Source organism: Microcaecilia unicolor, chromosome 2 (assembly GCF_901765095.1).
Source record: "Microcaecilia unicolor chromosome 2, aMicUni1.1, whole genome shotgun sequence".
In the NCBI taxonomy this organism is placed as follows: domain Eukaryota; kingdom Metazoa; phylum Chordata; class Amphibia; order Gymnophiona; family Siphonopidae; genus Microcaecilia; species Microcaecilia unicolor.
The window spans coordinates 197,533,052-197,672,353 of NC_044032.1; the positions used below are offsets into that span (position 1 = coordinate 197,533,052).

At 41.8% G+C, this 139,302-nt stretch overlaps 1 protein-coding gene and 1 pseudogene across 1 annotated transcript; both read left to right on the forward strand.

The window, feature by feature from the left end:
- The first annotated feature begins 381 nt into the window (after positions 1-381).
- Positions 382-85,621, forward strand: LOC115463258 (semaphorin-4D-like). The gene is made up of 15 exons (XM_030193612.1): positions 382-472; positions 6,852-6,997; positions 9,130-9,192; positions 14,886-14,984; positions 22,932-23,025; positions 29,257-29,370; positions 36,714-36,859; positions 41,528-41,703; positions 42,854-43,010; positions 66,038-66,260; positions 74,542-74,657; positions 77,170-77,342; positions 78,101-78,144; positions 83,339-83,363; positions 85,609-85,621. The coding sequence occupies exons 1-15, from the start codon at positions 382-384 to the stop codon at positions 85,619-85,621; spliced, it is 1,680 nt and encodes a 559-aa protein (XP_030049472.1).
- Positions 49,545-63,782, forward strand: LOC115463260 (annotated as a pseudogene).
- Positions 85,622-139,302: the final 53,681 nt, after the last annotated feature.

The window sequence follows — 139,302 nt, forward strand, 5'->3', positions numbered from 1 at the left end:
TATAAGAAACCTGTAGTAAAACTGTAGTCAGAAGATAGACTATTAAAAATGTTTTGAGTTTGTTTTATGGAAAATCATTTTTGATGTGTGTAACGTACTTCACATACTATTCCCTCTTGTAGTGACACTGCTACATGAGAAAGGAAGATTTACAAAAACAGGTGAAAATCTGTGGTGAATGTGGAAGGCCCCAGTGACGTGCCAGTTTGCCAGCCAGCCAGGAAGGGGCATTCCAATAATCAGAAGCACATGCTTAGAAGACTTCATCACAGGCTTTTTGAAGATCAGAAATGCTTACGTTGTAATTGACCAGTTGAAGTAAATCAATTGTTCTTGCTAAACAAGTTTCGCGTCATTGCTAGAGATCAAGGATATTTTAACATGACTCTGAACATCCTGTATCTGGCATTGGATTTATTTCTCAGGGTAGCAGCATTCAGCCTAGTACCAAGGACGACATGGAAATTTTCAGGTAAGACTTGGGTGAAAAACGGATCATGTGGTCTTCTTTATGCTGTTAATTTTTTTAAGATAGATATGCTGGTTTTACAGGGGGTTTGCCAAGACTTGGGTAACGCCATTATCTTCTGAAACCAGGCAAAATGTGAATACATTGAAAGTTGTAGTGCTTCTTGCGAATCTGAAGCATGTTCTACATATACTCTAGAATTAAAATATTGTTTCTTTAGAAGACGCTTTGTCAGTGTTATACAAAGGCTTAAGAGGAGTAGATCAACTTTGCATTACTGTGGTAGCTCAGTAGAATAAGCCTCGTGTTCAGTACTGGATCGATGGTCAGGGTCAGTACCTCCATTTCTGGAAAAAAGGTTAAAGCACTATAAGAACCCAACTATGGAGTCTTTTTGCTAAGAGGTGCTGTGAGAGTACTTCCAGAGTAGGACAGAACTTCACTAGTGAGTTATTTGCTGGGAAATTGCTTTTAAACTTGGGGAAAGGTATCTCAGTCATCCCCCAATATTCAAAACCATTTTACCGGGCACCTAGCCAGTTAAATGGCATTTATCTGGCTATCTGGCAATATTCAGTGGCGGATAGCCAGCTATCCCCTGCTGAATATTCCCAGTTAGTGGCTAGGAGATAACCGGCTATATCGCATGAAATAGCCGGCTATCCCCATATATTCACCACACAGCCAGATATTGTAAGCGGCCACATCGAGACACTTAAATAGCTGGAATACCTTTGGCTGGTTTAAACTTAATCAGCTACCTCCGAATATCAACTTAGCCGGTTAAGTTTAAGCTACCAAAAATAAACCGGACATTCAATGACGGTCACCAGAATGGCCCGGCATTGAATATCTGGGCTGACTGCAGGAGTTAGCCAGGAACCCTCCTATGGTCTGAATATTGGCTCAAGTGTCTTTATTTTTTATGTTACTCTGCTTATTTAGCAAATGCAGTTTAAGGAATAGGGTTTTTGTTTGTGTAGCATTTAAAGTCTCTTTTACAGTTTCATAGGCTAGCAGTAAATGGACTATTCTAGAGTTTACCATAGCATCAGAGTAGAGTAGAGGAGCCGATAGTCACAGGAGACCTCAACTTAGAGTTTAATTCCCTCCCAGCCACCCCTGGCCTGATCTGATTTATAGGCCCTTGTACCAATTAGAAGGCTAGAAAGTTAATTAGAGCATACGTACCTATTGACCAGTAATTAGCTCTTAGAAATAGGTATATAGAGAAGACCTACAAATAACAATACAAATAATAAAACTATGTATGTATGTATTTTATTTATTTATTGAGAACTTACTATACTGCCTTAACTAACCAAGCAGGGCAAGGCGGTTTACAAACTAAGGGCCCTGTTTACTAAGAAGCATTATATTCACGTTAATGTTTTCAACGTGCATTTTTTGCAAAAACTTCATTGGCTACCAGTACAATACAGGGCTACATTTAAAACTCATGTCTGATCTTCAAGGCCCTGAAAGGAAATGGCCCAGAGTATCTGAAGAATAGGATGATCCTCCTCACACCGCCAAGGACACTAAGGTCCTCTCAAGGACTTTCACTAACCACACCCTCTCCAAAAGACATTACACGATGTGATACCCGCAAGCAAGCCTTCTCCGGAATAGCCCCCACGCCCTGGAATGCACTACTTGAATGGCTCTGCTTAACACAAGACTATTGTTATATCTCTTCTCTCTGGCTTTCCGGATGTAACTTTCTTTTTCTTTGTGTTTGTTCACTGATGCTTTCACTAGCAAACTTCCCGTAACTAGAACTCATTCCTTCACCATCCGCGTGGATATGAAACACTATTCTTCGTCCTGTTGTTCCTCATTATTCCTCGACAAGAACGTCTTGTTTCGCGAATACTCAACATCTAAACAGTTTGTAGATTCAAGGAATAACACACTTTGAAGTGTCTGTATACAAATGCCAGAAGCCTAACAAATAAGATAGGAGAGTTAGAGTATATAGCACTAAATGAAGATGTAGATACAATAGGTATCTAGGAGACTTGGTGGAAGGAGGACAATCAATGGGACACTGCGTTACCAGGGTACTGACAATAAAAAAAAACTTTTCTCCTTAGTCAGATGCCTAACATCCTTTGTAACCGACAACAACATGCACCAAGAACTAGCCGACCATTTCACCAACAAAATCAATCAAATTAGATCGGAACTATCCAAAGCCACTCCATCTGTGTCAAACACTGATATTCATCCAATCCAGGGACTCAGATCAGATCAGATCTGGGAATGGTTTCAACCATTGACACCTGAAGATGTAAGATGAGCCCACTGCTCCCTGGATCACTGTCCAGAATTCTTATTCCAAATCATCCCAACTGAGACTATTAACTGCTTACTAAATGACCTCAATCAGTTGTTAAAATCTAGCTCTCTTCCGCTAGATATGGGCAAAATTTTTCTTACTCCATTACTGAAAGGATTAGGTTTAGAAACAACATCATCTGCAAGTTATCGCCCAGTGGCTAGTATACCCCTCTTCACTAAAATGTTGGGAAACCCACATCAGCAAACAACTATCCTCAGATTCGCTTTCTTACATTGGTTGTAATTTGGCTTCAGACTGGCCCACAGTACTGAAACCCTGCTACTAGTCCTAACTACATACAGTGGGGGAAATAAGTATTTGATCCCTTGCTGATTTTGTAAGTTTGCCCACTGACAAAGACATGAGCAGCCCATAATTGAAGGGTAGGTTATTGGTAACAGTGAGAGATAGCACATCACAAATTAAATCCGGAAAATCACATTGTGGAAAGTATATGAATTTATTTGCATTCTGCAGAGGGAAATAAGTATTTGATCCCCCACCAACCAGTAAGAGATCTGACCCCTACAGACCAGGTAGATGCTCCAAATCAACTCGTTACCTGCATGACAGACAGCTGTCGGCAATGGTCACCTGTATGAAAGACACCTGTCCACAGACTCAGTGAATCAGTCAGACTCTAACCTCTACAAAATGGCCAAGAGCAAGGAGCTGTCTAAGGATGTCAGGGACAAGATCATACACCTGCACAAGGCTGGAATGGGCTACAAAACCATCAGTAAGACGCTGGGCGAGAAGGAGACAACTGTTGGTGCCATAGTAAGAAAATGGAAGAAGTACAAAATGACTGTCAATCGACAAAGATCTGGGGCTCCACGCAAAATCTCACCTCGTGGGGTATCCTTGATCATGAGGAAGGTTAGAAATCAGCCTACAACTACAAGGGGGGAACTTGTCAATGATCTCAAGGCAGCTGGGACCACTGTCACCACGAAAACCATTGGTAACACATTACGACATAACGGATTGCAATCCTGCAGTGCCCGCAAGGTCCCCCTGCTCCGGAAGGCACATGTGACGGCCCGTCTGAAGTTTGCCAGTGAACACCTGGATGATGCCGAGAGTGATTGGGAGAAGGTGCTGTGGTCAGATGAGACAAAAATTGAGCTCTTTGGCATGAACTCAACTCGCCGTGTTTGGAGGAAGAGAAATGCTGCCTATGACCCAAAGAACACCGTCCCCACTGTCAAGCATGGAGGTGGAAATGTTATGTTTTGGGGGTGTTTCTCTGCTAAGGGCACAGGACTACTTCACCGCATCAATGGGAGAATGGATGGGGCCATGTACCGTACAATTCTGAGTGACAACCTCCTTCCCTCCGCCAGGGCCTTAAAAATGGGTCGTGGCTGGGTCTTCCAGCACGACAATGACCCAAAACATACAGCCAAGGCAACAAAGGAGTGGCTCAGGAAGAAGCACATTAGGGTCATGGAGTGGCCTAGCCAGTCACCAGACCTTAATCCCATTGAAAACTTATGGAGGGAGCTGAAGATGCGAGTTGCCAAGCGACAGCCCAGAACTCTTAATGATTTAGAGATGATCTGCAAAGAGGAGTGGACCAAAATTCCTCCTGACATGTGTGCAAACCTCATCATCAACTACAGAAGACGTCTGACCGCTGTGCTTGCCAACAAGGGTTTTGCCACCAAGTATTAGGTCTTGTTTGCCAGAGGGATTAAATACTTATTTCCCTCTGCAGAATGCAAATAAATTCATATACTTTCCACAATGTGATTTTCCGGATTTAATTTGTGATGTGCTATCTCTCACTGTTACCAATAACCTACCCTTCAATTATGGGCTGCTCATGTCTTTGTCAGTGGGCAAACTTACAAAATCAGCAAGGGATCAAATACTTATTTCCCCCACTGTATGTCAAACAATACCTATGCAAGGAGATCAAGTAATACTACTCCAATTTGATATCTTGGCAACGTTTGATGCGGTTGACCACACATTGCTACTACAATGCCTGGATCAAATAGGAATAACAGGCCCAGTCCTCAAATGGTTTCGAGAATTCCTAACAAACTGAAGCTATTCCATTAAACAAAACAATCAACTCTCCAACTATTGGTCCTCAGACTGTGGGGTACAGCAGGGATCACTTCTCTCTCCCCTATACTATTCAATTTCTTCATATCCTCCCTTAGCTCAATATACCTGGGTCCAAACGAGCTACTACTTTCCTATGAGGGTGACATCCTGCTTCTCATATCAATAACTTCTACAACCAAAGATCCTATCCAGGCAATAATGACTGGCATAAATGCTATCAGCGCCTGGGCCCTGACCAATAAATTGAAATTCAATGCACAAAAATCCAAGATCCTGTAGTTCTGAAATCAGGGAGTCTCAGTCCCCCTCTTCAATATCTCTGGCCAATGATGAAAACCTTTCAGTTGAGTCTGAAGCAAAAGTATTAGGGGTCTTGCTCGACTCCTCCCTAACCTTTTCTTCCCACATTAACCAACTATGGAACATAACTCGTTTCAGAATGAGACAGCTTTGTCTAATCAGACCATTTCTTGGTCAAATGTTAGTCTTACCATACCTCAATTACTGTAACATCTTATGTTCCATAGTTGGAACAAAATCCTGGTCATTAGTGCACCGCAACTCACACCAATCAGACAGTAATCTGTATTCTATGCTCAGACAGTCTCGCCCACTACGGGGTCCATTTACTGGAACACTAATGTTCAAAAGCTAATTGAAAGAGGTACGTCTTTAAAGAAGCACCAAAGTGAGTATATGACTTCTCAATACTGTGGGAGGGAATTCCTTAGAGCGGGTGAAACGAAGAAGAAAGCAGAGGATCGCGTTGATTCCCACCTCACCTTGGATGGGTGGGGGAGTCCTAGTCGGTTGTCATTCATTGATCGTAAAGAGCGAGTGGTAGTATATGGCGTGACAAAAGCTAAATACGAAGGGGTAGCAGAAGAAAGAACTTTATGCATTAACATGAGGACCTTGAATTTGATTCTGTACTCTATAGGGTGCCAGTGGAGGCGTTTAAGGAGCAGAGTAACAAGGTCATGGTGGGACACATAGCAAATAGTCAATTATCTCCGCTGAATATTAGCACATATAGGGGTCCTTTTACTAAGGTGTACCGAAAAATGGTCTGCACTGGCATAGACAGGTGTATTGGATACGCGCAGGTCCATTTTTCAGCGCACCTGCAGAAAAGGCCTTTTTTGGCTGAAAATGGATGTGCGGCAAAATAAAAATTGGTGCAGATCCATTTTGGGCCTGAGACCTTACCGCCACCCATTGACCTAGCAGTAAAGTCTCATGCATTAACCTGGTGGTAATGGTCTACGTGCACACAGTGCCGATTACTGCCCTGGGCCGGAGATTGTCCGGTGTGCTTAGTGGATGCACATAAAAAATGAAATTACCACCCTGGCCTCATGGTAGCTGGGCGGTAGATCAAAACTGATGCGAATAGGATGCGCATACGCACCTACGCGGCTTAGTAAAAGGGCCTCAGAGTATAGCAGCTAACTGGCTAGATTGTGTGATATAACAGGCTAGCCTCAAATATTCAGCACTTTACCAGCTAAGTCTAGTGGCTAAATTGGACCGCCTATAAAGCAGTGCTATCTTTGGCTGCTATAAACTTAACAGACCACCACTGAATATTAACTTGGCTGGTTAAGTCTAAGCCGGTCAAAAAACCCCCAACCAAAAACAGATATTCAATACCAGTTACTGGAAACAGCCTACTATTGAATACCCTGGCTTAGCACCAATTGTGGCACTTTGATGGCCTGCTTCCCGCGGGCTGAATATCAGCTGGTCTGTGTTTTGCTGCCACTTACATGCACAAGTGTACACTTATATTCTGTACACTTATGCCCTCAAGTAGCATATAAATTTAGAAACATAGAAGCATGTAGGCAAATGAAGACCATATGGCTTATCCAGTCTGCCCGTCCATGCCATCTACTCTCCTTGTTATAGAATTGCCCTTTGAATGATCATCTACCCTTTTTGTTTTGTGTCTTGCAGAAGTAAATCTAGCCTATTTTCATGCGCCAGAAGTTTTCAACTATTCGATTTTATTACTAAGTGAAGACAAAAAAGTTTTATATGTGGGGGCTCGAGAAGCAATCTTTGCCCTAAATTCATTGAACATTGCAGAAAAACAGAATGTGGTATGAATTTTAATTCAAATACTTTAAGGTGCTCATTTTCAAAGCAGATGGACACTTCAAAATGCCTAAAAAAATTCTATCTGCTAAAAATGTCCATATTTTGATTTTGGAAAGTCAGAATTTGGACGTTTTGCTCTGGTGATTGATATAATAGCAAGAGAGTGTGTTATGAGCATATTTTGGGTGGAACTAGGGAGAGCCCATTATTAGGATGTCCAACATTTTTATCTAGCCCTGTTTCAGTGATGTCCAAGTTACAAAAAGGTGCTCTGATTGAGCAGCTGACCACTAGAGGGACTGAGGCATGACCTCTCCTTAATCCCCCAGTGGTTGCTCTCCCCCACCCTCTCCCCTGAAAGTGAAACTGTAAATGATAACCAGGCTGTATGTTAGCTGCAAGTATTATGACCGTTCTGAACAAATTAGTAAATAGGTCAGAGGATTAGCCTAGTCATTTTGCAGAAGGTTTTAAACCAACGGACTTCGGTTCAAGTGCAACTGTAACTATTAATATTTTTTCCTTGGGGATCCCTCCAGGAACAGAAAAATACTTATTGGACCTAAAGACATAAGACACCTGCAAGCTTGAAAGCTATTGAAGTGGTGTTCATTCTGGTACAGCAGGGATTTTTCTGTTCCTGGAGAGATCACATTTACAAAAAAAACCCAAAATGTTACAGCAGGATTTGAATCTGTCCCCCTTGGTTTACAGTCCACTGTGCTAACCATTAGGCTATGCCTCAGTTTTGCAAGGATGTCTGGGTGGCGATTTTCATAAAAATGCTGCCAGATGGATGTCCCTTTGCCTTGTTTTTCCTGATTATAATTTAAATGTTTCAATTTGTAAAATGGTTGTTCAGGATGGACATCGCCAGCGTAAGGATGTCCTTCTCACATATTTTCGAACAGGAAATCTAAGGGCCCTTTTACTAAACCACGTAAGTGTCTACATGTGCCCAATGCGCACCAAAATAGAGTTACTACCCAGTTACCGCGTGGCTATTGTGGTAATTATATTTTCGGTGCACATCCGATGTGCTCGGCTGAAAAATAATTTTTATTTTTAGACGTGCATATTGGACACACGCCACACGTAGGTTATTACTGCCCGGTTACCGCATGAGACTTTACTGCAAGGTCAATGGCTGGCGGTAAGGTCTCAGGCCCAAAATGGACGTGCGGCAATTTTGATTTTGCCGTACGTCCATTTTCGGCAAAAATTTTAAAAACGCCTTTTTTACAGGTGCACTGAAAAATGGATCAGCGCGCACCCAAAACCCGCGCCTACACTACCGCAAGCCATTTTCAGCGCACCTTAGTAAAAGGACCCCCTAGATAGTTTTCCTGTTCAAAAATTGCTGTGAGATGGACATTTTTTGGACATTGTGAGCAAGATGCCCCAATTCTGACTTGGTTGTTCTTTCGAAAATGCCCGTCCAAGTCTCTCATAAATTTAGAACTAAGAATTGAACCAGTTTAGCTATACAGAAAATAAAGAAAATAGGCAGTTGATATTAAATGGGACGGGGTCCACATAGAGTTAAGGGGATGATCTATATGCTGAGTTCAGCAATATATGCAGACACATTGGTCTCACACAGTATCACGCTTACGCAGCTTAGTAAAAGGGCCCCATAGGGACCCTTTTACTAAGGTGTCTAAAAGTGGCATGCGCTGGTGTAGGCGTGTGTTTTGGATGCGTGCAGGTCAATTTTTCAGTGATCCTGGAAAAAAGGCATTTTTTTTGTGGCCAAAAATGGACGTGGGGCAAAATTACAACCAGCGTGTGTCCATTTTTGGCCTGAGACCTTACCGCCACCCATTGACTTAGCGGTAAGGTCTCACATGCTAACTGGGCGGTAAGCGGCCAGCACGCATAAACTGCGTCAAAATGGAATTACCAACCCGGGGCACGTGGTAGCCGGACGGTAGTTCCAATTTAGCGCACGTTGAATGCACATAGGTGCCTATGCACCTTAGTCAAAGGGCCCCATGGAAATGAAAAAACAAGAACAGCAGCAGCAAAATGGAAAAATGAAACGAACCAGAAGTTTTTCCAAGCACACCCTGGAAATACAAGGAGGTATCAAAAGAGGATTATGAGGAAATGAGCTGGTTTTGCTTTGTTCTAGGAGTACTGGAAGGCCAGTGAAGACCAAAAAAAGGAATGTGCCATGAAAGGCAGATCCATGCAGGTAATAGACCTTAATACGACTTCTGGCTAAGCATTGTGAAGCAAATAATATGCTAAAATGATAGACTAGAAACATGCTCTAGCAAATAGTGGGGTCCTTTTACAAAGGTGCGGGAGGGCTAACGCAGGGTAGCGCATGTCCAATCGGCACTAACACCGGGGTAGCATGTGTGCCTGGTGGTAATTCCGATTTTGGCATGCGCCGAATCCCGCGGTAGAAAATAATTTTCTACTGCTTGGGGCGTTCCCGACGGTAACTGGCAGCGCGCCCACATTGGGGTGCGCTGCATGGTTACCATGTGGGTAGCGCGTGAGCCCTTACCACTAGGTCTATGGGTAGCATAAGGGCTCAGGCTGTAAATAGGCATGCGCTAGTTTTAATATTAGTACAGGCCCATTTCCCAGCCCATTAAAAAATAGCCTGTTTCCCAGCTGCGGTAAAAAAATGGCCCAGTGCGTGCCTAAAAGACATGCCCACACTACCATAGGTCACTTTTTACTGCGGCTTTGTAAAAGGACCCCAGTATTTGCAGATTGCCATCAGAACAGGCAGTATTCTTTAAGGAGATTACATACTGTAATATTATCTACAGAGAAACAGTGGTTTTCAATGATCATACACTGGTCTTCGATGGCTGTTCTAACTGTTTGGTGTCAGGCGTCCATGATCCATTGAACAAGCAGCTTACAGGAGAGGCTTTGAAGTATTTCGAACAATGTGAACATTGTTACACGTCTGTGTGTCTGGATGAGAAATGTGTTGAAAATTCCCAAGAAGCAGTTTGAATTATAATTGCTAATATTACTTACACTACAGTATTCCCATTTAACAAAACCCAGTGGCGTAGCTAGGTGGGGCACCAGGGGAGCGGCTGCTTCCCCAAACGGAGTTCTGCTGGTGTCTATTTTTTTTCGTCCTGTTGCACTGAAAATGTGTGCCGGCACCAGCGGAAGTCCGCTCTCGCTCCCCCCGCGTCATCAACCTGCCTCATCCTGGCTCCGCTTCTAAATTCAGCACCACTGTCTTGATAGTCAGCAGTGCTAAATATATGTTCAGGATGCTTACTGCCACGGGCTCTGTGGCTGGAGGTAATAATCAGCCGCTATCAGTTCAGCTATGTGGTTTACATTAGAATAAATGTACACCAAAAAAAAAGAAAAAGAAAAAGTTTGATTCCCGGCACAGGCACAGGCAGCTCCTTGTGACTCTGGACAAGTCACTTAACCCTCCATTGCCTGCCGCATTGAGCCTGCCATGAGTAGGAAAGCGCGGGGTACAAATGTAACAAAAATAAAATAAATAAAATCAGTCTTAACTTCAATGTTGGATTTGAAGGAAGGAAAAAACTTCTGAAGCTCTGTCCCATAATATAGTAGACAGTAAACAATAAACCATCACTAGTCGGAAAAAACACTCTTGTAACTCTATTCTTTGCATTATTCTGTAATATAGCAATTAATTTGTAATAAATTATTTTTCATTAACACTTATTTATGACAACAGCGGCAGCAGAATGAAAATAACAATGACAATCTGAAAAGACATTGAAATGGCGCTCTCCATTTCACAAAAAAAGATTCCTCAGGAGCTGCTTTCCAGAACTCGTTAAATATCATATCTATTGTCCATCCATGTGGTTATTGATTGCTTTACATTAGAACAGCCCTTTTGCTGTTCTAAATTAAACAGCATAACTATTCCAAGAGTAGCTGAACATCACCAATTCTTCGTAGAGTTAGACGGATTGCTCATGCTCTGCCTTGGTTCCATCCTGGTACTATCCAGAATAGTACAGCAATAATAAGGCAAAAAAAAAGAAAAAAGAATCACACTACAAAGGGGACCCACTGTTCCCTGTAAGCTAAGTGGGAGTCCTCCACCTACCGTCCTGCCAGTGGGGGGGCCACTGTTTCACTATCACATTTCAATACTGAGGGACAGGCAAGCTCTGCAGGACTCCAGGGAACCCACCTGTCCCTAGCAATTGAAAGCACAATATTGAAGCATCACCCCCCACTTGCAGAAGGCAGCTGGAGGACTCAGCTTAAAGGGAACAGTGAGAGGAGGGGACCCATTGAAAAGTGATGCTTCCAAGTGTGAGCTACAGCAACACCACTAAATCACTAAGGTGTGCTAATAGATTTAACATGTGCTAATGATTAGCGTGTGCTAAATGATAAGACGCCCATAGGATTATAATGGACATCTTATCATTTAACGCATACTAATAATTAGCACATGCTAAATCCATTAGCGCATCTTAGTAAAAGGATCCCTTTATCTACGCATATCTATAGAGAAATATAAATATATCCAGAGTATATCAGAAAAGATTTAACAGAGAGTCTCTATAGGTAAAAAAAACTTTTCCAAATTATATCCTTAACTGATTTCAAATAATTTGTCCTCTGATATAGTGCAACCAGGAAAGGCTAAAGCGGCTAGGGCTCTTCAGCTTGGAGAAAAGATGGCTGAAGGAGATGTGAGTATAAAATAATGAATGGAGTGGAACAGGTAGACATGAATCGCTTGTTTACTCTTTCCAAAAATACTAGGACGAGAGAAATATTTCTTCATTCAACGTGTAATTAAACTCTGGAATTCGTTGCCAGAGAATGTGGTAAAAGCAGTTCGCTTAGCGGGGTTTAAAAAAGGGTTTAGATAGCTTCCTAAAAGAAAAGTCCATAAGCCATTATTAAGATGGACTTGGAGAAAATCCACTGCTTAATTCTAGGATAAGCAGCATAAAATGTATTGTACTGTTTTGGGATCTTGCCAGGTAATTGTAACCTGGATTGGCCACTGTAGGAAACAGGAAGCTGGGCTTGATGGACCTTCGGTCTGTCCCAGTATGGCAACGCTTATGTTCTTATATGTTCTAACGTATAACGAACAACTTATCTGAGTTGGTGTTGCAATATTCTTAGGTTTTGTTGACCTGATGCCAACAAAAATCAGATGATTAACTGTGTCTGGAGTATATCCAAATAGACCAATGAGACTCCTGTAAAGCCATGTAGTTGAAAATGGTGTTTTGGCATCAACAGTGCCTGTTTCCAAGGGTTTATGACTGGTATGAAATATGAAATTAGCTCTACAAACAATTAAAATGATTCTTAAAACTAAGAGAATTAAAAAAATTATAAATAAATTAAAAACAAAATAGCACCACAAAATACGCTTACTTTCAAGCTTCAATGGCTATGAACATTTAGATCCTTAAACATTTAGATCCTTAAAATGCTGAGGATACATACCCAAAGGCAATAGCGTCAAAGCGCTGTGAGACGCCACTATATAAGCATTCACATAACGTGATGATGTCATCATTCAAGTAGCTTTATCAAAAATCACAAAGCCATGGCTTAAATCACCAGTCAGTTTCTTTATTCAGACCACAAGATTCAATGCAGTCTAATTTGAAAACCTATTGTTTCTCTTTGAGGCATATTTTCAAAGCAATTACCCCCCTGTTTACTAAGCTGCGCTAGCGGCTGCCGCGCATTAATGCCAACACAGCCCATTCAAGGTGAATGAGCTGTTTTGGCATTAGCACCCGGCAGCCGCTAGCATGACTTAGAAAACAGGGGGGGAGGGGTTAGACTTACAAAGTTACATAGTAACATGGAACTTTGTAAGTCTAAGTGCTTTGAATGAGCCCCTTAGTGTAATAAAATAGCATTGAGATAATACCTGTAGAGGGGGGAACTGCTAGGTCTATCACACAAAATCATAAATCCTTAAAATTGTGAGCATGTGTTCCAAGCAATGTGTAATAATGGGAGCTTTGCAATCTTGATGCTGAAGACAACTGCGATGTTCAATCAGATGAGCTTTCAAAGATCTCATAGTCTTAATGAAGTACTCCAGAGGACATGGGTACCAGATAGCATAAATCACTGAGGTAGACTGACAAGCAGACAAAATATTAAACCAAATCATATCATTATTCAAAATGACTGACATCCCTTGATAAGAAGAGGAATATACACTGCAGTTTATTTATTTATTGGGATTTATTAACCGCCTTTATGAAGAGATTAATCCAAGGTAGTGTAAAGTAGGTACAGTTTAACATAAAATTTTGTTAACAGCATAACAATAGTAAAATGAACAAGTAAAGACAAAGACAGATTGAAAGAGGAAAACTTGAAAGCAGCAAATTGAGACCTAATAATAAGACTACCGTGAAACAGGATAAAAAAATATCCACATTTAACAGCTCTGAAATTCAAATAACAGAGGTATAATACGATGTACACATAATAATGATGGAGTATCTAATAAGCACACAATTAGAACATTCAAATAACATTGCTATGACACTAATACTTTTCTACAATACATATAGCTGAGGGACCAAGAGCAGATATATAGTTGGGGACAAGATGTGTGGTACAGTCAGTTGGGATAACTAGATGGGTGGCCAAACTAAAGGCAAGTTCTTTGTATAGTTAGTCAATATATAAGGACCTGGTCTAAGTTACAGTGTGTTAGCAAGCTAGTCCAGGTGCAGAATGGGTGTATAGTCAACCACCCTGTGTAGTAAAGGCTTGGGGGAAGAGCCAGGTTTTCACCTGCTTTCTGAAGTACATGGGTAATGTACTTCCTGTGTTTCACCATTAGGTACAATCACAATAGGTGTCAAATGAGAAGCCACCTCTAAATCTCTCAGATTTTTTCCCTTTCTTGAACACAAATAAGGAAAATTCCTTACAAGTGGTGTGTAATTGCAGAATATATCAATATTTAAGTACAATGGATCTCACCTCCTGTGCATAAAACATCTCCGAAAATAACTTTAATGTTGAAAAGGGGAATTGGCTAGAAAATTGTTTTAAAAAAACTGTAGGGCGTAGACATGTTTATTCACTCCAGCACAAACCACAGCTAAGTACCCTTAGAGTGATGTATACAGCACAAAATATATTAATAAAAGTATAATGGATTATTTTGATGCTAGAGGAGGTTTTTCAGACTGATGATGATTCTCGCCAGCATGTACTAAAAATAAGTCATGCAGAGCAGAGTGGGCAGCTGATTAGTAAAAGCTCTATCAGCTGTCCGAGTTTCTGAAGTCTGTTCCTCTATATGGGTTAAATTATCAGTAAACTAGAGAATTAAGCTTGCGTGCAGTGGACATTTTAAATTTGAATTGATATAACAGCAAGTGCCAATAGGGTAGTTGATTAAAAAAACAAACCAATGTATAAGTTTGCCACATCTGGAGCTACAGTTGCACTCATAGCGGTGCCTTTTATTTGATAAAAACACATCCTCAAACATGAAGAAATTTTTTTGTCAATACCAACTGTAAAACTTCTACTAAATAAGCGACAGGTGGAAAAACAGAAATGGACTGTGTGATGAAAAAATATTTTACCACATAAAGTGCCCTTTGCTATGGTGTATTAGTATAAAGAACTTCAGTGTCGGCTATAACTAATAAACTCGGTTTGGTCTGTTACACACTAGGCAATTGGAATTGTGTACAGGATTAAAGGTTTTATATCATACCCTTGGAATCTTCATTTTCTGTTGCCTCACTTCTTTTGGTTTGTTATCGCACATTTGTGAGGCTTTGACCTCCCTTTGGTTTTTCAATTGTACATTTGGTGCCACTGACAATTCAGATAAGAGACCCTACGTGATGGCATTCTGTTAATCTTATGTTTCTGCTTATTTCATTCCAGACTGAGTGCTTCAACTATATTCGTGTTTTACAACCACTGAATAAAAATGCTCTGTATGTTTGTGGAACAAATGCATTTCGACCTATTTGCCACCATCTGGTAGGTGTGAGTTTGTAACTGAATATTACAATAAAGGAATATATTAAACAGCAAGGCTCATGGAGAACAAGATGTTAATGACTTGTTCACCGTTTCTGTGAAGAAGTATTTCCTTAAGCAACTTTCACTTACACCATATACCCCCTCATTTTAGATCTTCCTTTCAAATGAAACTTGCCTCCTGTGCATTTATGCCATAGATGTATTTAAATGTCTCTGTCATAAGGTTTCTTCATCTTATTTGTGTGCTGGTATTCAGAATTATGTACCAACTTGAGCTTTGCGTTCTGCAAATACATGTGAACTCATTTTGCCTTCTTATCAACAAGTGTGACTGGAATAGATATGGAAGAGAGTCAGGGGTGTGCTGGTAAATTTTTAACAACAGGCTCTTTTTCCGGATGTAGCCAGCTCTGCAGTTGGAAGGGCTAGGGGTGGCCGGGGTGGGGGGGAGGAACACTTGCCTCTCTCTCCTCCCTCTCTTCGTGCGGGCACACTAGGCATACCTTTGCTGGCAGCCAATAAATGGACTGTCACCACTCCCAATGTCTTGCTCTGAGCAGCACATGCTGGAGAAGTCCCAGCCTGCTGCTCAGAGCTGGAAACAAGGAACGGGGAGCAGCAGCAGTCTATTTACTTGGCTGGCAGGGCTCAGCATCCCCACCAGCAAAGTAAAAGAGAATTTAGCAGGGGGCCCAAGCTCACATTTTGGGAGCCAGTTGTTAAAGTAGCTATGGAGGGCCCTACTTTAACAACCGGCTCCCAAAATTCTTAAAAACTTAAACAACCAGCTCTTGCGAGCCTGCTCCAGCACACCACTGAAGAGAGTCCTACTTGATTGCTGGACCATGTGATTATATTTTGTATGTCTTGATTGTCTTACACTTAATGGCCCTTGGTGCTTTTTCTTCTCATTCTTGTGTGTGTACTTTGATCCTCTCTTCTGCTATTTGTTGTAGAAAGAGACCACATCCACCCTTCTCTAGTCCTCTGGAACCACTTTCAACTCTAAAGAAGCATTGAAAAGGTCAAACAATGCAGCCATCAGAACTTCCTTAAGTTCTTTCAGTATCCTTGGATGCATTGCTTTGTTAGTAATATGTAATTTATCTTTAAAATCAAGCACGGTACTGGAAGATTGAGGGTGGACAATATAACACCGATTTTTAAATAGGGTTTCAGAGGTGATCCGGGAAATTACAGACTGATGAGCCTGAGGTCGGTGCCGGGCAAAATAGACTATTATAAAGAACAAAATTACAGACCATATTCAAAAGCATGGGTTAATGAGACAAAGCCAACATGGATTTAGTGAAAGGAAATCTTGCCTCACCAATCTACTACATTTCTTTAAAGGGGTGAACGAACATGTGGATAAAGGTGAGTCAATCGATATTGTGTATCTGGATTTTCAAAAGGTATTTGACAAAGTACCTCATGAAAGACTCCAGAGGAATTGGAAAGTCATGGGATAGGAGATAGCTTTCTATTGTGGATTAAAAACTGATTAAAGGATAGAAAACAGAAAGTAGAGTTAAATGGTCAGTATTCTCAATGGAGAAGGGTAGACGGTGGGGTTCCACAGGGGTCTGTGTTGGGACCGCTGCTTTTTAACATATTTATAAATGATCTAGCTATGGGAATAGCGAGTGAGGTAATTAAATTTGCAGATGACACAAAGTTATTCAAAGTTGTTAAATCGCAAGAGGATTGTGAAAAATTGCAAGATGACCTTACGAGACTGGGAGACTGGGCATCCAAATGGTAGATGATGTTTAATGTGAGCAAGTGCAAAGTGATGCATGTGGGAAAGAGGAACCTGAACTATAGCTACGTGATGCAAGGTGCAACGTTAGGATTCACTGACCAGGAAAAGGATCTAGGAGACATCGTTGATGATACTTTGAAAGCCTCTGTTTAGTGTGCTGCGGCAGCAAAGAAAGCAAGTAGGATTTTAGGTATGATTAGGAAAAGAATGGAAAATAAAAACGAAGAAGGTATAATGCCTTTGTATCGCTCTATGGTGCAAACACACTTTGAATACTGTGTGCAATTCTGGTCACCGCATCTCAAAAAAGATTTATTGGAATTAGAAAAGGTACAGAGAAGGGTGACGAAAATGATAAAAGGGATGGGACAACTTCCCTATGAGGAAAGGCTGAAATGGCTTGGGCACTTCAGCTTGGAGAAAGGATGGCTGAGGGAAAATATGATAGAGGTCTATAAAATACTGAGTGGAGCGAAACGGATAGACATAAATCGCTTGTTTACTCTTTCCAAAAATATTAGGACTAGGGGGTACACAATGAAGCTGAAAAGTAGTAATTTTAAAACAAAAAATTTTCTTCACTCAACGTGTAATTCAACTCTGGAATTCATTGCCAGAGAATGTGGTAAAGGCGTTTAGCTTATCAGAGTATAAAAAAGGTTTAGTTGACTTCCTAAAGGAAAAGTCCATAGACCATTATTAATTTGGAGTTGGGGAAAATCCACTATTTCTGTGGCATAAGCAGCATAAAATGTTTTGTACTTTTTTGGGGATCTTGCCAGGTATTTGTGACCTGGATTGGCCACAGTTGGAAACAGGATGCAGGGCTTGATGGACCTTTGGTCTGTCCCAGCATGGCAGTACTTATGTACTTATTCTACAAAGTACAATAGGAAAGGGAAAGGGAACAGGACTTGATATATACCACCTTTCTGTAGTTATAATCAAAGCTGTTTACATATTAGATACAGGTACTTAATTGTTGAAGGGTTAAGTGACTTGCCAAGAGTCACAAGAAGTTGCAGTGAGAACTGAACCCCCAGTTCCCTAGGATCAACGTCCACTGCATTAACCACTAGGCTACTCCTCCACAGCATTCCTGTCTATGCTGTCAAGGATATATCACAACTGCCAGCTAGAGACCCTGTAAATTAGCTGAAAACAATTACAATTAACATATTTGTAGTGTCCCATTGAGATCCCTACCAAACTAGTATATGCATGTAAAATACCACTTTTGTTACAGCACCTTCTTGGGAGGTTGCTGCAATGATGAATTCCTGGATCCATATTAGAAAGAGATCCGTAGTGACTGAGTGGACATTTTAGTTGATTGTAGGGATGTACAGTCATTTGAAAATCAACTGAAATCTTATGTAGCAGACTTCAGACCAGGCCTTAAACCATCTAATCGCTTTGGTTTCCTCTCTCCCACCCTCCTCCCCTTTCCTCTCCCTTGCTTCTCAGGTTGATGCTTTCCACTTCTCTCTGTGTCATCTCATTGACACCTTTGCCTATCTCCTACCTCCTCCCAGCACCCGTCGTCTTTCTTCCCCTTGGTTCGCCTCAAAACTTCACCTGCTTCAGTGTTACCTCTGCCAAGCTGAGAGGCATTGATGCAAGCGTCGCACCACTGCCGATGTCTCCTACTATTGTTCATCGATCCGGGAATTTTGCTCAGCGGTTTGGATGGCAAAGTGTGAGTACTTGCCTAAGAGCACCACCATTAATCGACCATAAGCTGCCCGCCATATTCTTTTGGAGCTCACTCCATCCCATACTGTTAACATAGGAACATAAAATAGTCACAGTGGCTTACCAAGGGGGGGGGGGGCGGTGGGGGTTGTCCGCCCCGGGTGCACACCGCTGGGGGGTGCCGCGCACCTGTTGGCCGAGTCCGTTCATTCCCTCCCTGCTGCTCCCTCTGCGCGGAACAGGTTACTTCCTGTTCCGGGGCAGAGGGAGCAGCAGGGAACGAGCGGACTCGGAGCCGACAGGTGCGTGGCACGTCCCCAGCAGGTAAAAATGCACCCGGAGGGGGGATCGCGCTGCACCCGGGGGGGTGTAATTTTGCCAGGGGGCCGCGCTGCACCCGGGGGGGGGGGCGCATCAGCGATCCGCCCCGGGTGCCAGCCAGCCTAGGAACGCCACTGAATAGTCATACTGGGTCAGACCTACATCCAACAGTAGCCAATCCAGATCACAAGTACTTAGCAGAAACTCGATTAGTAGCGCCATTCCATGTTACCAATCCCAGGGCAAGCAGTGGTTTCCTCCATGTCCATCTCAATAACAGACCTTTTTAAAATCCAGATATGCTAACCACTGTTACCACATCCTCCAGCAGCGAGTTCCAGAGTTTAACTATTATATGAGTGAAAAAAATATTTCCTCCTATTTGTTTTAAGAGTATTTCCATGTAATTTCATTGAGTGTCCCCTGGTCTTTGTACTTTTTGAAAGAGTGAAAAAGCGATTCACTTTTACCCGTTCTACACCATTCAGGATTTTGTAGACCTCAATCATATCCTCCTTCAGCCGTCTCTTTTCCAAGCTGAAGAGCCCTAACCTTCCCTTTATCATTTTGGTTGCTTTTCTTTGAACCTTTTCTAATTCTGCTATATATGTTTTGAGAAACAGCAACCAGAATTGAATGCAATACTCAAGCCGAGGTCTCACTATGGAGCGATAGAGAGGCATTATGATATTCTTGGTCTTATTTTGCATCCTATTCCTAATAATTCCTACCATCCTGTTTGCTTTTTTTGGCCTTTGCTGCACACTGGGCAGAAGATTTCAGCGTATTGTCTACAATGACAGCTAGATCATTTTCTTGAATGCTGACTCCTAAGGTGGACCCTATCATCAGGTAACTATGATTCGGATTATTCTTCCCAATTTGCATCTCTTTGCATTTGTCCACAATAAATTTCATCTGCCATTTGGATGCCCAGTCTACCAGTTTCCTAAGGTCTTCCTGTAATTTTTCACAGTCCACATGTGCTATGTGTTTTGACAACTTTGAATAGCTTTGTATCATCTGCAGTTTTAAATTATTTCACTCGTCATTCCAATTTCCAGATCATTTAAAAATATGTTAAATAGTCCCAGTACAGATCCTTACAGCACTCTACTATTCACCCTCTGCCACTGAGAATAATGGCCATTTAACCCTACCTTCTGTTTTCTGTCCAATAACCAATTCCTAATCCACAGAATGACATTACCTCCTATCCCATTACTTGTTAATTTCTCAGGAGTTTCTCATAAGGAAGTCTGTCAAAAGCTTTCTAAAAATTTTGAAATACTATATCAACCAGCTCACCATTATCCACATGCTTATTCACACCTTCAAAGAAATGAAGCAAATTGGTAAGGTAAGACTTCCTTTGGCTGAACCCATGGTGACTGTGTCGCATTAAACCATGCTTGTCTATGTGTTCCATAATTTTATTTTTATAATAGTTTCCACTATTTTGTCCAGCATTGAAGTCAGGCTTAACAATATGTAATTTCCCGGATCACCCCTGGAAACCTTTTTAAAAATTCGCATTACAAAGGCTACCCTCCAATTTTCAGTTACTATGGACGATTTTAACAACAGAGTACAGATCACTAACAGCAGATCTGCAATTTCATGTTTGAGTTCCTTCAGCACCCTAGGGTGTATACCATCTGGTCCAGGTGATTTATCACTCTTTTACTTGTCGATTTGGTTCAGTACATCTTCCAGGTCCACTGAGATTTCTTTCAGTTCCTCCTCATTGTCACCCTTGAAAACCATTTCTGGTACAGGTAGAATTACATCTTCTTCCTCCATCATATGACCCATCTGTTCTTTCTCTCAATGACCTTGCCCCTGCTTGGATGGCTAAAACTGAGGCTCTTTGCCAATCCTTAGCTCCTACATTGCTCACTTCTACTTCTCATCCTGGCATCCCCACCATGCCCCCTTCCTCCCCTGTAACTACCCTTACTATGATCTGGTCTTCATTCAATCTGCAATGCAAAGCTATCGTTCTTTGTGGATAGTCAAGTCCCTTAATCCATCCTCCTCTTCCCTTGATCCCTGACCCACTTGTTTGGTCAACAGCTTGTTTCCCCTTCTCTCCCCACTGCTTCTTCCTCTCCTGCATTCTAGTCTTACTCTTGGTCTTCTTCCATCAATTTGGAAAAAAAAAACCCTTGTTTGGCCCCTACTAAAGAAACCCCTTCTTGTCTCTTTCCTTTCCTCCAATTTCCACCCCATCTCTAATTTCCCTTTCTTTTCAAAGATCCTAGAAAAGATAGCGCTTTGAAGAATACCGTCTAATTGCTTGAACAATAACACATTCCATCTCCTCCAATCTGGCTTTCAGCATAGCACTGAAACTCTCCTCCTGTCTTTTTATGACACCATTCGTACTGGCCTTGACCAACACTATTTTGTTATAGTCAGCTTTCAACATGGTGGATCATTCCCTCCTTCTCTCTCATCTTCAATCCCTAGGGGTTCGTGACATTTTCCTCGCCTGATTCACCAGCTACCTCACAGGGTGCTCCTTCCAACTTTTTCACAGCTCAACTCTGTCTTCTTGCTACTCTTTGGGTTTCTGCCAGGTACTCGTGACCTGGATTGGCCACTGTTTGAAACAGGATACTGGGCTAGATGGACCATTGATCTGACCTAGTATAGCTATTCTTATGTTCTTCTTATCCTGCCACCTTGTGTGTTCCTTATTATTATTATTTGTTGTATTTGTATCCCACATTTTCCCACCTATTTGCAGGCTCAATGTGGCTTGCATTATCCTGTAAAGGCGATCGCCATTTCCAGAATGAGAAATACAAAGTGGTATTGCATTAAAGTTCATAAGTGGCAGAGTAGATAAAGCAGTCAAGTATAGAGAATTCATTTTCGGGATGAGAGATGAAGTGGTATTGGAACTTTAGGGTTCCATTATGGCCCCTTCCTTGTTTAATATCTTCCTTTCTCCTCTTCTTATGTTTATCCAGGAATAGGGCTGTGTACCTTTCTGTTATGCCGACAACATCCAGAATCTTTGCAGAGTTACTGATTCTACCTCTTCTCTCTTTCTATTATTAACAACTGTCTTTGTCTCATCTCCACCTGGCTTAAGAGCAATCGCCTATTCCTCAATTCCACCAAGTACGAAGCCATAGTCTTCTCTGATCCTGGAGTCATCCTACCACCACTCCCTCTCCATTGATGATCATCCCCTCCCATTTTAAAAATCCTAGGGATAACATTTGACTCCAGACTGACTTTTAAGACACAAATCGATTCAGTTCTTCGTTCTTCGTCCTTACTTAGGACCCCCCCCCCCCCATACTTATCCACTTTCTTCTTCTTTCCATTGTCATCTCCTATCTAGACTACTGTAACTCTTTATATGCCAGTCTCCCTTTACATTCCATCAAGCGTCTTCAGCTCATTCAAGCAACTGCAGTCAAACTCCTTCATTCTGCCCATCGCTTCAACCATGTCACTCACCTCCTATGTTCTGAACACTGGATCACAGTTTCAGCAAGGATAGAGTTCAAAATCCACTGTCTTATTTTCAAATCATGTATCCCTCCTACTTCTGCTTATCTTCACTCAGTCCTGCTCCCCTATACTCCCTCACATTTCCTCTGCTCTTCCAACACCAACCTTCTGGTATTGCCCTCTGTCCCAGCATTTTGCCTGTCTCCCATGAATCCTCTGTCAGCTTCCTTGGGCCTTCTCTCTGGAATGCACTCCTCTTTCCTCTTTGCTCAGAAACCTCTTATCAAAGATTTAAGGCATTGCTTAAGACTCATTTGTCTCTAAGGCTTTTAGTTAATCTACATTCTGTTGTCCTTTTTTTTTGTGTCCTCCCCTTAATTTTGTTTTTAGCATTGTAATCCGCACAGTAGCCATGTTGGATCCCATGCAGTATATCAAGCACATGGAAAAAAAAAATAAAAATAAATCTATAATAAAACTTTGTTTTTTGGGGGTGAAGAGGTCATTGGTGCTTTGAATATGATTCCATCATTCCATTCTACTGATGTTAGATGTTAATTAGCCAGCATGAGTATCTCAGTGCATTCATTGCTACAAATTGGCTGACATTGTTATAATGAATTTCTACTGTTTTTGCTAGAATTTTATTTTTCATTTTGACAATATTTGAAAAACTCATCATTTCATCACAGAATCTAATTACATTTAAACTGGAGGGTAGAGATGAAGATGGAAAAGGGAGAAGTCCATTTAATCCCATGGAAAGCTATACATCAGTCATGGTTGGTGAGTGGACATTTTACTGTGTAATCATTTAGAAGTATTTTATGGTTGCTGCTCTCCTACTGCTCTACAGTGTCTTCAGTCTGTGTTCGTAGTGAAAAGATATCTCAGCAATGAAGCTGGAATGCACACAGCCCTTCTCTTGAACTAATCTTAGCTGTAACAAAGATGCTACACTGTACTGGTTCTTACTCAGCACGGCACAAACTTGTAGTTCAGGGTCATGTACTGTATAAGCACTGAGTGCGTAAGGTACCCAGAGGAACTACACCCATCAGAAAAAGGTGACTCTGTCTCTTATTTTTGCTCTTTGTCGTTCCTGAGAGTCTGCCTGAATGTCCCTCCATGTCTCAGCCAGAGTCCATGATTTAGAGAACATCGTATTATATGTAGAACAGTTCTCTGATTGGATGAGCTGGACACACAAAGATTTGTTTGTATCGGTGTGCACATGGACAGTAGATGAGGTAAAACCTTGGCTAATTAGGACCACTGAGCTGACTAGATGGTGACTGTTATCAGTTTGGTCCAGGATGGCTGTCCTGCAGATAATATAATAAAGCTCCTGGCCTTGTAGATGACCCTCTTTATCAGAGCTGATACTGCTGGCACATCTAATGAAGGTCTAACAAAGGTTGTCTCATTTCTATGTCATTACAAATTTCACTCTGTAGGTTTCACACCAGAGAGACAATGCAGTTGTTCCTTGGAATGTCAGTCAGACTAGTGCACAAAGGAAGTCTTGTAGTAGCCATGACAGGATGGTTATGTTACAGAAATAGTTTGGTTCATAGGCCCCAGGCCTTGTGCATACAAAGAGGAATGGGCAGTATATACTCCTACAGTCTCCATCTTCCCCTTGTTCAGTATATCTCTTCTCAGTGTCCCTATCATCTTCCCCTGTGTCCAGCATCACCCCTCTGTACCCCATACCTCCCTCATGTCCAGCATTTCCCTCCTATGCTCCTATTCTCCCCCATGTCTAACATTATTATCATTATTATTATTAAAAAATTTAGCCCATACCTTCCAAGGCTCAAGGGGGGTTATACATGTGCAGGCACAATATTTAAAACAATAGAAAAACATAAATTTCAGCAGTACATATATTAAATACAACACAGTGAACCACCAACAGAGCTCAGTTAATAGTATCAATTCTCATTAGTAAACAACAGCACCAGCATTTTTATCCCCTCTGTTCTCATATACCCCTCCCCCATGTCTAGCATTGCCCCTCTGTATCCATATACCATCTCCATACAGCATCTCCCCTTTGTGACCCTATCCTCATGCTCCTCCCCATGCCCATCATCTCCTATCTGTTTCTGTATACCTCCCTTCTTCCTCCCCACACCAATGTGTCTGTCTCTTCTCCAACCCCATCTCATTTAGCTTAAGAACATAAGAATAGCCATACTGGGTCAGACAAATGGTCCATCCTCTCTAGCCCAGTATTCTGTTTCCAACAGTGGCCAATCCAGGTCACAAGTACCTGGCAGAAACCCAATTAATAGCAACATTCCATGCTACCAATCCTAGGGCAAAAAGTGGCTTTCCCCATGTCCATCTCAATAACAGACCATGGACTTTTCCTCTAGGAACTTGTCCAAACCCTTTTTAAACCCAGATACACTAACTGCTGTTACATCCTCTAGCAGCGAGTTCCAGAGCTTAACTATTCTTAGAGTGAAAAAAATATTTCCTCCTATTTGTTTTAAAAGTATTTCCATGTAATTTCATTGATTGTTGCCTGGTCTTTGTATTTTTGAAAGAGTGAAAAAACCGATTCACTTCTACCTGTTCTACACCACTCCGGATTTTATAGACCTCAATCATATCCTCCCTCAGCTGTCTTGTTTCCAAGCTGACGAGCTCTAACCTCTTTAGTCTTTCCTCATATGGAAGGAGTTCCATCCCTTTTATCATTGTGGTCACTTCCCTCTCTCTTGCTTCCCCCCTCCCCAACCCTCCACCATCTGGCTGGCTCTCCTACCCTCTCTCCCTCCCACTATAGGCTCAGCATTTGACTCCCTCTTTCTTCATCCCTTAGTCTGGCACCTCTCCTTCCTTTCCCTCCCTCCTCCCATGGGTCCAGTATCTTTGCATCTTCCTCCTCCCCCTACCCCCCACTGTGGTGTTTCCACTTTACAATTTCAGTGCCTCCCTTAAGTGATTCATAAGGCTGCCTCTCTAGGTCCTACCCTCTGCTGCTTTCCGCCCTCATACAAACAGGAAGTTGCATCAAAAAGGGCGGGACATGGCACAGGGAAGGCCCCAGAGCCAGCCTGTCTGAATCGCAGCCTTGTAGTGCTGATAATGTAAGGTGGAAAGCACCACAGCGGGGGTGAGGGAAGGAAGGAAGATGCAGAGATGCTGGAAGGACCCACAGGAGGGGAGAGAGCAAGGGATGCTGGCTCATGGGTAGCTGGACTGTGCCACCTCTGGATCCACCCATAGCTGGACTGCGCCACCCAGGCCCATCCATAGCTCTATGCCTCTGAATAGAATACTGTAAGTTACATGGGAATACTTTTAAAACAAATAGGAGGAAATATTAGTTAAGCTCTTGAACTCTTTGCCGGAGGATGTAGTAACAGCGGTTAGCATATCTTGGTTTAAAAAAGGTTTGGACAAATTCCTGGAGGAAAAGTACTATTGAGACAGACATGGGGAAGCAATTGCTTGCCCCAGGATTGGTAGCATGGATGTTGCTGCTAATTGCTGCTGGTTCTTGTGACCTGGCTTGGCCACTGTTTGGAAAACAGGATACTGGGCTAGATGGACCATTGGTCTGACCTAGTACAGCTAGTCTTATGTTAAGGTATCTGCTGCACTTTGGTGCTAACATGTATACCAACTCTATCCCTGGCATAAGTGCTGTCACTTAAATGTTAGGTGCTTATATACCTGGTTAGGCTGCCACAGAATGATACTACAGTGCTGATTCCCTAAGAACAACTGATTAGTGCTGTTGACTGTGCCCTGGTGTGACCTGATCTCCATAGCTAGCAGGTCTCTCTATAAAACAGTACCCTGATTCACAAATATAAGGTCTACAAAAAAAGCACTTTTTAAACCTTCCATTTGTGGGATAATTTTATAAAGTTTATTTGTGGATGAAAAACATGTTTTTAACCATATGAAATGGCTCCTATAAAATACACTTGTACACACATTTGCTTTGGAGCATATGTAAATCTGTGTGAGAGAATTAGTACATTTGTGGGGCTCATTGTTGGAGCCTGTTTATAAAGGCACATAGGCACCTATGCTACCTGTATACAACAGACTTAAAATAAACTAATTTTTGAGAATTGTTTTTGGAATACTGTTATTAAATTATATCTTTAGTACTGCAAATTGATGGAATAGAAGATGGATTGCATGTTAGATAGGAAAAGATAGCCACAGACAAACTAAAACATTCTTGACCATTGAAAATCATGCAGATGAATGCAGTTGTCAAAACGTGTCTTGGACGGAAATTTCTGATAAGCTAAGGAAAACATAACAGTATGGCACACTGCCAAATAAGAAATGACATGCACGATCTCTTTGTTTTGAATAGAGAGGTGTGGTAGCCGTGTTAGTCCACTTTTAGAGGTAATCAATAGATATCAAACAAAATAAAACATGGAAAAGAAAATAAGATGATACCTTTTTTATTGGACATAACTTAATACATTTCTTGATTAGCTTTCGAAGGTTGCCCTTCTTCGTCAGATCGGAAATAAGCAAATGTGGAAGATGACAGAATATATAAGTGAAACATCCAAGCATCCATAGTTTTTCTGATCTTCGGTTTTTAGTTCTCAAAGAGATCAGAGCATTGTGGCAGGGAAGTGACGTGGAGGGGCATAATCGAACGTGAACGCCTATCTCCATGGGCGTCTAAGTCCGAAAACGGGTACGTGAAGAGGCGGGACAGACCGTATTTTTGAAAAAATGGACGTTTTTCAGCTGGGCGTTTGTTTTTTTTAGCAATAATGGAAACTAAAAACGCCCAGCTCAAAAACGTCCTAATCCGAGCCATTTGGTCATGGGAGGGGCCAGGATTCGTAGTACACTGGCCCCCCTGATATGCCAGGACACCAACTAGGCACCCTAGAGGTCAGTGCGGTGGACTTCAGAAAAAGCTCCCACATGCATAGCTCCCTTATCATGGGTGCTGAGCCCCCAACCCCCCTCCCCCAAAACCCACTACCTACTAATGTACGACACTACCATAGCTCTTAGGGGTGAAGGGGGCACCTACATGTGGGTACAGTGGGTTTTGCAGGCCTCCCATTTACCAGCACAAGTGTTACAGGTAGGGGGGGATGGGCTTGGGTCCGCCTGGCTGAAGTGCACTGCAGTACCCACTAAAAGTGCTCCAGGGACCTGCATACACGCAGGCCTCTAGGACTGGTTGCTGCTGTATAACATTGGCACAGCAGTTGACACCTGAAGACTAATCTCTCCGAAAACATCCTTTATTGGAATAAGCACGCTTACTCACAGTTAACTGCAGATCAGAGGTTGTGCCCCACTGGCAATGAGTCTCCCTGGTACTGAGATGAGCAGTAGGTCAGAGCTGGCAGAATGCTGTACAATGCCCTCTTTCAGCCACATTCAAGGCTGAACTAAGTTCTGTAACGTGGCTAACACGTGAAAGGGATCTAAAACTGGCTTACAAAAATGGCCACTACCTCATGGACTACCGGAAACAAAACAGGGCACACTCTGACCCAGTAAGCAGGGGGGAAAGCACCATGGGAGTAGAGCCTACCAACTACCAACATCGTGAGCATTTGCCACAAGCTACTGGAATCACGGAGCCCAATACCCTACACCCACCACAATGCATTGCTGATGTGACTCTGCAGTGCGCATAAGAGAAAAGGTGTCACACTCACCCGAGAGCCACATCAGAACCAGGGAAAGGCTGTCAGAGGACAGAACACATTCTGCTGTCAAGGAGGTGGGTACGGCATTTGAAGCTGGCATAGAGGCTGGAAAAAAAGTTTGTAAAGTGGGGTTTTTTTTTGGTGGGAGGGGGTTAGTGACCACTGGGGGAATCCGGGGAGGTCATCCCCGATTCCCTCCAGTGGTCATCTGGTCAGTTGGGGCACTTTTTTGGGACCTGTTCGTGAAAAAAAAGGGTCCAAAAAGTGACCCAAAATCGCGGTAAAAACACCTTTTTTTTCGATTATCAGCTAAAGACGCCCATCTCTCCTCGGCCGATAACAACGCCCCAGTTCTTGTTTTTTTTTAATTTATTTATTTATTATTTTAGTGATAATACAAAGAATACATCTTTGAAAAGATACACCAGATATAAACACAAATACACTAAAGAATATAATATACATAGAAAACATCTCTACAATCTGGTTACAACAGTCCACCAAAAAGAGAAGGAGTGGAATTCAAGATTGATTAAACCAAAGGAAGTTTGGTACTATTAACTTAAAGTTTAAGGAAAAACAAGCAGTGGTACTCCTTAATTTACAGAACCATAAACCAGAGATGGAATTAGCATTGGTTTTTCTTCATATCAAGGAATGACCTTAATTGTTCAGGTTCAAAGAATATATATTTTTTATCCTTGAATATCAAAATACATTTGCAAAGGAATCGTAATTGGAAAACTGCTCCAACATTTAAAGATTCTTGCCTCATATCCAGGAACTTTTTCCGCCTTTGCCCCAGTTCTTGTTTTGAATTATATTATTCATTTATATTATTTGGTCCTCTTTTGTCCAACATGGGTTTATTTATTGCTTTTAGTTTTAATATATATTTTCTCATTTTTGTAGAATTGGCAATTAATTTGCAACTTTTAAGTACCTAATTTATGGAAATTTTGTTTTTGAGCATATTTATTTATGTATTTTTCTATATTACAAGTTTTTATATATGTAATGTTTTCAATATGTGTTATGTTTGTCCTATTTTACAACTATTTATGATTAATATTTTTATGTGTTTTTGTGTTAGACCCCTGAGGCAGGCGTTTGTACGCCGAAACATGGCCCATGTCGGGTCATTTTCAGAATAAAAAGGATGTCAATTATCTCAATCCTGAAAGCCCAGTGTTGCTTTTTTTTCTGTTTCTGTTTATATTTGTATGCTCTTTTACCCTCTCTTCTGTGACTCTATAAACATAAATAAACATGTTTCCTCTCCCTTTTATTGAGCCTTGGCACAGTCTTTTGATGTAATTACTTTTTTCTCTCTACATTATTGAAGATGGAGAACTTTACTCCGGAACATCCTTTAACTTCCTGGGAAGTGAGTCCATTATTTTTAGACAATCGCAACAAAACCAGCTGAAAAGTGAACTCTATGCACAGTGGCTTAATGGTGAGTAGAGCTGGTAGGTAATGAATCTATGTGAGAGAGAGCTTCCGTTGTCAAAGGCACAGCTGTGTTGTTTTACGTGTAATAAAGTTTTCCGTTTTGGTTTATTTTGTTTTGTCCGGAGCAATAGGTCCTCATCCATAAATATTTATGGGGTAAATTTCAAAAGCATTTCTGTGAGTAAAGCAGCATTTTATGTGTTGAAAATATCCTTTAATAAAATGACCTGGGTTAAATGCAATATGAACTTATGGGCAATGATTTTATGCACATAAGGTCAATCAACTTATGCGGAGGCATTCCTGAGGGTGGGATTCTGGAGGGGGTTAGCATTTTCACGCATAGTTTATAAAATATGTGAATATCTACTTAAAATGTGCTGGAAAATTTGTGCATACTAAATAATATTTGCAAGAGTATGCAGGTACTTTCCATACTGTTTATCATCTATCAGTTCTTACTATACTGCATTCTTGTAGAAAATAGGTTGAAGAAGTTTACATAGGCTAAAATACATAGAAGAATGAAAAAGAAATCCATTATAGATAGGAAAATATAATACTCTTTTAGAGAAACATCACTATAGAAGAATCACAGGCAGCACTGTAGTCATATGAATCCCATACCAGGCTCCTCATATGCCCGCTGAAACATGTACATTTTAAAAGAGGCTCTAAAGAATGCGTAAATTCGTTCAGAATGTACATTTGATGGTAACAAATGCCACAGAGCAGGTTGCAGGCAGGAAAATGCTGCGCGTCTAGTCAATTCTAGGAAAGACCAGGTGATGATTGTTCAACAGGGTCAATTGATGGGCGATCTAAATGACCTATGAACATAAGAACATGTGTTGCCGTACTGGGACAGACCGAAGGTCCATCAAGCCCAGTATGCTGTTTCCAACAGTGGCCAATCCAGGTCACAAATACTAGATCTGAAAGCTAGCATGCTACAGTTTTATCAGGGTTTAATACTAATCTGTGTGAATGTAACCAAGAGGCCACCACTTCCAGGCAGGAATTTAATGGGCTGAAATCTGCATAGTAATAGGCACTCATACCTAAATCCTGTACAAGTGTTGCCAGAGGGTGATTTTCAAAAGGAATGTATACACATCCCTTTCTTTAAAAAGTATAGATTATCCCTCCAATAGTCAGCCGGTGACAGGCAGTATTTTTTAAAATGCTAACCGTCGCAGGCTAAATAAGCCCCAAATATTCAATGCCAGGTCATGTCCAGGTACCCGCACTGAATATTGGGGGCTAATTTTGGGCAGGCTGGTTGCCAGAGCTTATGTGGGCCTAGCCAATGTTCAGCCGGGGCCACATAAGAGAGTTATGCAGGTGCTGGCACTGAATATCCTACAGACCTGTGAATAGAGGGTTAGGTTTGTGGTAGTCAGAGGTGAGCTAGCAAGGATGTCATAGAGGAAACAGTTGATTGAGGAGAGAGAGCCTGGAAGGAAGTTCCACCCCTGGCCGTGATGGCATCGACCTGCTGACTGGAATACATTCAAGTCTCCCTGTGGTGAAGGCATGTGACCAATGGGGAACATGTCCCTTTGGTGCCACTATGGGGACACTGCAGTAGTTTCTAGTACTGACATAGCTTCACCAAAATGAGAAAGAGGAAAACTAAGCTTTCATCTTTAGTGGTTCCAGTATCTAGCCCCATAGATAAACATGTGACTCTGAAGCCTTTTGTGAGTGAACACTCTGATTAGTGTCCCTCAATCAACCTCTTCTGATTTGTGGGCCTCTTTGAATCCTATTTTGAGGATTCCTCGTTTTCCTCGAATCTCTCCATGTTTGACTTGGGGGAGGGTATGGCATTGAATAGCTAAGTGCATGCTGGGGCACTCCTTTCACCTTTGATAACTTCATCTAGAGCTGCTTTAGAAGTTCCTTTACCAAAACCTATTTTTTGGATGACAGAGATGGCAGTAGGTTCTATAGTTTTTGAAAACATATTTCGAGAAATTTCCTTTTGTAAGATACCTGATGTTTATTATCTAAGACTAATTTCATATTGCAGGGATTTGAAGAATACACTGTCAGATTTTCTCAGGAAACTGTTGATAAAATTCTAGAGCATTTTTCAGGGTTGAAGAAGCCTTAAAGTAGCTTGGGGAAATTGGAGTCTTAGTTTAATACAGTTCAGATGGCTGGAGCTGTGCAGATAAGGCACAGGGAAGTCAAGATGCTGAAGAAGGGAAAGGGAAATGGGACTTGTTATACTGCCTTTCTGTTTTTGCAACTACATTCAAAGTGGTTTACATATATTCAGGTACTTATTTTGTACCAGGGGTAATGGAGGGTTAAGTGACTTACCCAGAGTCACAAGGAGCTGCAGTGGGAATCAAACTCAGTTCCCCAGGATCAAAGTCTATTGCACTAACCACTAGGCTACTCCTCCACTCCACTGAACATTGTTCAGCCTTGAATTTGCCTTTGTTCTCCATGATACTATTGCAAAATTATTTTAAGGATGCTTTACAACTAACTGTGAAAGCATTTCTATTTCAGAGTTGCCTGTAACTGATGTGACATATTTTATGGAGTCATTTCAGGATCTGATTTCCTCTAGAGTAGCATTAGTGGTCACTTTTGTTGCTGAGGTGGATGGTTGCTGTACTGAAGTCCTACTTTTCTTAAAAGGGTACCTTGTATTGTGGTTAAAAGGTAGCTATTTTCCCAGATGTATGTAGAATTACTCCATTAAGGACACAGTTTTTGCAGCTTAAACCTCCTGCTTTAGCTATTGGTGTATTTCCCCTGCAGAAGTTTAATTACTTACCAGAATTTTAAGTATATATATTCAGAGCTGTCTCAGCTGGAAGCCTTTTTGCTCAGTAAGTAGGATGAATGAATTGGATTTATGTTAATGTGTTTTTTTCTTTTGCTGTTATCATTTTTTAAAAATATTTGTTTTCCTTATTTCCCTTGGGAGGAAGTAACATTTATATAATCTGCATAACTTTAGCTCAGCTATGAGATAGTGTGGCTATCCTCCATGATGTGGCATATATTGAATTATTTTATTTTTGTTACATTTGTACCCCGCGCTTTCCCACTCATGGCAGGCTCAATGCGGCTATGGAGGGTTAAGTGACTTGCCCAGAGTCACAAGGAGCTGCCTGTGCTGGGAATCAAACTCAGTTCCCCAGGACTCTTCTCCTTTTCTCTTCCCAGACTGGGGTATCAGTTAGACTTTGCCTCCTTTTTGCCTCCTTCTTCCTTTTGGTTTCTTAGCTCCCTTTCTTCCTGTTACCTGCTCTGGTATTCTTCAGTTAGTTACTGCAGGGGCACAAGTTACATCCTTCACCAAGACATCTTCCTTTCTCCAGGGGTCTATGATTGCTGCACTACGATTCCTCACTGGTGGGTTCCGATATTCTTCCTTGAGCCCTGGTCACCCTCCCAACAGTGTTGGCTGCTGAAGCTGGATGCAGACTTTGCTGTGGAATCCTGCATGCAAGGACTTATACCCCCTGATTCGAGGATCCAGGCATCACCCTTGGGTCCTGGCCACCCTCCCAGCGGAACTGGAGCTGCATAAAGGGGTTCTTTTACTAAGGTACGCTAGAAAGTGGCCGACATTGTGACTAGCGCACGCGTTTTCTGTGCGCTACAGTAACTTTCTAGCATAGCTGAAAAATGGGCGCAGCTGGCTTTTTTTTTTTTTTTTAAATGGCCACACGCTAATTTCCCCATTAGTGTATGGCCATTACCTCCAGGAGCCCTTACCGCCACCTATTTAGGTGGGGGTAAGGACTCCCGCGCTACTCGTGCACTAATTGGGTATCGCATGGTAATGTGTCCACACTGCCCTATTGGTGCAGGCATGCCTACTCTCCGCCCCCAAACATGCCTCTCAAGCTGGAAAATAAAAAATATTTTCCAGCACGGGATTAGCATGCAGTAAGCGGAGCATTACCATGGGACGCTGCAGCGTGTCCTGCGGTAATGCTCTTTTAGCACACAGTAGCCCTACTGCGGCTTAGTAAAAGGGCCCCAAAGATATTTAACCCTTCCCTTCAGATGCTTTTATACTCCTCCCTTACATCATACTGGACACATCGGCATTGAACATGTCACACTTAATATTCCTCTGCACATTCAGATCCTGAGAAAGAACAGATGCCACTCAATTTCTTTGGCACCTATCTCTTGAAAGACAAGCTGCAATAGACAATAGGGGGTGGAATAGCAAGCCCCCTACACATTTTGCGTTAGGACATTCCCTCATTGTACCTTAGCAAGCTTGTAATTAAAGGAGTTTCTCTTCAGCTGTATTTATCTTTATAAATGCCACTCCCAGAGGCCAGGCATATGTTTTCAGCAGCATTATCTGGATAATGCACTGAAAATGACCTCTGACCACCCAGGTGCTATCCAAATATAAAATGAAGCCTTTAAAAATACTCGACGTGGCCCATGTTTTGCACATGCATGGTATCCACTGATGTAGCCCATGGATGGGTGAAATGTGGACCACATTGGGCATTTTAAAATAAAGGCCTCATTTTATACATTAGATTTGAATCTGTTCTCTTTTGCGTTTGCTCTGTTGTGGATCTGTGTGGCCTCTTTGTGGGACTCTGCTATCCAGATAGGGTCAGGGCAGTCTAGGGGTGGCGCTAAGGCTCTGGAACTTGCTGCCGGAGGATGTGGTAATGGTGGTTAGCATAGCTGGGTTTAAAAAAGGTTTTGCCAAGTTCCTGGAGGAAAAGTCCTTAATCAGTTATTGAAATGAATATGAAGGAAACCACTGCTTGACCCAGGATTACTAGCATGGAATGTTGCGACTAGTTGGGTTTCTCCTAGGCACTTGTGACCTGGATTGGCCACTGTTGGAAGCAGGATACTGGGCTAGATGGACCATTGGTCTGATCCAATATGGCTATTCTTATGTTCTTATGAGAGTTACTCAGTTAGCAGTAACATTCAGTCTGCTAACCTGGTAACTATTCAAATAAGGTTAGGATAGCAAAAAAGGTTGTCCTGTCTTTATCTAGGCATGTGTACCCTGGAGGAAAGGAGAAACAGGGGTGATATGATACACATATTCAAATATTTGAAAGGTATTAATCCGTAAACAAACCTTTTCCAGAAATGGGAAGGTGGTAGAACTAGAGGACATGAATTGAGATTGAAGGTGGGCAGAGTCAGGAATAATGTCAGGAAGTATTTTTCACAGAGAGGGTGGTAGATAACTGGAATACCCTCCTGCAGGACGTGGTGGAAAAGAAAATGGTAATGGAATTTAAAAATGAATGGGATAAACAAAAAGGAATCCTGTTAAGAAGGAATGGATCCATAGAAGCGTAGCGGAGATTGATTGGCAACACCGGTAATTGGGAAGCAAAGCCAGTGCTGGGCAGATTTCTACGGTCTGTGCCCTGAAAATGGCAAGGACAAATCAAGCAAAAAAATATAAGAATAGATTTGTATTTCTATATCTGAAATTTCTGTTTATTAATGAGATACTGCTATTTTGCTCATATAGATGTTACCAAACACATTCTTATATACATACAAATTATTTTCCACAATACAATGGTTATTAGTAAGCAACTAAATATTGTAAATACTAATAAGTTCTCTGTCCTTTATAGCTTACAATATCCTCTTCAAGTAGTATAAATCATTGTCTCTTGTTTAAGAGTTCATGTGGTGAAGAGTAGTTACAAGTCCCGTTATACCGTGTTTCTTCAGTCCATGTTTATCCTTCATTAACCAAATTTGATGAAAATATTTGGTCAGACTGTAAATAATATCCTCAAGCTTTGTTCAAACAATCTGTATACAAAACTGTTCTTGCAGCTGTACACAGTGCTGTGTTTCGCCATTGGCGTCCTCAGGAGCTGTTTATGAATCACTGTATTTCAGCGACATACCAACACGTTCCATCCGCTATTTGTATGCTCAATCGAATTTGGTTAATGAAGGATAAACATGGACTGAAATTGTTGAAGAATAGTGTAGAATAATTGTTCCTCCTTGTTGTTAATTTCGATTAAAGACAAATCAAGGTCAGGTATACATATGAAGTATCACATACCATGTGTAGTGAGTTTATCTTGTTGGGCAGACTGGATGGACCATACAGGTTTTTATCTGCTGTCATCTACTATCTTACTATGTTACTGGTACTGGTTACTGCCCCATTATATAAGCAGATATTCAGCACTGGTATTCAGGTGGGTCTGGCACTGTATACCTAAGCATAAAAACCCCACTGCAGCTGCATTTTTAAAAAAATGCAACCGCTGTACGCTGAATTTTGGGTGGGGGTCAAGGGAGGGTTACTATTATGGAAGTTTACTGTTTTAACCTTTTCATAGAATGTCTTTCCTTGCGTTCGTTTTCATTTGTTCTTTGTTTTTATCTAACGTTGTGCTAAGAAATATTAAATGCTGTGGGTGAAGAAATTATGCTGCCCTGCAATAGCAGAAAGAAATAAGTCTATTTTGGTTGATTTGTGGGAAAATGGGGAAAAACATGTTTTGCTTGGTTTCTCTGCAATGAGCTTACTGCCTTTTGTCTCTGAAATATTGGGGATCCTGAATGAGCTCTGCAGAATCCAGTATATATAATGATGGGACATACTTCCTAGGCTACAGAGAGGCACTTAATTTATTTTTCAGCATAAAGGGGGAAATTCTATTTATGGCGCCAAAAAATGGCGCAGAAATCAGTGCTAAGCGTATTCTATAATCGGCGCCTAGGGTGCCGGTTATAGAATACGTGTGGTTGATATCTCAGTGCCTAACACAACGTGCATCCATTTACACCAATGAAAATGTGGCATAAATCCCTGTGTGTAGATTTATGTGCACTGGGCTATATTCTATAAGTACCCATGTAAATTTCAGAACACTCACGAAACGTCCATTTCCCTGCCTATAATCATGCCCCTTTTTGCCTGCACGCATTAGAAGTTCAGTGCACTTTGTTACAGAATACGCTTAGCGAGTTGTGCACATAAATTCTAATCAGTGCTCATTATTGCTTGTTTAAGTGCTATTATCAGTTGTTAAGTTTGTTGTTAAGCTCATTGTTATAAAATCCGCTTGGATTTTGGCGCAGATCTCTAGGTGCGCTATATAGAAGCTGGGAGAAAATGGACTTCTTTCCTTCTGCTGTTGCAAGACAGTGTGGTCTCAGTACTCGTGCCTCACATTATCCTTGGTCACATATTTTTATGTTAAACCAATAGAAGATATCAGAACCTGCAAACAAATACATTTTTTTAAAAATCCTGGACCATTATGGCACTTGGAATGCTGTTTTAATATTACTGTATCTGATGTGTGACAGCTCCTTGTTTCTCTTGACACACAGCACCCAGTTTTGTTTCTGCTGATGTGATAAGAGACAATAATACCAAAGGAGATGATGATAAAGTATACTTTTTCTTCACTGAGGTCTCTGTGGAATTTGAGTTTTTTGGCAAAATGATGATTCCAAGGGTAGCCAGAGTGTGCAAGGTGAGAGATACCTAAAATTTCCTTTCAGCTTGTTAAAAGTCTACTTTGATAAAGTTCCAGCAAAAAAAAAAAAAGCTGCTTTCTTCTCGTATGTTCTCTCATCTGTTTCATATCACTTTAACAAAGTTTCTAGAAGAGACAATTTGTTTTGATAATTAGGAGCTGCATGCAGTTTTGACAATCTATCATGTGTGTAGATGCAGGTTAGTGGTTTGTCATGCATCTGTGTGTCTGTGCCCATCAGCTTGCCTGTACTTTGTGTGGACTCGGACATGAGCAGCATGTTTGGCTCTGATCAGTTTAGAATGATTTTTAAGCTTGAGTTCTGGTGTTCTTTGCTTTGTGAAGCAGATGAGCAACTTAAGCACAAGGTTGCACAGTTCTGACCCCCCCCCCCCCCCCCAGTGACGATAAATGCCTATGTAGTTTTTTTTTACATGAGGGCTGAACAATGAAAGTGGTGCAGTATTGTGGCCTGTCCCCTCACCTTCCTACACCTCTTTTTCAGAAAAAAAACAGCTTAGGGGGTCAATTTGCAAGATTTGTTCAGATAACATTAGGCGCTACCTATTCAGATCAAAAGGGTTGAAATTTCCCCCGTGCTGACCAGTTAAATTTTGTCACTGAACTCCTTGACCATACAAAATTTAATGGACAAGTAGTGGTGGAGTTGGAGGCATTCTGGGGTAAGTCTGGCCTCAGAGAGGGTTATCCTAAAGTTACCCAGACAACTTTATGGCAACCTTCTTCTCACTCAATAAATTTTAAAACTTGCCTTGGGGCTGGTCTGTCCCCTTTTCTGCCTCTAAATATAAACTTTTGTCCCTGGATTGCCCTACGCCTTCACTCCCAAATAAATGCAAAACTTTGCTTCCAAAGGCCTACTAGACATCCACACTTCTTTCCCAGCTCTCCAAAAAAAATATCTTGATGCAGGGAGATCTCCTCTCTTCCTCTTCTTCATGAAAGAATTGTGCCCTCTATTGGACAGGATGGAGAGAGCAAGGGATTTTTCCTGTTCTGGGGATAGTTTTCCTAGGATTATTAGCTGGGAGGGAAGGTGGGTATAGGTTGGGCTAACCCTAAGGGAGGGAGGAAAGAGATCAGTCTGGTATTGGGGGGCAAGTTTTTGCAATTATTCAAGAGGAGTGAATGACCCAAGAGATTAGGCAGTCCTAAGGCAAAGTTTTGCATATTTTATTCAGGTGGAGAGAGGAAGGAAAAAGGCTGAATTAAGATTTTGAGCTCTAAGTTGTAACAGTTTTTATTAGGGATCAAAAGAACAGTACAGCACACGGATGAACAGTAATACAAGGCAAAGTCTACAGTAAAGTACCTCATAACAAATAAACAATAATAGAAGAATGAACAAAGCACCAAAATGCATGAAAAACAAAAGGAACTGATGATCCCAATTTTATAAACAATCTATTACCTCCCCATTACTTTTATCCCTTCTTTACAGCTATGATGGCCAGTTGTCTGGACTCTTATGACTCAAGCCACTTTATATTGCATGATTGTACTCAGGATTACCTAACCACCTACCCCAGACCCATCCACCCTCCCTCCCCTTCCCACCCAGGCAGAGGGACTCTAAGTCGGCTCTTCGTGAAGCAATGAACAAATCATGATGTACTTCAGAATTTGTTCAAAACCACACTTCTCACCTTATGGAAGATAGTTTGCAGATAATTCCAAACATACAAAAAGGCCCTTTGTCTTCTTTGGGTATCAAGGGCAGACGTGCCTACCTTAGCATCAAGGCATATAATCTATTTCTCCAATACCAAAAAAAAGGGAGGCACATCTTGCATCCAATGATTAAGTATACAGTTCTTCCCCAAATGCATAGGCCTTGCTAAGAAATAAATATGAAGCTTTATCAAGAATCCCATAAGCCTCCCATTAGGCAACAGAACTCACTTCCAAGAAAAAAATTATACGTTGGCCAAAAATATTCCCCAAGTATCTATGAATCGCCCTCCAAAAGGCCTGAATACCACTGCATCTACAAAACTATGAAATAAGGATTGTCTCCCCTGCTGACACTTGGAACACTATGCAGTAGGCACCCATCCTGCCTTAGAGGCCTGTAGTTGTGATATATATGCTCTATGAAGTATTTGGTATTGACTGTTCTGAGTTCAGTGCTGAAAACCTGCTTTGGGATAGCTTTTATCAATTTAGGAAAGTCCACCCCCTTCAAGCCATACCCAAGGTCTTTTCTCCATGCTTCTTTAAGAGGACCATGCTCCTATGGAGGAAAGAGAGAAACCAAAGCTTTCTGCAGGCCAGATTCTGAGACTTGTATAAATTTGTCCCCTTTTAAAAAGTCCTGGAGCTTCTGACCTAAACCGGTTTACAAAGCCGACCTAAACTTGTGTAATAATTATGCAACTGCAGAAAAAGATTTTGAGCTTTGAGGAAGTTGAGGAGTGCATACTGCAAGTTATGGTATAGCTGGTTTTAGCTAGGGTTATTTTACCACCAGCAGCATCAGGTCTCAAAATTGAGGTCCAATTCTCTAGGGCTGCAGGTTAAAGGGCCGGTCGGATCTGTCAAACCCACCCCCCATGAGTATCTCTATCTCCGATCCTCACCTGACCCCCACCCCAACCTCCCAATCCTTACTCAAACTTCCCCTGATCATCAACCCCGTAAGCACCCAACATCCAAAAGAAACTCCCTGAACCTCTTGGGCCTAGCTTAACAGGACCCTGGTGCTGTAGTGATTCCTCAGGTGGGAGTGATCCCCAATTGTTCCTGCCCTTTCCAGCACCTTCATTCAGTATGGCACCCCTAGTGATAGCCTTGTGGTAGTATTGCTAGGGGTGCCATATAGAATGAGGGTGCTGCCAGAGAAACCACTAGATCACCAGGGACCTGTAGGCCCAAGCATTTGGGGGAGGGGGAGAGATTATTTAATTTATTTACAGAGACTTGATATACTGCAAACACCAACAATATGACTTCTAAGCAGTTTATAAAACAATAATAAACTGCTAGAAGAGAAGTGGAGAGATTAGTGGTGAGCAGAATAGGCAAGACTGAAAAGATGGCTTTTCAAAGCAGATACTTATAGTAAGCGGGTTCAGAGCAAAGGTGGGCAGGCAGCATGTTCCAGAGTTTGGGACAAATATAACTAATAGCAGAGGCATGAGTAGATTCAAGTCTTATGACAGAGGGGGAGGGAGTTGGAGAAAACCAGTGGGAGGTGGAGTGCACATTGGAGGGAGGGGGGGAGTTGATGATCAGGGGGAGTTTGAGTGAGGATTGGAGGATGGGGTCTTGTGCAAGGTTGTGTGTGTGTGGGGGGGGGGGGGGGGGATTGTGTTTCATTGAGAAAGTTGGGGTTTGTGAGGGGATGCTCATGCAGGTAGATATGAGAGCTCCAACCAGCCCTTTAACCTTTAGTCCAGGAACATTGGGCTGAAGCTTTGAGATCCAATGCTGTCAGGCTGCTGGAATAGCAACTGTGATCCTTAGTGAACGTCTCATGTTTGTACCTTAAGGGGTCAAGCTACCATGAAAGAGTGACATTTTGAACCCACAACTTGCAGGAGCAACTGGGGATCACTTACTAGTAGACACCAAGGGCCTTCCTGTAAGAGCCATAATGGGATGGCAGGTGGACACCCTTGTTTAAGAGATCAAAAAGGGGTATTGATGTGTGTGTGGGGGGGGGGGGGGGGGGGGCGGACTGGAAAGAGGATTATTGACGTCTTTGGCTAGGTCTCAGGGGAGTAAGGGTATGGCTGCTATTGGGAGCAGTAAATTTCAAAAATTGCACTTATGTATAAGTAGGATATAAAAGTACTGTGTTTTTTATCCCCCTATGTGAAGCTTTTTATAATTGTTGCTCCTATGGGACATGAGGAGGCATGGACATGCATTCCTACACATCCTTACATGTATTTTATAAGAAGCTTTTCATTTGGCAGAGCCTTTGTAAAATACTGTGGGACTTTTCAACATCCCAACCTGAATGTCTTAATTACCCTCTCTGTATCCTTTCTAAAACAGGGCTATAAATCTAGCTGGTCAAATTTTGACAATTTCTAGGTAGAGAAATATCCAGTTGAATATGCCCCTGAAGATAACGGGCTAAAATTAGCTGGTTATCTTACCTATTCAATGAGTTTTTAAGTGTTCTCCACCAAATTTGTTTATGGCAGGTATATGATAGGTTTTAGTATTTTTATTTAAGTTGGCTAGCTTGTAGGTAGATGTGACACAATTTTGATTTGAAATGGAAGATAGATTTCAGCATAAATGATTGGAATACTGTTATTTTCGTACATACTTGTGCTAAATCAATGCAGCTCCTTATAGAATTATCTCCCATATGTTTAAGTGGTGCAACCCCCAAGAATACCTTAATCTCACCCTCTTTCCAGATGGATAATTTGGGACATATAACCATTTATACATTGCAAATTATCCATTCAGCCCCCAGGATTTTTTTTAAGTTAAAAAATAACCTTATATGCCAGGCACTGCCACTGCTGACTATGAGAGTGGTTTTGAGTACTGACCTCAATATTTTCACAAATTGACAACAAAAAAGAGATAACAAACAAGGGGATACCTTCTTGATTCTTATTTTCACGTGTTTCAGTTGTTTTGCTAGTAAACTGCACCAGCCTTTGGACTCTTGTTTTCTAGGGGGACCAAGGAGGATTAAAGATCTTACAGAACAAGTGGACAACTTTTCTCAAAGCTACATTGTTGTGTCGCATGCCTGAGTGGAATTATGTTTTCAATGTGGTTAATGATGTTTTTATTCTGAAATCACCAGACTTGGAAGAACCCTTGATTTATGGGGTCTTCACCACAAATTTGTAAGTAGTATTTTCACTATTGGGCTCATTTTCGAAAGAGAAGGGCGCCCATCTTTCGACACAAATCAGCAGATGGGTGTCTGTCTCCCAGGGTCGTCCAAATTGGCATAATCGAAAGCTGATTTTGGCCGTCCTCAACTGCTTTCCGTCGTGGGGATGACCAAATTTCCCGGGGGCTTGTCGGAAGCATAGTGAAGGCGGGACTGGGGCATGCTTAACACATAGGCATCCTCGGCCGATAATGGAAAAAAGAAGGGTGTCCCTGACGAGCACTTGGCTGACTTTACTTGGTCCATTTTTTCTTGTGACCAAGCCTCAAAAAGGTGCCCGAACTGACCAGATGACCACAGGAGGGCATCGTGGATGACTTCCCCTTACTCCCCCAATGGTCACTAACCCCCTCCCACCCATAAAAAATGTTAAAATATTTTTTCCAGCCTCTATGCCAGCCTCAAATATCACACCCAGCTCCTGCAGTATGCAGGTCCCTGGAGCAGTTTTAGTGTGTACTGCAGTGCACTTCAGGCAGCCAGGCCCATCCCCCCCTACCTTTTAAACTTGTGGTGGTAAATGTGAGCCCTACAAAACCTACCAGAAAACCACTGTAGGTGCCCCCCTTCATCCCTAAGGGCTATGGTAGTGGGGTACAGTTGTGGGGAGTGGGTTTTGGGGGGCTCAGCACACAAAGTAAGGGAGCTATGCACCTGGGAGCTTTTTCTGAAGTCCACTGCAGTGCCCTCTACGGTGCCCAGTTGGTGTCCTGGCATGTCAGGGGGACCAGTGCACTATGAATGCTGGCTCCTCCCATGACCAAAGGGCTTGGATTTGGTCGTTTCTAAGATGGGCGTCCTCGGGTTCCATTATTGCCGAAAATTGGGGACGACCATCTCTAGGGACGACCATCTCCAAGGTCGGCCTAAATGTGGAGATTTGGGCGTCCCCGACCGTATTATCGAAATGAAAGATGGCCACCCATCTTGTTTCGATAATATGGGTTTCCCCGCCCATTCGCAGGGCATCCTGTGAGGACGCCCTCAGGAAAACTTGGGCGCCCCGTTCGGTTATGCCCCTCTTTGTGTTCATCCAGTTAGCATAAAACAAATAAAAAAATAGTAAACAGAAACATGATTCTTTTATTCCCCTATTAAAGAAATAATATTGGTGTGTCAGCTGTATGTTCATACAGTATGTCGTCAGTGGAAAAAGTTTTTGCTGAAGGACATTACATGAAAGAAGTTGCAGTTGAAGAATGGTACACAAAGTGGGTGCGAGACAATGGAGAGATCCCTAAACCTCGACCTGGAGCGGTAAGTGGAACAGAAATATGAGTTAAGAATTCTATTTGTCCTCTACCATGGGGCTGCGGTATTATCATCATTAGTTTTATCATTGCCATTGTCATTATCACTTATATATAGTGCTACAAGGTGTATGTAATTCTTTATAGAGACACATAACAGACAAGGGGTAAAAGTGATGGAAACTCTTGATAGCAGTGATTTGTGTATTTTATTTATTTGTTTGGTTATGTTTTCTTGATATACCAGTGATTACACAATTGTACTTCTCTGTAGTTTATAATTTTTTTAGAAACAGAAAAAGATATTACAATAATTATATAATATAGTGATGGAAAAGCAGCAGAAAAGCCAGACATAAGACAAGGGATGGGGCAAAAGTACACATACGGGTCAGGGACATAGAAAGAGGGGGAAAGGCCAGGTATATCAGTAGCACATTGTGAGAAATTAAAGACTTACTTTGGTGTATCATCCAAACTAGTAGAGTAGCCACGGGGAGGGGGGGGGGGCTCGGGGGCTTGGGTCCCCCACTTCGTGCTCAGGCCCACTCCAACACTGGTATCCAATACTCAACTGGCAGGGGTGCTAAAGCCCCACCAGCTGAAGAGTTTCCCTGTCGGAGCCCTGTCCATTCTGCCTCAGCAAGAGGAAGTCAGCAAGTTGCTCTAGCGGCTGCTGCCGGCACATCTGTGTGTACTCAGTTCATGTATTTGAACTGAGCATGCACAGAAGTGCTGGCATCAGAGGCTGGAGCAGCGTGCCTACTTCCCCTAGACAGCAGGGCCAGGGCAGGGCTTCTGTGGGTGGTGGCGAAACAGCCAGTGATGGCATTGATGGTAGCAGGGGGAGGGGGCACAGCCATGGCAGTAACAGCAGTGGGGGGAGAATGAGAGGAAATGCTTGGCCCCTCCATGGCTAACTTGAGCTGAAAAAGCCATGTCTTAACAGATTTTCTAAACAGGGGGAAAAAAAAGGTTCTCTGCGAATATTAATATGGGGGATATTTCCAAAGGTGGGGTCCAAGGTAAGAGAAAGCAGTATCATTGGAGTCATCCAAGTCTTAAATGTAATGGGATTGAAGGGTAAGGACTGCAGCTTGGGATGTGAAGGGAGTGAGAAGGTGTGGACAGGATTCAAGATCAGTTATATTGTTAGGGTCATATGGGGAGAGACCCTTATAAACCACACAGGGAATCTTAAACGTAAGCCTAGCAGTGACTGGTAACCAGTGTTCAGAAAGCAGTAACATAATCACAATAACAAGCATACAATAGCATCTTCACAGAAGTAGATTTGACTAGTTGAAGGCATGTAAGTGAACTTAGAGGGAGGCCATTATATAGGGAATTACAATAGTCTAGCCAAGAAATTACTAAGACCAGCATGTGTCCTGAGGTGATGAGGTGACAAAGAAGGCCTGGTCGATTAAATCTGGAGCAGAGCCAAAAAAGAGAATTGGACAGGGGAGGAAGTGACATCACCGACCTGAATGGCAGCTTGAAGATGGAGCTCCCAACTTTCTGCTACCTATTAGCTACCACTGCTAATTCACCAATTTAAGCAGAGGGAGAGAGAAATTGCTTTTGGCGATGGAAGCGCCCTGCTCTAAGGTGGTTGATTTACACACTTATGCATTTCAGCAGAGGTCAGCGACCTGGGCCTGGACCGAGAGTATCCTGGCGGAAATGCAACGGAGAAGCAACAGCCACTGCTGGGAGAACTCCCGCTTGCTGACTCCCGGCACATACCATCCTCACAACAGGATTCAATGGCAACAATTTGCACCTGTCTTCAAGAGATTAAAGTAGATCTTAAAGCTGTTCACCAGGAGCTAGGGGCGCTGGGGGCGGATCTCCACGGTGAAATTGCGGAGTTAGGACAATGTGTGGCTGAAGTGGAAGCAGGCCTGGAGGAGCACATGGAAGTGCTTCACGAGATGGAACAAAGGCTGAATGATCAAAAAAGAGAAACCAGGTACTTATTGGACAAAGTGGAAGACCTTGAAAACAGGAGCCGCTGCTCCAACATACGGATCCGGGGACTGCCAGAGCTTCCGGAATACACGGACTGTGAATCGGTGGTACAGCGTATTGCTGCCACTATATTCTCAGAACCCATCCACCCTCGGCAACCCTTTTCTATTCATATTGAACGAGCGCATCGAGCCTTGGGGACTAGAAGACCTAACGTGCCTAAGGTTATGTGGTGTGCTTCACTGAATTTAAAACAAAAGAAGTAGTGATGACTAAAGTGAGGGCGGCTACACCTCTTGTGTGGGATACTTACCCGATAGAGATTTATCAAGACCTCTCAACCACCACTCTTAAAAGGAGGAGTGAATTACAACCCCTAACTCACCAGTTGTGGGAGGAGGGAATTCGCTACAAGTGACAACACCCTTTTGCACTGGTATTCTATAAGGAGGGTAAGCTGCGTCGAGTTGGCTCGCTAGAGGAGGCACAAGAATTTTTTCCTGTGCACGATGAGGGTGAACTGTCACACAAGACCTCCATGCCTGACTGTAAGAAACCTGAACATCTGAAATGGCAGCGAATATCCCATGGTAAGGGTCGACTCGGGAGACAAACAACTGGGAAGCAGCTACCCTCCCCACAGCGCCCAGGTTGAAGTGCCTGCTCCATTGCACTTTGGATATTTTGGATATTTGGACACTACTCACCAGCGCTGACTCTTGATAGCCAGAGGTTGGATCTGCAGAGGCAATTATCTTGATAAGATTGGCTTGCAGATGGGAGACTCACTTCCTTCTCCTATGGGCATGACATGGTTAGAGATACTGCCATGTCTTAGCTGGCTTTGTGGAGGGACTGGGGAGGGGGATGGTGGGACTTGGGGTTTTGGCTTGGGAATCAGTGGTTGCTGTTCTGGCGTATTCGACATTATAAGATACATATCTGAATTTAAATGTGTTACTCTAAATGTCCACGGTCTCAATATTCCTGTGAAGCATCAACTGATGTTCAAAGAAATGCAGCGCCTGCGGGCTGATTTGATGCTAATTCAGGAAACGCATTTGAAGCCACAACATGAGAAATTGATAAGGTATAAACAATACCTTAATATCATGTTTGCTTCAAATCATTATGACACGAAATCCAGATGGGTTCTTATAGCTCTATCCACTGCTTTCCCATGGCAAGTTCATCAGGTTATCCCAGATAAGGAAGGTCACTATTTGCTAGTTAAATTAACTTTGGGAGGCACACTGTATACCTTACTATCTATATATGTTCCTAATAAAGATCAGGGGGCCTTTCTAGAAGGCTTAGAGCTGATGCTGCAGCGCTATGGGGAGGGATGTGTAGTGGTGGGAGGGGATTTTAATCTTACCATAGATCCACTCCTCAATAACTCAGCACAGAGGGTGCAATATGCAAAATGGAATAGGACTTTACTTAAAAGTTTTATGGCACGATGGGGTTTGGTGGACCTATGGTGCTTTACTCATTGTCGGGAGAGGGATTATACTTGCTTCTCTCCTAAGCATAACACATTCTCTAGGATAGACATGTGGATGGGAGATGGAGAACTTGTAACTGCTTCACAAGCGGTTACCAGTGAGATGCGCACCTGGTCAGATCAGTCCCCAGTGGTGATGATTCTTAAGATACTAGATGTGAAATCGGGCCCCAGATACTGGTGGATGAATGATGCCTTATTGCAAGATCACCAAAATGTGCTGACCTTGGAAAAGCATATTAAGGAATATTTGGAATTTAATGCCGGGAACATTGCACCCTTTACATTATGGGAAGGGCTAAACGTGGTTTTACGGGGACATATCATAGCCTTGTAGGCCCATCTTTACAAATCTAGGACTGCCCAAGAAAACGCCCTCTGAGATCAGATAACAATTTTAGAAAAACTACATGGGTGACCCATCTGATTTAAAGAGGGGTGACACCCTACATGAGCTTCGGGTACAGCTCAATGAAGTTCAGATAGCTGGGTTTTCTGCTCAACTACAACAAGTGCAACAGGAACATTTTGAATCTGGTGACTGGGCCAGTCCATTGAGCTGGCCGTTCATGTTTGCAGTGATGGTACGGATGGGAACCGGGAGGCGATACTTATCATGGATAAAATTGGTCTACAAAAATCCTCTAGCAACCCTGAGGGTTAACGGATCATACACCCGGCTGCTAGAGCTCCATAGGGGTACCCGACAGGGGTGTGCAGTTTCCTCATTACTCTTTGCTATTTCTATAGAGCCCCTGGCATACTTGATTTGGCAGGATCCAGAGATCAGGGGGATCATTAGGGGACACCGGGAACATAAAATTATGCTTTTTGTAGATGATGTCCTCTTGACTCTCATATGACCGGAGACATCTCTAAAACAGGTTATGGAAATTATTACGCAATATGGAGTGATGTCTGGCTTTAAGGTCAATATAACCAAGTCAGAGATCTTCAACTTGTCTCCCAGCAAAGGATAGCTCAGTTGAAGAGGGACCTTCCCTTTACGTGGGTGTCTGGATCCATTAAATACTTGGGGGTCCATGTTACACCCACTGTGGAAGGGCTGTATGCCGCCAACTTCCCCAAGAAGCTCTCACAGTTGTTTGCTGAACTGGATAAGTGGGAAGGACTAACCATATCATGACTGGGTCGTATTCATGTGATAAAGGTAATGCTGTTGTCAAAACTGTTGTACTTATTCTTGGCTCTCCCACTCCCGATCCCTTGCTGACTGTTTGAAAAACTCAATCGGAAACTTTTTGCCTTTATATGGCGAAAATGTCCACCATGGGTGCTGCGATCTGTGCTTTTTCAAATGATCACTAGGGGGGAATAGAATTCCCAGTCTTTATTTGTATTATCAAGCGGCGCAACTTAAGATATTATCAGATTGGACCCCCTTTGCATCCAAAAAATGGCTTTATTGGGAGAGGGCATGGGTGGGCACCCACTCTATTGGGGATGTCTATTGGGGAGTGATCTGTTGTCTATCATTCGAAGGGTGTTGATAGGGATTGGCCACCTGCTGTCCACATGGTACTCCATACAAAAGAAATTTTTTGCAGATTGCAAGTATTATTTACAGACAGCCCTCTGCTGGGCCCCTGGATTCCCCTCTGGATCCAGTGATCCAGTTTATAAAAGATGGGCCTCCAATGGCTTTTGTATAGTTTGGGACAATTTTGGGACGATGGGAGGATATACAATTTCAAGGAACTGCAAGAGGAGTATGGGTTGGAAGGAAAGGAACTCATTCACTATTGGCTGGTGTGGGACTTCATTCACAAAAGAGCTCGGGAGGAATTGGGCATAGTAGAAACAACATTAGAACAGGTGCTCCGGGGTGGGGAAGGAAGGGGTAGCGTTTCTCGCCTTTACTTAGCCTTGCTATCATACAATAACCCCCAACTCTGCTATACTTGTCAATGGGAGGATGCACTACAAACATCCTTTCACCCGGATACCTAGGAAAAGGGCTACCGATACCTGTTGAAGCCTTCAGTGGCTCAATGTATCTCTGAGAATGTCTTTAAAATATTGTATTGGTGGTATTATACCCCAGAGCGCTCACATAAAATATACTCGCAGGTTTCTGCTGACTGCTGTTGAAAATGTGGTGATAGAGGAACTTTTTTGCATATTTGGTGGACTTGTCCAGTAGCTCAGTCCTACTGGACATCAGTGTTGCAGTTGGTACAACAAGGCTTACAACAACAGTACCCATGTAAAGTGGAATATTGCCTACTACACTTCAAGCCTCCGGAGATAACTGTGCTCCAACATAAGCTGGCAATACATTTTTTCACAGCAGCAAAACTAGCCTTGGCCCATTCCTGGAAGCAACAGATGCTACCATCTATGCAACCTATTTTTCATAAAGTGGACTTTCTATTTCAAATGTCTAAACTTACAGCTATTAGATGTAGTCGTTTGATGTCATGTAATAAGCTTTGGCAAAAATATGAACAGTGGAAATCTCAATCACCAACACCACCTTGATTCCAGAGGGAGGGGAGGGAAGGGTGGGGTGAGAAGGAGGATGATGGGAGTAATACCATGTTTATGTATAGTTTTGTATTTGAATGTGATGGCAAATGATGCTAATTGTAATTTGAGGCTTTTACTATTAATAAAAGTTTTTTTGAAACAAAAAAAAAAAGAGAATTGGACTATATTTTAACCCAATATATTTAACTACACATTTACATTTAACTACACATTTACATGGATAGTTGAGGTAGAAAGATGCCCCCTATTGTCAAAGTTTCCATTCTTAGAGCCAAAAAAGCCTTCCTCCTTTCTTGTGTTTTGTAACATCAGGAAACATCCAAATTTTTTTACCATAGAACAAAGTTTGTAGATTTTGAAGGGATAAACGCTTCATCGCTTCCAAGTCTTGCTCGAATACAAATGAGACCAATAAAATCACTCTTTTAGAATCTTCAGACAATGATGCTTCTAATAATTCAGGTATATTCAATAAATATAAATCCCGTTGCCAGAATGCTGTTGCTGTGGAGTTCCTTTTCCTTACGTGGCCTGAGTTAATCTCTAAAAATGGTCCGCTATTCTCTTGATCCAGAGAAACCCACTAAGTCATGTAAAGCAAGGGGTTCTAACCTTCGAGTGCACTTCAAGAACACTTGTGAGACTGCCCAAGCTATCAAGGGCATGCACATTCGCAAAGCTACCAAGTATCTAAAGGATGTGACCTTAAAGAAGCAGTGTTCCCTTTTGATGTTACAATGGAGGCTTTGGCAGGTGTGCCCAGGCCAAAAAGTGGGGCTGGACACAGGGACGCTGGCCTAAAAGAGTGCAGATTTCCTGTGTAAATTGTAAAGGCCCTCTTTCCGCCCCGGGATTACCCTTTTCCAGTGACAAAGGGTCTCCGTTTGCACTATCTGTTGGGCTGTCTGCCTAAATTCTCTTGATATTCCATCCCAGGGATATTTCTGCTGTACAAGTAACTCTAAGATAAGGCCCATGATCATGGTCTTATGTCTATCAGGGTCTAAATGAATCCTTGGTTATCTGTGTACCCAAATGTATGTTATTAAAATGTAACAGTATTTTGTACACAGAATGAGTGTCAGGTGTGTATGTAGATTAGTTTGTAGAATAAATGGGAAATGAAGAATAGATAGAAATTAAGACAAACATAGTTTCAGGAATAGAAGTACATTTTATTTCTTACCCAAAGACAAGTCTTCAAGTTGGTACAAATCACAGAATCAGTTGGACAGCTGTTAGGTACAGAAGTTGGACAGATTCTGGATATAACCGGACAGAGCTTTCGCTGCTTCCAAGGTGTCGGGGAAGGACTCCGAAATTAAGCCAAATTCTCCCTTCTTTTATACCCACAGATCTCAATAGAAGTCTATTGTGAAGTACATTTTTTTCTAATATTTCTCAATTTCTGAGATCATATTTTCCTATCCGGCCACCTGTTCCTCTGTACCCAACTCTTTCCGTTCTAGCTATTGCAAGTTATTTCGCAATTTCCTCTTTTGTCAACATGTTTTTCTCTTCTGCCAGAACATCTTATTTTTAGCATATCAGTTTCACTTCCTCTTTTTCTATTATCTAAGTTTCATCTTATAGAAAGAAAAACTCCATTTTAATAAGTGCTACATTCAATTTGTACCTGATTTTGTTAAGACTCATCTATAAGGCCATTAGTAGGTTATCAGGCCTAGGCAGTGCTTTTCAGCTGTACAAAGCTATTCCAGTGGATATATCTTAACTGGAACGCATATTAACTTGGAGGAAAAGCACGTCCTTGCTCAGCCAGTCATAGATTTTTTAAACCTAGCTGGTATTTTTACAGCCTGAGTCCTAAAATCTGGCCTTCCACCCTTCCGGTGGGCATCCAGTGAGGGCCTCTTGCTGTAGTATAATTATACATTCCCCACTTGTCACCCCCTCTGGAGAGGGGTGACACAAAGCTCGTCAAGCTTGTCATCATCCATTCCAGAAGGTGGTAAGCTATCAAACGAGAGGGGGAGTTTTGGTCTTACCAATTGTTAGAAGGTATGGTGCAAGATAGGAAACTTCATTCTTAGGTGATATATTATTTGGGCATATGGAATTCCCTTTATATTACCCAACCCCTTGGGCCTTAATCTTGATGTTACCCCTCTTGAGGTAATAGCAATTTCAGGTGGATCATACTAATAAACACTTTCAGGTCTTTCTATGGCTTCTGTTGTATCTGTTGCATAGTGCATGGGGAGATAATCTAATGTATGTATCTCAGTGGTCCTCGGAAGGAATAGTGGTTTTGATTAAGCATTGTTATGGGCTCAACAAATATATGGTTAGTACTTTGATTGCAGGCTTTTTTTAGGTTGTAAGTATTCAGAATCCTTAAACAAGTATGAGGTTGTCTTATACAGCAAAAAAGGGTCAATCCTAGGAAAATTTATATTAACAAAGGTCATGCATGGATTTTGACATATGCATAATGACCTGGAAGTATGGGAAGCATTTTATATATCCGTTACCCCTCTTGGAGCTTAGTCAAACCTACAGAAAGACATGCAACTTAAGTAAGCTTAAATAAGCCTACACCAAAGTTAAACAATTGCATAACTGGTTGATACTAACAGGGTTTACACCTACATTATGATATCATAGTCAGTATTAGGGTTTGATGTTACCCTTGTATCTGAGCAATATCAACTTCAATTTAAATTACATAAACAGAAATAACGGGGAAACTCTTAGAAAAACAATTAGAACATTAAAGGAAATAATAGGAAAATAAAAATAAAACCTTTTCAATATATAGACAGGATTACTGCTAAACTAAAAATAAAACAAAATATGAATCTATAATGTCCATAAACAGCAACAGTAATTCTCAAATTAAGTATCAGTTCTAAAGTCTCTTTCATCGATCATGGTTGAGGTGGTGGAAGCGCTGAAGAATCTGGACGGAGATCTGGAAGATCTAACAGGGCTGGATTTTCAGGCTGGCCTGCTGAAGGAAGTGGCCGGTCTTGAGATGGTTAGGCTGGTAACATCTGGTTCTGCGGCTGAGTAAACACGTATATCTTTCACATGGACCCAAGATTTGTGGTCCAGTAGTTTGCAAGGTGTAAAGATTATTGCCACAACCTTGGGGGATCTAACATCATTTGGGCCTGGATAGATCTTGAAGACGTACTTGTGGTGTACAAACTTGGATCTTTCCATGTCTTTATTCTAGGCATGCACAATCATAATCAGGCCATCAAGAGTCAGAGGCTGGCAAAGGAATAAGCAAAATAACTGTATGCCTGAATGATACATTGCTATATCTTGGTGGGCATAATCAGTGTGAATTGATTAAGCAAAAATAATATATAAATGTCAAGAGAAATGAAAGACAATGTAAACATGGAGAAAACAGTGCTAATTAAGTGCAAAAGCAAAAGCGAAACCATAAGGGTTCAATAATGAAAAGTCAATTTACATAAATGGCAATAGTATATATAAAATTATATCTCCTGTTTGGTAGGGATCAGAGCTTCAACTTCAACCCTCTTAATACTAGGAATTGGGATTTGCATAATATATCCCCACTTCTGGCTTGCATAATGTGCGAGACAGATTGGTAATTTTTACATGATCAAATAACAATGGTTAAGTATATGGAACAAAAAAAATACAAAAACTAACAATAAAAATTTAGAGATGATGGTTAATGTTCAAGTTATTGATGTATGGAGGGCAATGTGTTGCAATCTATCGCCAATAGATATGGAATCTTCACCCGCGATGACTACCATTCACCAAGGGTTGGGCCCTCAGCTGCAGGAGGCCAGCAGGACTTACGAGCTAGATGATTTAGAAAGAAGGGTAGAGGCCAAAGCTTCTTGCAACTCCAGTAAGTGGAGAGCCTGTCTCTTTTGCTCATGGACCAATTGATGCATATGTTGAAACTCACGCTCAACAATGTCTCGTATCTCACACCGGGTAATGTTGGGGTCTGTGCATCTGTCCTTTAATTTAGCGATTCTTTGCTGCAACATAGCCTTCAGATCAGATATATTATCGGGTAGCTCTTCTTTGCTAGAAGTCGTCTCCTCGGTGAGGGACGTCAATGGAATTCCTGTATCCATCTGGGGAAAGGCAAAACTAAAACAGACCAGTAGTGCCATTTATGTGGTAAACTTATTGAATGAAGTCATAATGCTAGGAGGCGGGTCGTTGGTATAAATGGGGGCCAGGAAGGAGGCATGGTAAGAAACAAAGCATCGAGAATGAAAAAATTAAAAAAATTAAAAAAATTAAAAAAAAAGCACCCTGAAGGGTGTAAGATAAAAATAGGCTTAATAAAAAAAAATAAAACAAAATATGATACATCTGAATTGCAGCAAGGCATATTCAGATGGCAATGCAAGAAAAAGGTTCCTCGAAAAAGACAAATGGAAGAAAAAAACATTAAAAAGTGCAGCCACTTGATTGACCTTCACATAGAGTTTAAGTAACCCTTTTCAATCAGTCAAAGAAGTAGAGAGAAGCATATCGCTTCAAGACAAAACCACCACGTGGCAAGAGTTAGTTGAAGCAAGGTGTTAGTTAAATACACAAAGCATAAAGTCCAGGACCGCTGCACACAAATAGTTTTATACCAGTTTTTCTCACAATCACTCACAGTGAAAGACAGAGAGATAAAAAGAGCAATAGTTGGCATTCCAGGGGTTATTGTGATAACCTGTTTTAAATAGAAAGGAATCAGAAAGTGGAGCGCATAATTTTCCCTATTTATGTCTGAAAGCGTCACCAATTCTCTGTTCAAGAATACTACAAAATCTATGAGCAACGCAAAATGCTCCCCCAAATGGCCAGTTCAAGGGAACATTTCTCGCATTTATTCCATATAACGGATAATGGTTATTAAATATTTTTTCTTTCTTAGACAAGGAAATAATGAAAAGCTTTCAGATATCACACATACCGTAAAGAGATATCAAAAATGAAGGCTTTATATTCATGAAAAAACTAAAGAAGTGATTGTCACATCAATTTAAACAGCGTAACAGTTAAAGCAGAAAACATTTTAACAATGAGCAATACACAGCTTTTATTTAAAAGGGATCCCGTATAAAGTAAAATGGCATAAATAAGTCAGTTCAGGTATATATAAAAAAACATAAACATAAAATGAACACCCTCTGGGGATCGCTCATCCCTGCAGTTGATAAGAACTCCCCAGGGAAGGTATGCATAAAAGCAAATAAAGAACTTGCTGACTTAGTTAGGTCATTTGTATGGTACCATAAATATACACATGCAATTCAACCTAGAGTAATATAAAATAAAGACATGTTACCTGTAATAGAAACAGAAACATCACACCAATACATATACAGAGAAATGGTTTCTGGATACTAAATGAGGAGCTGAGTAGTATGAGTAACTGAGAGCAACAAAATCAAATCGGGTTCGGGGTAACGCCTAGTCATTATGGGGTGGGTAATATTGATCCCTAGGTCTGTTCCGTGGTGGTTGTGGACATTTACGTGCGTAATGTCCGTATTGGTAACAGCGATAACATTGGACATCTGGGTAGCGATCAGGACTAGGGCCAGAATGGTAGTCTCTAGGTCGTATATTAGTGATGGGTGGGCCTTTTTCAGGTTGAGACCCGGCGGCCCGATTATCAGGGTAATCATTCCTACAGTCTTGGCGATGTGGGTTATCTAGCGAGGGGAGGTCACTCGGTCGCCTGCGGTCTCTCTGTGGCTGTCGTATCTGCATCCGAGAGACACGTAGCGATGGGGAGTCTGAAGGAGGTTGACGGTATTGACTATGAGGACAGTGCCGGCATGGACATTCCAATTGGAAACAACGGTTGCACTGTACTTCAGCTCGGTGGCTGGGAGTAGGCTGAGAGCGATAATCCCGGCGCTGATTATTAGCACTAGGAGCATTAGATTTATGTGGAATGGGTGAATCGGCTCTTGCAGGGGGCCGTCTACTAGGCCGCGGATTAAGATTGACCTCACTAGGTATTACTAACGATGTCAGATCGACAGTGTCTGGGATCACGTAATCAGTGATAGTCGATACCCATCTACTGAGGATCTGATAGTGGAGATGACGGGTGGAATCGGGTGTGTATGTGTAAATAAAGTTTAATAACCTTTGCAGAGTTTTGGTATTGAAGGTGCCCTTACGGGGCCACGAGAGTCCAGGCTGAAACTTATTCCAGGAATGCCATATTTGGCAAAACTTTATAAGATTTATGTGGTCTCCTGGGAAGTGATTTATCACTCTCTCAAGAGGCAGCATAATGAATTGGGTACCAGAACTCTGGTATGGTAGAACACCGATATCTGGGTTGTGTCAAATAGTATTGGCAAATCTAGTCTTATAAAACACCTATATCACTACTATCTGTTACTATTATCTCCACAAAAAAATCCGAATATACAATTGCCAATAGAAATCCGACTATGAATACAACTAAAAATCACCAACTCCGTAGATTATCACAACTAACGTGACAATGAACTACAGATGCACGGAGGAAATCCGAAAGGTCACTCCTACGTCTCGCTGGGTGATACCTTAACGGCACACCCCCACTACTGTGTTACCCTTGCGCTGGGTAGACAGATAGATATAAGGCGGGGGACACCGCACCGCGCAAAATCTATGCTAAAGGACTCAAATGTCTGTTTCGTCATTCCCTAACTACTCTAACCATGCTCGCTAAATTCCCTAATTTATGACGAAATCTGGGTTAGTACCTAAGCTATATCCAAGTATTTACATGTCCCTAAAACTATGTTTGTGTTAGTACCCTAGCTGTATCTAAACCTCTAACAATCCCTAACTAGGCACTGTCACCTACCAAACGGACAACACAAGAATTTGCCCCTCAGCAAGTGGAAGCTTCGCAGAGCATCAGTCCCTGAACTCTATCTAACTGTTTCTACACTATATCAAACATCTTATGTATCTTCTGTAATAACTCCAAAAAACCTCTTATGTATCTTCAGTAATAAATCCAATAACTCTTACGTATCTTTCATAACTCAAATAACTTTTAATGTCTAGACCTTATGTAGTCTGTCCAAAGAAATAAGAACTCACTCCACCATCAAAGTACTTGTACAAGATTTAACTACTCACAAAATGGATGGTAAAGGGATCCCCATAATTCGGAGAGACAGAGAACTAACATTTGCTCACAGCCCAATATAAGCGTTAAAATTAGTAAAAGTATTAAAGAAAAAAAAGTCTGAAGAGTAGGGATTAAACATAGTCAAGAGCCCCATAAACGCATCATTGACCTATACACACCCCCAGTTAACGTTCCTAAGTGTCCTAGACTCAGAAATCCAGGATATACCCTGCCGGATTTAGGACAGGCACCCTCCCGACTAAACTCTAGATCAGTAGTTAAACCCAAGCAACTGATCGACACCAGCTATAAGTATATCCAAGGGGGCCAAATATACCAGTTACGCAAAATCAAACACCTCACTAGAGGACACCTTAAAACAGGTGTATATTCCAAAATCTATATTTTTAGTTACTGTCACCCCAACCACGGTTAACCTGCTTATGGCAGATATTAGTCCCAATATGGGGTGTTTTACCGCAATCCCAGCCAGTACCAGTAATTGTCAATTGTTCTAACTTATTGCAAGATAAAGATATAGAAAGAGAAAAGGTATAGAGTATAGGGAATTGGGGTAAAAATTTCCCAATTTTAAATTACAAAATGTAAACAAGGACCTGGCAATAATCTCCAGCCTGGAACAGCAGAGCCTGGCATCAAGTCTGTATATTTACATATATGAGGGACGAACTGTAGGGCACCTTAAGGGCGGCAGCCGATTCTGAAGACTTTAAGGATCCAGCTGCGAAATAAAAATAAAGTGCACATATTATATGGTAAAAATAGGGCCTACCTAATTTGTAATGTAAGGCAGATAATAAAGTGTAAAGTTATGTTGGGAGCTGTGTATGGAAACAAAATATAGACTTTAAACAAAACATGATACTTCTACATACTATAATAAGAGTAACAGGGGATAACCATATGTGTTACTGAAACACCGATTTAAACAAAAGGCAAGAAAGGTATTGTAACATGTGTAGTCCAGAGCTATACCCCTAGAATAAATGAAATAAAGGTAAATACATATTAAATGCTTTTGGGGCGGGTACCGGATAGGTTGAAAGTAGCATCTAAACAGGAAAATATAAGAGAAGCATATATTATAATAAATTCTCAAACAGGACGCCAAAATCGTGGTGCAAAGATGACAAGTTAATACCCATAAGTATGACAAATTAATACCCATACACTCAGAAAAGGAACTTAGTAAATAAAATAAACCCGAATGCGATGGCAGGAAGCTTTTGTGGCTAAACAGGTGAAAGGGGAAAAAAATCAAATTAAAACATGTGATTCTTACACCAAGAACTTCCAATGATACGGCATAAAACATACATACTAATCAGTGACTGAAATGATATGTCTAAACGATGACAAGCAGGACAGCTGCAGCATTAGAAGGAAAGAGAAGGTTGGGTTATAAAGAACCAACAGGAAATAACTGAAGAAGTTAAGCAACGCTGTATTCTCATGGCACGTAGCCATCATCTTCTCAACCGGAAAGGTAAAACATATTTTATATGCATATCTATTAAGGTAAAAGCAAAGAAATGCTTCTATATAGTACAGAATACTTCCACTATCATATAAGTTATATAAGGGGTTATCTAGCTCTTAATGTAACAATAAACCATTGTAATTTCAAGTAACTTTCTATGTTGGATCCGAGTTCACAATGCTGTCGAGTAAAAACAGAAAACGTGTTATAAAGACTTACACAATTTAATTCTTTATGGAACCATATTATTTAAAAGTGATGGTCATTCTCAGGACGTGGAAATATTCATTAGGAAACATTATAACATAAGTCATTACTGCAAGTGTTAAAAATAAGCCAGTCCAAGTTGTATGCACTCGGAGGATGAAAACCACAATGCAAGCGAGGAAGTGCAGTATTTCCTGTAGATAACGTTATAATATAGTCAGGCTCACCGATGATTAAAAAGTATTAAAAAGCATCCTGAAAAAAAACTAACACGATAGTACGGTGCTGGGGCTGTAACTTATATTTCTAAACTTATATTTCTTTTAAACGAGTACACCATTAAAACAGAGCACAAGAAACCAGAACTATATGAGTATCGGAAATCCAAAGCATACGAGAATCTTATCTAGAGGGTGAATAAGATCCTATCTAACGCAGCATAATACAAACAGTAAAATAGATAGTGCAAGCAATAGAAGCTGATGTGCGGGGACAGCATAGCCCCTAGCTTATAACGGGAGCAGGATATAATCTATATAGCGTCTAAACAGCAAACTGTAAAGGTATGTTTCCTAATTATGTCACAATAAATACCCATTTCAAACTACAAATTCAGGAAAACCTCAGCAATTATATATAAAGATTATGCACAGCTTGGGAGAAAGAAACATTGCCTGGCATCGTCAACAACAGGAAATATTAATATAAAAGTGAATTCAGAACCGATTACACAAGCTAGAAGGGACCAAAAGCAAATGTCAAAAAGGAAAATAAATGACAAACCTTAAGCATTATTAATTGAAAGTATAGCATTGTCCCAAAACAAATTGTAAATTAAAAGGGTGTGATAACAGCTAGTAAGAAAAATTACAACTGTAAAAGGAGAAGAAAAAGCATTAATCAGACCGGAAGATGGCCGTATAGTTTGACAGCCAGCCATAAGTTACAGTATAAAGCACTGACAATACATGAAGGAGAAGAGCATGCTTCTGAAGTCCAAATAGAGTAGAAAAACAAGTCACAGAGCCAGGGGACAGGAGAATACTGTATAATGGACAAGAGACCTTTTGCAAGGAGAAAGTATAGGTGGAAGTGAGATAAATTTAACAGTCTTACAACCGAGACTGTGACAGGAGAGAGTGAGTACAGAAAAAAAGTGGCATATTCACTCAGAGAAGCAGTAACAATGAGAGCTTAAGGCAGACAACTGTCAGGATTAGTGCAGGACTTTTGGGACTTTTAGCAAAGACAAAATACAAAGGTATATAGTGAGTATGACAGAAAGGTTCCGAAAGTGGCAGAGACGGGGTCTATGCAGCATAAATTAAACCCGGAAGCATCAAAAGTGGCTACGGGGAAACTATGCACTTATAAATTGAGAAGGCAAAGATACAATAGAAATTATCTGTGGTTTCCTGTGGTTTCCAGTGGCTATAGAATTATTCAAAGTCAGATCAAGACTAGCAACCATTTGGAAAAAGCACATAAGTTAATGTTTTGTCCGTTTCCAGCTGTACGGCTGAAATGCTTTTACAGCTCTGAATATGGTTCCTTAATAAGGCTGTGTTATAACAACAGTTTTAGTTAGTAATAGAAACTTGCATGTTCCTGTTTGACAGAAAGGCTGTTGCAAAGCAGGTTAGAAAAGCAAATTAAAACGTGTCATTCTTTCATCATAAGCCTCAAGTTTACAGTATATAACATATTGAATCAAGCAGTCCAAATACAATGCTTAATGATTACGAACAGAACAGGCTCAGCATTTGAGGGAAGGGGGGGTGAAAAGTTACCGTTCTATCCATAGGCAGAAAACACATTTCTATGAATAAGATTCCGTTTCAGCATGGCTAGTACAGGAAGTCAGCACAGTCTGAGGAAACATTGTGGTTAAGAGACTGCTTCTGGAAAGTACAGCTTTTAATATGATTTAGCAATAATACTGTAGAGAGTTTAAGAAGAACCAGAACATATTTCAAAAATCAAGGATATATACGGGTTTACAGAAAATTGTTATAAGGATTTAATGTTGATGTAGATGTTATAGGAAAAGGAAAATAAAAACCAGAAGGGAAGTGTGCTTCCTGTGCTTAATTTGAGTTTATTGCTCACTGCAAGCATCGGACATTACGACTACTGAAAATAGGACTATACAGCACATAAAAACTTGATGCTGGTATAATTAATCAGGATAGGATTTTATCTAATCAAACATATTGAAGTTCTTAGAAACTATTATGTAAGGAACCAGGGAGTTAATGTTTGAGGAAGTATGACAATTCTAACTACGTTGCTACTTTACTTGCTCAGATAGACCGCCGTAATCATTCTGTGTTCATATGAAAGCTGAAACTGTCAATTCTACACTTGATACGGCAGCTCCTTCAAAGCAAAAATTTTTAATGTCTTCTACTGTGTCTTTAAAATAACGGCAATCTAAATTTCATTACTACCAGCATATCGCTTGATTCTGTTAAGTAAGGGTTAATTTTTAGTTTCCGGACTAAGGCTTCCTAGACGATTACAACTGAATTTATGTGCTAAGAAGTATTTTGTTTTGGCATTCTCTTGAGCCTCCCTCTGTTATAGAAGCAGAACAATCAAACTTAGCACAATTTAAAACCATTTTTAGAAGGAAAATGCATTAAAAGGACAGACACTATAGCATTATAGAATTCGGTACCTTATCCAAAGGGTTAGAAAGCAAAGGTCTAGGGATGAACGGAAACTGTGACATAATCCTAAAGATATAAGCGAGGAAGTAGAGAGAAAGAGAGGCATTTGAGACAGCTGCATTTCTCTTAAGAGAGGTCTGGCCACCATCAAAATCTAAAAAGGAATTCATTACACGCATTTAGAAAAGGAGAAGCTAAAGATATAGAAAGATGGGACGGCAAATAGCAAACAAAAAATATAGGCAAATAGGGTTTTGTACAGGCGTTGGATAAAGATAGAGCGAGAGATCTCAGTCATAAAAAGCGGAGAACTTTAAAACAGCCGTAGAGAGGAAACAGGCTTTTCCTTCATCTATGGCGTACTGAGAAAAAAGGAAAAGCAGAGATAAAACGGGCATAAGTAACTAGAGAGCTGCACACCATAATCAGTGCTTCCAGCTGACGGTAAAAGCAAGTTATAAAAAGTCAAACAGAGTGAGGAGACATGCAAGAGGGTACAAGGAAATCAGAAAGACTAAATATTGGTGTAAGTTGCCAGAAACAGAATTAGAGAGCGTAAAAGGGGGAGGTTAAGTACCTCTCAGAGGGTTAAGTACGGCATACAGGAAATAGACCCAGATCTCGTGGACAACACTCTCCGTACAAGTTGGTGTCGCAGGAAAAAAGGAAAAAGCAGAAGCAGGGAAGTGGGGGCTGTCAGCTCTGAGGAGTGTGTGAAAAGTCACAAACAAAAATGATTTTAAAGAATAGGCATAGTGTTTCAAGGAATTTTAGAGGTGCAAACCAGGGTAAGACCAGCGAGTCAAAAATGACAATGACAAATGGGCTGCATAGATGCAGACAAAGAACAGATGACAAAACCAAGTACGGAGAAAGGAGCGGAGAAAGCATAGAGTGCACTGCAGGAGATGCGAAGGTTATAGAGTTCACTGACAGTAAGAGAAAAGTATAACGGAAGAGCAAGTGGCGAGGAGATAACCACAGGAAAAAGTGAAATCATAGAGAGTAGGAGCAAAAAAACTTAAATAAGGGACATGAAGGAACAGAAAGTAGATTCTGGGTAAGACGGAACAGAACTGTGTCTGGATCAGACTCAGCCCAAGATCTTCAGACATATAAGTACAGAGAAGACATAACAGAGAGAAAGCACTGCATCCCACGAATACAGGTGTATTGAGGGAAAGACAAAAAAGTTAAGAACAGAAAGGAGGCGGCGAAGGAACCGCACAAGGGAAAAGAACAGAGGAAGTCAGAAGGGCAAGTAGGGGAGGTCATAGGTAGAGACAATAGATGTGAGAGTAAAGGAAAACCGAGGAAAAAATGGGGAGGGAACAGAAACGCATCTGAAGCAGGCAGAACATCTGTAGTGAGCCAGAAAGCATACAGAGAACGAAGGGGTATAAAAGAGGAGAGAAGAGAACAGAAAAGAGAAAAAGAGAACGCGCAACCTCTAAGGATCGTTGAGCCAGAATGCTCGCATCAAGACCAATCCAAAGATTTGAGCGGGAAATAGACAGGCAGCAAACACGAGATCGGAGTCTCCTCGTCTCGTAGTAATGCACCAATCACGCAACAATCACACACTTACACGCATCTCGCAAATCAAAAAGATGGACAGGATAGAAGAAAGAACAGAGGAAGAAGGCAGAAAGATAGAAAGGGAACAGAGGAAGAAGGCAGAAAGATAGAAAAGTATTTGAGGGAGGGGTGAGAAAAAGAACGGACAGAATAATAGTGCCCAATACCCCTCAAGTGGGCAGTGTCCGTGAGAGGCAGACGGAGAGAAAGGAAGAGAAAAATAACGTAGACGGCAAGGAGATTAGGAATAGAAGGACAGTAGGAAAACATTGAACGCACAGATGAACATATCCCCACTTGCGTTCAAAAGGGCCGGCAAAAAGGTCAGCGTTATCAGCGATCGGGAGTCACCAAATGTAAATTGTAAAGGCCCTCTTTCCGCCCCGGGATTACCCTTTTCCAGTGACAAAGGGTCTCCGTTTGCACTATCTGTTGGGCTGTCTGCCTAAATTCTCTTGATATTCCATCCCAGGGATATTTCTGCTGTACAAGTAACTCTAAGATAAGGCCCATGATCATGGTCTTATGTCTATCAGGGTCTAAATGAATCCTTGGTTATCTGTGTACCCAAATGTATGTTATTAAAATGTAACAGTATTTTGTACACAGAATGAGTGTCAGGTGTGTATGTAGATTAGTTTGTAGAATAAATGGGAAATGAAGAATAGATAGAAATTAAGACAAACATAGTTTCAGGAATAGAAGTACATTTTATTTCTTACCCAAGACAAGTCTTCAAGTTGGTACAAATCACAGAATCAGTTGGACAGCTGTTAGGTACAGAAGTTGGACAGATTCTGGATATAACCGGACAGAGCTTTCGCTCCTTCCAAGGTGTCGGGGAAGGACTCCGAAATTAAGCCAAATTCTCCCTTCTTTTATACCCACAGATCTCAATAGAAGTCTATTGTGAAGTACATTTTTTTCTAATATTTCTCAATTTCTGAGATCATATTTTCCTATCCGGCCACCTGTTCCTCTGTACCCAACTCTTTCCGTTCTAGCTATTGCAAGTTATTTCGCAATTTCCTCTTTTGTCAACATGTTTTTCTCTTCTGCCAGAACATCTTATTTTTAGCATATCAGTTTCACTTCCTCTTTTTCTATTATCTAAGTTTCATCTTATAGAAAGAAAAACTCCATTTTAGTAAGTGCTACATTCAATTTGTACCTGATTTTGTTAAGACTCATCTATAAGGCCATTAGTAGGTTATCAGGCCTAGGCAGTGCTTTTCAGCTGTACAAAGCTATTCCAGTGGATATATCTTAACTGGAACGCATATTAACTTGGAGGAAAAGCACGTCCTTGCTCAGCCAGTCATAGATTTTTTAAACCTAGCTGGTATTTTTACAGCCTGAGTCCTAAAATCTGGCCTTCCACCCTTCCGGTGGGCATCCAGTGAGGGCCTCTTGCTGTAGTATAATTATACACCTGCTACACATGCTTTAAAATGCTGAAAGCAATGCTGAACTCAAGGGTCTCGATGTTGACTCCTTGGTCATTGAGCACATCCAGGTCAACAAGGCCCCTAAGATGCGTAGACGGACCTACCGTGCTCATGGCCGCATCAACCCATACATGAGCTCTCCCTGCCACATTGAGATGATTCTCACAGAGAGAGAACAGATTGTTCCCATGCCAGAGGAGGAAGTCACTTCACAAGAAAAAGATATCTCAGAAAACGCTGAAGAAGCAGAAGCTTATGCCCCAGGAGTAAATCCACATGTGTATATAAATAAAAGTAAAAAAACAACCAAAAAAAAAAACAGTGTCAGAACTCACTGTTTATGTGCTTTCATGTTACAATGTGAAACTTTTTTTAAATATCATTTTATTTACCTTATTTACCTAATATTCTTGAACCTTAATTGTAACAGTATGCTGAACCACTTACTTTGTCAATGATGATGATGCCATTGCAACATAATGTAAGCCACATTGAGCCTGCAAATGGGTGGGAAAATGTGGGATACAAATGCAGCAAAATACAAATACTTGGGCCCTAAAAGAGAGATAAGAGTCAAATATGACAGACAGGCAAAAGCCCTGAGGAACCCCTGTAGAAATATCAAAATCTGTGGAACAGTCAGAATATTTTATCTTTTATCTTTTATCACACAGAAACATCTATCTGAAAGAAAAGAGGAAAACCATTTAAAAACAACCCCATTCAAACTAATAGATTTGTCAATAGATCATGATAGAATGATCTACGGTATCAAATATAGATGATATATCTAGTATAACTAGGAGACAGTCAGCCTTATTTTCAAAAGTGATGGGCGCCCATATTTCGACCCAAATCGGGAGATGGGCGCCCATCTCGCAAATGCACCCAAATCGGTATAATCGAAAGCCGATTTTGGGCGTCTTCAACTGCAATCTGTCGCGGAAACAGGCAAAGTTGACGGGGGCGTGTTAGAGGCGTGGTGAAGGCGGGGACTGGGGCGTGTTTATCGGCCGAGGAGAGATGGGCGCCCATGGCCAATAATCGAAAAAAGAAAGGCGTTTTTAGCACGAACTTAGATCACTTTTTTGGACCTTTTTTTTTTCACAAACAAGTCCCAAAAAAGTGCCCTAAATGACCAGATGACCACCAGAGGGAATTGGGGATGACCAGCCCTGACTCCCCCAGTGGTCACTAACCCCCTCCCACCAAAAAAAAAAATAAAAAAACTTTAACAACTTTTTTTCCAGCCTGTACGCCAGCCTCAAATGCCATACCCAGTTCCATCACAGCAGTATACAGGTCCCTGGAGCAGGTGTTACTGGGTGCAGTGGACGTCAGCCAGATGGACCCAGGCCCATCCCTCCTACCTGTTAGACTTGTGGTGGTAAATGGGAGCCCTCCAAACCGCCCCCAAAACCCACTGTACCCACATCTAGGTGCCCCCCTTCTGCCATAAGGGCTATGGTAATGGTGTAGAGTTGTGGGCAGTGGGTTTTGGGGGGATTTGAGGGGTTCAGCACCCAAAGGAAGGGAGCTATGGACTTGGGAGGTATTTTACTTTTTTTTTAATTGTTACAAGTGCCCCCTAGGGTGCCCGGTTGGTGTCCTGGCATGTGAGGGGGACCAGTGCACTATGAATCCTGGCCCCTCCCACGACCAAATGCCTTGGATTTGTTCGTTTTTGAGCTGGGCGTCTTCGGTTTCCATTATCACTGAAAAACGAAACCGCCCAGCTCAAATCCGCACAACTCCGATGCATTTGCCCGGCACAAACCGTATTAGCGAAAAAAAAGATGGGCGCCCATTTTTTTTTGAAAATACGGTCTGTCCCGCCCCTTCACGTACCCATTCTCGGAGATAGACGCCCATGGAGATGGGCGTTCGCGTTCAATTATGCCCCTCAGTGTCTCCCTTTATCAAAACCGGTACTGACAATATCCAAGAGAGAAATTAACAAAGTCTCATATCTGATCAGTTCTAAATCCAAATTGATTTGGATCCAGTGTACTATGTTATTCAAGAAATGCACAAGCTGGTCATATACCACCTTCTCTATTACCTTAATGAGAAAAGGAAGACACTATATATGTCCATAATTTCCCCACACAATTCTACTGCAAAGTCTTATCTTTAATTAGTGGTTGTATCACAGCTTTCTTTGGAGAAGTAGATAAAGAACCTACACTAAAGGATTTATTTATGATACAATTAAAAATATCCAAACTTAATTCTTTCATTGGCTTGGTAGCTATGCCCCTGGGGATGATCTTAATGCAAAATGTTTGTGCAGGAAAAACAGCTATGTGAGTGAAATGTGGAAGCAAACTGTAAGAGGGGTGTCTGCTTGGACAAAGCCAATTAACTCACAGGCTGACCTTCAGAACTTAAAGATCTGAAGTCTAACCAGATTCAGTATTGAATGTCCTCATGAAAGAAAATCAAGTGGGGTAGGTTCTAGAGCTTGAAGGGTGCTTTAAAAGAAGAAACTTAGCTTCATCTTTTCCTTTTTGATGTTGTGACAGTGCATAAATGATGATGACAGAGCAAAGAATTACAAAAGCTCCCTCAATCTGCCAGAGAGAACTGTGCTGTTTGCTAAATACCACCAATTGATGTACGACTTGGTGACCCCTCTTGGGAAAAAACCTCAGTTAATCAAGCAGGATGTGAAGTATACACAGATTGTTGTGGACAGGGTGAAGGCAGTGGACAGCAACACGTACAACATTATGTTCATCAGTACAGGTATGGTGCCGGAAACGTGCTTTTAATATTTCCATATGTGGGTGACTGTATTCAGGTATATAATCTGTGTTTTGGGAAGAGAAGATGGCAAAGGATAGTCATTAAATCATACTCATTATCAAAGCCAGTTAGACCTGGACACAAAATGAAGGTGGTGACTTGAGGAACAAGGGAAGATGGATGTCACTACTGTCTATGTATATCAACTTGTAAAAAAATAAAATAAAAATAATTAATTAATTAACCAGAATTAGATTTAGCTCATTTCTTTTTAACAGTAGCTCAGGGTGAGTTATTTTTAGGCACAGGAGGCATTTCCCTGATAGCTAATAAGCAGTATTCAGGTGATGCCTTGAAGATGGTACCCACTTAGCTCTTGGGGTGGCATGGGCTGTCTCAACTTGCTCTCTAAGAAGCAGAGAATGGCAGAGACCATTGGGGAGAAAACAATGAAAAAAGATTTAAAAAAAAGATTTATTAAAAAAATAGATTCACTTTTAAGTAGCAGAAAAAGGAGGGAGTACAAAAGTACATAAGTATTGCCATACTGGGACAGACCAAAGGTCCATCAAGCCCAGCATCCTGTTTCCAACAGTGTCCAATCCAGGTCACAAATACCTGGCAAGATCCCAAAAACGTTCAATACATTTTATGCTGCTTATCCCAGAAATAAGCAGTGGATTTTCCCCAAGTCATTTTAATAATGGTCTATGGACTTTTCCTTTAGGAAGCCGTCCAAACCTTTTTAAAACTCTGCTAAGCTAACCGCCTTTACCACATTTTCTGGCAACGAATTCCAGAGTTTAATTACATGTTGAGTGAAGAAAAATTTTCTCCGATTTGTTTTAAATTTACTACTGTTATGATTGGGGTCAGAACCCCTCTCAAACTTACCTCTTTCCTGGGGGTCAGCTTCTTAGCTGGCTTCTGTTTCTTTTCTCTGTCCTTTCTGAGCTGGCTCTGTCTCTCTGTGCTGGCAGCTTCCAGCAGCATGGGGCTAATTGTTTCACTTTACTACAGCTGTGTACTGGCTTCAAGTGCTTCACGGTTTTGCATTGGTGTGGGTTGGGCCTCTCTGGGTCAGTGTGCTATTGCCTGGGGCTAGGGAGTGTGACATCATCAGGGAGGGCCTTGATAAGGAAGTGGTGTTGTTTCCTTCAGAGCCTTTGCAACGGTTGTGTTTGCTTTAGGTAGGGTGGTGCAGTGTGCACTTCTGACTTTGTGTCTAGTTTCCCTGCTTGATTTTGCTAAGGTCCAGGTTAGTGTTAGTGCAGTGTGCACTGGTGTTTGTGTGTTTAGCTTTCCTGCTTTTCCCTTTGGTTCCCCTGCTTTTCCCTCTTGGTTTTGGAAGCATTGCTGTGTGTAGGGCTTTGGAAGCTCTGTTGCTGATAGAAGTACTTCAGGGTTTGGTGTTGTTAGGAACACTGCAGAGTTTGCTGTTAGAAGTACTTCTGGTGTTTGTGCTATTGGGAGCATTGCAGTCTTTGCTGTTGATGTTTGGTGCTTTAGAAGCACTTTTGGCTTATGTGTTAGCTTCCCTGCTTTTTCCTTGTGGCTCCCCTGTCTTCCCTTTTAATGCTAGGAGCTCTTCTGGTTGCTTGCCAGAGTAGTGCTTAGGAAGCACCTTGTTAGTTTTGTATCTAGCGTGCTAGAGCAGTGCTTAGGTAGCTTGTTAGTTTTGTGTTTAGCTTGTTAGTGTAGAGCTCTGCTTGTAGCTTGGTGCTTAGTAGCACCCGTGTTAGCTTTGTGTTTAGTTCCCTGCTCTGTTAGTTTAGGGCTTGGGAAGTCCCTTTCTTGAGCAGGGCTTAGGAGCTCCTGTTTAGTATAGGGCTTAGGAAGTCCTTTTGTCAGTTTACTGTTAGGAACACTCCTGCTGGTTTAGGGCTTGGGAGCACGTAGATCAGTTTAGGTTTAGGAGCACTTCTGTTTCCAGTCCTGGTCCCTGTGTCATCCGGTATCCAGTAAGTCCTGCCGGCTACTCGAACCCAGGAGCTCAACTCCTGGGGGGGCTTAGTAGCTAAGTGCAGGTGAAGCTGTGTGGACCAGTCCAGTGTTCCAGTCCTTTGTCCTCCACTCCGGGGAATTCCAGTCCAGTGTTCCAGTCCATGTGTTCCGGCTCGCTGGGCGGTGCCTGCAGTCCCTGCCGGTGTCGGTGTGCTTGCCCAGCGTTGGTTGGTGGGTTTTGCCTGCTGCTGTCGCTCCTCGTCAGCAGCCCAAGGGCTCACGTTTGCTCCAGAGCCCAGCCCCGCGGGCTCTGAACCTGAGAACCTGACAACTACTTTGCAGCTTCATCGCATGCCCCCTAGTCCTAGTATTTTTGGAAAGAGTAAACAAACGATTCACGTCTACCCATTCCAAACAGTTCACTGCAGCACTCAGAGGCACTGATTATGTGAAATACCCCTTGGAACTTCTAAGGCAGCAGCCATCTTCTAATATAATAAAACGCACCCTCAACGTTCTGAGGACAACGTTCTGAAGCCATCTGACGTCACTCCCAGGCTGAAGGGTTCGTGGATTCATGGTGTGAAGCCTTCAAGCCAGCCAGCCGTCTCTGCCCCGCCCTCGCGTGAAACGTCATGACGTCGAGGGCGGAAAAAAAAAAACAACAATTCCGGCAGCGCAGCGTCAGGGAAGGAGGCGGCGCTCCCGACGTCTCTAGCCTTCCCTTCGCTGTGTTCCGCCTTCTTCTGACGTCAAGGATGACATCAGAAGAAGGCGGAACACAGCGAAGGGAAGGCTAGACGTCAGGAGCGCCGCCTCCTTCCCTGACGCTTCGCTGCCGGAACCGCCACGGAGGTAAATTTAAAAAGAAGAAAAAAAAAAAAAGGGATGTTGGGGGGAGAGAAGAGGGTGGCCAGTAAAGTTGAACAATGGGAGCGGAAGGGCAGGGGAGAAACGACAGCATGGATGTGAAGGGGGGGGGGGGCATGGATGCGAAGGGGGGGGGGGAGAAGAGGGCGGGCCAGGCTGGGACATGGGAGAGAGAGGAGCATGGATGCGAGGGGGGGTCATGGAAGGGAGAGAGGGGACTTGCTGGAAAAGGATGAATGGAGGCGGCAGGGGACAGAAGAGCATGGATGGGCATGGATTGGGAGGGCAGGGCTCAGGGAGAGAGGGGAATTGCTGGAAAGGGATGAATGGAGGGGGCAGGGGACAGAGTAGCATGGATGGGCATGGATTGGGAGGGCAGGGCTCAGGGAGAGAGGGGAATTGCTGGATAGGGATGAATGGAGGGGACAGATGGGCATGGATGGATATGGATTGCAGGGCAGGGCTCAGGGAGAGAGGGGAATTGCTGGATAGGGATGAATGGAGGGGCCAGGTGATAGAGGAGCATGGATGGGCATGGATTGGGAGGGCAGGGCTCAGGGAGAGGGGAATTGCTGGATAGGGATGAATGGAGGGGACAGATGGGCATGGATGGATATGGATTGCAGGTCAGGGCTCAGGGAGAGAGGGGAATTGCTGAATAGGGATGAATGGAGGGGACAGGTGACAGAGGAGCATGGATGGGCATGGATTGGGAGGGCAGGGCTCAGGGAGAGAGGGGAATTGCTGGAAAAGGATGAATGGAGGGGGCAGGGGACAGATGGGCATGGATTGGGAGGGCAGGGCTCACACTCTCTCTCTCATATACAATGTCTTTCTGACTCTCACTCTCACACACTCTGTCTCACACTGTATCACATTCACTCTCTATGTGCCACACAGTCACTCACACACTCGCTTGGTCTCATACACTCACTCTCATAGAGAATCTGTGTCTCACACACACTCTCTCTCTCGCCCACACACACACACTCTCTCTCACACTGTGTCTCACATACACACTTGCACACACTCTCATTCTCACACACACACTCTCTCACAAACACACTCACACCCAGACTCACTCTCTCTCTCACACACACACACTCACACTTTCACTCTGACTCTCAAACAGTCACTCTCACATACACTCTCCCAAACATACACACTCCGAGGAAAACCTTGCTAGCGCCCGTTTCATTTGTGTCAGAAATGGGCCTTTTTTACTAGTATTTCATAAAACAATACTGAAATTGACCAATTGTTTGATAAAACAATTGGTCAATTTCAATACTTATGTGGTTGGTGGCAGCAGCTGCAGCAGCCATGTAATTGCTTTAAACAAATCTCCAGCAAGTCTCCAGATAAATTTGGCCATGTTATATGTTGAAGGGCCAAATATATCTGTCCAGAAAAGAGGCATGACTCAAGGAGGGCAGGACATGGGTGGTATAAAAAAAATTATATGCTATGTGGCAAAAATTATCTGCTGAATATATAGGGCCCAATATTCAAGGGATTTATGTTCCTATATTGAAAGTTCTGTTCCAAAATTGGCCTCATAGAAAATTTACTAAAGCTAAGTGCCTGAATGTATGCTCAAAATTTCACTAAGGGGGTCTTTTACTAAAGCTTAGTTTGAATTATCTGCAGCAGGACCCATAGGAATAAAATGGGCCCTGCTGCAGATAACTCAAGGTAAGCTTTAGTAAAAGACCCCCTAAATTCCTAAGACAGTCTTTCACTAAAGTGCATTAAGTTTGGGACTTAGTGCATTTTTAATGCAAGATTTTAATGTTCAACAAGCCCAAAACTAATGCTGCATCAAGAAAGGGCGTTTTCAGTACTTTTTATTGCAGGTAATATATTAATGTTCCCATTAGTGAATGATACCTGCTAAAAGGTAATGTGGGACCACTTACTCCCGGATTCTATATAGCGCACCTAGAGGTCCGTGCCAAAATTCGGGCAGATTTTATAACAACGCGATAACTTAACAAGCTAATTAGCATTGATTACAGCACTCAACAAGCAATAATGAGCACTAATTAGCAATAATTAGAATTCATGTGCACAACGTGCTAAGCGTCTTCTGTAGCACACTGTGCCTAAGTTCTAACGCGCACAGGCAAAAGGGGGTGTGGAAATGAGCTTTTCGTGGGTGTTCTAAAATTTAAGTGCATAGTTATAAAATATGGCCCTCTGTGTCTAAATCTATGCACCAGGATTTACACCATGTTTTCACTGGTGTAAATGGATGCGCCTAGTTTTAGGTGCTGAGATATCAAGTAAGCGTATTCTATATACCGTGCCTACATCTAGGCACTGCTTATAGAATATACTTAGTGCAAAAATGTTTTCTGCGTGGATTTTTTAGGCACCATATATAGAATCTCCCCCCTCAGTGCCTCCTATTTAGGAAGCACTAAGTGTTCCTGTGTTAACTTTGCCTTAGCCGGTTTGCATGTGGTAAGTGTAGCATGTTAACTGGCTAACTCTTCCATGCTCACCCTCCACCCGTGCTACTCCGCGGACAAAATAAAAATCCTGAAAAATTCAAACTACCACAAAACCCTTTAACATGGTCACAGAGCAGCCCGTTTTGGGTGTTAACCATGCATTTTAGTAAAAGGGTCCATAAATCTAAGAGCAATAATGAGGCAACAGGGGCAGATTTAGGGCGGGGAAATTTTTTAGAAGCTTAGCACTGATTTTCAACAGTGGGCTCATAAATCTAGACAAATGAATGGCATGCCTAAATTTATAAGCATAGGGCCCAATATTCAAAGGGGCCCTTTTACTAAGATGTATTTGGTACTAAAGCATGCCTAATGCAGCTTAAGATGGCATACCTGTTGCCTCTTATCCCCTCACTCGCTGCTCCCTCCCTGCTTCCCTATCACATATTGTATTTCCTCTGTCTATTTTTACCAGGGGCTGACTGAGAGTACTCTGGGCCCCCTGCCATGCTGCTGCTGCCCCCCACCATTCTGCTGCCACCCCACCGCCATGCTGCTACTGCCCCTGCCCCTGCCATGCTGCTGCCACCAGTGCCCCCACCCTCGCTGTGCTGCCTCCCTCCACCGTGTTGCTGCTGTCCTCCCCCCTCCATCTTGAAGGGCCCTGGTGGTCTAGTGGCTGTGGCTCCTTCGGGAGCAGGAAATAAATCCCCTCTTTCCTGCCCACCTGCTGCCTCTACTTTGCCCAGCACGGCACCGTATTTACAAAATGGCTGCCGAGACTTCCCACGGTAGTCTTGCCTCTCATAAGACTACAGCGGTGCAACCAGAGAGAATAGCGACAGTGGCTTTCAACTGAACTATTGCAACTCTATTTATATTGGTTGCAAAAAGGTGCAGAAGTCTAAATTACAACAAGTACAGAATGCAGCAGCAAGAATTATTTTTGCAGCGGACAAATACGATCACATTACTCCTTTGTTATTCTGTCTGCATTGGCTATTATTAGAAGCAAGATTTCAATTTAACATATCATCTTTGACCTATCAAGCATTGTATGGACCTACCCCTGTTTATTTAGGCATTCATCTTGCTTTTTAAATGATTTTATTTCTAGATCTACTAGAAATCAATTTGTATTAAAGTTTCCCTCATTTCGCCACGTAAAGGCAAAAAGGATTTTTCAATCCACTTTTCCTTATCAGGCTGCACAGTTTTGGAATCCTCTTCCTTCTTTTCTCTTAAGAATTTGTGGTTATCTTCAGTTTAGGAAACCCTTAAGACATTTCTTTTTAAGAAATATTATTAATTTGAGGCGCTTTAGTTGGAAAGTATTATATAATTTGGTTTAAATATTGTAATTCCTGATGTTCAGTTTTTGTCTGTTGTGATCTGCAGCAAACTGTGTTGTGTTTGCAGGTTATAAGAAAATTGGCCATTTTACAGCTGCAGTCAGTGCATGGGTAAAATACTCGCGTTTAGGCCATTTTTTACTGCAGCTTAGGATCCCTTTGAGAGTTATTTTCATAAACTGGCCTCTCTGAAAATTTACTAGAGCTCAGTGCATACATTTTTACTCAAAATTTCACTAAATGCTTAAATTTAACAGCATAAAAAGTGGGTGGAAACAGGGATGGACTTAGAGCGGGGAAAAAAGAAGTTAGGAGCTTAGCACTAATTTTCAGTACTAGGCTCATAAATCTAGGCAAATGAATGAGAGGCCCAAATTTATAAGCATAACTTTAACATCCTGAATTAAGATGAATTTTCAGCTGAAAAGTTATCCAGCCGATATTCAAAGCGATTTAAGCAGGCAAGAGCCTCTCCTGCATTCTTAAATCGTGTACCGCCACCTAAGTGGGGATGTTCAATGGCACTTAACCAGACCGTGCCATAGAATATTCCCACAGACCACCCAATGAAAAAGTGGGCAGGTCAAAGGCGGCATTAGGGAGGAGCCAGCACCCACATAGCTAAGTGGGTATATTTAGGACACCTCAAAAGTTGTCCTAACTTCACCAGCTTAACTATGGGGACCCTGGCACAGAATATCAGCTGGGATCCACATAACTAAATTTTAACATAAAAGCTCTCCCAATCCCCCTCCTGGCCTCCAAAGTGCTTCCCCTCTCTCCAGCCCTTGGGAATCAGAACCCCTCCCACCAAGGTCAAGGCAGCCCCCCCCCCCCCGGGCCTACCTCCATTACTTGTGGTCTTCATTGGGTCATTAGGCACAGGAGTGAAGCCTCCTTGCTTATGCCCCTTATGGCTGCCTGGCTAAAAGTGCTGCCAAGACCTCTTGTGGCAGCTTGTGGTACTACACAAAATACCAGGAGCTGACGCAAGAGTTCACAGCAGCCATACCCAGGCAGCCGCAAGGGGAGGAGTGAGGGGGCTTTGCTCCTGTCCCCCATGAAGACCACCAGGAATTACAGCAATGTTGTAATGTTTTCTGCCATCAGAACTTCACAGCCAACTATGAGATCAGTAACTGCTTTCAGCTCTTTCTTACAGAATCTACATACGTCTGTTGTACCAATTTTTTAAAATGTCTACTGCAAACCATTTCTTTCATAATTTGATGTCCTGGACTGCAACTATCAATCACTCACCCTTAAGTTTCAAGATTATTTGTATTTGATGTATCACTCTTGAGGAGCCTTTCAGAGTGGTTTACAATAAAAAAAAATCATATTAACAGATAAAGGAAATACAATCTGTAATAAGAAAGGAGGGAGACAGTTCTGCAGATCTCAAGAGGACATTGAAGCCCTAGACTAAATCCCCCTCCCCCCCCCCCCCCAAGCAAGCAGCAAAGGCAGGCGTTTTGAGACTAGATTTAAATCAGATCTTTCAAGGCGAAGAGCAGAGGGAAGGGCATACCAAAGTGTAGGACCCGTTAGTGTGAATGAAATCAAAACATGAAATCATTCAGGCCTGCAAAGTCTAATATTTATGAGTTAGGAGCCTATAGACACAACGAGCAGTAGAACTTATTCTTCTCGTTTCAGATGAAGGAACTCTGCACAAGGCTATTAGTTCTGAGCACGGAATGCATATAATAGAAGAAATAAAGCTTTTCCCAGTTTCTGAGCCCATTCAGACACTGCTACTGTCTTCCAAAGAGGTAAGAAGCACCTGGAGAAATTAAAGATCTCAGCATCCTAATTAGGTACTAGATAACTTGGCTTGGCTGGTGTAACCATGGAAACTGTTGTGTGTGGATCTTATTTCAAGTATGACAGTACTAATGAATACATAGTTAATCAACCTTTTTTTAAAATAAAAAATTAATTGAAACCATGGCATACAAAAGATAAAAATGGATATAAAAAGCTCAGCAAAATACATTTCACCACAGAAAAATGGCTAATTCTAATAATGGGACTTCCATATGTGCAGATTTATTTTGAGGGATGTCTCATAGTCCATTTCCAAGGTGAAGGCCCTTCTGTCCAGAAGGAGAACTGCTCTCTGACTCCAGGAGAAGAAGGGGCAGATTGCACTTCTTTTACCCTGAGTGAGTCAAGTTGCTCTCTCATTTGCTTGGAAGACATGAGGGACTGGTGCTTGGGAAGGCATTTGTCCCAAGTCCCAGGAATAAAAATGGTCTGTCCAGAGACTGAAGGCACTGACCAGGTAATTGTTCAATTTGACAAGGTGGGAGAAGAAGATTTCATAGGTCCCAGCCAGGTTTCTATGGAGAAAGAGACCCAGATGGAGTCAAGAGAAGTTCAGGTTTTCATGCAGCCTTTACTCAAGTGACATGAGAAGATGTATTTTTGTGTTTTGGACTGTTGAACTCTGACTCCTTTATCCTCAGGGGTGGCCCAAGGCAATCTGCCGCCTGAGGCAGAAAATGAGCTGCTGCCCCAGGCCTCCACCGCCGCCCCTCTGCCCTTCCCTCCCCAACCCACTTCCCTGAAATTACCATTTACATTCTTTTCTTATTTTTCAAAAGAAGGTGGCAGCAGCGACTCCAATAGGCTGCCCTGCTGCCAGTCTCGGCTTCTTCTCTCTACTGCGGGTGGCCCACATCTCTGATGTAATTTCCAGTTTCCTCCACAGCCCTTCTTTTAGTGCTGTGGAGTCTTCATGCTACTCTTAAGGGCCCTTTTACAAAGGCGCACTGAAAAATGGCCTGCGGTAGTGTTTTGAGTGCGTGCAGAATCATTTTTCAGCGCACCTGTAAAAAATGCCTTTTTAAAATTTTTGCTGAAAATTGCTGCACATCCATTTGGAGTCTGAGAACTTACCACCAGCCATTGACCTAGTGGTAAAGTCTCATGCGGTAACCGGGCGGTAATGACCTACGCGTGTCAAATGCCACTTGGTGCATGTCCGATATGCGCAAGAGCCACACGGTAGCTGGGCGGTAACTCCATTTTGGCGCATGTTGAGTGCACGTAGACATTTACGCGGCTTAGTAAAAGGGCCCCTTAGAGTGCTGTTGCTTCTTCTGTGGCAGATGCCTGCCAGCAGATTTTAAACCACCTAGATTAAAAGAAGGAACCTCCCCTATTTGCTTAATCCATCCACTCATTTTAATGGACTTGAATGATCCAAATAATTTGGAATTGAAAATAAACCAAACAGGTGATTAAACTGACCACAGAGCTATACCTTTTCCCCCATTCTTTTCAGCATATATTTTTACTTCCCCCTCCCCTCCCCTCCCCTCCCCTCCCCCCAATCTCACTATGGCTAAAAACAATCTGTGTTAATAGAACATGTCCTTTTACCTGTGTTAAAAAAGGGGTATGGTTAGCCCTGCATGTATTTTCAAATCAAGGGCAAGTGCACATGGGTACTAAGTTCACACTGCCCCCCTCTCCAGTCCCTACACCTTAAACCTTGTGCATAGAACTACTATAACAAGTCTGGTATTAGAGGCTCTCATCCTTTTTCAAACAAGCACTACTGAATGTTGACTATTTCTCTAACTAGGATGGGAACATGACATAAAAGATAGTAAACAAGCATAGTTGTGCAAAAAAGAAATAATGATCTAAGGCATTGATTTACCAAACCTTCTAGGCTCAGCAAAAATTGTTTGTTTGAAGTACGTACGAAGTAGGTACAGCAAGGCCAGAAGGATGCTGTGGAACAATTCTTGGTCCAGTGAAGAAGTCATAATCGAAAGAAACCTCAGACTAGTAGACATTTCCTCTTCATTACACTCAGTGTACTAGGTTCCTTCCTCAATCTTCTTCAGCTTCTCCTTAATTTTCTCCCTTGTTGTTTTTTGCTTTCTAGCAGTCATCAGACAGATTTTTTGCTTGGCATCTTTTCCAGACATTTGCACAGATGTCTTCCATGTGACTACATGTAGAACCATATCAAAAACAATTCTGTAAGCAAATTAGAATACCTGTGAGACAAAAAAAAATGGTGTTTTATCTTGAAATCTGTGTATAAAAGCTTCCATCATTTAAAATTTGTGGCCCTTATTGGGTAGGGAAGATCTGAGGTTATTCTGATTGCTTTGCTGTTTGCAGAGTCCTCCAAAGTTTTATGTTAGTATCATTGTATGGATAATGTATCTTATAAAATAAAATACTGTGTTCTTCTTAATTAGCCACTTCCGGATCTGGCTTGAGGTGTAGAAAATAATTACTCTTTTTTTATCATGTTCATAGAACCAGAGATATATCTACGCAGGCGCCAACTCTGGGGTGGTGCAGAGTCCAGTTGCATTCTGTGAGAAGTACTCAACCTGCATAGACTGTGTGTTAGCCAGAGATCCCTACTGTGCATGGAATCCACACAAACTCATCTGTGTTAACATTCTTAAGGAAAAAAACATGGAGTGGTAATGGGACCGTAGTTATCTCATCTTGAACAAAAATAAAATGCTTACCTGTCAATATTCAGCCAGTGGTGGTCAGCATTCCTTAAAATGCTGATCACTGCTGACTAACTTAGACTCAGATATTCAGAACCAGTGAAGGAGTGGTCTAATGAATAGTGCAGTGCGCGTTGATCCTGTCAACCTTAGTTCAATTCCCACTACAGCAACTTGTGAGCCTGGGCAAGTCACTTAACCTTCCATTGCCCCAGGTACAAAAACTTAGATTGTGAGCCCTCTAGGGACAGAGAAAATACCTGCATATAATGTGTACAGTGCTGTGTACATCTAGTAACACTATAGAAATGATTACTAGTAGTAGGATATGGCTCAGCACTGAATATCCAGGTCTTTGATGATGCCTGGAAGTTATGTGGGTATAGCTGATATTCAGTATCAGCAAAGCTAGGACTGATTTTGTGCGGTCCTACGTGCCTGATTAACTCTGGCATCAGGGTTGCCATAACACCAGGCTCCTCACTGACTCTGCCAGCGGACTGTGCCAGCACTATCCAGTGAGTGCCACAGTGGTTACACTGACACTTTTGTGGCATTGTGGGGTTCAGTGCCACTGAAAGTCTGGGGATGGCCCACAATTTAATTGGGAAGGAGCCTTTTCTGCCCAGTTAAATCATTATGAATTTCAACCTCTTAGTTGCTAATATTTTTCAATTTTAAATATTCTTTTTATAAAATCATATGGTTTATACTTTGTTTTGCAGGGATTTGATTCAGAAAATAAATGGTGATGCTTCTCCCTGCATTGGTAAGTTATTATGAATGACATTTATTTATTTTATTTATTGCACTTGTATCCCACATTTTCCCACCTATTTGCAGGCTCAATGTGGCTTACAGAGATCTGTTATGGCATCGCCGTAACAGAGAAGGAATACAATTGGTGTTACAAAGTGATAAAAGAAGACAAGAGTATCGGGTTATGTAGTTATACAGTGAGACAGTCTGAATAAAGGAATGTAGAGTTGTGTTGTAGTCATTATGGATTTTCGTGGTAGGCTTTGTTAAAGAGATAGGTTTTCAAAGCTTTGCAGAAGCTATTTAATTCGTTGATCGTTTTCAAGTGAGTTGGTAGTGCATTCCACATCTTCGGGCTCATGTAGGAGAAGCTGGACGTATGTGTTAGTTTGTATTTGACCCCTTTACAGCTGTGGAAGTGTAGGTTGAGAAAGGTGCGGGAGGATCGTTTGGCATTTCTGGGTGGGAGGTCCACAAGATCTAGAATGTAGGTCGGGGCATCTCAATAAATGATTTTATGAACAATCGTGCATATTTTGAACGTGGTGCGTTCTTTCAGTGGAAGCCAGTGTAGGTTCTTTCTTAGGGGTTTTGCACTTTCATATTTTGTTTTTTCCGAATATGAGTCTGGCTGCAGTGTTCTGGGCTGTCTGGAGTTTCTTGATGGTCTGTTCTTTACAGCCAGCGTAGAGTGAGTTGCAGTAGTCCAGGTGGCGTAGTACCAGGGATTGTATCAGGTTTCGGAAGATGGCCCTTGGGAAGAAAGGTTTTACTCTTTTGAGTTTCCACATGGAGTGGAACATCTTCTTCGTTGTATTCTTCACGTGGTTTTTGAGTGTGAGATTTTGGTCAATGGTGACTCCCAGAATTTTCAAATTGTTTGAGATGGGGAGGGAGAAGTTAGGGGTGGTTATGGTGGTGAATTTATTTGTGTTGTGATGTGAGTATAAGACATTGTGTTTTTTCTGCATTGAGTTTTAGCTAGAATGCATCCGCCCAGGAGTGCATGATTTGGAAGCTTTGGTTGATTTCGTTGGTAATTTCCTTTAGGTCTTGTTTGAATGGGATGTAGATCGTGACATCATCTGCATATATGTATGGGTTAAGGTTTTGATTGTCTAATAGCTTGGCTAGTGGTATCATCATTAGGTTAAAGAGGGTTGGTGAGAGGGGGGATCCTTGGGGGACTCTGCATTCAGGTATCCATGGGTCTGATGTCACCATATTAGTTGTTACTTGGTATGATCTGGTTGTCAAGAAACCTCTAAACCAATTAAGAACATTACCTCCAACTCCAAAGTATTCCAGGATATGTAGTAGTATTCCGTGGTTGACCATGTCGAAGGCAATGGACATATCAAATTGTAGGAGAAGTATGTTATTGCCAGTTGCAATTGTCTGTTTAAATTTATTCATTAGGGTAACTAGTACTGTTTCTGTGCTGTAGTTCGATCGAAATCCTGATTGAGATTCGTGTAAGATTGAGTATTTATTTAGGTGGTTAGTGAGTTGTTTCATCACTGCACCTTCCATAAGTTTGGTTATTAACGGGATAGATGCTACTGGGTGATGGTTGGTTAGGTCATTTGTACTTTTCTTCGTGTCTTTAGGTAGTGGAGTAAGTAAGATATTTCCTTTATCCTTTGGGAAAAGACAATGTTATAGCATGTAATTCAAGTGACTCGTGAGGTCTGCTATAAATTGTTGAGGGGCACTTCTTATCAGGTTACTAGGACAGATGTCTAGTTTGCAGTGTGATATGGCGTATCTTTTGAGTAATTGGGAGATATTTTCGATCGATAGCGCATCAAAGTTGGTCCATGATCGGTCTGCTGGGTATTCCCCATGTATTGGGTCTAGACATTCAAGGAGATTTGCATGATCGATTGTGTTGCTGGGTATAGTAGTTTGTAGTTTTATGATTTTCTCTTTGAAGTAGCAGGCCAGGTTGTTTGCTGATGGGGTGTCTGTGTTGTTGGAGGTAACTGGCGTGGTATTTAGTAGATTGTTTACGAGTTGGAAGAGTTTATGTGTATCCTTGTAGCCTGGACCGATTTTAGTTTTATAATATAATCTTTTGGTCTGTCTGATAGTGTATTTGTATTTTCTATGTAGTTGCTTCCAGGCGTTGAGAGTAGGGTCGTCTTTTTTCTTGTTCCATGCACGTTCAAGTCTTCTGACTTGTGTCTTTAGTTCTTTTAGTTCTTCAGTAAACCATGGTATTGATTTCTTTCTATATGAGGTTCTGGTTTGGAGTGGTGCTATATTGTCTAGTGTGATTCTGCATCTGTTGTCCCAATCATGGAGAAATTGGGTTGAGTCTGTTGTTGTTGTCCATTCGTTATCATAGACTTGTTGCCAAAATAATAGTGGGTCTATTCTGCTTCTTGTGGTGTGGGTGGTTTGTTCTTGTTTATGTTGTGAATCTTTTGGTCGCCAGTGAAGAGAGAGGTTCGCTTTGTAATGATCAGACCATGGTATGCTTGTCCATTTTATATCTTTTACTGTGATACTTAGTTCATGTGTGAATTTGTATGTGATTAAGTCTAGTGTGTGTCCTTTGATATGGGTGGGGTTTGTGTTTGGCCATTGGAGTTCCCATAGTTGAAGGAAGTCTTTGCATTCACACATGTTTGTTAGGTTAGGATGTCCGACTCAGAATAAGGACATCTAAGGGGGTCTTTACTAAGACGTGCTCACTTTTTTAGCATGCTAAAATTGGGTGCATGCTAAACGTTAGAGACACCCATAGGAATGCATTGGCGTCTCTAACGTTTAGTGCATGCCCAATTTTAGCGCACACTAAAAATGTGAATTCACCTTAGTAAAAAGGAGTCTAAGTTAGCACATCACATATGGATGTTCATTTCTCATGTATTTTGGAACAAGAGCTGCTGATATATATCGTGTTCTAAAATATATGAGAAATGGATTTCCAAGTGCTGGCTACATCCAACATGAACATCAATTTTAGAATCTGAAATGTTCAAACTATGAACAGGGCAAAATAAGGACTCATTGTAGCAGCATAGAAATATCCATGTTATAAAATGGCCACATAGATATCCATATGGAGGAGTAGCCTAATGGTTGAAGCAGTGGGTTGCAAACTACTGCAGAGAACCATAGCATCCTTCAAATTCCATTGCAGCTCTTTGTGAATTTCTTATTTTTGCAGTTTTCTTTAAATTGTGAGCCCTCTGGGGATGGAAAAATGCCTACTGTGACTTCCTTATTCCCTGGAGAACTGCTCAGTCGGAGCATCTTTCTGTAATCTAGACCAACATCCATTTTTTTGAACATAGACATCTCTTCACCTTCCGAAATCAGAGTTGGACATCCATATTTTGGTCCTTTCCTAGTCTGGCCCAAAACATGTCGAGACCACATCCCCTTGCTATAAAAAAAAATATCCCTCTCATTTTATCATTAGAGCGAACTTTTGCTCTAATGTTTTGGGGGTGGAGGGTGGATAGTTTACTTACTTTTTCTACTCATGTGAAATCCCTAGTTGAGAAGTCCTTCCACACATTGCGAAAACTGAAAACAATCTGAAATTATTTTGAACTTGATAAATTCAGATTATTGGTTCAAGCCTCCAGAAATCGTCCATTTTCCAGCTTTGGTAAAAATGGCCTCAGCACGTGTGAAAAACCTGTGTAAGGGTGCCTTAAGGCCACTTTTTACCACAGCTTAGTCAAATGACGTCTTAGAGTGCTGTGTATAATTCTGGAGACTGCACCTTCACAAAGATATTAAAAAGTACCATTTTTCTTTACCTGGTTTCTGTTTTTTTTTTTTTTTAATTAAAGTGTGTGTGTGTCTGAGGTGGTTTGTGGTTTGTTTTGATTTACCTGGGGGTTGTGAATTCCTTCTGTTGGCTTTATTTTGTCCCACGGCGGTAGTGTTGGATGTGAGATTTGTGCTTCAGTGGTGTATACTGCACTGCTTTCATGCTTACCTACCACACAGCTGTTGTTGGTATTGGTTTGCTCTACCTCACAATGCCGGTCACGAATGGGGGGGGGGGGGTCCCTTCTAGCAGCGGCACTGATGGGCTGAAGGCATTGGCACCCCAGTTGTCCACAGGGAGCACTTCCCGGCTTGCTCAGCCTCGCAGTGCTGGTCATGAGCGTTGAGTCCCTGCCAGCAGCAGTGTTCATGTTCCCAGTTCGTTGTGTGCTAATGGAAACTTTAGCCCATGACCATTAATAGAAAAAAAAATAGGAAATCATCCATTTTCTGGCTTTAGTAAAAATGGCCTCAGCACATGTGAAAAACCTGCGTAAGGGCACCTTAAGGCCACTTTTTACCACAGCTTAGTCAAAGGACCTCTTAGAGTAGAGACTGCACCTTCACAAAGATATTAAAAAGTGCCATTTTGTTTGCACTTAACTGCATAAGGTGTGCGTAACTGCATATGCCGAGTTAAAAAACTGCCCTCAGATGTGTTTCCCAAACCCTCTGAAGCCTGACAGTCATTTATCAAGGAAGACAGCTATAAAAATGTTATCTTCTGGTGTGTAAACAACCCCCTGCCCCCCCACAAGCACTTTTTAAAATTACTATTTCCAATGAAACATGACAGAATCGTTGTTCAATGGTAGTTTAATAATAGTTATAATTAAACTATATTTACCCCAAATGGCTGCATTTTTAAGAGCATTTTCAAAAATAAGAAAGAATGATCTAATTCGATGGTGTCTTCTCTAATATAATTTTGAAGTATTCAGGAGCATGTCTTTTATCATCCACCTATACAGTATTGTATGTTGGTTTTCTTTCAGGTTTGTATATTTATTTATGACATTTATACCCCACATTTTCCTGTACAATTTTGAGTTCAATGTGGCTAACAAGCTAACAAGAATTTTTGTAATGAAGAATTCATTACAAAATATGAAACAAAATACATAAACCCACACATATCAATAAAGAATCATAAATATATAAAGAATTCAATAATAAAGCATAATGGGGAGAATGGAAGGGGGAGATTAAGCATCAGGATCAATTGACCAAAAAAATTTTGAAAAGGAAAGATTTCAAAAACTTATGAAAACCCAAATAATCATGTTGGGATGTTATATTTTTCGGCAAGGAAATTCATCATTTAGTACCTTGGTATAAAAAAGTAGCTGAATATATAGATTTACAATCTACTTTCTTACAGGTAGGAAAATGAAGGTGTGAATTGCCAGAAGGCAAAGTAACAAGGAGCAATATATAGTCAGGGACAATAACATACAAAATCTGAAACAGAGCATAGAGTTTGAATACAATTCTGGCCCTAATGGAAAGCCAATGCAAATGTATCAGCAAAGGAGTAGCCCTCTCAAAGCATGGTACACGCATTTATTTATTTATTTGCATTTGTATCCCACATTTTCCCACCTATTTGCGGGCTCAGTGTGGCTTACAATACTTTGAGAATGATGGAAGTACAATTGGTTACAGTACGATATGGATTACATTATGATGAGTTATAGAAGACAGAGTAAATACAGGATATCATTTGGGAATAGAACATCAGAAGATAACAGTGGTGAGTTGAGAGGGGGACAAACAATATCGAGGGAACATAAAGGTCTAACATTCTTATTTGTGGGTAGGGTTTTAAGGGTGGTGAGGATACGGGAGAAGAGACTTCAGGATAGAGTGTTTTGGTGCGTATCTATTGGTTTGTATGGACTTCATGTGTTTTGATCCTTGCCGTAGATTTTCTCAAAGAGATAGGTTTTCAGTAGTTTGCGGAAGTCGGTCAATTTATAGATCGTTTTCAGATTGCGTGGTAGTGTATTCCAGACTTGTGTGCTCATGTATGCGAAGGTCGATCCGTGCAATGCTTTGTATTTTATTCCTTTGCAATTAGGGAAATGGAGATTGAGGAAGGTTTGGGAAGATCTTTTAGCGTTTCTGGGTGGTAGGTCTATTAAATCAGACATGTATGCAGGGGCTTCCCCGTGAATGATTTTATGGACTAAAGTGCATACTTTGAAAGTGATGCGTTCCTTGAGTGGTAGCCAGTGTAGTTTCTCCCATAAGGGTTTTGCACTTTCGTATTTTGGTTTTCCGAAGATGAGTCTGGCTGCTGTATTCTGGGCTGTTTGAAGTTTCCTCAGTATTTGTTCCTTGCATCCTGCATATAATGAGTTGCAATAATCCAAGTGACTGAGTACGAGTGATTGCACTAGACTGCGGAAGACAGATCTTGGAAAGAATGGTCTAATTCTTTTCAGTTTCCACATGGAGTAGAACATTTTTTTTGTTGTGTTGTTTGCATGAGTCTCGAGTGTTAGGTGGCGGTCAATAGTGACTCCAAGGATTTTTAATGTTTCTGAGATTGGCAGATTTAGTTTAGGTGTGTTAATGGCAGTAAACTTATTTGTGTTGTATTGGGAGGTCAGTATGAGGCATTGAGTTTTTTCTGCATTCAGTTTCAGTCGGAATGCATCTGCCCAGGTGTTCATGATGTGTAGACTTTGGTTGATTTCGTTAGAGATTTCATTAATGTCTTTTTTGAATGGGATGTATATCGTTACATCATTGGCATATATGTATGGGTTAAGGTTCTGGTTTGTTAGAAGTTTTGCCAGGGGGGGTCATCATTAGATTGAAAATAGTTGGAGAGAGGGGGGATCCTTGCGGTACTCCACAATCAGGTGTCCATGCAGCTGACGTAGTTGAGTTTGATGTGGCTTGATATGAGCGTAAGGTTAAGAACCCCTTGAACCAGTTTAGGACATTGCCTCCGATACCAAAATATTCGAGAATGTGTAATAGGATTCCGTGATCTACCATATCAAAGGCACTTGACATGTCAAATTGTAGGAGGAGTATATTGGTGCCGGTTGCTAGCCACAATACTTTGAGCAGTTTGCAGTTTCCTTAAGATACATTCTTTACATCCTGCATAGATAGAATTACAATAATCAAATTGGGTCACAACAAGAGATTGCACAAGTAATATGAAAATATCAATTGAAAAAAGGGCCTAATGCGCTTCAGCTTCCAATGTAATTTAAAAGATTTAGGGCCCTGTTTACTAAGCCGCATTATAGGCGTGCTAGCGTTTTTAGTGCGTGCTAAAAACACTAGTGCACATTAGTAAACAGAGCCCTTAGTAACCACTGAGGACACCTGAGATTCAAAGGTTAAGTGCCGATCAACAACAGCCCCTAAAAGTTTTACAGTGGACTCCAAAGGCTAAGAAATACCGTCAGTGCTAAAATTGCTGCAGGGATCATGGTCAAACAGATCAGATAGATGTTGATGTTGCACTTCTCCATATCAGCTCCCATTTTTCCCTATGAATATGGCTCCCCAGATCTCTCCCATTGTTTCTCAGATTTTAAACATCACTTTGTCTAGATAGGATAAACTTTCACTGAGTTGGCATTTCTTTACTTTGATACAATTTCATTGACATTTCTCTACTTTGTTATTCCAGGTCAAGATAAAATGCATAATAAAGTTGTGCATCATAAGCTGATCCCTGGAAGTACAGCGGAACTGAAATGTTCTCCAAAATCAAACCTTGCCCGTGTAGTTTGGAAATTTGAAGGCCATGTCCTGCATATGAAGAAATCCAAGTATCGTCCTCTGGAAGATGTGTTGCTCATCTTTAATATCAAGAAGGACGATACTGGGGTTTATCACTGTGTATCAGAGGAGGAAGGGCCAAACAGTAGATTTTCTCAATTGGTAACTCAACATATTGTGGAGCTACAGCCTATAGCAGGTAATAGCTTGAGACAAAGAATGTCAGTGCTAGTAACAGAAGCAGGGCCTGCCCTAGGGTTTCTAGCGCCCTCTTGCAGTCTATTAGTCGGCGCCCCTACCCATCCAGAGGTGGGATCACTATGGCTCTGCCCCCACAGTAGACACACCCCTTTTACCAGCCATGGCATCATTGAAAATATTACACCAGCGCCCTTGAAGGCAGGCGCCCCCCTGCAGTGCTTACCCTGCTTACCAGGTTAGACCGGCCCTGAACAGAAGGTTCTACTGCTGAGACAGCAGCCACCCAAGTTCTAGTGATCACATCCATAGGTGTAGCAGATCGAATCAGTATCACCTTGATGAATATAGCTTTCAGCCCAAAGATCCTTACTGCAGCTCCTGAAATCCATTTGGAAAAGGCTTACTGCTTGACCAGTTGTTCTGTTTGTCTTTAGCTGATACCAAGGCTTTCTCCCAAAGCTGGAAGTTCTGTTCCAGCTTTGGGACATGGACATAAAAGTTCCAATGTCCTGTGTGAGATTAAGGAAGTAATTTTACAACAGGTCACCTGTGTGTTAAGGCCGCACAGGCACCTATTTTTAGACTATTTTATGAAGGCACATGAAGGCCAGTTTTAGATAGGGCATGGAGAAGGAAAGTAAGATGTCCAGGTCATTGTGCTCTGCTCAAACTCTGCCCCTGAACCTGCTTGAATGTAGGTCATATAAAAGTGTATGCCTTCTTGTCACTACATGCACTTGTACTCAAGTAACTCCTGGAGTAATTTATAAAAACCCTTTTATGTGCAGAAAATCTTACATCCTAAATATTCACTTCAGATGCAGAAGGCAACTGAGGTAGGTCTTGGCTCATTTTACTGAATCTGCTTTGACGGATAGAGGAAAATATGAGATGCATGTTGTTTTCTGAGCCTTAATATATAACGAGCTGAAATTCTCATGTGAGTGTATTGTCTTATATCCCGTAGTGTCTATACATTCATGTAGCACAACACTATGTTATAAGAATAGAGGAAAAGTCCGGGCCTCCGTGAATTTTCACGCTGTGGTTAAATTTTTTATATAATTTTTTGATACTCATGTATCTTTTCTCAAATGTTCTGTGATTTACAACAAATTGCTTAAGGCACTTTGCTTAATGTTTATCCAACGGGTCTATTTGTTTCACTCATTCCAGAGCTTCCTCAGGGACTAAGTGCTTCTGTAGCCTGCAACCCAAAAAAGTTGTGTGATCACTTAGTATCAGACAAATAAATACATCCTCACACCGTGTAAAATTTCACAGCAATCCTTGCAAAGATGGCATACGGTAGCTAAAAGTAAGCTGGCCTATTTATACAGACCGGAAGCGGAACCGGTCTACCGCAGTTAATAACCTCGACCAGCTTTTCAGTTTTTTTTGTTTTCATAAAAAAGCAGTCCATTCTATATGTGAATTTAAACCAGAGGGCTCCATTGATCTCATATAGCAATCCATCGTTGCTCCCATCTTACCAGTGTTCCATTTCGGTCACCTCTCCTTTTGTTGTCTGGGACCGGAAAGCTTCAAAGCTGTGTTGCTTTTCTAGGCAGTGTGCCACTAAAGGAGCTCCCTTTTTTTGTGTTCTTATATAAGAACGATGTTCAATCATTCTTGTGTGCAAATTTCTGAGCCTTAGACTTGAACTGCTTTCTGCTCAACTCATGAGATTTTATGAAATCTATTTGAGAGTAGTAACATTTTTGAGAGGGTTTTCCCAAAGCCTCATCATATTTTAGGACTGGATTCAGTAAATGATACCCAGCACTATTCTATAAAGGGCAGTCTGGGATGAGTGATCTTTATAGAAAAGCATTGGTGCCAAATTACTTGCTCAACTATGGGTGCGAGGACTTACGTCAACTGAAACCAGGTGTAAATCCTGGCATGCAAGTTGGGCGTGCATCCACGGTATTCTGTAATACTGCACTCAATTTCCTCCTCCCATGGTAATGCCCCTTTGAAGTATTTCCATAGTAGGGGAGACCGAAGGTCCATCAAGCCCAGTATCCCGTTTCCAATAGTGGCCAATCCAGGTTGCAAATACCTGGCAAGATCCAAAAACAGTAAAATAGATTTTATGCTGCTTATTCAAGAAATAAGCAGTGGCTTTTCCCCAAGTCCATTTTAATAATAGTTTATGGATTTTTCTTTTAGGAAGTTATCCAAACCTTTTTTACACCCTGCTAAGCTAACTGCTTTTACTACATTCTCTGGCAACAAATTCCAGAGTTTAATTACATGTGAACTGACTAAACAAAAACGGTGTATCTTATACAATAATATGCGGGGAAAGCATGGCTCCGGGAAGTATTTCCAATCATACTATATAGATATGTGCAGTGGCATGGAGTTCTGCCCCCATATAAGTGGACGCAGGCTGCATGTTGTTTGTATAGAGTATTCAGTGCTTTTGCCTTTAAGAGATGAAATTGTACTCTTGGACTACAAGTCTGTGTAATTTTGTAGTTCTCTCTAATGGACTCCCTATGGTTTATGGGAGGCTTCCTATTGGTTGCTTGCCTTCAAAGCATGCTGGGCGAGTAGTGCCCCCTCTTTTCTATTCTCCTCTGAGAGCATGGTAGAAGCAGCTTGCTGGCCTAGCAGCAGTGCATGCCTCCAAAATCACTGTAATTCCATCATGTCTTTTTACCAACCCCAACCTACAACCTACTATTTTACTGTATAGCATTGTGTCTCAGCATGTGCTGAAATTATTCTCCCAGTTCCCTGAGTCTAGGGTACACTGGTTGAGAATGGACTTTGGTAGTAGAGACTACAATACTTTTCAAGCAACAAAATGCAAGTTATTTTCACCTTGTTCAAGTTACTACATTAAAGAAGATTTGCTTTAGAACTGAGACCGTCCTGTGATGTACGCTTACAGCACTGGGTTTAAGCTGCATGCTAATCATTCTGGGAGTGAGGTAGTAGAACAGTGCCATCCCTCTTTCTCTCCCCATCCTTCCACCCATCTACCATCTCCCAATGCTACCATTGTCTCCCTCTATCTCCTCTTCCTTCTATGCAGTTCTCTCTCTCTCTCTCTCTACCCTTTTCTATTCAGCATGTTCTCTCTCAATTTCCCATTCTGGGAGCAGAGGACCGGCAGAGCCGACAGCGCATGCCTGAAGGCTGCTGCAGCCCCAATCTTGTTTTTCTTGTTTTGCTGTGGCTGGGGCTGCTCATCAAGACAAGAAAGAAGCAGAGGCAGCAGCAGCAGATCCTCTGGCTACAGTGCGTCTCAGCGGGAGACTTTCCCGCTTCGGCGGGAGTACGGGAGATGACCCGCCAAAGCGGGAGTCTCCTGCTGAATGCAAGAGACTTGGCAGGACTGTCTCCTTCCCTCCCTGCAGTCCCTCTAACTTGATTAGATTGCAGACAATAGCAGCACTATACTAACTAAAACAGCCTGCTTTGGGGCTTCAGTCTTCCTTGTGACATGTCCTGCTGCCACTGATGCAACTTCCTGCTTCCGCAAGGGCAGAACGCACCACAAAGAAGGCCGAAGCTGTGAAGTAGACTGTTTAGTTAGTACAGTGCCACTACCAGCAGCAATCTAATTGAGTTAAAGGGGTCACGGGGAGGGAGAGGGATACAAGCTGCAACGGGGGGGGGGGGGGGGGGGGAAGAAACAAGAGAGACGCTGGACCAGAAGTAATGGAGGGCTGGACCAGAAGTAATAGAGGAAGAAAGAGGTGTTGGACCCAGGGACTGAGAGATGCCAGCACCTGGAGCGGCCCTGATATGGAGAGCCTGGTACTTGGTGTGAATTTCGGGGGCTTGTGGCTCATCAACAACAGCTAAATATTGACCCTCAAATTGCCTAAATTGTGGCAGCCTGTTATTGAATTGCATCCTTGGTGTCTGTGGCTAAAACATTATACTCTCTTCCACCAGTCTCTTCTCATGCACACAGAACAAAATGAAGGGTCCCTGATGTGGCTTAATATTTTCTGAACAGTCTCGAGAGATGCTTGTGTAACCCACCCTTAGAAAAACACTACAGGAAACTGGTAGGGAGTTGTATAAAAATGTAGAAATAAGAAAGATGTATAAAAGCAGGACAATAAAAAAATAAGACATATAGTCCTGTGGTAACTTGAGGGCAGTCAGAAGACAGAACAGTTGCAGGTAAAGGAAAAGAGCATTTATTAAAGCTGTTAGGTCAGGGATCCTGTTCCATTCACAGGTAGGAGAAAAAAAAGGGAACATAGAACTAGTCCATAAATATAACAATGTCCTCGTATGGCTTGCCCCTCGGTAGAGCAGCACACTTTACTTGTTCCTGACTTGGTTCCTCAAAGTTACCAGGGAAGTCTTTAGCAACTATTCAGGTCAAAGTACAAAATCTGCAAGGTTCCAAGTGGAGCTAGACCTACGTGACTGTAGCAGTAGCAGTTCACATATAAGTGGTGGGGCACATGGCATGGGGCATCACTACTTCCCTCTGGGCCTCCTTAACCTAGCTTTGGCCTCAGCTTATACACTTCCTGAACCATGCCCTCCTGGCTCCCCCTCTTTCATGTCATTTCCTCCTTGGGCAAGACTATGGGTTTTAAGGTGGCTCAAACACCGTGTGGGAGTGCTATTAAGGGAGAGGGGCAGCACCCTATAGGCTCCCTCCCAAGTCTATAAAAGCAAAAGATGATGGTAAAAAGTTCCCGGCCTCAACTACACTTTCCATGAAAAAGAATTTCCTGATATTGCTTTTAAGTTTACCTTCTTGCAGGTTTATTTATTTATTTATTGCATTTGCATCCCACATTTTCCCACCTCTTTGCAGGCTCAATGTGGCTTACAATACATCATGAATAGTGGAAATATATAATAAAATAGACATTTAGTATTATGGAAATCTTTGGTAAACATGATAATAAAAAAGCATGAGGTTAGTATCACAAGCTAATATTATAAGACAATACTGGATATATGTGGAGGGGTTCACATTTGTTGATCTTTGTGGTATGCCTTGTTATAGAGATGGGTTCATTTTATGTCCTCTAATTCTATAGCTTCACTGTCTTTGAAAAATATTTCCTTGCTCATTTAAACGTCTGTATCATATCATAATTGAATTTGACCGCTACACATTTGTCAAAGTTTCTATCTTTTAAAACATTTTAACTAACAATAATAAAACAAGTTTTTTTTGTCCTTTGTTTTTTTCATAAGGAAACTGTTAATAAGATGGGAAAAACAAATCAACTTTCAGTCAAGAACCAATGAGAAGAGTCACAATAATCTTGATAGTGCATCCACTGACTTCCCCGTCTCAGATTTGCTACATGATAATCAATAAAAGCTGGATAATTTAATCCAACCTTTTTCTCTAGTCGGTTTTCATTTCTGTGACACTGTTTTCAGGGTTTTGATTTTCCTGAGGACATTTGGCAAAGTTTGTTTACATGCTTACAAAACATCTGAAAAAAGTATTGGACTCTTTCATTATATATAATTTATTTTCAGTGAGATGATGATTAAAATTGTTTTGATACTGTTAAACCATGATAAATAGAGAGTGAGCCACTGTGTTGTTAGCTTCTTTGTGTTCATCTTATCAATACCCAAAGCTCCCAATGAAATAAAACATCCAAATGAACCATAATTTCCACCCCAATTAATTGAGTATTCTGATATCATTGACTAGTAATCTGTTAGCTCTAATAATGTAGATATAGTGTTACCAAAGCTCAATCAGTAGATCTAAATATCATTATCACAGAGGCAGAGAGTTTACAGAAGTATATTCTGCATACAGTTCCAACAAACTGATACCATGCCACTTTGCAGGTTACAATATGCTGGACTGCAGGGGTGGGAAGGAGAGAAAAATAGAGGGGTGATGCTAGGAATGATGTAACCATGTGGGATAGGCCATGGGAAGGGGGACTTGTCAAAGAATATATAGGCAGGAAAGAAAGAAGTAGCATAAAGAGATGAAAAGGAAAGACCAGTACCAAATACAAATGTAAAAGAGGAATGGACAAAGATAGGAGGAGAGAAGAGAAATTGCAAATGGACAACAGACCCCGGAAAGAATTAGGAGAAAACAGACAGGAAACCAGAAATGAGAGGACATGACCAGCATGACTGGAAAAATAAAACACAAAAACAACAAAGATGGAAATTATTCTATTTTTAATTTATTAATTGGAATATGTCAACTTTGGGAAATATGCATCTCTGCTGTATTTTGCACAATACAAGAAGAAATGCATTTTGTTGCACTGAATGCAGAGTGATTTCTTAGAGGTTTCAATTACACTGTTGTTTGCATATTTTTATTTTGTGTTGCCTTGCTCTGCATTTGATGAGGGGCTGTCTGTGTTCCACACATGGGGCTGTGTGACATTCTGCTAGTGTTACTTGCTCTAGAATTTGTTGTTTTTTTTTGTGGTTTCCTGTTTCTTTTTCATCCCACATTTCTAATTGTAATTTGCGGTTACTTATTTGTGTGTGGTGAGACTATTTTGTGTAAATGTGACTGACGTGAAGTATTCTGTTGATGTGTAATTTCTGTATGGAGAATCCTGCTTGTTCTGTTTTCCCCAATCTGTGTTGGTGTCCTAGGAATATTTACAATGCTGCTTTTTCATTTGCTTCCTGGCAGGCATCAGTGGGTGTGGCAACTGTGGGGGCAAAGCTATGGCTAGACACTCTGCCCCCTAAGATTAGCCCTGTATAAGTACCAGCACTTTTTTCCCTAGATAAAAAAAAGCACTGAATAAAACAAAAATGCGCTCAGCAAGCATTTATCGTTAGTTAATTCAGCCAGCCATAGAGCGCTATTTCAAACCAGAGTCATCCATTCAAGCTCTGCATTTAAACCTGCTGGATGAACTGTACCTAGAGTGAAAATCCAGCAGTGTTCTCTACAATTAAACATACATCCATAATCTCTGCAATGACAGTTGGCTCCCACAGAATCTATAATCCTCCACTGTAAATCCTCTAATTTATGTGATTTTTCTATACAGCATCCATCCTACTAAAAGAGCTCTAATCTTTCCCATCTTTAATTGGCGCATGTGTGCTTAGCACATTTGCACAGCCTTCTTGATTTTTCCAACATAAATAAATACATTCCTTTACTAGATATTGAAATCAGTTATAGCCAAGATCTTTCTCCTCGCCGCTACTTTTTCAAGAATGTTCCTTTAACTCTTACAGTTTTTATAACATGTATTACATATTAACTATTACTATTTATGACCTATGTAAGCCATATAGAGCTGAATAATTGTATTTGGATAATGTGGGATGCAAGTATCAAATAAATAAATAAATGGGCAAGGATATGTGAGTCACATAAATCACATATGAGGATTTACAATTTGCAGAAGCCCAGGTTTTGATGGTATGATCAGTGTTTGAGGGAATCCACCTTTCTCCTTCAACTGTAGAGGAGCACCAAGCATATTTACCATAATTCCAATATTCAACCAGAAGACCCACTTCATGCTGGGATCTCTTAATTGTAAACAACTCTCCAATGTTTTTACCTCAATGCAATTAATGGAGGATCATCATAAGAAGTTGGAGTGGAGTAGTGGCCTAGTGGTTAGGGTGGTGGACTTTGGTCCTGGGGAACTGAGGAACTGAGTTTGATTCCTGGCACAGGCAGCTCCTTGTGACTCTGGGCAAGTCACTTAACCCTCCATTGCCCCATGTAAGCCACATTGAGCCTGCCATGAGTGGGAAAGTGCGGGGTACAAATGTAACAAAAAAAAAAAAAAAGTTAATATGATGTGGTCTTTACTATATGAGATACACCTGTGGAATAATAAACAAGTCAGTCTACCTTCAGATTCCGATTGTTTATAATTCAGTAGCAATTTCGGAAGGGCATATTTTGCTCTCTAGTAAGCCTGCTTCACACCCTTAATTGGATATCTTCTCTGCCAAGAAATGCTACATTAGGGGGTCCTTTTACAAAGGCACGCTGAAAAATGGCTTGCGGTAGTGTAGGCGTGGGTTTTGGGTGCATGCCGATCCATTCTTTTGCGCACCTGTAAAAAAGGCCTCTTTTTTCTTTTGCTGAAAATGGATGTGCGGCAAAATCAAACTTGCCGCGCGTCCATTTTGGGTCTGAGACCTTACCGCCAGCCATAGACCTAGCGGTAAAGCATCTGGGTGGTAATGACCTACGCACGCCAGATACGCATGCCAGAAAATAAAAAATGTATTTCAGATGCGCGTAGAGGACACATGCCAAAATTGAAATTACCGCAAGGGCCACATGGTAACCGGGAGGTAACTCCAATTTGGCGCACGGTCGGTGCACATATGCGCCTATGCGGCTTAGTAAAAGGGACCCTAGATCTTTTACTTTCTCATTGAAACTGATATGTGGTGTAAGAAATTTGATCAGGCTTCCCCATTGTTTAGAGATCTGCATTGGTTACCTGTCTGCACATGCATAGACTTTAAGGTCACATACTGTTGCCCTTGTGCCCATGTTCAGTTATTGACTATCCCTTTTATTAAGTCTGCCTCTCACTTTAGTTCCTTATTAAAACTGTGTATCCTACTGTTAAAAATGTTCATCTTAAGTGTTTTCATGATAGTTTTTTAAAATTACTAATCTAGTAAATTATGGAATTTGATTCCAGTTCAAATTTGGAGATTATTTAATTACTTGCAATTTCGAAAAGCTCTGAAGACCTATCTTTTAAGTAAATATTTTGACTCTACTCCATAAGTGTTTACGGTAATTCATGTATTATGTAACCCGCTTTAATTCCAAGTAGGTATAAACGGGATATAAATGCTAGGAATAGAATAGAATAGAATACAATCTTGAAAAGAAGAACAGATTTGCTGAAGACATAGAAACTGGCTTATGAGAAGATTTGCTTTTAATTTGTATGGATGATTACTCTCAGATTGAAGATGGTGGTTGTGTTCAATATCTTCCCAGTATAATATAGGAGATAGTTTTAATTAATTAATTATTAGGATTTATTTACCACCTTTTTGAAGGAATTCACTCAAAGCGGTGTACAATAAGAACAAATCAACATGAGCAATAGACAATTACAGCAGTAATAATATTCAAATAATAGTACAAAGTATGGCATATTATACTACTTACAATGTCAACACAATACGTAATAGAACATTTTAATAAACAGCGCAGGATATGTCTGTGTGTGTGAGACTAACAAGTTAGTTACTTCTTCCATTTAAGGCCTGGTTGAAGATTCAAGCTTTCACCTGCTTCCTGAAGTAGAGATAGTCTTGTGTTAAGCAGAGCCTTTCAGGGAGTGCATTCCAGACTGTGGGGGCTACTCTGGAGAAGGCTCGCTTGTGGGAATCACATTGTTCATAATGTTTTAATAATCCAAATATCTAAAAAGTCAATCAAGTAAAAGTCAATCTAGTTTGAAATGTAAATTCACATTCAGTATATTGTCAGTTCACAAACACCTCCAATTCTTCCTTAGTTTTTATCCAGATGAAAAATATAGCATGTAAAAATCTTCTTCATAGAATTAGACTGTAAAAGTCCAGAAAAAAATTGAGAGTAAATTTGTCTAAGTCAGCTTCATCTAGCATAGCAAAGAGGAAGCTAAAGTAGTTCCCATTGTGATTCCATATATTTGCTCATAAAACTTATCCTCAAGCCAAAAATAATCTCTCTTATACCATATCTACTATTTGAATACAAATTTCTGTAGATATTTGCTTGGAGACATGATTTTCCTGCATCACTTTTTCAATAGTATTCAGTGCTACTACTTACAAAATCTGAGTGTACAGAGAACTAATATCAAGAGTTACCATCTACATGGACTCAGTCAATTCCTCCACATCTTCCAGCAGTTTTAACAACAAGCTGTGTCTTCTCTATCAGACCTACACTGCTCGTATCCTTGGGGCTGTTTTTACAAGCTTCTTCTGATACGCTTCATTCACTTCTTGATCTCCCCCCCCCCCCCCACCCCCCGCTCTTAATATCCTAGTTCATTCACTGGTCATCATACAGCTAGATTATCACAATTCTCTAAACAAAGGCCTTAATACCAAAGCACTCCAACGTCTTCAAATAATCCAAAACACTGCAATTCGGCTAATCTATAACATCAGGAAACATGACCACATTACTTCCTACCTGAAAGAGACACACTGGCTACTGCTTGCCCATGTATAACATATAAACTTCTAGTATTAGTCTTCAAGGTACTGACCAGGGCCGACCCAAGGGATAGTGGTGTAGTGGTGCCCTGAGACAACTTGCTTTGGGGGCTCCCCTATCGCATCACTTCTCCCCCCCCCTCCATAGGTTTGGCATCTCTCCCTCCCCCAGGTCCAGTCTCTCTTTCCCCTTCTCTGTGCCCCTCTCCACAGGTCCAGCATTACTCCCTCACTTCTCTCACTCCCCCACGGTCCTGTAAATTTTACATCCGTCACAGTGGCAGTAGCATGACATTTATCAGCATGATATAGAGAAACAAATGAATATTCAGGACAGGCAGCGCTAAATAGGCTCTTCCCTGTTTCTTAATCAGGTCTCTGTGAATCATAGGACCTTAATATGAGATTCCTTGATAAGATCAGAAATCAAAGAAGTTTTGGGTTGTAAGGAACTAGTAAAGTTATTTCAAAAAACACTGCATCAGTTTCTTTTAAAACACAAAGAATAAGAATGGGGGCTGAATTAGCTAAACAAGACTCATACGTATATTTATTTATTTGTAATACTTATACCCCGCGCTTTCCCACTCATTAACAGGTTCAATGCGGCTTACATAGTACTACAGATTAAACAAAGTAGTAAAGAAGGGATGCAGCTGTAATATAATAAATAAAGAGGTGGTCGTTTACATAGCATGGGCAAGGAAGACGGATGGTAGAGGTAGGGAATGGGAGGTGGGTATAGGAGAGTGTAAGGGAGGGAAGAAGAGGGATGTACTAGGATGTGTAGGGATAAGAAGGAAGAGGGATATACTAGAAGGATTAGACAGGAAACATATTACAGATTTTAACTTCGAGGTCTGAACCAGGTAATGCAGACGGACTCGCAATTTAAGTCAGGTCCTTATTGTAGGCTTGCTTGAAGAGGTAAGTTTTTAGCAGCTTCCAAAAAGGTAGATGGTCATTAACTGTTTGAATGTATCTTGGTAAGGCATTCCAGAGTTGGCTGCCCATGACAGAGAATTTGGATGCGTAATATGTTTTATACTTATATGTCTTTGAAGGGCCTACTTCCCCAAACTACTGAGATCCGGTTTGCCAAGGGCATCATTATTCCTCCTGCTAACAAAAATAAAGAAATTAAAATATATAAGAGAACGTACCCACATTTGCAAAGATAGCTGAGGTTTATGATGCTACAGAACTGAGGTAAAAGCTCACCTTGGAGCTCACCCCTAGGAGCATGTCTGCAATGTGAATGCCGCTAATGGTTTCTCTTTTGAATTGTTTTCCCCAATGTGCTTATGTGTCTGTGGTCACGTCATCACAAAACAAGAAGGCTGCACATCATTCTTAATGGCATTGGAAAACAAGATTCATGTGGTACTGCAAAACTTAACACACACATACATTCAGCTATGCTGTTAACGAAAGGAACACTGCTATAGGTTTCACTTTTAAATTGTTTCTCCCAACATGCTTACGTGTCAGTGGTCACGTGACTGCAAAACAAGAAGACTGCAGATCACTTTTAATGGCATTAAAAAGCAAGATTCATGTGGTTGTGTCAGCAGTCAGGTGGCTGCAAAACAAGAAGGCTACATGTTTGAGCAAAAATATTAATTACAGTACTCCTGAAGTCTGCAACTGCAACCTTGTCACTGGACCTGGCCAGTTGAAATCAGTTTACGGTGTTCTGAATTCTTCTTCTCTGGCCGTCACCTAAAATCATTATGCCCCAGACAGATCTCTTTACCTTCTTCACCACTAAGCTCAGAATCTTCTGGGAATCCAGCAAAGGTCACTTTCTTAACTTTGTATTTACCATATTCTCTTGTCATAATGTTTGGAGCGCTTTTGGAACTCCGATAAGTTTTGTGCTTTTTGTTCTCTTGATAACTTTATATGAATAAGCGATAAAGAATAGATAACTCATATGGGCTGATAATTCTTTGGAAGAGATTGGTCACTGATAAAGATTCATGTCCTATGTGGCTGTTGATTTCCACTTTACAAGAGTCCACTATAAATAACATATAAAATGCTGCTGAGAGTTTTTTTTGATTGTGTATTATCTAAAGGCAACATATGCCCTCAAAGCTGCTACCCAAGTTACATCTGCTAACTGGGATTAACAATGAATTATTGACTATAATTGGTGTCGATTGGTGTTAATTGGATCTAATTAACATGTGTGTAACTGCCTTTTGTCGGGATTCTGCAAATTGTGTGCACAAAATCTGTGAAGGAGCATTTTTAATATGATGCCCAAGTCCAAATGTAGATGTTTTGGTGAAAATGTCTAAAATTCTCTTCCTGAACATAATTTTCGAACTGGAAAAATGTCTAATTTTTCGTTCATTTCCAGATGGTTTTGTGTTCAGTGCATATTTCGTTAGGTGCCATTTTAAAAAAAGGCCTAGAGAAACATGCACAAAAAGAAGCCATAAGGATGGCTGTGTCCCACCAATCCTAGTAAACTGGCCACCAGTGGCAACCTAGTGGTCAGTGTAGTGAACTTCACATAAAGGGACCCAGGTACAAATTCCACCTTAACACCCGTATTTTTGTATTGTGTGCCCTCCAGGAACACCTAAACACCAACTGTACCTAAGTGTATACCACTGCAAAAGTCCTCAGGTCTGCAGGTGTCTCCTATGTATAGGTACAGTTGGTATTTTCTAGGTTTAGGAAGGATCACAATTTCCACCACAAGTGTACTAATTTGAGTAGGATAAAGACCTGGGTCCCTTACAGTTCACTGCACTGACCACTAGCTTACTCCTGAGATCATTTTACTACACTAATAGGAATGGCCATAATATCTGAAGCTGTCACACAGCCTGGTATGTACTGTCATTGTCACATCTTTGGGGAGTGGGAGGGGGGGGTCAATGGCCACTGGGGGATAAAGAGGGGGGGGGGGTCATGCCTTAATCCCTCCAGTGGTCAAATGGTCAGTAATGGTACCTTGTTGTGACTTAGTTGTGATTGAAATAGGTCCAGATAAGAACGTCCACATTTTTGCTCCAGACATTTTAATTTTGTTCCATTATCCTGGGGAAATATCCAAATTCTGAGACTGCCCTAATTCCACCCACAACACGCCACAACAGATGAACTGTGGAGAAATTCGTCTCAAATCTGAGTTTCAAAAATCGCACGTTTTTGAGATGTTTTTCTCTTTTGAAAACAAGTGCCATAGCATGCAGCTGCAAGGGGGTGGATCTGGGAGGAGCATGGATGGGTCAAGAGCGTGCCTAACACTTATGCATGCGGGCTATAGAATACTATTAGTTACATACCTAACTGACAGAGGTTGGGCGTGAGCATTTATAAAAGCCTTTGTTTCTAGACATTCAAGTTGCTGAAATTAATTACTCTCTCTATGGTCAGGAATTTCTGATCCTTTATAGTGTGTTCTTTGTCCATTTGATGTTGCACTATAATGGCCTCCACTATAGTTTCTGATTTCTGATGCAGCTTTTGTGTTGTCTAATTAGAATTTTTAGGGAACATGCTGTTTTTCTCACATAACCCATCGTGCATGAGAAGACAAATATTTTACAAATTTGACATCACAATTTGTTCATGTCTTGAGAGAAATGGAACAGTGAAAACGTTTGTGATCAAAGAGATAGAACAAACAGAACATTTCCCACAAATATAATTAGTCTTCCATACTATGCCAAAAGGATCTGTCTGTCTTCTTTACCCCATAGCGAAAAGAAAGCACTAAGAGCCTTCAAAATAGGAACACGGATCTTTTAATCATATAGCTTGAACATCAATCTTGTATTAATGACCCAACACGGGCCGTGTTTCGGCACACAGCGCCTGCGTCAGGTGTCAATGAATTGTTCTCGTGTAATTATGATGTTGATCATCTGATACTCAAAGCGGGGATACCTCCCCGCACGATACACACTAAATTAAGTCCTCTATTTCTCTTAGTCGAGAGCCAATCCGGACTATAGAGGACTGACTGGCTCTCGACTAAGAGAAATAGAGGACTTAATTTAGTGTGTATGATGCGGGGAGGTATCCCCACTTTGAGTATCAGATTATCAACATCATAATTGGCTCTCGACTAAGAGAAATAGAGGACTTAATTTAGTGTGTATCATGCGCACCTGGAGTATTGTGTTCAGTACTGGTCTCCGTATCTCAAAAAAGATATAGTAGAATTGGAAAAGGTACAGCGAAGGGCGACGAAAATGATAGTGGGGATGGGACGACTTTCCTATGAAGAGAGGCTGAGAAGGCTAGGGCTTTTCAGCTTGGAGAAGAGACGGCTGAGGGGAGATATGATAGAAGTGTATAAAATAATGAGTGGAATGGATCGGGTGGATGTGAAGCGACTGTTCACGCTATCCAAAAATACTAGGACTAGAGGGCATGAGTTGAAGCTACAGTGTGGTAAATTTAAAACGAATCGGAGAAAATTTTTCTTCACCCAACGTGTAATTAGACTCTGGAATTCGTTGCCGGAGAACGTGGTACGGGCGGTTAGCTTGACGGAGTTTAAAAAGGGGTTAGATAGATTCCTAAAGGACAAGTCCATAGACCGCTATTAAATGGACTTGGAAAAATTCCGCATTTTTAGGTATAACTTGTCTGGAATGTTTTTACGTTTGGGGAGCGTGCCAGGTGCCCTTGACCTGGATTGGCCACTGTCGGTGACAGGATGCTGGGCTAGATGGACCTTTGGTCTTTCCCAGTATGGCACTACTTATGTACTTATGTACAAAATTGATGTTCAAGCTACATGATGTTTTCCTATTTTGAAGGTTCTTAGTGCTTTCTTTTTGCTGTGTTTGGACTTTTACCCTCTTTGGTATGCTGTTCTTCACACCATAGCCATAGTTAGGTGATTTTTATCATTTATTCCTTTAATGAAAGGAAAAAAAAATGTATTATGAAAAACTTGATATAATGTTAAAACATATCATTATTTTTTATACCTTTCAAAAGATCCACTCAAAAATGTGTAAACACCATCAAACTATAGCAGTTTATCCCCAAATATTTAACAACTGTTATTGATTTAACTGACTGAACATTTTAGTCATTTTATTATCCTTGTCTTTTTTCAAAGAAACCACTGTTCAGAGGAACAGGACCCCCATAATATTCTGGCTTGTGACTGGTCCTGAAGAGGGCATTTCATCAGAATGGACCTGTGTCAGACAGTAACCATCTAATTCTGTAAAAGTCGTGTTTAGTGGTCTGGTATCATTACACCTTTAAGTCAGCTGACAAAGCCCAAGGCATCGGGCATACAGAGGAGCTGTTTTGAGCAGTTTGTAGCATTTACCTCAGAATGTTGACCACAAATGCTGTCGGGGATTGAAATTCCATCCCAGTAGCAGTAAGATAAATGCAATTTTTGAGTTCTCATATTTCATGTTTCTTGTGAGGAGCCTTTGAAGGTATTTGTGAATATTGATGGTTTATATGTGACGTGGAGGGGCATTTTCGATATGACATTTAAGTCCAAAATGTCCAAAATCAAAAGATCATTTTCAAAAAAGAAAAACGTCTATCTTTTGTTTTCAAAAATACTGTTTTGAACAAGGTTTTGTGATTTCGATGTTTTGTTTTTTGGTCCATTTTCAAACAAAAAACGTCCAAGTGCAAAACACACAAAATCAAGCCATTGGGATGTAGGCGGAGCCAGCATTTTTAGTAGACTGGCCACACAGACATCCCAGGAAAGCAATAGGGCACCTAGGGGGCACTGCAGTGGACTTCATAAAATGCACCCAGGTGCATATTGCTCTCTCTTATCTTGTCTGCTGAGCCCCCCAAAACCCACTACCCCCAACTGTACACCACTACCATAGCCCTTACGGGTGAAGGGGGCACCTATATGTGGGCATAGATGGTTTCCTGGTGAATTTTGGAGGGTTCAATGCAGTGGACTTCATAAAATGCACTTTCAAAAACTTCTTCTATAACACTTATTATAGAACAATGATAAAACTCCCATAGCACTACTTACTGGCTCTGTAAGCAGTCACAGCCTATGCTTGCAGTGAATCTGCCACAGCTATTGAAAGACTGCTTACATTTGTGAGTCAGAGAGGCCAAAGGTCATGTGTGTGACTAACATGTGTGTGACTTCATTTAGTCCATTTAAAAATGACTGATCAGGGATATTACAAGTTAGAATTCTATAAGACACTTAACCCCCCCCCCCCCCCCCCCCCCCCCCAAGGCTGCTGCATAAAATGTTGGAATTGCTTCTAAAATGTTATTTTATGAATCAAAATGCTAAAAAATTCAAAAGGCACAGAAATGTAAAAGCAAAGGGTGCAGCTGAAAGAGTACCTTCTAATTAGCTGAATCTCAGCATTTCTGTAATTTTTAGGTGTATTTGTCCAAGATCCTTCTTCCTATTGAAAATTGCTTACTGAGAGGGAGCAGTGTAAATGGGCCAATATCAGCAAGAGAACAGAACTTTAGTGCAACCACTTTTAACTGTAACCAGTGAAAAATGTAATCATGGGTCTAAAAAAAACTCCAAAAAACAGTCTGTCTCTTTAATTGCATCAAAAAACCTCTGTGTGTGAATAAATCAGATAAATCAAAAGCACACTTAGCTTTGTTGTTTTGTAGTGGTTCTTTCCACCGCACTAGAATTTCACAGCATTAAAGCGATGCCGCTCCTCGCTCTGCATTACAGCAGATCCTATCATCAAGCATTGAGGCAATGCTGAGGCTCCCAACGCAATGTGGCGGATCAAGTTACGTTGGCTTCGGTACCCGATGGGGACCTGTTTCGCAACGGTTTCTTCTGGAGATCTGGCCATGATAACACCTATAAAAGAAAACTTAAACCAATAGAATGTAGTGCTAGAAAAGAACAAATATCACCGCTGGAGTAAACAAAAACATACTGTTGCCATGTAACCACTCTCTTGGCATTACAAATGCATCAAGATGGTGCTTACTGCTTTCTAAAAGACGCCATGGTGCGATAAACCAATCATTAAGCATTGACATCACAGGGGGAGAAAGGGGGGAGGAAAACTCTTTCACAGCACAACCTGCAATACTGTAAACAATTTTCCTCCCCACAAAAAATAACCAGTACAAAAAAAAACATATAAAGAACAACTTCAAAGAAACACAGTCCAGTGAAATACAGTGTTTAAACCCCTAGGTTTCAGGGATTTCAGGTAGAGGAGTGTGGTATTTCAGGTGAAAAATCCAGCACTGTTCCTGCTGGAGTTAAAGTCTGCTTCTGTCTCCACCTCGAATACTTTGATTAACAAGGGCAATAAACCAACATTTAAAAGAACTGAAGTCATGTTGGAACTGCTTAAAATATACTACTAATGGTGCCCCAAATTTATTCTTGGTAAGGTAAGATTTGTGTTCACCCAGCCTAATGGGAAATGGCGGTAGGTCTTTCTGATATATAATTTATTATAGGGACACTTTAAAGCATAAATGACATAGTCTGAATTGCAGATAGTAGTGCTTTGTAGTTTGTAGACCTTCCCATCACCTGGGTTCGTAAAATCAGTACATTCTATAGTCATGTCACAAAATTTGCAATGGGAACATTGCATGTGACTTAATGGCAACGCATGCTGTGAACCCGATTTAAGGACTGGTAATGCAGTTACAGCAGTAAAAATATTAAAGTAACAATAAAAAGTGTGGCATAGCATACTACTTACAATGTCAACATAATACTTAATAAAACATTTTAATAGACAGCGTAGGGTATAAGCAAAGATGGAACATATAGATAGGTAGGAGAGAAAGAGGAGTTAGAAATCAAGTGACTAATTTAAAGAAAGTTGCACATGAAGTCAGAGATATAAATACTATCTCAGCTAGGGTAGGAGTGTATAAACATGTCCTGCTGCAGTATGTGCAGCCCGTGTCACTCCAAGTGTGTGTGTATGTGAGAGAGACTAACAGGTTAGTTACTTCTTCCATTAAAGGCCTGCTTGAAGAGCCAAGCTTTCACCTGTTTTGAAGTAGTAGAGAAGGTCTTGTATTAAGCCAAGCCTTTCAGGGAACACATTCCAGAGTATGGAGGCTACTCAGTGGTGGTTGTTAGGAGCCGGTTGTTAGTTTTTTAAAAAGTTTTGCAAAGTGGTTGTTGAGCCAGATCAGCTGGGGCAGGAGCGATCCTCCTCCGCTCCTGCCCATGCAGTCTCCACTCTGCACTGAAAGTGACTGCCGCAGGTTTCAGCGACAGTCTCGCAAGATTGCCGTGGGAATTCACGGCAGTCTCGTAAGATTGCTGCGGGAACTCATAGCAGGCAGCCATTCTCTGTACGGAGAGTGGAGAGAGCATAGGAGGATTGCTCCTGCCCCAGCTGACCACTGGACCACCAAGGCTATATTTCTTCTAAAAGGTGGGTTCCACTATTATCTATTAATATTCAGCTTTATAAAAAAAAAAAAAAGTATTGCCCAAACATCTTATTTTTACAGCTCACTGCAGAGGAACCACACTGCTACTTGAATGGCAACACTGTCCAGACTGATGGGAAATGAGCAATTTTGGGAAGTGAAACACATTTTCTTCACACAAGACCAAGAACTGTGTGAAATTATATCCCTGCTTTGTTTTCATCAAGTGACAATAAATCACATTACTCTGCAATAATAGTTACTCATCTAAAAGGAAAATGAGTGCACATCAGAAAAGTAAAGTGCAGTCTGCTCCTGTGTGACTTGTCCATGGAGGGAGTAAGCTCAATCAAGTAGAAACAGGTCAGCCAGAAAAGTACAGCATCACAGTGAATGCAAAACAGAAATATGTAAACATAGTATAGTCTGCATTTCAGCTAAGTACATATTACAAGGGAAAGGAAAGAATATATTTTAGTTATCAGCAACTGCAAAGAGACTGGGTGGGGTGTAAGAGCATGAAACTCCAAGGATAGTGGCTGGGTGGTTGTAAATGTGTGAGGAGATGTGACTTATGCTTGTGTGTGTGGTGAAACAGTACTGGCTATAACTATAGATTCCTACACAGACACTACATGCCAGCAGAATCCTTCACCTCAGTCTGTGTAGGAATCTGTAACTGTCGAGCTTGTTCCAGTTTCCCAGTAGGGTGTATACTGGTATATAGGGTGAAAAATAGTCTGACAATAAATTATGTCAGATTTAATGTCAATAAATTTATTGTGAAAATAATTAGCAGACTGGGATGAATAGCAAACATACCCCTGTTTACTAAGCTGCACAGCAATGCACCACCAGCTGCTAGAGTGGCTTAGTAAACGGGGGTTAGGTTGGCTACAGATACAAGAGTGTGGCAAAAAATCAACCAAAGCATTCTGCGAAAATCAATTGGCCATTTGGAATTTATGGTAAAGAATATTGAATGTTTTAATATTATTTGTAAATTGGTTGCTGCCTGCACATATCATTTGTACCAATAGAATGTATGTATATATCTATGGGTGTTTGGGGGTTTTTTTTTTTGAAAGAGAGAGAGCCTGTTGTTAAAAATTTACCAGCACACCACTGGGACTACTCTGGAGAAGGCTAGCTTCTGGGTATCACATTGTCTTTTGGAGAGGGTGTGGTTAGAGATAATCCTTGGGGTTGAAGGAGTCAAGATGGCGGCTCGAGCTTGAGGCTCTGTGGAGGCTAACGCTGAGCTCTGTTCAATTATTACCTCTTTCCAATATGCTGCATACAAAGTGAAAAGGTGCAGTGAAGGGTGTCTTACCATCGGCCCAATCACTCCCTCCGGGCCAGCGAACGCTCCTACAGTTTGCCACGAGCACCCCTGTGGATACTGGCATGAGGAAACCTGCTGTTGGATCCGCCAAAGGAGCGGCATTTCCACTAGGGTCGGAGACATCACTATCCCCGCCAGATCTTAATCCGCCGCTTTGCCCTGCAGCCCTTCAGATGAGCGATGAGGACTCGATGGGACCAGAAGTCGGTAACCAAAGGGCCTCAGACGGTAGAACTCTTCCCCAGGACGCAGATGGTTCGAACATAGAGCTTCAAGCTCCCCAAGCGGTGACTCTACACTCTATCTGGGCAGCAATTCAACAACTAACAACTACGGTCACAAAAACTTCTCGAGATACAGCATTGCTGGTAAATAAGCTTGATTCTTTAACATTAACCTTAGAAACTGTTAAGACTGAACAATTTGCTCAAAAAACTGAAATAACATCGCTAAAACCTGTCACGGATGCTTTGATAAAAGACAAAATGAAAACTTCTTTAAAACTGGAACATTTAGAGAACTATAATAGAAGATTAAATTTGAGGTTACTGAATTTTCCTTTTCAAATTGGAGTTACTCCAGTGGATTTCCTTAAAAAATACTTAATGGAAGTTTTGGCTTACCCTCAATCAGCAATACCACCTATTAACAGAGTTTACTATTTGCCAGATAAAATCTCCAACGTGAATCCATGTGATAATAATCAAGGTCCAGAAATAAACTTGAAAGACTTATCAGCATTTCTGGAAGAATCTATTTCAGAGATAACTTGTCGAAGGACTCTATTGATATCTTTTGTTTTCGAGCAAGACCTAAATGCATTATTAAGACTTTACTTCAAGAATGCTACTAAACTTTTCATGGTCAAAAAATCTGGATTTTTCCAGACGTGATAAAAACTACTCAGGATCGTAGGAGAGCGTTTCTAGCTTACAGAGAAGAGGTTAAAACTATGGGCGATACCTTTTTGCTGGATTATCCCTGCAAATGCTGTATCAAGTATTTAGGGAATAAATATATATTTTTTGAACCAGACCAGTTAAAAAAGTTTATAGATGCTAAAAAGCTATCCAAGTAAACGTGTAGAAGACATTAAGAAAATGGAAAATTGACGGGGGAATATGAGCCAGGCTATTTACTTTTTGTCTATCTTCTTTTATCTCCTTAATTGCTTTATCTCCTCTCCCTCCTTTTGATTGTTGTGGTCTAAGAAAGTAGACTATGTTTCATAGTTAATATCTGTTAGGTATATTGAAATACTTATTAGTTTGAGATTATGTTGAATTGTTTCATGGTAATTTTAACCTATGACAATTTTACTGCTCTATTTCCATTTATAAGTTTATCTTGTAAAAATGAAAAATTCAATAAAGAAAAAATTTAAAAAAAGAGATAATCCTTGGGAGGACCTTAGTGTCCTTGGAGGTGTATAGAGGATGATCCTATTCTTCAAGTACTTAGGGCCATTTCTTTTAAGGGCCTTGAAGATCAGACATAGTATTGTACTGGTAGCCAGTGAAGATTTTGCAAAGATGGTGTGATGTGGTCACATCACTTGCAACCTTCTATTAGTCTCGCTGCAGCATTCTGAATCAATTGGAGCTGGTGCAGACCCTTCCAGCAGTACCTGGGGCAATGGAGGGTTAAGTGACTTGCCTAGAGTCACGAGGAGTTGCAGCAGGACATGTGCTCAGTTCTCCTGGTTCTCAGGCCACTGGAATAAACCATTAGGCTACTCCTCCGTTGAGAAAGCAATTTGGCAATTGAGGAGATGATTAAATAGAATTATAACTGTGAATTAAAACATGTTTGTTGGACCTGACAAAAGAAAACTTACGTATCAAAGGATCCTTATAAAAACAGTATGAATTGCAACTTCCTGACTACAACCAAATTGCCAACTCTTTCTCACAATAGAGGAAAGAACTGTGGTTGAAATATTAGTCATCCACTTGGATATCTGGGTGTAAGGGTCAACAAACAGATTGTAGGTTATACTTTTTTAAAATTAATTTATTATCTTTATAAACTTTTGAGAGTTGCCTTCTGTTCATCAAGTCAATGACAAAATGACGCAGTTACTTTAGGGTTAAATAGTAGAGTAATCTAGGCCTAGGCTGTCTGCATATGCCATCACTGTTCAGTAAAATAGAGTAAGAGGTAGACTGAGGTGATGAGACAATAAGGGACAGAGTATATGGGGCTAACATAGATTACCCCACCTCCGTTTAGAAAGAGGCACCTTCACCCCTTCCATTTCCTATTACACTGTTTGTCACTTCAATTAGGCCAGTATCTAGTTTTCATTATTTAGGTATTATCCTCGACTCCTCTCTCTTTCTCACAAATTTCACACAACTAAAGTTAGCTTCCAGGTCTTCCGGCAATTATGAGCAATTTGTCACCTCTTTGATGCCCAACATTTCCATGCATGAATCCTTTCTTTTTTCACCTCTTGTCTGGACTATTGCAATGTAGTCTACGCTAGGCTGCCCCATAACACACAAAGGAAACTGCAAACACTCCAGAACACAGTCATCTGGTTACTGTCATGCCAATCACTTTGACCATATCTCACCCCTATTGAAACAATATCATTGGCTTCATGTTGAACAACAGATATCATATAAAGTTGCAACACTTACCTTCAAGGCCCTTAGACTAGGTGTCCCCGACTATTTTTCTTGTCTAGCTATTCCTTACTGCTCTGCCAGGACCCTTCATTTCTTAATTGATCACCTCTTAGTTTTGCCTAGTCCAAGGGGTCCCCATCTAGAATCTGAAAAACGTAATGCTTTTTTCTTACTTTCACCACATACCTGGAATAATCTCCCCCTCTCTCTCAGCAGCAATCTCTCCTTGAAAGAGCTAAAAACTTGGCTCTTTCAATTAGCTTTCGAAGAAACAGACGGATCAAAGCCACCAGCTAAACCTGTTTTTGCCTTTTGACTGCCTTACTGTGTTTGGTTACCCCCCCCCCCCCCTTACCTTTACTACCCCTTGCCTTTCTGTTCCTTAGTTTTCCCTGACTCTTGGTAGCACTGCTATGCTTTCCTACATTTAATGGAGTTCCTTTCACATTTTCTTTTGAAGTCTGTACACCACTCTGACCATGTTAGAGCAGTATAGAAAGTTTTTGCAAATAAATAAATAGTGTTGCAGAACATAGCAACCCTGTTCTCTTGGACCTTATCATTTGAATCCTTCCTTTACTGAATATGTCTGTGGGTCTGCATTAGAGACCCGGCATTATGGCTGAGAGCTATCTAGTGCACCTTACTACAGATTGCAGACCATTATATAGAGCCAATGCACTATAGGTTTTAGATTCAAGAAATTTTATTGGCATGACAGTGTGTATTTGTGTTATGTTTCTTTCTCACTTTTGGTAGAAAAGCTAGGTAGGTTGTAGAAGGTTACAGATTAGCTGCCTTCCATATTAGACATAGCAACTAACAAATGTTGGTGGTTATGATTAAGTATGAAGACAGTTATCAAGACTTACATAACCCAAAGCATAGGCGTGGAGAGGCATAATCGAAAGGGATGTCCTCGTTTCGATTTGGACGTCCTCACAAAACGTCCCCATCCAGGACGTCCATCTTTTGTTTCAATAATATGGTCAGGGACGCCCAAATCCTGAAATTTGGTTGTCCTTAGAGATGGTCGTCCCTAGATTTGGTCGTTTCTGATTTTCGGCGATAATCGAAACCAAGGACGTCCATCTCAGAAATGACCAAATGCAAGCCATTTGGTCATGGGAGGAGCCAGCATTTCTAGTGCACTGGTCCCCCTCACATGCCAGGACACCAACCGGGTACCCTAGGGGGCACTGCAGTGGACTTCAGAAATTGCTCCCAGGTACATAGCTCCCTTATCTTGTCTGCTGAGCCCCCCAACCCCCCCTAAAACCCACTACCCACAACTGTACACCACTACCGTAGCCCTTATGGGTGAAGGGGGGCACCTAGATGTGGGTACAGTGGGTTTGTGGTGGGTTTTGGAGGGCTCGCTGTTTCCTCCACAAATGTAACAGGTAGGGGGATGGGCCTGGGTCTGCCTGCCTGAAGTGCACTGCACCCACTAAAACTACTCCAGGGACCTGCATACTGCTGTGATGGACCTGAGTTTGACATCTGAGGCTGGCATAGAGGCTGGCAATCAATATTTTGAAAGATGTTTTTTGAGGATGGGAGGGGGTTAGTGACCACTGGGGGAGTAATGGGAGGTCATCCCCAATTTCCTCCGGTGGTCATCTGGCCATTTCGGGCACCATTTTGTGCCTTGGTCATAAGAAAAACACGACCAGGTAAAGTCGTCCAAGCGTTCATCAGGGACGTCCTTGTTTCTTTCGATTATGGATCGAGGATGTCCTAGTGTTAGGCATGCCCAAGTCTCACCTTTGCTACTCCTCCGATACACCCCCTTGAACTTTGGCCATCTCTGCAACAGAAAGCAGTTGGGGATGTCCAATATCAGCTTTGAATTATACCGATTTGGATGACTCTGTGAAAAGGATGCCCATCTTCTGATGGGTGTCCTTCTCTTTTGAAAATGAGCCCAATAGTGTCACAGAGTGCGCATCCCATCACTAGGAACTAACTTCCCTGGATTAGAGAAAGTATCTCCAGCCAACTATAGGAAGACCATTTGGGTTTAGTCCATTCTATCACACTCAGGGTAAACTTCTGGGACCCTACTGAGGTGGTGGTAGTCCAAGGGTAGAGACTATGCAGGAGGTGGCAGGGACAGACTAACCCAGTCCTGAAAGGCAGTGGAGTGGATTAGTATCACAAGAGCAACTGTAAATACATAACATTGACCTGAATGCTAAGAGAAGGGAAATTGGTCCCAGTGGCTCTGTGGACCTGTAGTGGGGGGGGGGGGGGGGGGGGGGGGGGGAGAGAATTTACCTGGACTTGTCTAGGGTGACCCAGAAGAGTGTTCTGGAAGTGGAACCATTTCACCCTGAGAGAGAAAGGGACATGTTAAGAGGACTTAGAAGCCAAGAAGGCTTTGAGGATTTAGCTTGTGTTTCAGCAAACAGTGTTTAATGTGAGACCTCAGCCTACACTGTTGGGTAGGTGGTGTGGTTCACATATAGATAAAGATGGGGAGTAAGATCACCCCCCAAATATTACAGGTACTAATGCTGAACTGGTGCCCCTGCTTCCACTGTCACTATGATTTCCTTACCATTTGCTGCCCCCTCCCAGAAAAAAAACAACTGGCAAATTGTACTGATAGTTCAAAGATTTTGCAACAGGGGTAAAATAGGAATGAGCTTGCTCAGTGTTCTTTAGATTTGTCTGCAGTGTTTAAAATATTGCTATTTAACTTGACGTAATGTGGGCAATGTTGCATGGTGTTCTCCTTAAGCTCTGTGACATTCTTACTATGTGTTCTCTAACCTTATTTTCAAAGCCTTATGGGAGTTCCTTCCCAGTGTGGCATCAATAGGCAAGAGTGATGTCATAGTCCATATGGGAGAAATGATTTGTCCAGAAACCAAGCCAGTGTAGTATAAGAAGCTTTCAAGAAACTAAGGAAGAGTATTAGGCAGATGACAAGGACAGTGACATTTTCTAAGGTATGTATGGCAAAGAGGAACTGGTTTAAGGAAGAGAGTTTGAATATCTTTGGGACTTCAGTAAGACTTTTCTTCTAGTTCCACAAAGAAGCCTGGTTAGAAGACTTTGCATTGTGAAAGTAGATAAGTAGACCAGAAAGAAGCAAAATGGGTGAAGAATTGGGCACCACAATGTAGAAAACTGTGAACTTGTGTACCACCAGGCTGCCACTAGAGGTTGTAGCAGCCATTTTCAGGAAGCTGCTGCTAGGGGCAGGAGTGAGGGGGTTTGCTCCTGTCCCATTGTCCTACTGGACCATCAAGGAGGTCAGGTAGGCCCGGGGGGGGGAGGGTGGACCTATTCTAACTGGTAGATGGGAGGTGGGGAAGGGGACCTCTGGGGAGGATTGTTGGGGGGGGGGCTATGCATCAAATCAGGGGGAGACAGGGGGCTTATCAAGCTCATTGGGAGGGTGGGAGGAGGGATCAGAAGGAAAAAGAATAATTTTTTTAAATTTTATGCTGGTCCCAGCTGATATTCAATGCCGGGGCCCACATAGTCTAAGCAGGTTAATTTAGGATAGCTTTTGAGCACTGAATATTGCCAGCATCCACACAACCCTGGGTTCCTCCCTAATGACTCCCTCTGTACCACTCCTGACCCGCCCATTCTTTTGGTGGCAGTCAGAGGTGATGTTCAGTGGCACTGCTCATTTTAGTGCAGCTGAATATCAGGGATTAGCCTCTCCTGCCCACAAATTGCTTTGAATATTGGGGAGTAAGCTTTTAATAGTCTATCATCAGAAGTAGTGAAAACCATACTGTGATAGAATTCAAACATGCTTGGAAAAGACAAAAGGACAGTGTTTAGAACAGGTTGGGAGGTTTTTAGTATTACAAACAACCCACCAAGGCCAGTCAAGGGTACTGGGTGCCCTAGTTAAGACCTCTCCCTCTCCTATCCCACCTTATCTAGTAGCAGCAGGTACCAGCATTGGCAACTCTAGAAGTGTACTTTAACGGTGATAATTCCTGCTTAATGTCCCTCATCTCTTCCTGGCATACTTCTTTCTCCAGCAGCAGAATCCCATTCTCTTTCTACTCATTTCCTCATGCTTTCATCTCTCTCCCCCCATTCGATGCCCAGCATCCACCTCTTTCCTTTGCTACCTAATGGCATACACCTTTGTTTTCCTCACTCCTTGCTCAGCACCCCTTGAGCAGAGGTAAGAGTTTTTATTTGTTTTGCTCATGCCTTTTTCAGAGGTAGCACAAAGTAAGTTGCATTCAGGTACAGTAAGTATTTTCCTGTCTTTGAACTAAGGCTTACAATCTAAGGGCTTCTTTTATAAAGCCGTGCTAGCAATTTCTATGCAGCAAATGAGAGGAAGACCATTCAATTCCTATGGGCTTCCTCTCATTTGCTGCACAGGAATCGTTAGCGTGGTTTGGTAAAAGAGACCCTAAGTTTGTACTGAGATAATGGCAGTTTAAATGACTTCTCCAAATTCACAAGAAGCTGCAGTGGGATTTGAGCCTGGCTTCCCTGGATCTCAACCTGCTTTGCTAACCATTAGCTACTCCTCCGCTCCCTCCTTTCCTGTTCTTACTCCTTGCTACTACCAATTTTTCATTTCTCCCTTCTCCAGCATTTACTCCTCTGTCCTCTTTTCTTCATTCCCCAGCATCCATTTCCTTTGCCTTTTCTTCCTTCTCTAGCATCTACCCACTACCTATCCCTCTCCATTCACTCATCTGCCCTCTCTTTCTCAATCTTTTCCTCAAGCTCTGCCTCTCTCCCCCTCTCCCTATCACCCCCCCCCCCCATTCTTCAGTATCTATTCCCTTAGCTTCTAAACCCTCTTTGCTTCCCTGCTTTTTGCCCCATCATCTATCCATCTTCTTTCCCTTCTCCAGCATTTGGTCCCTTCTTTTTACCTTTGTTTTTACATCATCTGGCTCTTGTCTGCTTGCCTTTCTCCCTTCCTTAGGTTAACTGAATGGCAAGAACCTGTGCCATGGCGCCTCACCATTCCATCTCCTTTTCAGTGCCGGCTCAAGAGGCGGCCCCAGCACATATTGATACTGATCTCACAACGGATCACCACCAACCATGTTGATCCGCCCCACGGCACTTTACTTGGCCACATTACACCTTGCTTTCTGGCTAGGCCCCGGTGCAGCTTATTTTGCTGCCCCAAATTTTGATAACCTAGATGATATCCTAGATTGCCTAATGGTAAAGCCAGCCCTGCAGCCTTAGTAATTTTGATAGCCATTAATATTATTACAAGATTTATGATAAAGACATGGGGCACATCTGGAGGTTGGATTAAGTGTATGAATGTGTATGTTCATCTACCTAGGTAGAGGACAAAAAACCTGACTTGGTTAAGAAGCAATATTTTACTAAATCTTTAGATCAGGCCCTTGACCATCCTAAAGAATTGTTCTCTGTTTTTGAGAATTGAAGCCATCTTCCAAAATGTGTGATACGTAGGCAACATATTACTAATCTAATAGAGTTAGCCTTTTAGCGGACCAGGATCAGGGTTTGTTGGTAGAGAATAAAATACAGAAGAGATTTTTTTTTTATTGATATGGGTGAACTCTATCAATGTACTCTTGCTGTGGGGAGGAGGGAAGTTGGCTGTCTTTTCTTTGGTTACAGAGAATTTATTAACTAAAACTGTGCAGCAGTGGCATAGCCAGACAGCCAAATTTGGATGGGCCTAAGCTGAAAGTGGGTGGGTGCAACATTTTCTCTCTACTTCCACCTTCCCCTCACGATCCACCTTTCCTCAGCACCTCCCAACTGAAAATATAAGTACTTTACCTAATAAGGATCTCCAACAGGGAGATTGCTTAATGTGGTCAACATATGATTGTCAGAGGGAAAAATGAGCAATTTCCGGCTGTGGTATTCTGTAAGTATGCACCTCGATATGATGCCACATACTTTATGGGTTAGCATTCACATGGGTGTAATTTGGTTGAAGTGGGGCGGAGCACTTACTTACACATGTAAGTTATAAAATCATGTAATCTACATGGAGTCTTTTACAGTCAAAGGGTGAGCATTTACACCAGCTTTATGGCTACCATAAGTGTTCGCAGGTTAAATATAAGGGCATTTTTAGCCAATTAAGCTAATATTCTATAAAGAAATGTAGGCACTTACATTTCTTTATATAGAATTACCCTGTATGAGTGCGTCGCCATTTACATCCCTATCTTTCTAGGAGCAATTTGGTCAGGGTTATACAGGCATTCTTTACTCCAAGATTAGAGTACTGTAATGCTGCCTTCTTAGAATTGCTCCTCAACGACATAAAGCATTTACAAATTCTCCAAAACGCTGTGGCCCATATTGTAGTAGGGCTGAACACCTATCATTTTAGCTACATTGAGATTTCTTTGGTTGCCTCTTATGGCCTATATTCGGTTTTAAATCCTGATGTTGACATTTAAATCAATTCATGAAATGGATCCACTGTATTTGTCAATGAAAGTACAGTCATTTGTTCTACACTGTGCTTTACAATCATCTTTGAAAGCTCTATTAAGAATTCCTCCCAAGTCTCAGGGTAGATTGGTTTACATATGAGACTTTTTCTTTTGGTCTTTGCTCTTAGGCTTGGAATTCCATTTAAGAAAATGTACAATGAGTGAATGATTATTGGTATTTAGGAAGAGAATCAACACTTGGCTCTTTCAACAGCATTGATTCTTGTTGTTCTGATTTGCTGTGTATAGATAGGGGTTGTTTTATGGGTTTTTACTTTGATGGTTTTGCATGTTTTATGGTTATTTCATTGGAAGTTTTGTTTTCGGGATCTATGTTCACTGCTTTGAGTATATTAGATAAGAATAAAAATGTAATTAAATACAAATAAAATAGTACAGAATAGTCATTCAAAGACCCTAGAGAGACAAATAAATGAAGTTACATAATTAATAGATAGGGAGATCAATATATGTGTAAATAATATTTTAACAATAGTAAACATTAGCCACCTCATTCTATAACAGGTTGCCTAAATTTAAGCACCATTTGCAATCTTAAATTTATAGAATACTGCTATTCACGTAGGATTCTATATATGGCTCCCAGATTTGCGCACCCAAGATGTATGCACAAATTAATTGAATAACAAGCTCTTATCAATAATTGAGTGCTAACAACCAATTATTGATGTTAATTGGCACTGATTAAAATTTGTGTACACATCTGGTTGTATGCTATTCTATAAGGCATCCAAAGCTGCGTTACAATATCAATTCTCATTTGTATGAATGTTTCTAAAGGGGATCATCAGAGTATCCTGCAGCACACACCATATGGGAACTGAGTCCCTTGTGGTAATGGTGTGGCGCAAATCGTCATAGATCAACTAATGTATTTTGTTGTTATTGGGGTTTTTTAGAATTTTTTTGAAAAAAAATATTTTTTGAGACTTAATTGTATCTTTAGCATTCATGCTCTAAAGCCAATAATGGAATTAAGTTGAAAAAAGTATGCACATAACTGGCAGCGATTTTTCACCATGGGAGAACCTCTACCAACATGGCCAGGTTTTGAATTCCTTCTTCAGGGAAGAGGTTCATTGGAGAAAAAAATGAAGTAGAGTGCACAATTATAATTCCATATTCAGCAAAATATCCCCTGAAAAACAAAGGTCTACAGCACTCACAGGTACATATCGCCAGCACTTCTGCATAGGAAAGAAAAATGGCCACGGTGTCTATGCGCAGGGTTAGACTTTAAATAGCGTACAGCTGATCATGAAACTGCACTCCTGATTGGGCCACATTCCAGGAGCAGCAAACAATCAGATCAGAGACCACCAATTGATTTCAGAGTTCATCCCCAAAGGGTGAAGTGTTTGTAACTGGAAAATCCAACGTTGTTCCTTATAATTTAGTAGTTGTCCAATGTTCCCACCCTCACACCCTAATCCGACAGAACCTAAAATTCTCCATTTAATATCACTAAGTTGGTGATGAAAGTCCAGCCAATGTTGAACTAACGGTGCTGTTAGAACCTGATTCTTGATTCTGGATTTATGTCCATTCAGACGAGACTTAATAGGGCGACTTGAACGTCCTATATAGATAAGCTGACAAGGGCAGAGAATAACATAGACTACATTGTTAGACATGCAGTTAGTTTGAGATCGAGCATAAATAGGGCGTAAAGTGCCGGGATGTTTCCACATCAGTCCTTCAATGGCCAGATCACACCATTGACAAGAACCACGTTTAAAATGACCTACAGTGACTAGAAACTCATTAACATAATTCAGGCATTTGTAAGTAAGCATTTCCCCTATAGTCTTGCCCCATTTAAAAGCACAGATTGGATGGTCAGAAAAACATGCATGAACTTGCAGCATTCTCCAATGGGAATGTACACACTTACTAATTCTGGAGCTTAGAGGGGAATACGGGATTACCACCGTTAATTTCTCTGCCTCTTTTGTTTGATATTGTAATAACCATTCTTGCTGAGAAAATTTAGCTCTCAGGTATGCTTTCTGGACTACAGTCCTGGGGTAACATCTTTTCAAAAAACGTGTAGTCAATCCAGGTGCTTGAGTCTCGAAAGCTGTGTCATTAGAACAAATTCTCTTCAGTCTCAAGAATTGACTAACAGGTAAGCTGGCTTTAAGATGGTAAGGGTGAGAGCTGGAGAAGTGGAGTAAAGTGCTCAGTGTGGTGAGTTTCTGAAAAAGAGTGGTATGTAGCTGATTGGGACTAATGGAAAGAAAATTATCAGGTAAGAACTAATTTTGCCTTTTTGAGTCAGATGATGCCTATGGACCAATCACAACTCTGTCATTCTGTCCAGCCAAATTCATGGTCATGAAGAGAGGCCTTGTAATTAGCAAAGAAACTGTTATCAGACGAGCAGACCTCCCTCTTAATTCTCATTAAAAACTTGGAGCTATGGTCTCTGTGAAGTACGCTCCTCAACTCTTCCCAGGAGATAACTGGAGGCAAGTTTGTAGTAAACACCGTGCCCTTGGATGAAGTCATCTTGGTATGCCCAGCAGTAATTTTCCTTTTGTGAAAAGCTGGTTTCTGATGGTTACAGGTATATTGAGGCCTCAGGCTGTAGAATCCATTGGTTATAAGAGCATGGTTCAGGCTTATATAGTCCCCAGACCAGCAAAGGTGAGATTGCAGGTAAATACTCCTACAGTGCGCTCTTTTATCCCAGCCATAGACCCGATAAATGTTTTCACATAAATTTAGGCATACCAATGCCAACTTACACTAGTATTCTATAAGAACACTTACGCAAGGAAATATTTTATTAGGATTTATTTACTGCCATTTTTAAGGAATTCACTCAAGGTGGCGTACAGTAAATAGTCTTATAGAATAGGCTCATTGCCAGCGGAAATATGGCACCTAACTTGTGATACCTTGATGAAGAAGTCTTTTATATAACATATAATAATTCAGATAAACAATATGTTTATTTATTTAAAAATAAATATGCCACTCATCTAAAATTTTAAGCAACTGCCAAACCAATATGTACAATAAGTTAAAATAACCTTTATATAGTCACATATACATAGTAGATGATGGCAGAGAAAGACCTGTATGGTCCATCCAGTCTGCCCAACAAGATAAACTCATATGTGCTACTTTATGTGTGTACCTGACTTTGATTTGTATCTGCCATTTTTGGGGCACAGACCGTAGAAGTCTGCCCAGCACTAGCCCTGCCTCCCACCCACCAGCCCCGCCTCCCACCACCGGTGCTGCCATCCAATCACCGCTAAGCTTCTGAAGAACCATTCCTTCTGAACAGGATTCCTTAATGTTTATCCCACGCATTTTTGAATTCCGTTACCGTTTTCATCTCCACCACCTCCCGCGGGAGGGCATTCCAAGTATCCACCACTCTCTCTGTGAAAAAAATACTTCCTGACATTTTTCTTGAGTCTGCCCCCCTTCAATCTCATTTCATGTCCTCTAGTTCTACCGTCTTCCCATCTCCGGAAAAGGTTCATTTGCGGATTAATACCTTTCAAATATTTGAACGTCTGTATCATATCACCCGTTTCTCCTTTCCTCCAGGGTATACATGTTCAGGTTAGCAAGTCTCTCCTCATACGTCTTGTAACGCAAATCCCATACCATTCTTGTAGCTTTTCTTTGCACCGCCTCAATTCTTTTTACATCCTTAGCAAGATACGGCCTCCAACACTGAACACAATATTCCAGGTGGGGCCTCACCAACGACTTATACAGGGGCATCAACACCTCCTTTCTTCTGCTGGTCACACCTCTCTCTATAGAGCCTAGCAACCTTCTAGCTACGGCCACCGCCTTGTCATACTGTTTCGTTGCCTTCAGATTCTCAGATACTATCACCCCAAGATCCCTCTCCTCGTCTGTACATATCAGACTCTCACCGCCAAACATATACGTCTCCCGTGGATTTCTACTCCCTAAGTGCATCACTTTGCATTTCTTCGCATTGAATTTTAATTGCCAAACCTTAGAGCATTCTTCTAGCTTCTGCAGATCCTTTTTCATGTTTTCCACTCCCTCCTGGGTGTCGACTCTGTTACAAATCTTAGTATTGTCTGCAAAAAGGCAAACTTTACCTTCTAACCCTTCGGCAATGTCACTCACAAATATATTGAACGGAATCGGCCCCAGCATCCCTGAGGCACTCCACTGCTCACCTTTCCCTCAACCAATCGATAATAATTAAAACAGACAAGAGAGGATAGTGCAGAGCACAATACCTTGCCAAGGCCACCCCATCAGAGTAAGCTGTGTCAGGGACAGTCTGGGGAATAGGCGGTGGTGTCTGACATCATCCTTAGCCGCTGGCAAAGACCTCAAAAGGAACACCATCACTATGGAGCATGGCTTCATGACCTAAGGGGCTCCCAGGGACCTACAAGGAGCCAGAGAATTTGCTCATTTGCACTCCTATCAAAAGGTACTGTTGATTTATTTACTGTAAAGGGAAAACCGAAAGGGAGAGCAAAAGTGAGCGTCTCTAGCATTCCAAAAGTTATTGGCTCTGTGGATACACATTTGATTGAACCTCTTCAGTGCAGGACATCTACTTCATTTTTGGCCAGGCAGTCAAGGGACTTCTTTACGTTGCAAATGGAAGGTGGTTGCATGAACTGAGGGGTTGCTGTGGTCCACGGTACCTCAACTGTGTCTTTGTTTTTTTACACAAAGGATGGTGGATAAACTTACTACTAAAGAAAATAAGATATTGTCTTTGGATTCTAGGCTAACTCAATCTCAGATTCAAGGAACAAATTTACAGTCAATATCCGTTTCCTTCATTTATGATGGCCTAGTAATATACAGACAAAGATTCTTGAAAATAGATTTTCAGCAAAAACATTATGAGGCTCATTTTCAAAGCAAATAGTGATTTGGCAGTGAGTTCCATATACAAGGTGCAAATAGAGAGAAAACTTGTCATGAGTAATTTTATTACAAGCATGCTTTGCAGAAGAAACAACAACAAAAAAACTCAGATGACGGGATCAAACTGATTGATTAGAATTATAAGGCTGTAATAAAAAGGATAAACACTCAGCTGACAAAACCATGTGTTTTAAATACCATCATAGCTACTTTACATTTAATATGGAATTCTATAGGGAGCAGTGCAGTTCAATAAGGCATAGTGTAATATGATAAAAGCAAGTCTTATTCAATAATACATGAGCTGCTGCATTCTGTGCCAATTGCAATGCTTTCATTGTAGATGTTGGCAGCAATACCATAACAATATTGCAAAAGTGAAAATGGTAAAATCATCATTTGAAATATATCTCCAAATATGGGCATAATCACCAAGCACTCATCCCGTACAATACAGTACGCACAATAGTCACACACTTAAGAATACATGCAGGCTCATTTTCAAAGCACTTAGCCTCCCAAAGTTCCATAGAAACCAATGGAACTTAGCCTCCCAAAGTTCCATAGAAACCAATGGAACTTAGCCTCCCAAAGTGCTTTGAAAATATGCCTAATGGTAAACTAAGAATCAAGGGTTACACCAAGATACCTAACTTCACACTTAAGTGAGAACATTGCATCACCTAATTGAATTGAAATTAGTCATGGGCCTGTAAATCAAGTGAAAATATCAAGGTTTCAGTCTTACTCAAATTAATTTTCAATCTACGCTTTGCTAACCAATTATGACCAGCATAACCCAAGGAAATACCAAATGGTTATTATTTTCTTATTTATGCTGATGGCATATACCCTAGAACTTCTAAGTAGTTCATACAAAGGCTGCACACAAAAATTAAAGACCACCACCAACAAGGCAGAGCCCTATGGAACCCCACACCTCATATCAAGCCCGGCTGAAGATCAGTAATATTGTAGAGGCTTAGCTTTATTTCAGCTTAAGGATTACCTCAAAATCATTCTCATTTTCAACAAGGTCATTGAATAGGCTTCATTGTGCACTAGATTGTGGGGGCTGTGTGGTGGTGATTTCTAGGAATGTGCATTTACCATGCCATCTCATAACTTGACTTTAGGCCAAAATGACAGGGGAAAAAGCAAAATAATTCTGAGTTTTTCCTGTATTAGAGTGTGCATTATTCTTGAATAATGTGTACTTTTTCCAAAAATTGTGCACTGTCTGACATTCCCCAAAACAAATAAAATAATAAACACACAAACCTGATCAAAATGAAAATATTATGAAACAACACAGGAAATTAAACAAAACATTTGGGGGGCTACACACCCCTAGCACTGGTTTTCTTTGGATGTGTATTTGGCATTTGACACATTCTTTTACAATGGCTACAGGATATAGATTATGGGAGACAGGTCATATCCTTTCTTGAGAGACCACTGGCAATAGGTAAGATGGAGAGAGATAGTCTTGAATTAGGCACTAATGTCTTCCAGGATCCCTCAGGTCTCTGTCCTCTCACCTATGCTGTGCAATGTTTACATACAGACATCGGGTCTCATATTTTGCTGTAGACTATAGTGATGACATACAGCTGGTGTTACCAGTTGCAGACTCCCCAAAAGAGACCGTTTCCTCTCTTGATTGCTGTATGTCAGTGGTGAATGATTGGTTTGCAGAGAACTGACTTTTCCTTAATGTTTCAAAACCTGAAATATTGGGGTCTGAAGAAAATCCATTCAGGAGAGCAAACACAAAGAACTATTTGGGAACTTAACTCGTGGTGTACCTCTGAGTTAAGTGGAACTTAAACCCCCAACACTTAGCTCCTTCTCACTGTTATAACTTGAACCCTTCTGTACCAACCACTGGGCTGGTTCCCAACCTCAAGGAATCCTGCTCCTTGTCCCAGGCACTGAACCTTCTCTTCAGTAATCACTGCCCCCTCTTTGCCTATTTCCAGGCTGGGGCTCCTTTTGCAATAGAGAATTATCAACATTGATGAAAGACACCAGAGGAAATTAGAAAGTCATGGGATAGGAAGTAGTGTTCTATTGTGGATTAAAAACTGGTTAAAGGATAGAAAACAGAGAGTAGGGTTAAATGGTCAGTATTCTCAATGGAGAAGGATAGATAGTAGGGTTCCGCAGGGGTCTGTGTTGGGACCGCTGCTTATTTATAAACTAGTATAAAAGGCCCGTTTCGGTAGGCAATGAAACGGGCGCTAGCAAGGTATTCCCCCCCTCCTCCCTCCCTCCCTGTCTCCAGACCCCCTCCCTTATTCCAGACCCCCTCCCTCCTCCTGAATTCCAGGCCCCCCTCCCGAGTTCCAGACCCCCTTCCCTCTCTCCCTCCCTTGTTTCCTTCCTTCCTTTCCTTCTGATTTCCAGACCCCCTCCCTCTCTCCCTTGTTTCTGAGTTGCAGACCCCCCCTCCCTCCCTACCAGTTCAAGGCCCCCTGACGCCCGTCCCTCCTTCCCAGTTCAAGGCCCCCTCACGCCCCTTCCACCGAGTTCCAGATTCCCCCCTCCCTCCGATTTCAACACCCCCCTCGGCGTTACTGACCCCTTGACCCCCGTGACGCGACCCTGTCGACCCCCCCCCCTTCCTGCAGAAAACCCTCCCCGTTCGCCGTCGTGTACCTGTGCTGACGACAGCCACATTTCTCTTCTTCTCTGCACCAGCGATTGATGTTGTTCGGGTGGTGGATAGGTGCGTTATGAGTCTGAGCGATGTGATTCAACGTCATGACGATCGGGCGCTAGGAAGGTAATCCCCCACCCTCCCTCCTTCTCTCCCTCCCACGGTGAGTTGGTGAGTGTGAGTGCTCCGCCCTCGACATCATCACGTTGTAACGCGAGGGCGGGGCACACACTCATGGGCAAAAGCAATCTACACAACTACGGAAGTTCTGGCTTCATTAGAATGTTGGAGGTGCGTTTTATATAGAGAGATGATCTAGATAGGGGAATAACTAGTGAGGTGATTAAATTTGCCGATGACACAAAGTTTTTCAAAGTTGTTAAATCGCAAGAGGATTGTGAAAAATTGCATGACGACCTTACAAGAATGGGAGACTGGGCATCCAAATGGCAGACGATGTTTAATGTGAGCAAGTGCAAAGTGATGCATGTGGGGAAAAGGAACCCAAAAATAGCTATGTGATGCAAGGTTCCATGTTAGGATTCACAGACCAAGAAAAGGATCTAGGAGTCATCATTGATGATACTTTGAAACCCTCTGCTCAATGTACTGTGGCGACAATGAAAGCAGATAGAACGTTAGGTATTATTAGAAAAGGAATGGAAAATAAAAATGAGGATGTTATAATGCCTTTGTATCATTCCATGGTGCGACCGCACCTTGAATACTGTGTGCAAGTCTGATCACCGCATCTCAAAACAGATATTGTGGAATTAGAAAAGGTACAGAGAAGGGCGACGAAAATGATAAAGGGGATGGGATGACTTCCCTATGAGGAAAGGCTGAAATGGCTCAGGTTCTTCAGCTTGGAGAAAAGACGGCTGAGGGGAGATATGAAAGATGTATATAAAATACTGAGTGGAGTGGAACAGGTAGATGTAAAATGTTCGTTTACTCTTTCCAAAAATACTAGGACTAGGGGGGCATGTAATGAAACTACAAAGTAGTAAATCTAAAATGAATCAGAGGAAATATTTCTTCACTCAATGTGTAATTAAACTCTGGAATTCGTGGCCAGAGAATGTGGTAAAGGCAGTTAGCTTAGCGGGGTTTAAAAAAAGGTTTGGATGGCTTCCTAAAACAAAAGTCCATAAACCATTATTAAAATGGACTTGGGGAAAATCCACTGCTTATTTTTGGATAAACAACATAAAATGTATTGTAGTGTTTTGGGATCTTGCCAGGTACTTGTAACCTGGATTGGCCACTGTTGGAAACAGGATACTGGGTTTGATGGACCTTTGGTCTGTCCCAGTATGGCAACACTTATGTACTTATGTAACACTGGTTTCCTTTCCTTATTCTTGGCACAGATGTGAGGTTGAGCCTTGCCCAGTGGCGTAGGAAGGGGGGGGGGCGGGAGGGGCGGTCCGCACCGGGTGCACATGCTCGGGGGGGTGCCGGCCCCGCTGGTTCCCTGCTCCCTCTGCCCTGGAACAGGTTACTTCCTATTCTGGGGCAGAGAGAGCAGGGAACCAGCAGGGCCGACGCAGCTCCGAGTGACGTGCACTCGGGGCGGATCGGCCCTCCCCCAGGTAAGAATGCGGTCCGGGAGGAGGTTGCGGTCCGGGGGGGGGGTCACGCCGTGCTGCACCTGGGGGGGGGGGGTGCGCAGCGGCGACCCACCCCGGGTGCCATTAGCCCTCGCTATGGCACTGGTCTTGCCCTTCCCTCTTCAGGAGCCTCTCTAGAACCCTGGAGTGCTTCTCTTCTCAAAATTAAAAAACATTCCTTTTAAATTCCCCTTTCACATTCCAAGAAGGCACTGCTAATTAGCCCAGCTGGAAGCCTGATGAATCAACAGCTTCCCTATCTCTGAGCACAGCCCTCCTGGCTTTAGAATGCATAGCCCTCTGGGAATTGTAGTCATACCTCTTTTAAAGGGACCAAGCTTAAAAGTACCTAAACTTAAACAGAGGATTTTTCCTTGTTTTGCCCACTTTTCTGATTGCATGCACAGTGGCCCCAAGGCTACATGCCACAATCTATACCCAGATTTTCCAGGCCATAAAATAACCATATAATATCTGTGGTTTGGTAACCACATATACAGATGCATAATTAGCTCATTACTGCATGATTCAATATCTGCAGTGGTGCCCTATAAGCCAGCTACTGTTAAAATTGACACAAAAATGACTATGTGTAAGCCGGTCAGTGTTGAATATCGGGTAGGAATATAAACTGTACCGTGCCAGTCATATTGCCAGGCAAATAATGATAAGCCATGATTGACAGGGCCTTACTGATGTAAGAATGGAGTTGGCCAGGGATTCCAGCAGCTGCATACCTGTTGGCAGATGACATTGTAACAAGTACGTTATGCTACAAACCCAGGATAAGCAGCCTGGTAACCAGGCATTTGGCACCATATATCCAGTTATATGATGCATAATAATCAGTACTGTACTGTACCACAAAGATCACCTACTCCTTTCTCTAGTGCCCTCTGTGGCTGGGAGTCACAAGCAAAACATGGCTCCAAAGAAGAGGGTCATACATTTCTCAAATGAGAGGAGCTTGGAGCTCTGCAGGCTGGCCCTCTAGCATGAACCAGAGCTATACCCCAGAGGGCAAAGGACCAGCCTGCGGACATCTTGAAACCTATGGAGACAGTTCCAGAGTCACCTCCAAAGGTAAGACTGAATTGCACAGTCTATCACTCTGGTGTGTATTCTTTTCGAACCATATCATGGCTTGCCTGGCACCATTGTTTGCTAACTCATTTGTTGTAAAAGGCCTAAGTATTCCAGTGAGGGCCTTACCATGTGTGACCATATCATTGCAGATACTACCCCAAGAACAGACTGCTAGTTACATACAGCAATGTGCAGATGCGGAGGACCCCCTATCCAGTGATGAGTGTCTAGGGTCAACTGCAGACCAGACAGAAACACTCAACAGATTGATAAAAGCTTAATCTTACTACAGACCATGTGCTCATGAAATGGAAAGGGCTAACGTGTGCAGTTGCTGCAACACTGATGTACTGTGATGTGAACACATTGATGTGATGTGTCAAGGGGGTAGGCAGCACTGGTCCATTGCAGGGTGACATATGTAAGATAGCTATGAGTGTAAGGTATAGTAAATGTTATCTTGTTTCTTACAGGAAGTATGGTATGGTGAGTGAATTGGAGGCCCTCAAATCTAAAGTGTACCACATGCAGAAAGAGCAACAAGCACTCTCTGAATGCCTCCAGCAAGAGATGGCTGCTTGGAAAGGTGAGAGCGATATTTGTTTGTACCACTCTTTGTCATGGCATCTGTTCTGGGGGAAAGGAGTGGGGTTGGGGGATGAGTGGTCCTGGAAGCATTACCATTGGATACAAGTGCTGCGATCATGGCCCACTGATGTGAGCTGTACAAGGCACATGTGTTACCTGTGCTCTGTTTTGCAATCCTTTGACATCTATGTGCATACATTTTTTTTTGTTACATTTGTACCCCGCGCTTTCCCACTCATGGCAGGCTCAATGCAGCTTACATGGGGCAATGGAGGGTTAAGTGACTTGCCCAGAGTCACAAGGAGCTGCCTGTGTCTGAGGTGGGAATTGAACTCAGTTCCTCAGGACCAAAGTCCACCACCCTAACCACTAGGCCACTCCTCCACTGCAGGGTGAATAAAAAAAAGTCCAGTGGCATTTATTTAGCTAGCCACATCTTTTAACCTGGGTGCCTATTTCCGAGGGATCTGCCACCAGATGTCTGTTTGGTAAACCCGGCTCATGTCGACTACATGAACTCTATGATACATCACTGTATTACTTTACCTTTACATGAGGTTAACAGTTTGAGTGATTGGATTGGATTAGATTTATTACTTTATATACCACTTTGTATAAAGTGTTAAAGTAGTTTACAAACAAAATCATCATCCATAACAAAATAGAATAACAATGCAACCTACATTAGAAAAGCACAGAATCTAAGAATAACAAAAATTAATTAAAACATTAACAGCCAAGGTTTTAAAAGCTTTCAAAAACTAAAATAAGAGGAGGCATTTTGCAATTCAGCTGGCAAAGAGTTCCAAAGAAGAGGACCCCATATGAAAATACCCTTTTCCTTGTGGTTGAAAGCTTGATTATATTCAGTCTAGGTAACTGAAGACAATTACTGTGAGATGAACACAATGTCCTTTTTGGATTATGTTTTGTTGATTTATTTGCAAGGTATACAGCAGGGGCGTAGCCACTGGCGGGCCTGGGTGGGCCCGGGGCCCAGCCACTTTCCCTCCAGGCCCTCCTTCCAACTCGCTCCACCTTCCCTCCCCACCCCCCCACCCCCGCTCTGCAGGCCTTTAAACTTACAGACCTCTGGCAGCGTGCGTCAGCAACATGAGCACTGCCTTTGGCCAGCCCCGGAAGCCTCCTCTGTACAACGTCCCGCCTACGTGGGAAGCTGTACAGAGAAAGCTTCCGGGGCAGGCTAAAGGCAGCTCTTACATCGCTGATGCTGCATGCCAGTGGGGCTGGAAAGCTTAGAGGCTTCAGAGCGGGGTAGGGGTGGAGAGAGCTGAGGTGGAAGAGCGTCGCGATGTCAGCTAGACCGCAGGAAAAGGGGGTGGAGAGAGGAGGAAGATCACGCGATGCCAGTCTGAAGGGGAAGAAGGGGTGGAGAGAAGAGGGAGAGCAAAGCCAGACCTCAAGGGAAGGGAAAAGGAGGGTGGACAGAGGAGGAAAAGCAATTCTAGACCGAAGGAGAAGGGGGGGTGGAGAGGCAGAGAGTGATACCAGACCTCAGAGGAAGGGGGAAGAAGGATGGAAAGAGGAAGGAAAGTGATACCAGGCCACAGGGGAAGGAGAAAAGTAAAATATACAGGAGATACTGAAAAGCAGAAGATGGATGGGGATGGGGAGAGGAGAGATAAAGATGGAGAGAGGGGGAGATGTTGGAATGCATTATGTAAAAAGGACAGAGGGGGGCACATGCTGGATGGAAGGGGCAGAGAAAGCGGGCAGACACCAGTGGAAAGGGGGAGAGGGCAGACAGAATGGAAGAGAGTGCAACAGTGGATGGAAGGGGCAGAGAAAGCAGGCAAACACTGCATGGAAGGGAGAGAGAAAGGGCAGACGCTGGATGGGGCAGAGAAAGTGGGCAAATGCTGGATGGAAGGGAGGGGGGAGAGAGGGACAGATGCTGGATGGAAGGGAGAGTGAAGAGAAGATAAGGAAAGCAGAAACCAGAGACGACAAAGGTAGAAAAAAGATTTATTATTATTATTTTATTTTTTTGCTTTAGGATAAAGTAGTATTGTAGTTGTGGTGATAAATAGAAAATGAAAATAAGGTGATCTTTCTAGTAGACTAATTTTAATACATTTTTGACTAACTTTCAGAGACCAAAACCCCATCCTCAGGTCAGGACAGGATACCGTAACATACTGACCTGAGGAAGGAGGTGTTGGCCTCTGAAAGCTAATTGAAAAATGTATTAGTCCAATAAAATGGTATCATCTTATTTTCCATTTTTTTGTTTTATTTCTGTTTGTTAATTTGTAAAGTGGTGATTGGTATTTGTCAGTTTTTTTTCAAATTTACATCTGCTGTCTTTATATTGCACAGTACTAGGGGACATGCATCACTGTTTCTGTGGTGTTGCATTGTATGCAGAATCTGACTTATTGGGGGTTCAGTTTAACTTTTGTCTACATATTTCTGTTTTTAGTTTGTGGTTACTTATTCTATACTTGGTGAGGATGTATCTATGTTCTATGTGAAAAAGGCATGGTTTTGTGTTGGCAGGATCATTTTTACTAATGTCTTGTGTAGTTTTACAATTGGTGTATTGATGTTCTAGTGCTCACTGCAATGTTTAAGATGCTGCCTTTTCCTAGGTGTTCTTCTGTATTTTGGTTGTTTTCCTAGGTACACCCTTGTTGAGTGAGTCGTGGATTATTATTAAAAATATTTTTTTCATAAAGAGGAGGGGGGTGTTAAAAAACGATCGGCCCCAGGTGTCAAATACACTAGGTATGCCACTGCTGCAGATTTCTTCTTTTCGCCTGTCGCCGACAGCACTCTGACTGCTGCCATTCACACAGGCAGCTTCGCTCCCCCCGCCGCGTCCATCTGGCCCTACGTAAACAGGAAGTGCATCAGAGAGGGCCGGATAGATACGGCAAAGGGGAACAGAGTGCCTGTGTGAATCGCATCGCTGCCGAGGAACGAAAGCAGCAAACCTTTCTACAAGTAAAAGTTGGTTTGTTTTAGTTTTGCTGGTGGTGGGGGTTTGTGTTTTTTATTTGTTTTATACTTTCTGCATCCAGGATGGCAACTCTGACCCAGTATGGTTACCTTTATGTTTTTGCTTTTGGAATTTATGTACAACACTCTAAATCATGAAAACAGCTGCAAAGGAAAAGTGACTTGTTACTGGAGAATAATGAGGCAGCATTGTATTTTAGTATGGTGACTTATTTTGGCTTATCGTGTGTTGTGGGTGGGTGGGGGTTTTTTTCTCTCCTGGGGCTTTAGCTACTTTTAAGAGAGCCTGAAAACTGTGCCTATTTGAATTAGTTATTCACTCACGGATTTGTAAGTTATTGGGAGTGGGGTAAGTGTGCAGTAGGAGTAGGGGTGTGGGCAGGGCATATCAGGTGCCCATCCATCCAACCTGTTGGCCCACTCAAAAATTGCCTTCTGGCTACGCCACTGGTATACAGGAAGATTCAAATGGAAAGATTTAAGCACTAAACGTAGCGTTTTTAAAGTAATTCTAGTATTTGCTGGGAGCCAATGCAATTGATAAAGAACAGGCATGATATGACTGTTTCTTTTGCTCCTAGTTATCATCCTAGCTACTGTATTTTGCACCAACTGCAAATGATGCAGGCTGGTCTTACTCAAGTCATTATAAAGGGAGAAGCAGTAATCTAGCCTGCTAGTAATGAATGCATGAACTTTCTTCACCAAATTAGATTTAGCCCAAACTGGTTTTAGTTGATGTATCATACAAAGATAGTAAAAGCATGATCTTACAAGTTTACCAATTTGTAAATCAAACCTCAATGCACTGTTGCAGTGAAAAGCTAAAGCAATAAAGTTATGCAACATCAATAAAGGTTTGCCACAAATTTCAGGATACATTCATAAAACCTGCTGATTACAGGAAATCCACATTGCAGATGACTTTTCAACATTCAAAATCAAGTCGTTTTCACACATCTGGTTTGTTATAATTTGAAGACTGTTAGTAAGTTCAGAAACAACATCTTCCTGATCGTCCTTCATAAAAATCACAAGTTGAATATCATTAGCACAAAAATGCGGAACTCAATTTCCCATCTACCTATTAAATTTGCCATAGAAGCCAATACAAATTAAAGAGACGTGCTCCTTGTGAAATTCTTCTTTTCAAACTTCTTTTTGATTAAACAAATTGACTCCAATAGACTGAATGTTTGCGATTCGAAAGATAAGAACCAAACCAATTCAGAACTGTACAGTCAATTCCAATATTCTTCAAACATTGCATTAATTTCTGCTAAGATATTGTGCAAAGGTGGCAGTAAGATCTAATTGCACCCATGGGGCATCTAATCCCTGGTCCGCCTTTACCAGACCATCCTGATCCTGGTAGATGAGGGATGCAAGCTGCAGGTAGCCAGCCTATAGAGCACATTGCCAGGGTTGATGCCCATAAAAATGTTTGCAAACTCAACACAGCCACATCATGTTATATCATGTTACAACATTAATCATAACTATACTGATGTCACCCTGCATCAGAAATGCCAGGTGGAAACATGTAGACTTGCTGTGACAGCACATTGAATAGATGTGTGAGAAAAACGCCTGCATGCAAAGATGACCCCCTGTGACTCTGATGACTATACATCTGTCTGCATGACATGTTTCCAACAATATTCCTTTGCACATGAAATGTAGAATGTGTCTGAGATACTGAGCTATGACCTTGTCAATGAAAGACTATAGCTCTGACTTTATAAAATGGTGACAATGTAACAACTCAGATGGAGATATGGAACAAATCTGTACAGCGTTAATGTCATGGATCTATGTGCTTGTTGTTGGGCTGTGCGAGACCCCCAATACCAGAGACATACGTTACTAAATTACCTTTTTCCTTTCTGTAGGTGCAGCAGCTCCGAAGCAGGATCCTCAGGCAGGACTTGCAAGGTGCCAGGAGGAGGGGGCTGCACCAGTGGAGCAAGAGGCTATAGTAGATGAAGGGCGCAAGAAGGAGAAGGAGGGATCATCCTCCTCTACATCTTCTTCCTCTTCAGAGGCTGAAGGGAAGGAAGGGACAGAGGAAAGGGGAGACCAGCAGCCAAGAAGCCCTGCTGGCAATGCTGACCCTCAGGGCCTGCGATCACTTATTGAGGAACTGGTGGGTGAGGTGCAGGTCATGAGAAATAGCATTGACAGCATGGACATGGTAGGGGCAAAGCTTGTGGCAGCAGTGCAGGAAAACACTGCTGCCATTAAGGACCTCATTTTCCGCTCTGCTGCCAACTCTCCCCCAGGCATTGAGTGATGGCTTTTTCCTACTTTCTTTTATGTTTTTTTTTAAAAAGTTTTTCACATTGCAAATCATTTTCCCTTCTCATTTGTATTTTTTGGATACTAGTATTGTAAGTTTATGCTTATGCTTTCATTTATATTGTAGTTTTAATTAGTATAATATTAATGGCAAGCTGCCTTGATTTCTTTCATTACCTTTTTAAAATTATAATACTATAAACAAGTCATTTTATATATCATCTCATGTGTCATTTCTTCATTTCTCAAGGGAAAGGTGTGATGAAAATACATTGCACATCATACAATACATGATCACATGGCCAGCTGTTGACCTTGCAGTATTGATACAACAATAGCCGAGGTCCTGTAACATGCAGGATCTGTGCAGACTTGCATTTTCTCATTAGTGGTGCACGCATCACACCATGCTGAGAGACACGGCCTCTAGATATATGCAAACGCACACCTTTGCTGAAGAACATTCACAGTGGACCACGTCACTAAAGACAGGCACCTAGGATATGCATGCTGTAAGTGACACAGCAAGAACTATGTTACCCCCCCCCCATTTACTAAGCCGCATGGCAATGCAATACAGCCCATTCAAAGTTAAATGTTTTCACCCACATTACCAGTTTTTGATTATTGACCCCTATGTTTTTATTTTATTTTATGTTATCTGCTGTGTGTAGGAGTTTTCTCTCTTAGGTTGGTGGGTTATCAAACCAGTTGTGTCTCCTGGATTTTCTTCCTTTCTCCATATTTAAATGATTATACTGTATATATATATTCACAAACTTATAGCTCTGAAAGGAAATTACCTTGAAACAATCCTCGGTGCAAGAGTAAAACAAACAATAACAGCAGCAGGTTGAGCACTTAATGTTGAGAAATGTCATGATGTGATCAATATATAGGATGTAATCTGGGATTTAGATGTAGAATACTGTAATTTCCTGATAATCTAAGATAGCTTTATGACTGCAGATTGCCCAATTTATAAAAATATGAATACTTCCATTTCAGGACTGGATATTTGTTCTGTAGCAATATTGAAGACTCCATAGGAGAGTATAAATGAATATGTACAAGCTATTATTAATGCTTCTCCTATGCAAGATATAACTTGGTCTTTCTTAAAAATGTGCCTGTGCAAACTGATGTTAAATGATGTTTTTTTGACTTAACTGATACAACTAATTACAGATCAATTGGCTAAAATACTAGAACAAGTAGTTTTATTCTTTGACCTGCACATGATTTATGAACTCTGATCAACGTTGGTGTGTCTCTTCCCAACAAGAACAACATTTTGGCATTTGGATCCAGAGGCTGCAGATGCACTGCTGTAGGCTGCAGATGATGATGGTATTGTGCAACATCTGGTGTGGGAATTTCCTCCCTGTTGATTACATTTAATAAAAGTCAGTAGACCAGTCTTGTTGCAGCCATCCAACGCTTCTATCACGTATCCACTTGCTCTTCTCCCTGTCCTCTTTGTAATCCCTGTACAGGTCTTGAGATGATAGGGATAGTGATCTCCCTGGATGTCAAATAAGTCAAAAAACTCTGTCCTTGTCAGGGACTGGTTACTCTGCTCATCTATGATGACATACATTTTTAATGCTTTTTCTGGTTGCTCTTTGGATATACTTTAGCTACACAAATCATGGTGCATGGCCATCCATTGCGGCCTCCTCCGTATACCCATGTATACTTTGGAGTAATGTTTGGTTGCGATGCTTGTTCTATTTCCTCTCTGCTGTGGCTTGACTCTGAGGCTGGGGCTCCTGTTAAAGTAGGCTTGCTCTTGTAAAGGTGCAAGGCGCTGACATGCTGATCACTATTACATTCCATATATTTGATGGCTGCTTTAGTCTCTGGCCATGTGCTTGGATGAAGAGCAACATTTGTAACAGATTCTGTACTTCAACAGTTCTTTACGTTAACTCAAGAGTTTCTCCCTAAAACCTCTGCATTTCTTGAGAGGATGAGGTTTCTTCTGTATAGGACACTATCAGGCTTATTTTCGAAAGAGAAGGACGCCCATCTTTCAACACAATTCGGAAAATGAGCGTCCTTCTCACAGGGTCGTCCAAATCGGTATAATGGAAAACCAATTTTGGACGTCCCCACTGCTTTCCATCGCAGGGACAGCCAAAGTTCACGGGGGCATGTCGGAGGTATAGCGAAGGCGGGACTTGGGCATGCCTAACACTAGGACGTCCTCGACCCATAATTGAAAGAAACAAGGACGTCCCTGATGAACACTAGGATGACTTTACCTGGTCGTGTTTTTCTTACGAACAAGGCACAAAAAGGTGCCCGAACTGACCAGATGACCACCGGAGAGAATTGGGGATGACCTTCCCTTACTCCCCCAGTGGTCACTAACCCCCTCCCACCCTCAAAAAAATCTTTAAAAATATATTCTGCCAGCCTCTATGCCAGCCTCAAATGTCATACTTAGGTCCATCACAGCAGTATGCAGGTCCCTGGAGCAGTTTTAGTGGGTGCAGTGCACTTCAGGCAGGCGGACCCAGGCCCATCCCCCCTACCTTTTACACTTCTGGTGCTAAATGTGAGCCTTCCAAAACCCACCACAAACCCACTGTACCCACATCTAGGTGCCCCCCTTCACCCGTAAGGGCTATGGTAGTGGTGTACAGTTGTGGGTAGTGGGTTTTGGGGGGGGGGGTTGGGGGGGCTCAGCACACAAGGTAAGGGAGCTATGTACCTGGGAGCAATTTCTGAAGTCCACTGCAATGCCCCCTATGGTGCCCGGTTGGTGTCCTGGCATGTGAGGGGGACCAGTGCACTATGAATGCTGGCTCCTCCCAAGACCAAAGGGCTTGCATTTGGTCGTTTCTGAGATGGGCGTTCTTGGTTTCCATTATCACCGAAAATCAGAAACGACCAAGTCTAGGGACGACCATCTCTAAGGACGACCTAAATGTCAAGATTTGGGCATCCCCGACCGTATTATCAAAACAAAAGATGGACGTCCATCTTGTTTCGATAATACGGGTTTCCTCGCCCCTCCATCGGGACATTTTGCAAGGACGTACTCAGCAAAACTTGGGCGTCCCTTTCAATTGTGCCCCTCCACGTGTCTAGATCCTCTACTTTTTCTCTAGTAGGAGGATAAGCAGATGTTAGGTATTGTGGATGGCACATCTATCATGTGTACAGCTATAGGTTTCCTAGTGTTGCCATGCTTCTTGACTTGTCTTTCATTCAGAAGTAGCCTGTCTTGTCCACTTCAGGTACATCGAACATGAAGCCAGGATCATTTCTTTTCTTTGCCAGATCATGGATAAAATTCACAAAGACAGTGAAGGGAGGAAAACTCTCTTGGTGGTTTTTCTTTATACTTGACGCCTACTGATGACCACTTTTCTCTTATGTCATACAGCAGCTTTGATATAATCTCATTTATGCCCCAAGCTGTATCCAAGCAGTACAGGCCAGGAAGGTTCAGATCAGCTTGGAGTGCTTCCAGTTCCTGGAGGAGATCTCCTAATTCATGTAACTTGCTATTATCTTTATTTGTGAACTTTTGGAAACTCCTTATTCTCTTCATCAATGCCTGTTGGATATCTTCTTGGCTGCCATAGCACTGGTCAAATCTCTCCCACATTTCTTTCAATCCTTTGGAGGGTTTCTTGCAAATATACATCTGGTAATTTCTTTACACAATTGGCTGACTCAGTTTCCATCCACTTTATCATCAGGTTCATCTCTTGCAGTGGATTGAGTTTTATGGTTGCTGTGGCATCCTTAAGGTTAAATTTCCACTTTCTATTCTTTTTGGGGCAGTCATTGAACTTGGTAAGTCCCATGTTTACCATCTTTTTGCAAGCTATGTATGTTGCTAGATCTTCTCTATCTGAAGTTTCCAACATTCTGGCAGTAGGTGCCTGTGGCTGGCTGTGTGCTGAGGTTTGTCTGAAGTCAGGCATGGAGTATGGCTGATCAGATTGCGCTTGCTTAATCACAGGGTGTTTTGCTGGGCACAACTGCTCAACTTTTATCTGAGCCCAGTTCCTGGGTAGCTCCAGAATCTGTAGTTGAAATGAAGCGTTTCCCTTGGTGCACTTTCCTGGCGCTTGAGCCAATGGTAGTGCATCCGTATGCATGTGAGCATGTGGATCACTGTAGTGGCAGTTTGCTTCCTTGTTGAGCTTCACCTTAGGCTTGCCTCTTTCAGTTGAGTGAGACTACCTGTTTCCAGGGCTGTGGCTTTGGCCTGCATGGTAGCTGATTCTTTCTCTTGCTAGAGCAGCTTTTAAGGCGATGTCTAACTCTACCTTCTTAGGTTTGGAGGCAGCAGCAATAGCAGTGGCAGTGGCTTCTGCTATGGCAGCAGCCGCAATTGCTGCTGCTTTCCTTCCCTCTTCTAGTCTGAGTTTCTCAAGTTCTAAGGCTGCTTCTTGTTTACTATAAAGAACTTTTGTTCTAGCAGCCTCAGCCTTAGCCCAGACCTGGAAAGCAGCTGCACTGGTTGCAGACTGACTGGAATGGCTTGTCCTGTTTGCCTTTAGAGACATAGAACTGTGCCTAGAGCTGACAAAATGTTGAGACTCTCTCCTGTGGGGTCTGTGTGAGGTTCTATGTTTTTTTATTGCTTCATCTACCATGGCCTGGTGTATGAGATCTGTGGCCTGTTGTCTCTCCCTTTGTGTCAAACTATCTGATGTATTTTTTTCTGATTAGAAATTGACAGTAATATTTCTCTGAATTTTGTTGATATTGCTTATGCACTGCTAGCAGCTGTTCAGTTTGAAGGCCCTCAGCCTTGCTCCACTTTGAAACCTCACTCATCTCTTTCCCTACTTTGAGCCAGAGTTTTCCCAAGACAAAAAGGTACTTATGTACTTCTGCCTCACAGTTCTCTTTAGCTTTATGTGTAGGTATATGTGGTCTTTTGGACCTTGAACCTTTTTGACTACCCAGGTTGGCTTGTGCTACATCCCCTGTGTCAGACTGCTCAATTACTTCAGCCTGTGTCAAAACATAATCTGCCATTGTTTTGCACTGACAAAATAACTCCTCTATTTGTGACTGCAACACTTGGGTCTGTGTCAAAGAATTGCTTTGTATGAACAGCAGGGAGAAAGGGTTTGTGTGTGCTCAAATGGATACTTTGCTTATCACTGAAGGAAGCTGGAAACCCTTATATGGTGAGTTTACCTTAATTGTAACTTTGTTTATCACTATAGCAACTGTGGAGGGTACCTCCTCTATGTACTGCACCTGGCTTAGTTAATTGATTATGCAAATTTGCATTCTATTTGCACAGGAAGTTGGCTCCACACTGTCTGGAATTGCTAGTGGAGTTTGTACACATATTTTGCTTATGGACTTGAATGTCAAGCTCTACAGTTCTCAGTTATTCAAACAGACCAGTCTCTCATTTAAATTTGCACAGTACTGTTCCAAGCTATGCAATTTTTTCTAGATTTGATAAACTGTTTCAGCTTAGAATTAAGGTTGAGTCTGTGCTTTAGAATTAGTTTCATATGTATTCACTTGAGGTTACACATTAGAAGATTTTAAGCAATGCACTTGTAACTCTGCTTCACTTTCACAATGAAGAATTGCATATGCACAATAATGCTTATAATTACTCTGTATGCAACTTGCACTTAAACTGGAGCACACTCTGTTATCCACACCCGTGATACTTTAAGAATGTCTACTACAATCCTTATTGGCAGAATCCACTGAATATTCTCAAATTTTTGACTGTGCTGTTCTAGACAAGCTGATGGTCACAAAGCTTCAACAGCGAGCATAAACCAATCCTAGGTAAAACCTTCACTAGTAGACTCTCAATTTTAATCCAGCTCTTCTTTAATGTAGCACACATAACAATCAAAGAAATCAACTTACAGTTCAGTTGCTTGAAAAGAATTGCCTTCTGTAAAACAGAATCTGTCTTTACCCACCTCGGAAGCAAGGAGATGGCCAGAACCTCAGCCCAGTTGAGAGGAGAAGCAGTAATACTCAAAGGGGAACATAAGAACATAAGAATAGCCATACTGGGTCAGACCAATGGTCCATCTAGCCCAGTATCCTGTTTCCAGTGGTGCGCTAAACTGAAGTTTGTCCCCATAGAAATTGATGGCGCCAAAAACGGGACCGAAGTATGGAATGCAGTTAAACAGAGCATGCGCGTATCCACCATGCACTTAAATGGAGTGCTGTATATTGTGAGGAATATGAGGTTGAGAGGAAGAATGAAGGCACATGGAGAAACGAGGAGGCTCGAGAGGGAGGGAGACTGGGTAGAGAAAGGAAGGAGTCTTTTCCCCTGGGGGATTGGAGAAAAGGAAAAGACTACAATTCCCAGCAGCCCCTGAATAGGTCCCATTGTAGAAACAGAGACTTCAATCCCCAACAGCCCCCAGAGGAGGTCAGGAGAAGGGCAAGAGAAGGGAGTTGGAAAAACCTGTCCCAGAGAGCCAGGATGAGGGAAGGAGTTCTAAACCTGTCCAATCAAGCAAATGGAGAACAGCTGAGCAATGGGTGTGGGGAGGAACCTATGGACTGGCAACGGGAAGAAAAGGGGGAGGAACTAGAGCAAGAGGAGCCAATGGAGATTGCTGCTCTGTCTAAACTGGAAGGAAAGGAGGTGAAACAGGAGAGGGCTGCTCGGGAGGAGAGCCTGGTAGAAGAAGGGAAAAGGCGGCTATCCCACGAGGGGAGCTGAGAGAACAGGTTTACCACAGAAGGGTCATGCGTGTGGGGGTCAGGGTATAATGCTGGCCTGGTTGAGGAGGGACCCTTGCCACTCTCCCTAGGTTGATTTCTTTTGAAAGGGAGAGAGGAAGAGTGGTGGTTTTGGGCATAACTGCTATACATGAAAAGCTGGGAGTTTGAACTCTTTCTGAACTGCTGTGTTTGGGGAATTGTTTTGCATAACTGCTTACATGAACTGCTGGGGAGTTTGAACCCTTTTTGATCTACCGTGTTTGGAGAATTACTTTGCATAACTGCTACACATGAACTGCTGGGAGTTTGAACCCTTTCTGAACTGCCGTGTTTGGGGAACTGTTTTGCCTAACTACTGACATAAATTGCTGGGGAGGGTTTGAACCCTTTCTGGAGCTACCGTGTTTGGAGAATTACTTTGCATACCTGCTATACATGAACTGCTGGGAGTTTGAGCCCTTTTTGAGCTGCTTTGTTTGAAGAATTGCTTTGCATAACTGCTTTATATGAACTGCTGAGATATTGGAACCTTTTGGGGTTTTTTTGTTTTGTTTTGTTTTGAATACTATGCTGTTGAACTGCTATGCTTCTTGAGAAATGCTGTGGTGGGAACTACCTTTGGAGGAGCAGCTGACACAAAGGGATTACAATAAAGTATAATGATCTGACCTTGTGGATTGCCATGTGCTCTTTAGCAGTGGATTACAGCACACAGCTCAGCTAAAGGACCAAGGGACTCATGAGTCTCCCGGTGCAGGAGACTTTTCCAAGAGTCTTCCAGTGGTGGAGACCTTACAATATCTAAAGAGGCTTACACTTGGGTTAGTACCTAAAAGTATTATTGTAAATTGGTGCTGTGTATTAACTGCAGTTAACTATCTCAATTAACTCATACTTTAATGGCAATTAAAATTATTAACTGCAATTAATCAACAGTACTAATATAGAGAGGTCTTGGGCACCATTTTGAACCCAGAGTAACACAGGCAGCAGCAATTGGGGATCACTATTGCCCACCTACTCTAGGCATCAGTTAGGCCCCAGGGAGATCTATTGGGGGGGGGGTGGATGGATGCAATTGGGGGTCTTCAAGAGGGGAATTCTTCTGGGGGAGGGCTTCAGGTAGAGCATACATGCTGGTGGAAAGGCTTTGGAAGAAGAGTACATGCTCAGAGGTGGGGGGGGGGGGGGGGCTTTGGGAGGAAAATATGCAAGCTGCTAGCCACCAGTTCATGGTTCTTTTGTAAGTTCCATTTTCCCCCTGAACCAAATGCCAGAGAGAGTGAAAGGGTGGAAAGGAATTTATCCATTCTGGATGTCAGTGAGAGTCGGAATAATTGAAGAGATAAAGGAGGAAATCTATGGGAAACATCCTGAACAACCTTGTGAGGAAGTCTACAGGGCGCTGCTACTTCTCCCTAAGGGGGAAGTGACATGGGAGGGCATAGTCCAGGAAGTATAAAAGCCCAGAGTATAGCTAGGTTAAGGAGGCCCAGAGGGAAGCAGAGACACCCAACTGCATTTATCTCCATCACCTACATATGAATCGCAATCAGGTAGGCCAAGTTCAACTTGGAACCTTGCAACTTTGGTTTTTTGGCCTAAGTAACTGCTACAAATTACAT

Coding starts and splice junctions, on each gene's coding strand:
- LOC115463258 (XM_030193612.1), top strand. CDS start 382: ATGACTCTGAACATCCTGTATCTGGCATTGGATTTATTTCTCAGGGTA. Junction 6,998..9,129: donor TTGCAGAAAAACAGAATGTG/GTATGAATTTTA, acceptor GCTTTGTTCTAG/GAGTACTGGAAGGCCAGTGA. Junction 43,011..66,037: donor CTAAACCTCGACCTGGAGCG/GTAAGTGGAACA, acceptor ATGTTGTGACAG/TGCATAAATGATGATGACAG.